Source organism: Phalacrocorax aristotelis, chromosome 9 (assembly GCF_949628215.1).
Source record: "Phalacrocorax aristotelis chromosome 9, bGulAri2.1, whole genome shotgun sequence".
NCBI lineage: Eukaryota > Metazoa > Chordata > Aves > Suliformes > Phalacrocoracidae > Phalacrocorax > Phalacrocorax aristotelis.
Window position 1 is genome coordinate 11,147,756 of NC_134284.1, and position 144,179 is coordinate 11,291,934.

General features: G+C 39.8%; 2 protein-coding genes across 17 annotated transcripts; one reads left to right on the top strand and one right to left on the bottom strand.

Moving 5' to 3' along the window:
* Positions 1-3,495: 3,495 nt before the first annotated feature.
* On the bottom strand, positions 3,496-8,872 carry FOXA1 (forkhead box A1). 2 transcript variants are annotated; one of them, XM_075103408.1, is made up of 2 exons: positions 8,373-8,872; positions 3,496-5,972 (listed from the first exon to the last, which is right to left on the bottom strand). In XM_075103408.1, exons 1-2 carry the CDS (start codon positions 8,442-8,444, stop codon positions 4,710-4,712), a joined length of 1,335 nt encoding a protein of 444 aa, XP_074959509.1. In that variant the 5' UTR covers positions 8,445-8,872; the 3' UTR covers positions 3,496-4,709. The 2 variants fall into 2 exon arrangements, with proteins under 2 accessions (XP_074959509.1, XP_074959510.1); XM_075103409.1 differs by lacking the exon at positions 8,373-8,872 and adding an exon at positions 7,045-8,318.
* Positions 8,873-11,050: 2,178 nt separating this feature from the next.
* TTC6 (tetratricopeptide repeat domain 6) lies at positions 11,051-90,334 on the top strand. Of its 15 annotated transcripts, none has more exons than XR_012662279.1 (34): positions 11,052-13,112; positions 19,187-20,768; positions 21,564-22,720; positions 29,174-29,242; positions 30,026-30,106; positions 34,433-34,563; positions 37,875-38,084; positions 44,479-44,638; positions 45,152-45,256; positions 46,099-46,200; positions 48,262-48,324; positions 50,271-50,698; positions 52,337-52,823; positions 55,114-55,243; positions 56,687-56,862; positions 57,287-57,423; positions 59,532-59,701; positions 60,178-60,298; positions 62,413-62,563; positions 63,938-64,020; positions 65,112-65,188; positions 66,057-66,217; positions 68,215-68,349; positions 69,656-69,805; positions 70,067-70,207; positions 70,841-70,954; positions 72,481-72,600; positions 75,558-75,631; positions 77,445-77,655; positions 80,977-81,129; positions 81,333-81,503; positions 82,919-83,144; positions 87,214-87,422; positions 90,210-90,334. XR_012662279.1 is itself a non-coding variant. In XM_075103395.1 (34 exons), the coding sequence occupies exons 4-34, from the start codon at positions 21,908-21,910 to the stop codon at positions 87,348-87,350; spliced, it is 5,487 nt and encodes a 1,828-aa protein (XP_074959496.1). In that variant the 5' UTR covers positions 11,052-13,112; positions 19,187-19,316; positions 20,546-20,768; positions 21,564-21,907; the 3' UTR covers positions 87,351-88,907. The 15 variants fall into 15 exon arrangements, 13 of the variants coding, with proteins under 13 accessions (XP_074959496.1, XP_074959495.1, XP_074959499.1 ...); XM_075103395.1 differs by lacking the exon at positions 90,210-90,334 and having other exon boundaries at positions 19,187-19,316; positions 20,546-20,768; positions 87,214-88,907; XM_075103394.1 differs by lacking the exon at positions 90,210-90,334 and having other exon boundaries at positions 11,052-12,100; positions 12,214-13,112; positions 87,214-88,907.
* Positions 90,335-144,179: the final 53,845 nt, after the last annotated feature.

A 144,179-nucleotide genomic window follows, 5' to 3' on the forward strand; every position in this document is an offset into this window, starting at 1 on the left:
ATCCCTTTTTTTTTTTGTTAGTTAGTACTCTGCCTTTGCTAGTAGCTGAGAAGCCTGGGCTTGCATTAGGAGAAAAAAAATGACCCGTTTTGCAGCACCGCCCTTGACATTTAAATAATCGATCTAATTGCATTTTTATTTTAGCTATTAACCATTCTCCGACATTTCCTAACACAATATTGCAGCGTGGGAGTTTTGCGGGGACTTACGTGTACATTCTATACCCAGGTCACTCTCTGTCACCAATACTGTGGTGTGATTTTTGCCTGGTCATTGTGTGTTGTGTATATTTCCACTTGCCTCCCCTGGAAACAAATACCTATTAATTATATCTATGTTAATATATACAACAGCTGCATCTATATGCTGCAGGGAAAACTTTCTATCCCACGTTTATATGAGGATAATTTTCTTCTTCACGAATTAAGAATCTCACGGAAATGCACAGGAAAAGTCTACATGCATTGAGTCTCTGGTTTTAAATTTTTTTTTCAAAGCGATTAATCACATATACTCAGGCATATATGCCTAGATCCCGTTTTATCAGAACAGAAAAGAAATAATACAAGGTGAATTGTTATCGCAATCAAGCGTTTTATCTACAACATCGCTGTAAAATTAAAACCGAGTCGATTGCTCTTTCAAAGGCTAGTTGGCGTTACAGCAAGGGAATTCATTTATTTCGGGTTTATGTTGACGGACCAGTAACCATTTAATTATTCAATACCTACTCAACAGTTCAAAACAATTTTCCAAGCTATGCCAACGGCTGAAGTGTTCTCTCGCTCCATTCTTCTACCATTTACTTATATCTTACTGACACGACTATGTCTCGGAGGGAAAAACTGACCGGGAAATATTTTTTCTCATCTTTCAGTCCCGAACATTTCAACAAACGTACACCCTCCGATTGTTTGCCGATGCAGATGCCAGCCTTCTCCACTCGCACTCAGAAAACTGCCCGGGAGATACTCGTGGGTTTACTTCTGCCCCCTGATTTGGGTGGCTGAAGTTGTTTTTATTCCGTCGACTCTTCCCTTTCTGCGGAGGGAAGTGCCGGTCGCAGGTGCTCCGAGGCGGCGCCGCGGCCCGGGGCCCCATCCTGCCCCCCGGGCCGGGGAACGCCGGACCGCTCGGCGGAGGAGGGCCCCGCTGTGCCGCCCCTCGCCCCCGGGGCTGCCCCTGCCCAGCCCCGCCGGGTCGCGGCCGGCCCCGCCGCGCCGCCTCGACGACCCCTGCCCCGCCGGCGCGCCCTGCAAACGCGCCCGGCGCCCCCCCCCCCGCCCCGGGCCGGGGCCTCCTCACCGCCCAAACTCCGCGTAAATCTTTACAGAGCTCCCCCACCGCCCTGAATTACTCCCCGCTTGTTTTTAATGACGTTAAATGAGCCGTTTTCTCTCCCTCGCACGTGGCCCGTCGGAGGTAATTGCCGTGCAGGGAAAGGCGAAGTTCCCCTATAAATTGCGGCGAGGGCCGGAGCCCGCAGCCCGGCGGGCCTCCGCTGTGCCGGTGTCCCGGGCGCGGGGCTGAGACACCACCTCCGACACTGGCAGAAGCCCCGCGGCCGCCAGCTCCTTCCCTCCCCGCACAGAGCGAGCGTCCGGCTGGAAGGAGGTGCCCGTAAGCTCCCCTCTGCACATCGCGGGGCGGGGGGAGGCACCCCCTTCCCACGGAGCCCGCTTTTAGTTTATTTTTGCACCGTGACTGGGGGCTTCTTGAGCACAGGATTAAAGCAGCAGCAGGGCAGTTAGGAGGGAGACAGAAACCAGGGGACTGTTCTACCCTCTCTTGACTTCCAAGTCTTAAAGTGATCACAGAAAGCTGCGCTTTCTGCGCCGGGGACCCGCGTTTTTAACGTGAGCCGCATCCCTGTCATACCCGTGGACCATTGCCCGCCGCGGCCACCATTTGCCTACGAGAAGAGAGGGAAGGAACATAATCGCGAGGGCGAGTGGGGAAGGGGCACACGCTGCATCCGTGACAGGCTCCGCTCCTTATCTGTAAGAGGTTTGGAGCCGCGTCGGTCCGCTTAAACCCTTTTATTACCCACGCCCCGAATATTTCCATTACACACGGTCTGTGCTCCTCAGCTGATACGCGAAACCTGCTGCCTTATCGCTGTCGGTCGATTGATATTTTTCTGTGTACAAGCCCAAGGCATTAAATCAATGTCTCCACTCCGCAGTGGCATATTCTCTGTAGACTAGTCTGTGGGAGACAAGTGAAGTCCTGCCGAAATCGGGCTTCATCCCGCCTCGCTTCGCACGAAGCTCCTTTTGGCAGAAGAAGCGGGACGCTAAGCACGATCCCCCTGCCCGGGCTTGGTGCCGAGCAACCCCGAGCCGCGGGGGATCGGCTGGCGTTCGCCAGCTCAGGAAACAGGGGGGGCGCAGGGGCCGCACGGCCGGGCCGTGGGGTGCCCGGCCAAACCCGGCGCCCCGGGCGCAAAGCCCCGCTCCCTCCCGCTGCCGGACCCGCACGCTGCAGCCCTGGCGGGACCCCGGCAGCTCCCCGCCCGCCCGAGCGCTGCCTCTCGCCGGTCCGGCCGCACCTGCGGAGCCCACGGCACAGGCGCTCTCCGGGATTTTTTTTTTTTTTAACTCCCGTTTTTCGCCGGGCAGTAGTGCTGGAGGAATTTGGTGAGATCTCTGGGACGCTGGCTCGGCTTTTCTTTTCTAAATTGGCCCTTAAATTTAGTTTGTCGCCGCCGTCCCTAACCCGTCAGGGGGCAATTATGTGATAATTACGAGAATTACACAGTTCTTTTATCTGGCGGCCGTGCAGGAAGGGGGCTGAGCAGGGGGAAATCTGTTTGCGTTTAAACCCTCCCCTCCCCCCGACGATGCCGCTTGCCGGGGACCAGCGCTCGCCAGCGCGGCGGCTGTTATTGCCGGGGTCGGGCCGAGCCGGGGGCAGTTGGGCCGGGAGCTGGGCCCGGCCATTCCAGCGGCCGGGAGCCGGGCTGGAGCCGCTCCCCGCGGGCCTCGCGCCGTCCGGCGGGGAAACGCCGGGTCTGGTGCCGCCGTCCCGGCCGCAGAGCACCCAGGAGGTGCAAAGCACCCCCTCGGGTGGCTTTTTCCCTCCCTCTCCCAACACACCCCGGCACGGTGAATTCAAACCCCAAAGCCACGAGCAGGCAGCCCCCCCGCACCCCGCGGCGGGGGGCAAAGCCCCGCAGAGCCCTGCGGCCGCGTCCCCTCCCGGCCCTCCGCACACGTCTGGCCGTACGGATCGCTCCTCTCCACATCCACGCTTTAGCCCCGTGGTTGTGATCCTGGCACATGGCTCCGTCCGCCGTAACCCGCCCCACGAACGTTGAAAGAAAATAGCAGAAGTCTTTCATTGTTATCATTTGATTTATTTAAGGTCCTTAACTGCAAATGATCAAAAACATACTTCACGCATTAAATTCTCAGTTATCGTTTTAAATCAAAATATTTTTTCAATTACAATCACATTTATAAAATTAACAAAATTTCTTAAATTCACCTGTAATTCTTTTTTTTTTACTGTCATTTAAAGCAATTTTCAGCTGTAAAGAAAGAAAAAAATATAAACCATGCAATAAATTAAGAACATTGAGACAGCGAACAGGAATAATAATAAAACCCGTCTGGCTATGCTAACACCGTGTAAAACTGTGGAAAGTGCATTAACACTGGATGAAACAAGATAACGATGGCGATAATTAAACGGCCACAAAAAAAAAAAAAAACAACCAAAAACAAAACCAAAACCTGTATGTGGAATTTATTAAACAAGTTGGAAAAGAGGAGAGAGACAGAGCTCTCCTCTTTTCCTTGCGTCGGTGTAATATTAAACGCTTCCTGGGGGAAGGGGGAAAATAACCTTGTTATAGATACACAGTTCTAGCTGGCACACAATGAAGACACTTAAATTAAATAAGCATGTCATCCACATGTTGATGAGAATTCCTGGTGAACGAGAATCTTCAGTAACAGATGGGGAGGAAAAAAAAAATCCAACTGGCTGTGACCTCTTTATATTACATCCCAAGACAGGTAACACTTGGAAAAAAAAAAAAACAAACAAGGGTCGCATCCTGCACTCCAAAGCTCCAGTTGGTCCCCTCGGGAGTGCAGGATCCGGCCCGCAGCATCTGGGTGTATGCGGGTTGTACTAGCCGAAGGTTTATTTTGCAAGTATCAAAAGGATGATCCGAGAAAGTAAATAGTCCTCTTGTTGCTTAGAGATTCTCTTAGTGTTTTGCTACTTCACAGCAGTATTGTCCTTCAAAGCCTTTTTAATTAAAAAAAGCCTTAAATGTCTACTCGCTTCTTCATCTCCGTATTGTTAAAGTATTGCCACATACCTGTAAACTTACATGAGATTATAGAGCACAGAAGGGGGGAAGATGAGGGGGCGGAAAGCACAAACAAGTCGTTTACAAGCTCAACAATTTTTTCTTCTCTTTAGTAACACCCTGCAAAGGCTAGGGGGGATCTCCGCGGGGTGGGGGGTATGTACAAGCGGGACGCGGCCGGCTTTGCAGGACGTCGTGGTGGATCATAACAACACACAACGCGTAGCGAAACAATTAAAAAGTAACAGTCCTTTGCACGCAGCGTGCGGAAACACCTCGGTTTGTCACAGGGAGAGGGAAAGGGGGGAGAGAAGCCAGGGAAGGGGAGGATTGGGGGGGTGGAGGTGGGAAGAGGGGCTCGCCCCCGGCGGCGTGGGGTGCCGAGCTAGGAGGTGTTTAGTACGGGTCTGGAATACACACCTTGGTAGTAGGAGGGTTCCAGGGCCGAGGGCTCGATGCTGCTCCGGCCCGCCATGGAGGCGCTGCCCAGGGGCAGCCCGCCGGGGATGCTGGCCCCGTAGGAGGAATATTGCAGCGCCTGCTCGTAGGCTTTGAAGTCCAGCTTGTGCTGCTGCTCCGAGGAGGACATGAGGTTGTTGATGGAAAAGGGGTGGTTGAAGGAGTAGTGGGGATCGCCCTTGAGGTGGAGCTGGGGTTCGTGGGCTAAGGAGTGAGGGGGGTGAGGGACGGAGGCCAAGGCGGGGACGGAGCTGATGGTGGAGGAGGCGGCCGAGGCCGAGGTCTTTAGCTCTGCGCTCGATCCGCTGTGGTCCATGGATTGGGGGCTGGTGGACGGGTTGGAGCTGGAGAGGGAGGTGGAGGTGTCCAGCTGCGCGGGTTTGCTGTGGCCTCTGTGCAGGGGGGAGTTGGAGCTGGAACTGGAGGCCCCGGCCTGATCTTTCCTGCCCTCCTGAGGGGCTTTGCTGTTCGCTGGCTTCTCGCACTTGAAGCGCTTTTGCCGGCGGAGGTAGCAGCCGTTTTCAAACATGTTGCCGGAGTCGGGGTGCAGGGTCCAGTAGGAGCCCTTGCCGGGCTTGTCGGGGGAGCGGGCCACCTTGACGAAGCAGTCGTTGAAGGAGAGCGAGTGGCGGATGCTGTTCTGCCAGCGCTGCTGGTTCTGCCGGTAGTAGGGGAAAAGGTCCATGATCCACTGGTAGATCTCGCTCAGCGTCAGCATCTTGCTGGGCGCCTGCTGGATGGCCATAGTGATGAGGGAGATGTAGGAGTAGGGCGGCTTGGCATGGGGGTAGCTCCGCTTGAAGGTCTTGGCGTCCCGCGTCCTGCCGAGGTTGGACTGGGTGTAGGCCATGGGGCTCATGCAGGGGTTCATGCCGCCGTAGGGGCTCAGCCCGTTCATGGGGGCCGGCTGGGCAGACATGGCGTTGATGCCGCCGGGGCTGAGCGCCGTGCCCATGGCGGCCACGCCAGCCGGCATGCCGTTCACCGGCCCCGCCGAGCCCGCCGGCATGCCGGCCACGGCGCCGGGGCTCAGCCCGGCCCCCAGCCCCGTGTTGGCGTAGGACATGTTGAAGGAGCTGGAGGTCATGTTGCCGCTCGTCGTCATGGTGTTCATGGTCATGTAGGTGTTCATGGTGTTCATGGTGCCCAGCCCCGAGTTCATGTTGCTCACGGGCACCGAGGAATAGGCCTAGGGCAGCGAGACGGAGAGAGGGGGTTAGGGGGGGAAAGGGGGACAGGCAGGACCCCGGCGGGGCCGGGTCCCCCCGTCTTGCCCGCCCTGCCCAGCCCGCCGTGCAAACGGCCCGCCGCCAGCCGCCTCCCCGACACCCGGGAAAGCGCTTTCCGACAGCCACACGGAAGGGCCGCTGGAGCGATGAAAAAGTCTAATTCATATTTATACGTGTTTATAAATAGCCAGGGAGGGGGAGGAGTGCTCGGTCCCGACGCGCTCCCGTTTTACCGGCGAGCCGCGGCGTGCGCCGGGATCCGCGGGGCGCACGGACCGACGGCCTTCCCGAGCAGCTCCGCACCCCCCGGAGCCGGGCAGACCCCGGGAGCGCGTTTTCTCCCGGAGCATTCCCGCGGTTTTGCTGATTTTGTGTCCCGTCTCGCTAGCTAAATATTTAAACTCCTCAGGTTATTGTAATTTACAGGCAGACACTGTCTGCGCCGAGGAGAAATTCAACTGCCTGCACTTTCTTAGAATAATCTTACGCATCTCTCCCACCCTGCGCTGATTTAAATTTCTATTCTTACACAAAATGCGATAATATCTTGTCGGAAGACAACAACAACAAAAAATCAAGCCCAACAGGTCATGTCCGCGTATTTTATCTGTGGAAAGCTTTCCCCTTGTCTGTATTTTTTAACAAGTCAGTCTTTACATTAAGGTTAAACCCCCCGCCCAAACTTCCCCAAACTACAGCAAGCCTGAACTTTCCCTGCCTGAGTCTTTCTACATTTGCCCGAAGTGCAAAATTTGTAGCACCCTACCACATAACGCAACTTTTAAAAAAGGCAGAACCGGAGAGCCTGAAATTGTGCTTTCCAGTGTGGCATCTGATTTAACATGAGGGAGAAAGACGTTCCCAGTTTACCTCGAACAAAGGCAATACGGCTAAGAAAGGAGGTTTAGGCGACGGTTAAGTGTACGAAATTCATTACCGTTGACTACAAATTCCACGAGCTTATAAATGCGCTTTTAATTTAGAGGATGACATTAATTATTTGAGATGGTAGAACGCGGATGGGTTTCCCACCTTGCATCCATGCAGCGATTCAAATTAAATAGCAGGGGAGGAGAAAAGATTGAGGCTAAAAAATAGCAAAAGCGAAGGTCGCTTAACTTTATGTTTGTGGATAATGAGTACGGCGACGATAAATGAGTCTGGAAACGGCAGATAATTAGGATGACCCGTATTTGCCCTTAGCCGACTTTCCTCTATTAAATAAGGTGCCAGTAGAGTGACACGTATCTGCCGGTGCCCGCGTGGCCCCGTGGGCGCTGCGTGCCAGCTCCGGGGTGCCGGGACGAGGCGTGGGGACTGCGGCGCCGTGTGTCCGGGTGTGCTGATGCAATGCCCGGGTGCGCACACCTAGGTGCCTGCCTCGCTACCGCACTTCCTTAAAACGGCTCCTTCCCGGCCGGGAATCCGCAGGGCTGCCGGCGGCGCTGGCTTCTCCCGGGGACCCCCCTGCAGAGCCGCAGCGGCACAGGGCGAACCCCGCGCCCCCGCCGGGCCGAGGCGCGCCGCGGGGAGGGCTCCGAGCGTTTCCGTGGCCCTCTCCTCCTCCGGGGCTGGCGGCGCTGGGGCCGGTTCTCCCCGCCTTGCTTTGCACCGTGTGGTCAAACAAGCGCGGGGGGCGGCGGCGCCTCCCGGGGTGCCGCGACCGGGCCGGGCCCGGGGCGGCGGGTCTGGGCGCGGGCCCCCCTCCCGGGCAGGTTCCCGGGGCCGCGCTCGGCAGCGCCGCCAGCCGGCCCCCGGCCGCAGCGCCCGCCCCAGGCTCCCCGTCTTGCAAAGTACGAACAAACGGCTGTTCCACACCCCCCCCCCCCGCCTTTCTTTTCGCCCGGCTTTAACAGGTGAGGCCCCCGGCGGCGGCGAGCGGAGGGGCCGGCGGCCCCGCCGAACGGCCCGCGGAAGGCGCCGCCCCCGCCCCGGGACGCGCCGGCGCCCCTCGCCCCCTGCCACCCGCCGGGAAGGAGCCGGGGGCCGGCGGTGCGGCCAGTCCCCTGCCCCGAGCCAAGAGTTTACGGGGCGCTTTTGTGCGCGCCGCAAGCGGCGATTACGCCTTGTGGATGAGATCAAGGGCTGTCCCCGGGCCCCGGCCCTCCCGGCGGGCCCGCAGCCGCCCCGGGTCTCCCTCAAGCGCCTCCCGGGGCTCTCGAGAGCCGTGTTTTCCTCGGGGAAGCCCGGCCAGCTTCAGGGCCGGAGGGGGAGGGGGGGCAGGTTTGAGCTGGCAAGGTCTGGAGTGCGAACCGATTCCTACCGATTGCTGCCCCCTTCCAGCCCCCCAGCCCTCCCCCCGGGCCCCCCTCCCCCTTGGAGAGGGGCAGCAGCGGAGCCAGACCCTGGGATTCACTCACCTCCTGAGTGTCGGCGTAGTAGCTGTTCCAGTCGCTGGTTTCATGCCCTTCCATTTTCACAGTCCCTAACATTATGGAGCCAACCTGCCCGGTGTAACCATCCAGCCCTCTTGTAAGCGAGCGACGGGCAGCAGGAAAAGAGCCCGAAAGCCCGACCTAGCAGGAAGCCAGCTCTCAGGAGGGGCGGGGGGTGCTGAATCCTCCTCTATAAGCAGCCAAAAAGGAGGCAGGGAGCGGTGTGGGGCGAGACAGTTGAGAAAGTGAGGAAGTGCCGGCTGGGATGTGAGTGGAGTTGAGCTGATGTGGATCTTACGTCGCAGAAGTACCCACCTCCTCCTCCTCCTCTCCCCATTTGTCCGCCGCACAAAGGCGTTCGCACCTACAAAGCCGGAGATGCACCTGCAAACAAGGCAGTTCCCCTCGCCTGTAACTCCCCCCGGGGCGGCACTTTATTTGCAAAGCGGCGTAATTGGTTTAAGCTTGTGGGGAAAGAAGGAGAGACAGAGGTGGGAGAGGGTAGGAAAGGGGGGAGGTGGGGGAGGAACCCACCCTTTCAGATGGACAGGACAAATGCTAGGAGGGATCGGTGGAAATGAAATGAGGTAGATAAGGGAAGGGCAGCCCCCTCTGTTTGAAGAGAATGCAAAAGGCCATCCAGCCTTAAACCCCTGAGATTAGGGGCAATATTTACCGAAGTCCAGTAGATGCTCCTTTAACTCGATGGCCGGGACGTGCTCCAAAGTCCCGAGTCCTGCAGTCCGCAGGCTCCCCCCGGCTCCCGCCCCTCACTTCAAAGCCGGTGACCGCACAGATACCTCCGCGGGGTCCCCCGCCCCCGCCGGGGCGCCCCCCCTTCCCAGCGCCCTCGGGGCGGGGGCCGGGACTCGGCGCTCCGGGCTGCGAGCGGGGGAGCTCGGCTCCGCGCCCCCGAAAGCGCCCCGACCCACACCTGGGGCTCAACCCAGCCCTTCAAACGGGGCTGCCGTTCTGTGTAGGTGGTGATGATATCTCTTTCACCCCGCTGAGACATAACACTACAGGCACCCAATAAATGCGGGCAGAGGCTTGAATGCGGACCCACCGATATTAACCTCCACTTCGCAAACATCAGGTGAGCCACTGGAACCATTTTATATCTTTACTGTAGAAATCCTCCAGCCCAAGCCTCCTGTGGTGCCAGGCACCCAGGAGCAGCAATAATAAGTAGCGGGTATCTCATCACCAACTTCTTGCTCACCAACCTGATTTCTTGCAAAGAACGGGGGAGGAGGAATCTACACAGGCTTGTAAAAGGTAAAGAAGGGCAACACCGATTAAACAAATTGTCATTGGACAACGCTTTTTATTATTATGGAGGAAATCTCGCAGCCTTTGAAGATGGACCGAGCATTTTCTGTTTCTGCTCCTGCCCTGTCCGGCTTTTCCAGCTTATGTCAAGACCACAGATTCTTCCTGGGTTTCTCTGCCCTATCCTTTATGAGTTTGTTCCTACCCAGCTGTTAGAACTTTTATCACCTGACAGTAAAAAAAAAAGACAAAACCAAAAAAAAGCCCACGCGCCAAACAAACCCCCCCCCCCCCCCCCCCCCAATAATTTTCCAAGCAATGGGAATTTGACGGGGAAATAAAGTTTCTTAGGGTTTTGAAAAAGGTTTGCGTATCATACCACACAAACTGAAATACACATCTGGGGTTGAATTTCTGCCTGGCATGTTTATCGGCCAGCAGGACCGCAGTTGCTTCCACAGTGATTTGTCCTCGAGTGAGCTGCGAAAACGTCACCCTCACAAACACGATTTTAAAGTTTCTTATACAGAGACCCAGGATTTAAACGATGAGATGTAGCGTCTCTCCGCCTCAACAAATATGTTTTAACTTGTCCTCTAAATGCGTTTTCTGTTATCCCTTTCTTTGTTCTTTCCATCCTCGTCCTTCTTTCTTTAAAGCTGGCAACAGAATTAAGTCAAATCCCTGAAACAAACAAAACTCTGGAATCAGCAGGCGAGAACAGGGGATGAAAATGTGTCTTAAAGGAAATAAAATAGATTATTTTATGGATTAAAACCCTACTTTCTGCAATGGCCAAACTACACCCGTGGAAATTGGAACAAAACCCAGTGGAAAACCTAAGGGATATTAAAATTCCGGTGTTCATGTATGCACCCTCCCTCTTTCCCTAACGGCAGCGGTCTATAAGTCTGGAAATAGAGACCCTTCGGTGGTGGCTTTTTCACTTCAGCACCCGAGGTCCGTGCAGACCCCCCCAGCAGCACGGCGAGGCTGCGAGGGGTGCGGCGGCCCCCGCGGCCCCGCCGGCGGCGCCTCCCCGCCGGGTGGCCTCGGGGCGGTGCTGCCCCGCTTCCCGGAGCCCAGCCCCGCGGGAGCAACACCCTCCGGGACGCGGGGCAGCCCACGCAGGGCTCGCTCCGTACCTGGCAAAAAAAAAAAAAAGAGCAGGCACAGAGGCGACCACGCTCCTCGGATGCTGCTACAAACCGCGGAGGCGTTTCGCCGGGCGGAGCAGACGTGGCGGCCGGCAAAGCCGCGCTCCACGCCGGCCGGCCCCGCGGGACGCCCACGCCGGCCCCGCGGGCCGCCCACGCCGGGGTGCCCGCCGGGCGGGCGGGCCGGGACGGGCGGGGAGGGGACGGGGAGGCCGGGGGTTGTGCAAAGTCGCAGCGCCTCCTGTTGTCCGGCTGCAGGTCGGGCTCAGCTCCTTCCTAGGGTTGCTCCCGGAGGTGAGAGCACAGGCGGATCCCGGCCGTAACCTTAGAGAGCCCTTCGGCTCGCTGTACATATCAGCAAGGCCGAGGCAGAGTCAGCCGCAGCTGGAAATTCCCTTCAGCCCGGGACGCCGTGTTGCAGCCCTGGTGGAGAAAAGCCTTCCCTGTATGAAGAGGAGGGTCCTGACAGCTCAGCTCACGGCCACAGGAAAAAGCGGGTGTTTCAGTAGTTGCCCTTGCCCCGCACGTGAGCCTCTGGGAAGCCCTATGTGGGATGCTCCGAGGGCCCAGCGCGATTTGTCCGTACGCTTTGCAGCAGGCTCAGCGGGAAGGGAAGGGCTCTCCTGGGATGGAGGACGCGTGAGAGCAGCCAGGAGCTCTCCAGGCACACTGAGCTGCTTATGCGTTTTCTAGACTTCAGGAGGGTAGCCCTGGCCCGATTCACACCGAGCCTTTCCCCAGTTCTCGTTAGAGTAGTGCCAGTTTCTGATCAAACTGTACACTGATGGGGTTTTTTTCCTTTTTTTTTTTTTTTTTTTTTTTTTTGGTCCAAGGGGGAGCTGTTTATGCAGCCTGGAGAAAGGCGCAGGCTGGGGTGATCTGATTTTCCCCATCTACACATCTCAGCTCCTGGCTCCACCAGTGCGTGCTGCCAGGGAGGGAAACATAATAACTGACCTAAAAGAGGGAAGTATGTGCGTGCGGTCTGGGGGGGTGTGTGGAGCGGGGGAGGACGTCCACAGGAGCCCGCGGTGCCGGCGCAGGCCGTGAGAGCTGGGCCCTGCAAGGGCCACTCAGCAAGAGGCCGCTTTTTGGGAAGAGCATCGCTGCGGGCTCCCGGCTGTCGGGCCGGGCCGAGGGGCCTCGCCCGTGGGAAGGGCCCTCCGGCCGCGCCGTGGGGAACAGAGCGGGCACCGGCGCGGCGCTGCCCACGCGGGGAGCCGCCACGGCCCGGGAGCCCGTCGACGCCCCTTGCCCAGCACTGCTGGGGAGCGCTGCCCGCAGGTACTGTCCCACGCGTGGGCCGGGCTGCCGTAGCAATCGGCAGGGGTTTTAATTTTAACTGTGGGGCGCTATTTTAGTTCCCCTCAGCGTGAAACCTACTTTTTCCCTGGCAGAGGTAGCGCCCGCCGGCCACCCCTTCGGTTTAACCTACAGGGTCTCGTTTGGTTTTACCCTAACGCCATCGCCTCCTGGCTGGGAATCTCGCGGCAGTGCTTGTGGGACGGACCGGGAAGGAGCTGCGAGGCGGTGTCCGCATCAGGGTGCCTGCCCTCCTCCCCACTCTACAGCCGCCTTTTCTTTCCGCCGGGTCTGCCTCCTGCAGAGGGCCGCTGGTACCCGGCTTTCCAAGCGGGCCCTACACGAGGAGGGGAGCTGCGAAGCGAGTCGCCTCAAACGCAGTGGGACCCCTCAGCCTCTCCTACCCCCTCCCTGTCCGTACCCATCCACGCCTCCCGACGGTGGGAAATCCCTCTTTCCATCTGTTTCCGACCCGGAATCCTCCCCCACCCGAGCGGGCGAACAGTGATCGGGTGGGAATGTGCCGCTGGCCGGAGTCGGGTCCTTTGGACGGGACGGGACGGGGAGCCCGGGCGGTCCCCGGGCACTCCGGGAGCGGGTGTCGGTGGCCGCCGGGAGCGCCCCTCGCTCCGGAGGGAGCCCATCGAGGCTGCGGCGAAGTCGGGGGGCTTGGGTCCCTCCCTCCCACAGGCAGAGCCGCCCTGGTTCTGCGCTCCTGCCGCTGGGCCCTCGATGAGGACAGCCGGCGGGGGTCCCTCCGGCTGCCCGGAGCACCCCCCGGCGGGGCGGTGGCTCCTGAGTCCCCGTCCCCGGAGCTGGCGAGCCGGTGCGATGCGGCAAGGTGGCGTTTATGCTCCTCTGGCGCGGGGTCAGCGCCTGGGCAGGGGAAGGCGCTGCATGGGGCCAACACTTGCGTTGGAGCCTTTTCTGCGTGAACTTTTCCTACCCACGACGATCACAGCAAAGGGGACCCCCTTCCCCCGAGCAACCCGAGGTAGGAAGGGGGGCACCCCTTTTCCTTCTGCACCTTCTCCTCCCCGGCATCCCTGGTCTGGGTTCTCCTGGGCGGACTAGACGTGCCCTCCCGCTGCCCTGTCCCCGGCAGGGAGGGCCGGGGAGGCACCCCTCACCCGCCGGACCCTGCCCCCCGCCGCCTGCTGCCCGGCCGCGGGGTCTCCGCCCTTTCATCAGTCCCTGCGGGCCCCGGCGGGCCGGGACCCCGGGCAGGTGCCGCCCTGATGCCGGCCGCAGCGCAGCGGCGGGTCGCCCCGCCGGTAGTCCAGTCCTGCCGCGGCCCCGGGCACCGGGAGCGCTCCCGCGGGAGCCGGGGCACCGGGCGCGCTGCCGGGCTCTCACGGGCCACACTTGGGGTCCGCCCGACACGGGCGCTGTGCGAGGCCCCGGAGGCATTGTGTAGCTCCTTGCAGTAGTGACTTTCCGTTGTTGGCTTTATTTTATTTTATTTTATTTTATTTTATTTTATTTTATTTTATTTTATTTTATTTTATTTTATTTTATTTTATTTTATTTTATTTTATTTTATTTTACTTTACTTTTTCCTAAATGTCATTGCAATTCATTGCATTTCCCTTTCCTAGGCATCATTCAGCATGTAGTGACTTGAGCGACACTCCTGACATAAAAAATAATACCTCCTCCTCCGAAAACACTCATGTATCAGATCGATTAAAGGAGAAAGAAGCACAAATACCAAAACAAAAAATTACAAATAAGTTAATATCCAATGGGTAAAAAAATGAGAGTAAAGAATCCTCTGTTTTCTTGTTTACTTTTTCTTTACTGTAACAAAATAGTTCTAACTAGGTAAATCACAACCCGTTTCATACAATCACTTTATTTTTGCTAGTAGGGCTGGCTGTGTGTATGCTGTTTGCAGAACTCCAGTTGGCAGGATGCCCACACTGCAGTGCGTGATTGGCCAAGTGTGTTCTACTTACTTTAAGTAAAGATAAATGCACTTGGTATTTCTCATTTGACTCAAGAGCAGCCATGTAGGTATTTATTTCAATTATTGGGTGCTTTATTTATGTTACTATATACTGAAATGCAAATGGAAACGCTTCCCTTGATTATTTCAATCATTGTGCCAATTCTTATGCAATTACTCAATATATTTTTGAAAGTTTTATGTGGTTTGTTTTGTTTTAAAGTGACTGCAGTAATGTGGTGTGGAAGAAACAGTATCAGAGGAGATGGGAACTCGATTATGCAATGAGATAAACACATATAACCCAATGGCACCCAATTGGCAAAAATGGTATTTCAGGACAAATACAGATTTTTTGCAATACAGGTATAAGGAAGAAGGAAAGCAATCTGAGACCATGAGTGCAGTTTATCTATATGCACCAGTATAAGAAACAAAGCTTGGTAGGAGAGACACTTTTGCATGAATCCTAGAATAATTTCTTTGTTAAAGTTGCCCTGCCCTGCCCCGCCTCCCCTCCCCCCCCCAGTTCTGCTGGTTGAACAAAAGGTATTTCCACTCTCCACTAGTCTTGCTTCTCCAAAACCTGTGGTGAGTTCTCTGTGAGAACATCTGTTTTACTGATGTAAACCAAATATTGCTGTATTGGACAAGAGATGCAAAGCTGATCATCTGCTTGTAATATTCATGCCAATACAATACCCCAGTTCTTCTGCAAACTGACCTTCTATGCAGAGCTGGACTTGGTTTGGTAACTTGGATTTTAAGTGATGGAGAGTGAGGGAATAATACTTTTCTTTCACTGTATAGCACCATATTTTCAAATTGTTTGCTCTGTTCTCCTTTACCTGCAAAGAATTACTCATTTCCCTACCTCTGCCTCCGTGGCAGTTTTATGGAAAAACATTGGGAGAGCGCAGTATCCATCATAAATGGCTTTCTTGGCTGGCTTCAGCTCTGAAGAATCAAATGTACAAAATCAAGGCTGGCTTATTTAAACTCCTCCCCAGGGAGCAGTTCCACAGCTTCACCCAGATTGCAGTTCCTAGAACATAAATTAATTCAGGCTGAATTAACTGCACATTTTCTTGAGCTGTATTAATATGGACACCCAGAAACTGTGGGTTGTATGACAGCATGATCACACATCTAAAGAAACATTTTGTCCATTCTCTCCATCAGGGGACATACACTAACATGTATAGCAAAAATGATGCTTGCCCTGGAAAAGGATGCCCAGAGGCCCTATGTAACATGTCCTGTAGTTTTACACTGAAATGTGAGAATGTGAATATCAACTGGTAACACCCTAAAATCATAAGCAAGAGCCATAAAATAGGATAGTCAACTAGTGTCTATGGGAAAGTAGAGGAAGGTCTGGATTCGGTAACATTTTAGGACTCCTCAGGGGCAGCAGCTGTTCAGTATTTTGGAGAATGGTCAGTCCGCCCAGCAGTTGGCCTAAGCTTCTGTTGCTGCTTCAAGCATTTCAAGGGTGAATCTCCCTGCTGAGCAGATTTAAGGGAATGACATCAGGAAGGTCACTTAGCTCACGATGTACCTTCCCTTCCGTTGTCACATTTGCTCAGTTCTCTGTTATACGGCTGGTGAGACGAGAAAGAATCAGATTTAATTCATTCCCCCTCCACCCCTCCCAGCCAACAAGGCAGCTGCCAAAGTATTTCTGCAGAGCATGTCATTTCAGGTTTACTCCTTTTTAGGTAGTGACTTAAGGTGGGATGATTGGGAGGGAATCCAACACCTGACCTTTCCTTCAGTTCCTCCAAAAGAGAGAGATCCTCTCTTCCATCTCAACAATTTCATAGCTGGATCAGGTGGCTCTCCTATTACCCATTGGACAAAAAATCCTTTTCCCCTTTTCAGGATCAGTATCAAGGATCACCATCCATCCTGTGCCAGAAATCCTTTAAATCTTTTTTAACTTTACCCTTAGAGGTAGCTGGAACTTCAGTCTCCACAGGCACCTCTCCTCACCCTTTGCAGGGCCTTTCCTTTTGTTGAAGAACCTGATCAGAAGTGAAGATTTTTCTTGTGATTAAATGGGATTTCTATGTCCCCCAACACTGAGTCTTCAGCTGTGAAACCTATGAGATCTACAAACACACACATATATATCTACATCTATATATCCACAGCCAAGCTGTTGTCCTAAGAGAACAGAAGAGTTGGACTGGAATAGCCGGCTGGAAAAGCTGCTGTATTAACTGAAAGACAATGGAGAGTAGAGATAACATGATCGAATTTCAAAACTAAAGCAAGTAAAGGGCTGAGCCTAGCAAAGACTTTGGCAGGTGTTTAGCTGTAATTTCTCCATTTATTGCTTACAGCCAGGAGTGTCTCTGACCTTGTGCCTATAATAAAGGCTGTGTGTGATGGACTTCCAGAAGTAACTAATGTAATTTCTCTTGGGCTATATAATAAAATGGCACATACCTGGAAATATTACAGTCATGTCATACTAAAAAATAAATCTGGGATTCATGGTCACTCAAAATGACCAAATGATTTTCTTATAGTAATGATTTTCTCATTATAAATACGGTTTTAAATAAAAGAGTTCCATCTTGTTTCCAACTTTTTATTGATTTTTATTTTGAATTATAAAGGAAAGGCCATTATTTAAATAATGTGTTTCAATTGGGAGAGAAAAAAAAAAGCAAAGCCTGAAATCATAGGAGGAAGAAAAATTTTAACTATTTCTGCTGGTATAGTACTGGCAAATACAGATATCTCACAATCATAATGGAGATTAGTAGAGCTGGGTGTGCATATTTGTTATGGATCAAAGATGGGATATAGTGATTAGAAGAATGACAATGCTTTCAACACTCACAAAGGGATTGAATGTGTGATTTATAATACTAATTCCACAAAACCTTTCTATGGCTGCTTATTGCACAAAGGATTCAATATGGATTGATCACTGGGAAAAAAAAAAGTATTTCCTTCATCTCGGCTGGATCAAACCCTTGCAACTAACCAAAAAGCTTTTCAATATTGACACTCTCTGATTTAAGAGATTATTCCCCCCCACCCCCGACCTGTTTATTCCACTCTTCTGCTACAGATTACCATCCCCACAGTGTAACTGTCAGAGAAGTTTATGTGCTACATTCCCAGTGGCCATATTTCACAGTTCAGTATTTTAGCTTATAATTAGTTGATTTTCTCTGAGTATTTATGGCCATTTTATATATATATATATATGTATGTGGCAGAAATATTAAAATAAAGATGTTGATGCAAAGAGCAAACAGTAACCTGCAGCCTGAGGATACCAACCTTTGATTTTCTATTTACTAGCAGTCAGAGGCACAGACTCAGTTATGAATCTGCCAATGGTTCTACTAGGGGACTTTGGAAAGTCATTCTATCCCCTGGTCTCTAAAATGGGATAATGCTACTCGGGCATCATGGTGAAACTGTATTTGTAAATATGCTGTTATCCTGGCTAGAACTATTGCACTGTGAATAGTTTTGAGCAAGTGTACTGCCATTTTGAGGCAGACTAGACTAGTGCTTTGGCTGTAGCACACTGAAAGGGAGAGAGCAGCACCCCCCAGCAGGGCTGGGCAGCCTTTGGAATATTTAATGTGAAAAGTTTCACAGTCAGCTGGAAAAGGGTACCAAGACAAGGCTTAGCATCTAGTGACAAACTAGATGCAAGGCACAGAACTAGCCAAGTAGTTACGATTTTAGTGTCCTTTTTCCTTTCAGTAATGGCTCTTCAGCTTTCCAAGGACTCTTTCTGGCATTTGCTGGAGAGCCCATACCAGGCTGTACATGTTTCATATGCACCACGCTGGCCTGATTCCTGATTGCCTAGGTGAAGGTGACTAATGGAGAGCTCCATGAACTCCTCCTGACTGTGCTCCAGTTTCTCCCAAAGCCTGTGGGGCACTATGTGCATCTCAGCCTCATTTCAGCATGAATTTGGTCATGGCAACAATGTGCACTGGGGTGGCAGCTCCTATGTGGCATGGACTCAGCCAATTCAGGAGAAAAGAAACTGCATTTTTTACTTTCTCCAACCACGTGAACAATTTTTTAATGATCGCTTTTCTTTCTAAAAAGAAAAAAAACCTTCCTTGTAACATTAATAGACTAGTAACTTAGATGATACAATTTATGTGATATTAGAAAGCTTAGTGATCTGGTGAGGCCTAATTAAGAAAAATAATAATGTGTACCCAGGCACTGAACTCGTGCAAAGTTTTCCAAATCTAGATCCATTTGCTAAGTATAAGGATTCGTCTACTGATTAAATTTTGGACTTTGCAAGCTGCAGAGATAGGGCTTAACCTGTTCAACTAAATACTTAATGTTAATAAAAAACCACCTTCAGGTTTCAAACACCACTGTGATTATTAAGAGAGGGGCACATGCTAATAATACCTGGGGAAAGGGGAAAAAGATTTCAGTGTTTTCCTGTGTATAAGAGTCAAGAATCTCTGCAGCTGTCACCTCTGGAGCTCAAGCTGAGGATCTAGAGGGTATATTGGGAACACTTACTCCTGGAACAGCTGCTGAGCAATGTGTGTGGCTTGGTAGGGGAAAAATGTAGCACTTGGGATTTAACTTGACATTAGCTTCCCTTGGGTGATTACTCCCTTTGCTTACAAGACCTAGAGTCTAAATGCTGTAAAAAGGGAAAAAATTATGAACCAAGGCTGGAACCTTTTTTGCAACTTAACTACATTCTCCAGGAGCCAGCCCCTGGTCTGCTGTGAGCAGGACTGACAGACAACAGATACAGTAAGGTAACACAGCATACTCATTTTCTGTGTTACCACAACTACTAACCTAAAGAGGAAACCCATGTCTAAGGATTTTTCCTTCTTCCTAAGAGTTTTTTGATGCAAATACTTCTTGCCATTCAGTGGCTTCTTACTGGAACTTCCTGATGCAAATACCTCTTCCACATCCCACTGTGACTCCTGCAGAGAGGAACTGTTCTAGGTAAAAGAAATTCTTGAGGCTTTACTTCCTGTTTAACTAGTTTGAAATGGATCTGTTCTCTAAGCTTACAACTGCATTAAACTGCTAATAGGATTCATCTTCAATGAGGCAATTGAACACTTCATTCCTGTTCTGAACAGGTCTAATGGCCTGGATGGCTAACGGGGATCCTTCGACACAGATCAACTACTTCACATTCCACCTTCTGCTCCTCCAACTACTCTGGGATTCCTGCTAGAGAGAGGGAGAAGCAAATTAGACACCAAATAGGTAGGTTTCCTAGGACATATTACAGGGCTTTAATCAGTTATCTTGCTATCAGAAGAAGAAAACCTGCTATTAATTGGGGCATAATGTGAACAGATAATGAGTTTTTAATCTTCAATAGTTTTTAGTTTTATTAGCAAGGTAAAAGTGGGCCATCTAGCCTGGTGTAAGAAGCATTGTTTTCAAGAAGTACACTGGCTACACCCTTGAACTCCAGGAATACAATTAGGTAGGAAAGAAAAAGCTACAAAGCTGTAGCTGAAAGCTACAAAGAAAGGAGAGGACAATAGAAGCCTGTTAGATTAGTGGATCTTTTCAATTTGTTGAGTGACATATTTGAATCCAATAGACGTATTTGAATCCAGTTAGTCCCTACAGTTCCTTGTTATCACTCACTGGTGTTTGGGGACCCAACCTGAAGAAAAAAAAAGACTTTATTTTTACCCACCATAAGAGACATAAGTGGATTACAAACATACCCTTGTGAACTGTTGCAGCCCAGAGATTCATGGAAATTCCAGTGCTTTGAGTTCAGCTTATATGCGTGAAACCCTTCCCCCGCCCCCGACTGCTACAAGCTGCTTTACTTTGCCTGTGTTGTAAACAACTGGCCTTCCTGGGAACCTGGTCAATGTGACCTTGTAGAATTGTGCCATAGTTATAACCATCTTGATAGATTCGCTTTGGCTTTTCACATTATTTTTAAATTTATATGCTAATTTTTTAAAATTTTGTTTCCTGAAGTTTGATGATTTTTGGCACATGTTATCATCCCTACATCTGTTAGACACTGAAATGGTCATACATTTAATTGGTCCACTTTGTTAAAATTTAGCTTGCACCAGACAGCTGTCAAATATATTTGATACTTCTGTTCTCTGAAGGCCAGGCTGGTAAAAGTATAAGACACGGAGTCAGGATTCCTCCCAGAGAACTGGTTTCAGACATTTTGCTCATGTCAGTACTGCAAAGCCAGTCGGTTTATGGAGCCTGAGGTAGAGTCTACCCTGGTGTGGGCAAACCCTAGTGTTGTAAATTATGTCCCGATGACAGAAACTTTACAGATGATGATAAACAAGTCAAACGCAGCTGAGCTGGCCTTTCATCTCCAAGGTGACCCTTTGACAATTAGCAAAATTAGTTTGACAGGAAAAATGCATAGCGTTTAGGAAGCAGCCGCATTGCACAGCACACAAATCCCCAGCGATGCTAGCTGTATGTTTGGTTTTCAGGGCAAAATGTTAACTTTAACTGAGAGCGGAACCAGGTTTGCCACGTACAGAATAGAAACGAGGCTGTACTGTACTGGTACCAGCCACCTTGGCCACACCACAGCCTTTAGAAACGCGTGGTTCAGCTTGAACGCTTCGACACCGTCTCCGGAAGACGCCAACACTTGCAGACCTTCAAACACGAGCTCACTCAAGGGAGTAAATTCCCACCGCAGCCCCACAGGTAAGAGACTCCACGTCCCCGCCTCCCACGGGCAGGGAGAGCGGGGAGACCCCGCCTGCGCCCTCCCCGCCGCCAGGGGGCGCTCGCTCGGGGCGGCAGCGGGCGCTGCCCGCTCTCTCCCCCAGCGGGAGCCTCGTTGCCTGGTTACGGAGCGCGTCCTTCCCCTGCCCGCCGGTTCCAGCGGCGGCTCCGCCTGGCGCTGCGGCGTCGGCTCCTCGTCCCCTAGGCCGCCAGCGCCGGGCGGGGGCAGACTAGCAGCCCTCCTGCGCGGGGCCTGCGGCGGCGTCGCCGCCCTGTGCCGTGCCGTGCCGTGCCGTGCCGTGCCGTGCCGTGCCGTGCCGTGCCGTGCCGTGCCGTGCCGTGCCGTGCCGTGCCGTGCCTCGCCTGCCGGCGGCGGGCGCCGGGGGCCGTCGGGCTGTGAGGTACTTCTCTGAGGGGAGGGAGGCCCTGTGCCCGCTCGAGACGGAGAAGCGGGGCTTGGAGGGGTCACTGTTTTTTGTAGGTGGAAAGCTTTTTGGGGTTACTTTGAGAAAGCGTTGAGCTTTAGCCTTTCCCGTTTTTTCTTCTCTCTTGGGAGTTTCTGTACAACTCCCAGTTTATGCTCCCAAAGATAGAAATGGTTCAGTCGTTTCTTCAGCTAAAATGTTAATAGTCGTTGCTGGTGCTTAATTATACACGTTCAGAAGAGTCTTGTTAAAATCAATGGGGCCGTTAGCAAAATGACATTGTGTCTGCAAGATTGCATTCCGGGTTGGTATATAAAATATGAAACTTCATTTCTGTTTGAATTTAGAGGCTGCATACAGTAGGAGAAAATTCCTGAAAAACACAAGCACTTTGGACTCAGTTATGTGGAAGAGCTGAATATGATTAAGGAACGTGAGACCATGTGCAGGGAATCTCAGTGGGATAGTCTGAAGATCAAACAAGGAATAGTTACTGCTCCTAGAAACGTGAGCATTTAGCTCTTACTGGAAGTTTTAACACCAGATCAATCGCATCACTTAAGGACATTATCCTCTCCAGAGGTCAAAGAGTCCACATAAGCCTGTCATGAATATAAATAAAAATATTTCTAATGAATTCAATAGGTGTTCTGATGTTCACAGAAAATAAGGATATATTCTGAAGTAAGAGTCATGAAGAAACAAACTCCTCATCTCAGGGTGATGATTCAAAGAAATAAATCTGTGGAAGAAGACAGTACTGGCAAAAATCAGAGAAGTTGCTCTGAAAAAGTTAACAGAGAAAGTGCCATTTGTAGTCGTGACAGTACAGGTGTAAAACTGCCAGTCATAGCATCATTTGCAGGTACCACTAAAAGAATTGTAATGGTCAAGCACCCAGCACCACCTCAGAAGCCAAGTTACTGCAGGTCTAATTTTCATGTTAAGAGCTCCTCTATCTCATTAGAAAAGACAAAAGCTTTTAGTAAAGTAAAGGATAGAGTGCATATGCTACAGATAGATCCCCAGAATTTAAAAAGAGATAAAACTGAAGAAATAGATACTGTGATTAAAGATAGTGATGAATTTAACTCTACAAGTTCTGATACAAGTAAAAACATTTCAAGAAAGGGAAAAATAACCTGGGAAAGCTGTAAGAAGAGAAGCAGAGCAATTTCAAAAGCAAAGCAACAAGATTTAGATGTTGAATCGGGAAGAGTGCTGAGAAAAGGAAGCAAGCAGCCAAGTGTGAGGTCTGCTCGAGAACAGTTGGAAGAGACAAGGGATGTGACTAGACCAGACACTTCAAAAATATACGAGAAGAACTTCCAGCAGAGCAAACCTGAAGAGCCTACTTCCACACCAGTGCTGCCTGTGAAAGTGGTTGCAAGGTCTATTGATGAAATAATTGCTTCCCTGCAGTCTACTTCTCCATCTCCCTCTGACCAGATGATCAAAGAACTCCTGGAGAGTGTTCTTGGCCAGAACTGCAACATAAAAATGGAAGTAGGTGAACCAGAACAAGAGCAATATTTTTCTCTTGGGTAAATATTACTTTTATAAGAGTTGTATATTTTTTTTCCAGCTCATACAATGTGTTACAACACAGAAGCCAGACAAAACAAATGGATAAAGACACTAATGTATCATAGAATATTCTTCACTGTTTCTTCTGCCAGTTTTTTTGGTGTCCCTTAAAAATGAAAATGAGCCAATATCAAAATATATTCAGGCATAAGCTGTTTTGGGGTGTTATTTTTACTATACTGCTTATAGTTTAATACATCTTTTTCTTTACTCTCCATTCCCTTTTTTAAGATGACATATTCCAGTCTGAGAGATGAAAAAGTACATTAAATGGATTTGGGATATTGTTGGAAGTGTTGCTTCTTTCAGTAATTGTTTAGCTTGTGAAGTCTTGATAGAGCAGATTCTTTACTATCACAGGTAGATTGTATAAGCAGCTGTAACAGTGTCTCTTCAATTAATTACAGCAGCTGATACCAGTAATACTAGTCATCAGGTAGATGCTGCAGAAAACTTTACTATATTTTCACCAGAGAGTTGCCGATTCATTTGTTAACTAGGCTAGTAACTTATTGTCACATGGCTCTTTGTTCTCCCTTACCCAGACTGATGGTTTTGCTCTAGTTCCAAGAGGGCCGAAACTTAGTCATAAAAATCACTATCCCACTTTGTATTCGTGCTAGGGCTTGTTAGGGATGCTATGGAATGAGTAGACCCATGGAGGGTGAACTGCTTCTTTTGAGCAGCAAGGAAGTATGGAAGACTGATAAAAAGCACATGAACCTGTGTTTTAGGAGACGATAAAGAACATCATTTGCCACAACTATCAAAATGCTACCTTTTACAATAGTGGAATATCTTTCACAGAATGTAAGTGTAGTACCTTATGTTCCCTTAATGTGAGATTGACTCTCTTTTGATTAAACATAAAAGATAGGAGCAAAAAGAATTCTGAACGGAGTTAATTTCAATGTGTAAGTCCATGAGCAGCAGTAGTCTGAAACTGCATTTCCAATAGATTTATGTCCTCTAATTTGTTTTTCTTCTGTTCTGTTCTTGTGAGAGCTGTTTGTGTGGTTGAGGCACTCATAGTGTCTCCCGCTCTGTATTTTCTGGTGTATTTCAATTGAGGTTGGAATTGGAGACTTTCCTCGGTGTGGCAGCATTGAGATGATCCCTGTTCATTGCTTCACTTGTGTTTTAGGCAAGTAATAATTTGGGACCGTTTTCTTTGGTTGAAATTTGCCAGCTGGACACAAAAATACTTCAGAGCAGATGAGTAGAAGGCTAAAGAAGATCCTGGATCTGGAAAACCTTTTCTTGTTCAACTTACCCAAAATAATTATTAGTGATTAGTAGCATATGCTGTGTTGTGTGTTCTTCTTACTCTTTTATAAATATGGCTTACATTCTCGGTAAGATTTTAAAAATTTGGCCTCTAGTAAGTCCTAATGTTCTTAATTTGAAGTGAACTGATTTTTTCGTTGTAGTGGGAGCCACTGGGCTATGAGCTTTGAAAATCTGACCTCTGGAGTACTGTGATGTTTAATTCTAAAACTTACATCAATCAGGTTCAAAGTAAAATGAAAATTTGAACTTGGTGATGACTTTCTGGTCCAGTTGTTTGTTGTTTAATGTTTTTTTAGGTATGGACATATGGACATTAGTGAGGATGAATGACACCCTTGCTGATTACATTTTTTTTTAATCAAAGGCATTTGCAGCAGGTGTCTTTTGAACTTAACTGACCTTATAAATAGGATGAAGACTCTAGCAATTCTTTATTATTATTATGCATAGTTTATTTACATTACACTGAGCTTCAAGGCTTGCCTTCTCTAACGAATTAAGAAATGTATTCTTTTCAATGAAGCAGAAATACCTGGGAAAAGAACAGAGCTACTAAAATGAAAACAAGCTCTCAGAGTTAAATGTGTTTTTAATTTCTTAACATAAAGAGAACAGATTTTTAAAAATTTATTCTTGATCTTGCATTAATGACTGGTTAGCATTGATAGCTTATGATATTGCTGTGCGGGCTGAGCGCTGTTTTCCCCCCAGTCTCGAAAAAAGCATTATCTGGGGAATGAAATGCCATCTTGGTGGGACATACTACTTAGCCCTGTTTCCTTTGAGGGAAATCAGTTATGAATAACGATTCCTACCACATTTTCTTTTAAAAAGTAGAATTTTTATTATAAGAATAATATAATTTCCAATGCCTGGAGTAATTTTATTGCCTTGAGGCTTGTTGCTACCACTGAGGTATATTGAGTTATTAAGTTATATGGTGGATTTAGTATCCATAGGAGGGTGTTTATATTCATTTCAGAAATGCATTTTATTGGTATTCAGCTTGATGTTCAGCTTGCTTGGTGATGAACCTGCAGCTCATCGTTTTTAGTTAGTTTTCAGCGGACCAGTTTTTTGGTACCTCAGATGAGCTTGTGAGGCTGGTTACTAAATGAACGACATTTTTATTCTTGAAAAATAGTGTCAAATTTGAATGCTTCTGTTAAACAAGTACTATACAGCAGACTGTACTAGGAGGAAGCTGATGTAAAATATACTTTAGTTTTAAAACTAAACATCTCTAGCTCTTGTCAACTAATCTCAATAGTGAGGCCTTGAGAAGATTTCCTCTGTAATGCATTAATAGTCTCTCAAAAGTGCCTTGATGGCGACTAATTATTGTTAAAATTCAAGAAAAGATAGACTTGTATTTGCTTTATATCTATGTGAGTACAAACAACTATTTGCTCATATTTGCTTTATATGTTCGTTATATTTCAGCTGACACGAAAATTATGTGACAGTTCATATATTGCTCTCTGATAAAACAGTGTTTTTAAAAGGCTTATTGAAAGTATATTTTTTTCCTTTAGGTGCTATAAGGTGTATTCTAAGTGTCATAGGAATGGACGAGAGACTTCAATTTATTTCATTTAGTTCTCTTAAAGTGGGAAAGCCCTAGCTCTTCCTATTGGTTTTCATAGAATGATAGAATGGTTTGGGTTGGAAGGGACCTTTAGAGGCCGTCTAGTCCAACCCCCCCTGCAATGAGCAGGGAGATCTTCAACTAGATCAGGTTGCTCAGAGCCCCGTCCAACTGACCTTGAATGTTTCTAGGGACGGGGCATCTACCACGTCCTTGAGCAACGTGGGCCAGTGTTTCGCCACCCTCATAGTAAAAAATTTTTTCCTTCTATCCAGTCTGAATCTACCCTCCTTTAGTTTAAAACCATTACCCCTTGTCCTGTCACAGCAGGCCTTGCTAAAGAGGTTGCCCCCTTCTTTTGTCTAGTCCCCCTTTAAGTGCTGAAAGGCTGCAGTAAGGTCTTCCAGCAGCCTTCTCGAGGTTTTCTTGTTTTCTGCTTACAGGTGGCTTATGGAATGTTCTTCTCATGGTCTTTGCATCTGTTAAAATGAAGGCCATGATGCTTTTTGAGTTTTCCATTACATTATTAATTCAGGAAGCACACATTATTGTCTGTGCCTCAGTAAGGTTTATCGTGGCAAAGGCTATGGCACTTCCTGCCACTTGCTGAAGGGAACCACTCAGTCTTCAGCGGTGGACACCACCACTCCTGGATATGGGATTTTTTTTCTTCCTGGAACAGTTACCTCATTAATTTAGATTTTTTTTTTTTAAAAGAGGTGTTTTATTTTCATAATGTTTCAAGAAACTGCTTAGAAAGAGTGTTGAGGAGGTAGTTTACTTGTGTGGACTTCTGAAATCTGTCTATTTCTTCAAATTTACCGGTGCAAGTAACTGATTAAAAACAATCCAGTTGTCCAGTTTGTTTTACCTGCAGTCACTTTCCAGTTCTTTATGATCAATAGGCCCACATAATTTAAGATTCTCTTAAAAATGCTGCAGGATTTATAGGGCAAGGACTGAAGTCTAACAAAATGGGAGACTAATCCTCATTAGGTCAGTAAGCTGCTGTTATAATATGAGAACATATTGTTTTTAGTCAGATAGATTGTAATCTCCCAGAGTTTCAAGCTTTGTCAAAGGGGTAGAGGGTGATTGGCTATGTTTGTGTATAAATAATTTGTATAAATTCACCGTGTTAAAAGAACTTTTTAAAATATTTGCATGTTCACACTTCTAGATTGATTTTTTTCTCATTTATCAGGGTCTTTTCTGCACTGGTGATAGAGACTTGTCAAAACAGAGGGGAAAAGAATTTTTTTTAAATAACATGTAACTATCAAATGAGGAATCAAAGAAATACCAGATGAAAATATTTAAGTCAGGTAAATTTAGAAGTAATTTAAAAAAACAAAATCCCAACCAATGAAACCATCTTAATTTCCTGTATGTCAGGACCCACAATGAGTCTCTTCAGCTACAAAAGGTACCACGGATGTACTAAAATGACTGAAAATGTTAAAATGCTTTCTAATGAGTTATTAAGGTACTTGAATACCTAAATAGTTTTCTATACCTGCAGGAGGAAGTGTATGGCTAATAAAGCTGTTTTATAAAGTCACAGTAGAAGTTTCCATCACAAGGTTAAAATATCAGTGCAGGAAACAGTTTCCTCAAGAATGGGCAATACACTAAAGAACAGATTCGTTGCCACAGTTCTCAACACTTTCGTTTCCCAAAGTTAGATCACACCTCCTTGGCCTTGTTTTTATTAATGCAAGCACACAGCCCATAGTACATTTGTAGACAGTCCACAAAATTTTATTAAAATAACACAGTAGCATTGTACCTGTGATTCCTCCTGTGGGGAGTGGACAAAAGAGAAAACACTGTATCCAACAAAGGAAAGCAATCGCATAACGTGTACAAGTGTCTAAAATGAAATTTAGATAATACTTGCTCATACAATTCTGTTGGTTTTGACAGAACAGGAAAATTAATAAGTAAAATTGTAATTTACATATTATGTGATAGTTTAGAAATGTAAGTTGATCTAGCCTGGTTGAACAAAACGCTTTGTGAAAATTTCTTCTTGATTCCATGAACTGGATAATAAATTGCATGGGGAAAGAATTACAGTTGGCTAAGATGGACTGTAATAATTAATAGTGCATGGTAATCACCATGTTTGAAAATATGACATGTTGCAAATAAGAGGAAGGTTTTTTGGTATAGCTTGAGAAGATAATGCTGAATCTGTTCCTTTTAGTCTGAGTTACTACATTCCTCTATTCTAGTTCCTTGCTCTCATCATGATGAAAAAATGTGATATGAATTGTATTTTTCTTAAGCTGGCTTGTCTGTCAAAGGTAGATAAGTTGCTACGGCTTTTGTTAAAAGCAAAACACCAAAGTGTACAATCTTCTGCAAAGCCATAGCTTTTTGTTGCTTTGTAGTTTACATTTTTGGGGTAGTGTATGCATCTATTATTTTGTGTTGACCTGGAGACTCCTCCTTTTTCCCTTTTAATTTTCTAATATGCAAAGAAGAAAATGTTACAGCTAATATGTTTCTTATGTGTTATTAAAGTTAAATGCAAAAAATCCTAGGCATTAAAACCATGAATATTTTTAGATTCCTAGGTGGACAATACACTCAATGGAATAAAAATTCTACTGTGTGGAAGATTCTTACATTAAAAGAGCAAATGGACATTTGCAGTGCCAGCGGAGGATTTTTTTTCATGACGTGACAGACTGTTTCTAACACACATTCAACTGATAGCTTTAATGCATTCTTACATCAACTTGTGGCTCTGAAATATTTTCCCCAGAAATATTTAACATTTCTGTAGCACTTTTGAAGATCTGTATTCTAAAATGAAACGTAGTTTAGATGTGATACTTCTGTTTGTTACTGTTATCTTTAAAACTTGGTTCCTCAAGCCAGTATATGGCACAAAGGGTAAAGTACATGTGTGCTGAGTTACGTACATGTATGTGAACCCTGTGCTTAGAAAGCACACTGTCCTTAAAACTACCATCTGTTTTGAGAGTTGTTGCTGTGTTTTATTTCTGTTTTTTTTTTGTTCGTTCCCCCCCCCGCCCCCGATATACTATAACCAAAAGGGGACCTGTTAAACAGTTCCTTTGACGAGAAAGAGTAGTATGACTGGGAACTAAGAACAACTTCAAATCTTGTAGTAGCTTTTCTGCTAGTGGACCAATTGTAATTTTCTCCTGTGGAGGAAATAAATAACCAAAAATTGCACTCAGCTTTTAAACTTCTGTGCTATAAGCATTTCCATGGAGAAGTTTTCCTGTAGTAAAAAGTTAAGCATGTATATAAATGTTTGCAGAAGATGAGTCTATGATCATTTGTCTCTGAAAATACTTGTTGCTTTCAAACTAATTTGTGTAATGAGGATGCAAACTTTAATTTATGCATATATATTGTTCTGATATTGTTTTGTTCTGTAAGGTAGTATGAATAATATAGGGGTTTTTTTTAGCATAGCTTTTGACATTAGTTTTCTTCTCTTGCTTATATAACAGGCACCAATTGAACATGAGGAAATAAAAACTGGATCTCAAGTCCTGCCAAGTTTTCACCAAGCAAGCCTGGTAACATTCTGCATTATCTAGGAATGTTAAAATATAATAAGTTAATAGTGTTTTTATTTGCTTGCAGAGTTGTTAAGATAGGTAGTTCATATTTTAAACTGATAAAACTAGGAAGGAAATGAAATAGTCCTTGAAAACATTTTGGTACTTCATAAATCACAAGTATACCTTTATTTTCCTCTCTTTCCCTTTTGTCTCTTGTTCATTCCTTTTCTTATGGGGTTTGATTCTCCAGCTGGTGGGTATAAAGAATTTTGCTTCTATTAAGTAGCGTGCCGATTAGGGCAATGGAATTGTAAGGCATTAATCTATATTCATATATATTAGTGCCCATCATTCTATGCCTTTCACTCAAACTGGTTTAAAAATTTTAAATATTTAAACTTAGGTGTGTTTGGGCGATTGTTTAATGATTAGAGGCATTCATGATTTAAAGGATCATAGATCTCTTGATATAAATTTATGTTGTGTGTTTCTTACATTTTGCAATTTATTCTTACAAGCGCAATTTGTAGAAGAAACAGACCACATCTTTGATAAGAAATCTCTATATTATTTTTTAGTGTTAATCATTGTAGGTCCTTTGCCTATTACTAAATTTATTTTTTGAAATCTAGATAGCTGTTGAGGAAGTATTTGGCTTAAAATACATTAAGATGATGAAAGATTTACATGAAATAAATACTGTATTGAATTACCTGCCAGGCAGTACAAAAAAATAAAAAAACCACCTTGTATATTCACCTCTTATTGATTTCCTTCCCCCTGCCTTTCCTTCACAAGACACCAGTAGTTCAGAAAGAGTGTCAAGCAGCAGAAAACGGATCTCGGCCTAAAGATGAACTGTTAACATATAATAAGCAGGTAAGCAGGTTTAGTACTATTGTGAGATAGTATTAGTTTTCCTATGCTCAACGTTTTGATGCTTTAGAGTATACAGAGGTCTCCAAGCTGTTTCTTTACCACCTGCCCTTTAAAAGAAGGTTTTCTATAAAACAGGTCTTCATACTGGTCTTGCAGCTTAATGTTAGAGGAAAAAAGAAAATTAAGGTTCATTCGGTCAGATGTTGGGTTAGGCTTTTCTTTATGAGATGGGAAAGAAGATTACAGATGAAACAATGTATAAATAGAATCCTAATCTACATTTAACAAGTGGATGCCTTCCTGGAAAATGGCATAATACTCAATATCCTTTTGGTTTTGTGATATTTCACGGACGACAAAACCTGTCATTAGGATATCAACTCTATAAAGCCTAGATTTTCAGTAGAGAACACATATCAAGTTTTATAAAGACAGTACTACAGAGGGCAAATATGTTCATAAGACCAAATAATGTCTTTTTCCATATGCTGACAGTTTCTAGCATTCTGGTATTTCAAGGCTATAACCAGATACTAAAATAAAACCCTAACCTGATTCCTTCTGCAGCTTTGATTTAAATGATTAGTTTGCCTTAAAGTTATTATATATGTTTACTGTAAGACAGAATAACACTTTTATGTTGACAATGGTATAATGAGAAGGACAACTAAGAATGGGATATGTTTCCACTAGGCAGTGTCGTGTGCAGAGATACCAGATAGCCTTGGCCTAAACTTAAATAAATGACATGAACACAAGGTTGGATAAACTGCATGGAGAGACAGATACAGATGTTGAAAAGGAGATAAAGGGACCAGAATGAAAAAAGGATGAGAGAGAGATGTGTGGGATGCTTATTGATGGCCCAGTATTTGTATGTTGTTTCAAGGTCTAGTCATCATAAGGCAGAAGTCTAGTTAAAATGAGAAACCTTCTGAAAGTCTAAGGGCCTTGCTTCAGCTGCTTCTTCAGCTCCTCCAACTGACTGTAGTTTGTCCCTGATTATGTCTCTTCAAGCTGCATGGAGAAAGAGATAGAGGTAGGTGCCCGCCTAAAATTCCAGAGCATTAGCAACCCACTTTCCTGATCAATTTTAGGATAGCCAAGAACCAAAGATGCACACAGCTTACCCCAAAGAGCTAAGCTCTGGGAGTGAGTCACAGGGAGATGACAGAAACTCCCCAACAGTCCTGGCACTGCAATGGGGCTACAGTGGACTTGAAGTAGAGCCCTAAGTGAGCTGATGATGCTGGCTGGAGCATCACTAATATTATTATTAATAATTATGATTTCGGGTAGTTTTAAGAGTATACTCTGCAATATCAGTTGATATGTTGGTTACTAAACTAAATATGATAAATTATGTGTAAACAATACACAGTACAATGTCACTGATGGTCATTTCTATAATATTCAGGAATATAGTAAGATTATGTTTTACTTCTAAATTAAATACTATTTGCCAATGGAACAGTTTCCCAGTTATTTAAACAGTACTGGGGTACTGTGATGGTGTTTTTTGACAGTATTATTTTGGGCAGCGTGCCACTTCTGTAACGCACTGGTGGTATTATTGCAACAACATCCATCAGTGTGTGTTCAGTGATCTTACAACACAAAGGAGCTTGCAAGATTGGCACCTGAAAAGATAACATACATTAGGTTCTGTTTAACACAAGCACTATGTAGTTTAAATATATTATTTAATTTGAAAGGGTATGCTTTGTTTTACATACTGAAAAAATAATGGAGACAAAATTTTAGAAAGAGGAATGGTTTTAAGAACCCATATATATTAACTAAATGCTCTGTTGCATACTTAGTATAACTATTTCTATACAGAGTCACAGCAATGTACTGTATGTTAGTATTTCTGTAGTATTCTATAATATTCATTGGCATGTTTGTGTGACATCTTATTTTTGAAATGATTTTCCTTTCCTTAGGGGGCTGTAGAGCCCATGCAATTTCAAGATAAAATGATTGATTGTGCAGATGAACTTGCAAATTTGGTTATACAGAAAGCAGTCCGATGAAAAAAATGCAGATATTTGCTTTAGCTGTAATTTTAGGTTACATCTGTAACTGAATTACATAAATATTTTGACTAAAATTTATATGTTCCCTGGTATTTCCACAAAGAAAATGAAATAAAATGTGAGATTATATAAATTTAAAATGTGCATCTAATAGTGAGTGTGTTGGCTCATGTTTGCTGATTTTAGGCTTAAAGGAACTCCCATCTACTTAGTATGGTCTCCATAATTCATGAGGAATAGTGTGAAGTCCCCCTTCATGGTCTGTTTCACAAAAAAGATGAGATCACAGAACTTATGATTTTAAAATAGTAGCTGCTGTAATTTTAGTTTTGAAGGTTTTCATTAGCCATATTGGTGTATAAGATATTGACAAATGTTGTTGAATATCTCCTCTTACTTTGGATATAACTTTTTTTTTTTCCCCCATTATTTGGGTATCTGGGTATTCTAAAAACTGGCAATGGCAATGCATGTAATCATGTTCCTTTTTTTCTTTGAATTGGACAAGAGATCACAACAGAAACATTTACCTGACATTCAAAAGCAAAAATCATAGTCTTATAGTTGGCTCATTTTAATGATACGTTTTCAGGTAAACATAAAACTTTCACACTTTTCTGTATTCCTTATATTTGTTAGCCTATTTTACCTATGTAAAATACTTTCTCTGACTATGGTCCCTTATATTTTTTTCATGTACGTGCTTATATAAACAATGGTGTTGGTTTCAAAAATAAACTAACAATAGAAGAAAGCATTTTATTTTTGAATAAGTCATTTCAGAAGGTATTGACTCATTTAGGTATCTTCTACAGTTCTCAGTATCTTTTACTTGGTGATTAATATACTTTTTAATGAACTAATAACTTCCATAATTTTTTTCATGCATAATGTCTTCTAAGAACTTAAATACTGCTGAAGTTATCAGTAGACATAGACATTGTGCCCAGTTATATAAAACATGCAAGTGGACAAAGAAGAGTAAAATCCTATGCTTTGGCGATTCATTTAACCAGATATGTGACTGAGAAGTCTTAATTAGAAAGTTATTTGGTCACAACAATTGTATTATTTGGGTTTCTATAAACCAAGTTCGCTAGCATTACCATGGTGTATCAGGAAGAACTGGGCAAAAAAGTGCCCTTATTGTGCATCGTGAGAAAGAATTTTTTTTCAAGACAAAACACTTTAAAATTTGTTTTTCCTACTGTGGTGTTCTGTTTCTGTCTTTGTTATGCCATGATTATACTTTTTTATTTTCTTGAACCTGCTTTGTTGTGTTATGTATACAAGCTTTTAAGTGGAGTTCAGAAGAATCCTTTTTATTGATGGCACTGCTAGTCTGTGTTAGGAAGATGTTTAACAGGTTCCAGGAAACCGAATTGTGGAATGGTTGAGGTTGGAAGGGACCTCTGGAAAAAGCAGCACAAGGGTGTAGATTCTGAAGCTGAGTTTTACGAAACAGATGCAGACATTTTGGCATCCATGATGATTTCAGTGGTTCCTTTTCCTTGCTGTTTGCTCTTGCTTCTGGGTTACAGTGAGCTGCCCCTGACAAAATTTCTATGTGGGGGCGCTCTACAAAGGGAATCAGATCTAGATTAATTTCTGCCTTCCGTCCACACTTTTTACTATTTTTTTCCAACATGCATCAGGTACCTAATCTATTTTGCAGTGTGAGGAAACAATTTTTGGCACAACTAAGCAACTAATTTATTCCTCTAATAAATAGGAATGAGCAGTTCTGGGTGGAAATGGTAGGAATTCCTTACATTTGTATTCCTGCTGAAGTTCTTGTAGTTAATGAACAGAACCTTGAAGAAACTTTTCTAAAAATGTCATCCTTTAAACTATGTGTATCTGTTTGAATTTGCTTGAAAATACAATACCAATTTTAGATGTGTTCACACTCTTCTAAGTTTAATAGTTTTGAATAGTAATACTATGATTTTGATGCTATTTTGATTATTCTATTATCTTTGTAATATATTGAAATACACTCACCTGATACACTATTTAGAAATGCAGTTTAGGTAGGGCACATTGGAAATTTTGCTTTAACACCCTTTTCTGCTTATTCTATATCCTGAATAGCTGTGGGTGCTGCTGTGATCTGCATAGTGTCAGCAGTTCTAAACTACTCTAGTTTAATTGAATTGTGTTTTCTGATGATCAGGGTCGCTTTTGTGCCATTGCTCCTTATTCTGTTCCAGAGTGTGTATGACAATATCCATATAACTTATCAGTTTGTAACACTGTGTTTATCTTCTGTTCATGAATATTTTAGGTTCCATCCTTGGATGTGCTACAGGTGGAAGGAAAAGCAATATCAAAAATAAAACCAGATGAAGTTCAGAAAGAGCTACAAGAGGAACACGACTTACAACAATCTTTGCCTCCTCAGGCTTCAAATGTCAAGTAATTTTTAAAATCTTATTTTGTTATGATAAGAAAAATTCTGAAAATGTATTAAATTACTAGTGCATAGCATGATAGGTAAGTTTGGAGAAAAAAATAATTCCATCCCCCAAATTTGGGTCTGAACACTTGCAATTTCTGATCTAAATTATCAAGTTTAGTTTGGCATCTCTAGTTTTAATTTGCTATTTATCTCCTTGAAATAGTTCTGATTTACAGTTTTTAAAATACAGAGGTCTTATTCAGTCCTGCTGAATGCAGATGAAACTTCTCTTGACCGCAGCAGAAACTGAAGTTGCTTATGTGGGGGTTGAATTTGTCCATACAATTCCAAGCATAATCTAATCAAAATAATTAAAAACAAACAATGGAAAATACCACAAATTTAATATAAGCAATGCCAGCTGTAAGTCATCATCTTTAAATAGAGAGGATGTATTAAAAATTCATTAAGTTGAATTTGTATTACAGTCAGGGCTTGTCTGAAATTCAGGAGATTTTACATGGAGAGCTGTAATTTAAGGACAACTGCTTATTACCTTGCTCTTGTCATAGGTTGTATCTGTCATTCTCTAGTAGAAGTGCAGATTACAAAAGTAGTACAGACCGTGTCCTAATTTAACTGATCCTGTCCATCCCATGTCAAGTGAGACTCTTCAGTTTTATGGTCTTCACTGCTAATAAGATCTTTACAGATAGCTTTGTTTAGATGTACCATAGGTTGCTTCTTCACTTGTCTATTGAGAAAAGGGAAAAAAAGAGAAGCTTTAATTATTAGCTTTTGTTGTTTTTAGGGTCCTGAAAGGTCTATTGGGTACAGAAAAGAGCCTTTTTATGGCAGGCCTAAAGTTTGTAAATGGATAATACTTTCAATTAAGTAGCTGAGAATAGTCATGGGAAAAGAATGCCTAAGTTTATGAAACAGTCAAATTGGCATTTAAGTGACCCTTTGCATGCCATTGCTTATCTGCATTGCTTAAAGATCATTTGGTTAGCAAGATTATATATTAAAACAAATAGTGTCAACAGACAATGAGTGTTTTACCTTCAATAAATACTTACTGTCAGATTATCAATGGTGCAGAAACTGCACGATTTTCTAAAAAACCTGAATTTAGTGCATTAAGTGAAGGTAATGTAGGCCACACACATACTATTGTTTTTTCATGTCCCCTGTTTTCAAAGAATGATAAATAGTCTGTTTTAGGAGAGTGTGTGCTGTAAAAACATTCACCTTTACCTGCAGCATGCCCCAAATATTTCCCTTTGCATTGATAAAGCATTTGGTTAGTTCATTCAATGAAATGATACACTTCTATACAAGAGCAGTAATGATAATGCAATTAAAATGACATTCAAATTGTTTTTATTTATTTAAATAGAATGAAAAAGAACTTAGGAAAAAAGGTTCCTAAAGAATTTGAAAAATATTTTGCCTGCTATCATTTACAGAAGTCACTCCAAATGTTGTAGGTTCAAAGTTAAACTGTTTGCTATCTATTTTTTTTCTAATGGTGTGGTAATTGCGTTGCAGAGAAAGTGAACTGTGTTAGAGCATCCTGAGGTAAACTGCTATAAATGTTTATGAAGATTATATACTCTTTATTGAATTAAAAAAGCAGTGTGAAATATTTCTTTCTGATTTTAAATTAATGTGATCTACTTATTAAAGCACTGATCTCTGATTTCAAACTCCAAAACCGTTACTTATTTACATTTATGCTGTAAATGTATTCAATTAGTTAAAAAAAAAAATTATCCTTTGCCTTACATAGGGTTGCTGTGAGCATGCCTTAAAGCCTAAGCAGTCTCATGTGTTGTGTGATTGAGTTGCTTTCCAAACTGGATATTTAATTTTTGTTTAACCTCATTCCTGTTCTCATTAATGCAAAAATGCCACTGATTTTACTAGAGACTTTTGATTGTAAGAGCTGGTGAAACTGTCTTGTTGAAGCATAAAGTAACTAGGCTCTTTTCTATATATTAAAATTGTATGGCTTGAAAAACATTTTACTGAGCAATTTTAATGAAAATAAAAGGACTTGTTGACACTCCTTGTTGGGTTGTCATGTGTGTATAAACTTAGGGACTTAAGCTATATTAATGTAACAGGTATATCTGGTATATATTTGATGTGATAATTACTTGATTGTGAATCAAATTTCTGTATGTTACACTGACTTTCATGTTTTTTTTCTTTACACGTGTGATTTTTTCTTTTACTTTTTTGCTGTCATTATTTTTCAGAAAATGTGAGCAAATATTCGAGTTACAAAAATATTTTGTTTTGCATGATAAATCAATCTTAAGGTTTTCCTTACTTCATGTTGTAGTTCTTGCTGGTTTCCCCTTTATAATATCTGTTTATAACATAAGACGTAGTTCTCATTAAAACAAAAATCCAAGTTGTTGAAAGTGTCATTTTATTAGGAGAACCTCAGAAAAATAGTTACACTTGAAAATTATTCAGTGTAATTTCAAAGTGGAATTTTAACCATCTTCATTTGGGATTTTATTTTAAAATATTAAGACACTTGTAAACTTTAAATGGAAGTAGCAAATACTTGGGGAGACATTTCCGAGTTTTTTACGTCTCAGACATTTTCAATATACTGCTCTTTGCATTGTAACTGTCTGCATGTTAGACATTTATTAACTTTGTAGAGTTCATACAGTAGCCGGAGACTGTTTTTAGAATTTATCCATGGCCTGTGGAAGTCTATAGACTTTCATCACCTTCAGTACAACTTAGACTGGAGGCTTAAATGGTAGAATTTTTTAGTTATTAACTTTTCAAAGATAGTCAAGACACGATGTTTCCTCTGAAATCAACAACCGAATTGAAAAGCTAGGAAGAAGTTCAAGTGATAGCATAAAATAAAACTAATTCAAAGTTTTAAGGGTACTTAGAGAGTACTCTGATATGGGAGAGAATTTGCAGACGAATATGTATATGTAACATTTTAACATAACATTTATTCGCATACCCAATTTAAGCTGTAAATCTGCATTACTTGGTTTAAGCTTTCAGTGCAGCAAGTGAAAGCTCTGCTTAAGTTGGGAAAGTAAAATTGTGATTACTGCACTTTTTACTTCAAAATTTTTACCAACTTTAGCTTTCACCTGTTTTTCTTTTCTAAATAATAATATCTCTACTTTTAGAAGAAAATACGAGGGACTTTATGCCAAGTATTTATGTTAGCAATTTCTATCCTACGGCCTGATGTATGTAATGATTAGTATTTCATAAACTATGTACTTTAGAATATAGGGAATGGATATTAAGATTCTTGATTTGTTTTCCTTTCTAGAGGTCAACATCACCCAGGCATTCATCGTCTATGTACTGCTTTTCCTAGTTTTATATTGCCTCCGTATTTACAACTGGTTTCTAGAGTTTATCATACTTCAGACAGAAGAGGTCACAATACCTTATTTACAGCAGAGGACATGGACGATAAGGAGGAAGAACCAATGTATTCCACATATATTTGTTTGAAAGAACAAGCTGAAAAGAAAAGGTATGAAATTACTTATTTTCCAAGTTACTATGATTTAATTAATATTGTAAATGAAAGGATTATATGTTGAGAAATAACTTTCATGGTGTTTCAGTATTTAGTAGTTTCAAAAAAGTGGCAAAGATGATGATTTGAAAAAAAATTGCCTTATTTGGTAGATGTGTGTTAAAAAATTAGAATAAGGGTACTAAAAGTCTTATATCTTAAAATGTAAAATGCATATTTGTTTTTTAAAATAAATTGGACTTGGGAGACATTTTAAGTTATATGTGACAATTAGGTTATAAATATATGAATTTTTATACTTCATTCTACTCACGAGAGGTCCCATTGAAATAACGAGAAATACTGAGCAAATAGAGTAGGCTTTCTGTGAATGTAAAATTTTGCAGTAGTGAAAGGTTTAAAGTGCACACCCACTAGCCCTTTATCACAGGGACGATCTCACCTCAACCCTGTTTCTACAAGCACTTAGGAACAAGCATAACTAAATCATTGGGTGTAGTTCTGTTGAGCTCAACACATGCACAAAGTTAAGCACATACAGAACTGGGAGCTAGATAAACTTGTAGAAAAAAATTTTCAATTGCATATGTAAAAGGTAGTCATGTGATAACTGCACGATCCTGCATCTTTAATGAATGAGGAGCTGAAGTAGAACAAAATGCATAATAGTTAATTTTTCTGAGGTTGATGCAGCATGTAAAGAGATTGGTCAAAAAATCTGTTCTGTAAGAAGTAGTGAGGAAACGTAAATGGATTTTGGAATAAGCCTACTCAGTTTTATCATGTTATTGTGTTACCAATTTTTATATTTGTTGGTAGTGAATACCTAAATCTTTGATTTAAAAAATTTTTTTTGTGTTTTGCACTAAAATAATGTGCATATGAATGAATATGAAGCATGTTCTTTTTTCATTGCTTACTACTTTGGTTATATTTTTGCTTTTTTGTGCCTTTCTAGTTGATGTAGTAACAAAAAAAAATTCAGAGTTGGAACCTTAATACTCCTAAGTTTTTCCTGATTTTTTTCGGATTGGCAGTTTGTTACTTACAGTTCTGTATATCGCCAGCTTCAGAAATATAAAATTATTGCATATAAAGTCTGCAGTGATCTAAAGAATGGTAGAGTGGTAAATAAGGATAAGGCTAGGTCAGTTTTACAGGGCAATTTGTGTAGCTTGTTAACTTGGGCTTACTTGAAAAACATGTGTTTTAGTGTAGCCAAATGCAAGGTCATAAGGATAAGAATAGGGAATTAGGGTCATCCATTGTAGGAGGGGAGACTGTATCCTGTATCCTGAAAAGCAGTAACTCTGAAAGGAGCTTTACAGTCTTGAAAGATAAGCAACAGAAGAGTGTAATACTCTCCGAACTTTAATTTAAACATGTTTACCGTAAAATAAAGGAGGTGAGAAATCAGCAATAATAAATAAAAAAGAGTTTTTAGATTAGAAATATTGTACAGAGCTTTTCTGTTCCAGGTAAGTGCTCCAACAACTGAGAGAGTCATGTCACCACTTGTTCTCTCTTGGCTGCATGATTTTTGCATTCTTTTCTGCTCAACAGCACAACTTCCTGTACCCAGAATGGTCAAATGATCTAATGGTGAGTGAGGTTTGAATCCTCAGATAAGCAACAAATTCTTATTTCCTGCCTTGTGCTTTAATAATGAATTATCATAAAGAGGTGGAAATCACCACTCTACTTTTTTTCTTGTCTTACAAATGAAGAAAAATAATGTTGCCCTTTCTTGAAAGAATGGGTGCATCCAGGCTTAGAAGAGGGCTCCATATTCTGGATTTGAAATGGAGGGAAATTTCTGCCTGCAGCCCCTGAAAAATCTAAGTTCCAGAGAGGGGCAGCAGATTTCCTTTTAGCTAAATCTGTGATTCTTCTTTCATATGAAGGTTTGTAGGAATGTTGTGCACTTAATGCATTTAACAGTGTTCCAAATACTATTCTAGGGAAGCAAGCAGAAGTGTTGATTCCTGTATGCAATCTCTCTTTTTCTTGAATACCAGTTCTGTATTAAGACATTTTAAAAGATTCTTATGTTGGTTTTACAGAAGAGATATAGAGTTGGTTTGAATATGTTACCTGCATGGTAGAGTTTCTGATGCAAGAGGACTTGCTGAAAGAAAACATAACAGACCCAGTAGCTGAGGTTTCAGTCCAGACAAATTAAGAGTAGCTATAAGATTTCAATGTATAGCAATGAAGGTAGCAGCTTCTGAAATGATCCATTACTTACAGCCTTTAAATCAAAACTGGATTTCTTTCTGAGGTATATCCTGAGCTTCACCCAGCAAATTGTGAGCTTGTTGCAGGAATACTGATGAAATTTTATCTGTATTATTTAGAAGGTCAGGTTGGGTAATCATGATGCTTCTCCCTGACCTTAAAATATGAATCCGTAATTTGCTTTATGGAAGTTTTTAGTCACTGAATTCTTTTGATGTAGTCAAGGTTACACTAACTGTCAAGGATGGCGTTATTTCAGGGTACAGGATTAGGCTCTGATGTTTCCCTTTTTGCGTGAGCTTCTGCTTCTTTTAGGAATTTGGGTAGCATATGAATATCATTCATGGCCATAATTGGAGTGTTTGCTTTTGGTTCAGCAGCATTTCCTGTCTGTTGGACAGATACAGACAGAGAGTAAAAGGATTGGATGAGAATAAGGACACTGATCAGTATTGTAAGCAGGGGTTTCGGCATACCAGTAGGCCAGCCATTAGCTGTTTTGCAGGTCATGGTGGAAGAGGATTTGAGGAAATCTTGAGAGAATAGATTGATGGCTGTAGTGAGCTTTTCTCAGATATGAGAGGCAGCATGAAGATGGGCAAAAAGATGTTCAAAAAGGAAAACCCCCCAACCTTAGGAAGTCAGTGATGGAGTCAGAAGTCACAAAAATACAAGTTGTTATTGCTTTACTGACCTAGAGATGACAAAAAAGGAAAGGCTTTGAAGGCTTTGAAAACAGAGGGGCATCTTAAATTTGAATGAGCTTCTCTTTTTTGATTTCTTTGAAGGATGGGATAACGTTCAAAGCAAGCAACTATGATCTTTGCAGTAGTGCTTTGAACAAATGTTTACAGAACAAGGCAATGCTTGTCTATGCTAACGAAATGGATGCCGCAGCAAGTGAGATACGAAATTAGATACCATGGAGAGGGAACCTGTACATGGTCTTTGACTAGAACATTGCTAGAAATAGAGTAGAGGAAGAAGAGAATAGAGGACAGAACTCCTTGAAAAACCCAGAAAGCTGAAGGAGTTAGATGGGAGTGGAACTAGGAGAGATGAACTGTAGAAGCTATGGGAGGATGGGATTTGAAGAAAATGGTTTGGTTTTCAAGAAGTAGCCAGCAGGTTGAGGAAATTGAGGGTGAGTCTGAACTTTATGAATCAGTAGAAATTTTTTGGGAAGAAATTTCTACATTGAGAGCTACATTCCCCAGAGATGAAAAGAACTGAAGTCTAAAAGGAAGCCCATACCAAAATTCCTTGCTGAATTTGTTTAATCCTCAAAATCTAGAAAACTAAATTCTTTGGAGCACTGCCACCTAGTGGCACCATCTGCCATAATCTTCTGTTTTTAATTTTTAAAACTGGTTGCCTTATTTGAGCCTTGAGGGTCAAAGGTATCTTTTACCTAACGCTAATTTAGGTCTGTTTAAGTTGTTCACATTTCATTACTGACCAATTCCCTGCATTTAGCTAATATCACAAATGCAAATGGTCTCGGTGGGGGTAAGCATGATTTCTGTGTAGTGGATAATAAAATTCAAATGACTTTGTCAACCGTTCAAATAGCAATAGATCTATCTTAAATTTTTTTTGGTACTAGTTCTGAGTTCTTCTGTGAAAGAATCTTGTTTGACTGTAGCAAAGTCCAAAGAAGCCTATAGTAGTGTAGGATTTTATGGTAGATCACATCAAGAAAGCAATAATTTTCTTGCTTTAAAGTCTTGTCTTCACTGTGAAAAATATCCACAGGCTTAAACTATATATATAACTTCTCATTCACCTCTGCTAAAAACATCCTGCAGAGCATGGTGTATCCGTTTATGAAGATGTACACTTCCCAAGGTCAGCTACAGCTCTGTCCTGGGATTGGTATTAAGTTTATTCCATCAGATAGCAAAGGTGCCTTGGTTTTGCTCTCCTGTTTAATCTTGGCATACTCTGCAGGTATCAGTTATCTGAGAGTTTAAAAAGCTACTTAAAAAAGCCATAAAGAAAAGTATTAAGCTTAATATATTTTTATGAAGGTTATATATGGATAGTCAAACCTGTTCCTGGCAGATATCCTACAAAAATTTTAACAGGATTTGTAGCTTCATGTTATGTATGTTAAGATTCCTTCATGCAGGAATGTCTGCATCTCCCTGAGATATTCTGATTTTACAGTTTTTTACCGGCAGATGGAAACAGTATTAATAGATCAGTATTATTGTTACTTGGAGCTTTCCTCCATGGTACTTCTGTCTTCCAGAAATGAAAAGTCTGAATGTTTTGCATTAACTCACAGTTGATTACTTAGTATAAACTCCCTGAATTGAAAACTATTATGACAAAAGTGCCCTAGAAGAGGGACAGCTCTTTTTACGTTGTTCACTTACAGTGCTTTTAACCACCAAATGCTAAGGAATATTTTGATTGTTTTATACCTTTTCTATCTTTCACAACTTCACTTGACATTCCTTTTATGCAGACATCCACCATGAATAGTCAGAACCACCAAATACTTACATGTAAAGAAAAACCAGGAAGGTCAAACACTTGTCAAAAGTTACATTTTCAGTTCTTGGGTTTTTTTTCGCTTTAAGAAATAGGTCTTTTGTCAAAGCTTCCACTTGAAGAAAGGAACATTCCAGAAAGAGTTCAAGAACTACTCCCAGATCTATAATCTTTCTCTCTGTGTAAGAACTACAACTTCTAGGCTAGTGCTACATTTTAAGGATTCTATTTTAATGTCCAAATGTACTTCAGAAGGCATTTTGTTTGCTAAATGAAATGGCTGGTTCTCAGTTGAGGCCCACCCCCCCGCCCCGTTTACACAGTATTCTGATAATCTAAATAGGTCATAAAATGGAAATACATTGCAGTTAGCATAAATGAGAATCAAGTCCACTGCAACAGATATATGTCTGACAGTGAAATTGCAAGTAACAAGTTTCACACTTTAGTTCCATGAATGCACAAACAAACTTCATTATTAATTTAGCGTTTGCAGAAAAACTACCCCAAACCTGACTAATACCAGCAGATGTCAGTGTTGGCATATGCCAATGTGTTGAGACAAGTCGTGTTCCTTGTAATGTGCATTTTAATTTACATACATTTATGGATACGTGAATATATGAAATTGAGGTTTTTTCTTGTTCTTTTGTATATGTATTGTATATTTGACCATTTATTGCATTCTGTGCTTGTAATTGGTAGTACAGTAAGAAATAAGTGAAAGCATAGGTAATTATTGTACTATAAAACAAGCTACAGAATAGCAAAAAATATAAATGTAACTTCTAATCTCTGTTAAATAAAAATATTAATTATTTTATATATAGATCCTGTAAAATATCGGTTTAATAAATGTTAATATTGTTGCTACTAATCTCTAAAAGTTTTACCAGCTTGGTAGTATTAATAAATCCTTGAAATCTGAATTTCCTTTTAGATGTACCAGGAACAAAGGAAATAAAGTGAGAACAGTTATTACAGGATTTTATATATATATGTATCTGCACATGCATATATAAACATACTTATGAGTTACTATGTGTAAAAGTGTTCACTGTTTTTGGAAATTGAAACTGTAGATAGATAAGAATTAGGATGTATAATTACTTCAAACTACAACTTTCTAAAATGAAATATTCCTTTTGCAAGGTTTTTGCCTTAGGTAGATTTACTTAAAAAAAGGTAAACAAAAAATAATCAGAACCCAATTCCCAGGTAATCATGTAAGGTGCTGTTCAAAACCAGCCAGACATTCCTGCTGAAATCAGTTCTCTTTGGCATTTAAGTATATCTGAGTGTAAGCACAGCACTTGAGTGGTGTATTTGCCATGCATGAAGTTATGCATGTACTGCATTTCATTTAGAGCATAGTGTTATATTTTTCTTGTGACTTGTATAATATACACCATGAACCTGATAATGAAAATTGTCTTAAAATTACTTGGTGTGTGGCTACAAAAATTACAGGTGTGGCACCAGGTTTCCATTGTATATTGTCATTTCCATCTTTAGAAAAAAAAGTTTTATTCATCATTTATTTCTAATTTGATTTAAATTTTACCTAATTTTCTTTAATGACCGAGCTATTTCTGTGCTGTTAATACCTGACATAATCAGAGTAATTTATTAATCTTTTTTGTTGCTGCAGAATTTGTTATGAAGGAGTTCCTATTTCAGACCAATTCCAGAATAATTGGACAGATGGGATTCACTTTCTCCCCCCTCATACATCAAAAAGTTTAACTGAATGCCAAAAAGTATCTGAATATTGTCTTAAAAAGCCGCAACTTCAACTGTTAGGAGAGAAAGTAAGAAATAATTTTAATAAATGTATGCTGTACATGCACAATTGTACAAATGATGACACAAAATCCAGAATGGGGGGGGGGGGAAGTGGTTGGTTTTTTTTTCCTGAATTGTTGTGCAACAGAACAGAACACCTTGGAAATAAAACTCTCCTGGTTTTTCAACATTTGACAATATACAATATAAAAATGAATATGGAGTTTTTCATTGATGGGGAGTGTTGTTCTGAAACCTCATATCTCAATTCTTAATTCCTTCTCTGAATTAGTAAAATATGCTAATGTGCTAATTAATAACATATAAAACCACTAAAAGAGCAAACCAGGTTGTTCATTCAGGCTGTGGAGCCCTCTACCTCTTGGGATTTCATTGTATTCACTGAATTTGGTGAGGTGGTTTTTTTACAAAATCATGTTTAGCAGAAAACAGCACTTTATCACATGATAGTTCAGATTTAGTACACATTTATAGACTGAGTTATGTTAGTTGATAACTGAATTGTATTGGTTTTGAAGGTTTCCATTTATCCAGAAGCTTTAAAAATGTTTTGGGCTCCAGCTCCACCAAAATTCTCTGCTCCAATTTCTTCATTAAAGGAAATTTTATTTCCTACATATGAGGTAAATATTTTAGGTGTATTTTTAGTGTTCCCATATTTTGCAGAAATATACGTCTTTTTCTAACATATTTGTTAACTGTAATAATTGTATTTTATGCTGCTATCTTATTAACACTTCTGCATATTGTTAACACGGTATATAAGTCATTGTACCATTTGGAATAATACGTATTATAGTATTGTTTAATCTAGTTTTCTACAATAATAAAGTTTCTGGTAGTAATTATTCTTAATTACTGCTTTCTATTTTATTATCTTGCTTAATGTCTTTACATTTATCTTGAAAGCTACTTTTTTCTTCTGCTATGCTGGCAGTTTTCTATTAAAATGTAATAAAATATTTCATATATTTAACAAAGCCCATTTTAGAAAATGCTGATATTTTTAAGTTTTGAAATGTTTTGAATGTAAAATCTCCACTGTGAATATATTATTGCAAGAGATGAGCCATTCATGCATGGATTAACTGATAACAGGAATGAACCTGACATAGTGCCCATCTCCTAGCATTGCTGTGACTAAACGAAGAACTGTGTTCTTGTTCCTTTATGGACTACTGCAACCTGACATAAATCACCAAAACTAAAGATAAAAACTTTAGAGAATCAGGTAGCAATAATCAGTTTCCTCAAGTCTTTACCCCTTTTGCACCATGTAATACTTGATCATGTTGAAGAACGTACTCCCTCAGAAGCCTGGGATAAATGGCTTCTGTGATGTTGGTCTTGATCATCATAAATCGTTAGCTCAAATACATTATAGGCTTTATTTATTTGTTACTATGTTTTCTATAGCTGACTAAAATAATAGCATTGCACATATTCAAATATATTAATATTTCAGAGCAACGTTATTGAGGATGTTGTATTTGAAGATTTTTTCACTGATCATGAAGAAGAGTTAGAAGCTGAACAAGATGATAATGATTTCTCTGATTATGGACTGGTGTGTATCACAGTACAGTTTTGTTTTAATATAACACTAAAAATTGAGATTAGCAAAACAAATCTTAGTTTGAGGATCTAATCATAAGAAAATATTTCTATATAGTTGACTTCTAGAAACAATTTTATGTTAGATACTTGCTCGTTTTTTATTAGACAATGCTAAATCTCACTTTTTGAAACTTGAGACTGCTTGGGAAGAGTCAAGAAGCAGAATGGGGGAAAAGAGGTGTTTCCATGTGTGTGAATTTTTTTAATCTAGAATTTCTCTGAATGTAATATTAAAGGATAGGCAACTGATTCTATGCAGGTGATTTGCAAGTGAAATATTGAAGTGTGGCTCTAAGCTGCAGTGTGGGTCTTTTCGATTGCAGAATCCTGACTATCTCAAACACTGTTGATCTAGTTCATGGAGGCAATGTAGGAAGAAAGAGCTGCAGCTCCACTGAGGACCTGAAGTGCCTAATGACGGTGTTCAGTTATGTATGTTTACATAGGGTTAGCTATTTCAGGTGATTAGATCTGAGAGGTGGAAGTGGGTAAAAGCTCACTCAAATCCTATGGGAAGTAAGCTGAAAATATTTCTCTACCAGAGAATTTGAGGTACAACCCAGTGTTCTGGCAGCTAAAACACAGCTGAAACCTTGGAACTGGCTGCTGGTGTTGCTGAGACCTCAGCTGCAAGTGAGGAAAACTAATGCATGAGTGGATGTATTTGCAGCCAGAAACAGCAAACTGTGGCTAGCATATTATTACTGCAGCTGAGCTCCTAGGTATAATTTAGTGTTTGGAGGCACTTTTTAATATAAAAATTTAGGGCTCTACCTGCAAGCTTGGATTATTAGAGCAGTTAAGAGCTGTTGCATAATCTGCTTCCTATTTGAAGGTGAAACATGCTGGGCAAGGCATGCTTGCTTTTGTTCTTGAAAGCAGCTTTAAAAATAATGATTATGGCTATCTGAGAATACATCATTCAAGAATGGGTGACATGTAGATGAGATGGAAGCAGAACAAAAAGATAAATTCGATTATGATAAAGGAACACCTGCTGGTTTGAACATTTCTTGCAGGAGCTGGCTGGAAATAATGAGGAGAATCTTATTTACTGTGTCAAAAGGAAGAATTCTGCGATCAGCTTTGCACATCTACATCCTCTGGCAGCAGCAACTTAAAATAGTTGTTTTGCATTGGCTAAAAACTTTGGAATTTTGTATCATGTTTGGCCTCAGGCAGAAAGATGTTACAGCTGTATATGTAACTATAAACTGATTTGGAATTGTCCAGCAGAGATGGAAAGTGCTGGTATTCCTTTGCCTACAAGTTGACTGGGCCATTAGATATAATAACTGGAAGTAATAAAGTCTGCAGTTACTACAATATCATATTTTATTCCATGTTTACTTGTGGACTTATTGGGAACGTCTATTTTACTGAAAAAGAAAATGGTTACTATGGTACAAGTAGGTCTATTAACAACAACTGAAAACAGATGAAGCACATAGATTCTCAGGAATAAGTAATATTCTCATTGGAAATTATGGTTGTGATGTGGCCATTTTTTGTCTGGGATTCTCGAGATAGGAATGTGTGTGACTAATGTCATTTGATGTGGAGTGAATATGACACTTTTAAGAAGTGCCTGGCTTAAAAGATGTTTATTGGAAAGACATTTCCATACACGCAGTAGATTCACCGGGTGATTAAGTGTGTGGCGTATTCACATTGTGTTCTGAGATTGGAGCATGTATAGTACATATATAGAGTATGTCCACTGACTGTCCTTGCTCTTTAGCATTAATCTATATGAGTATGTTGAATGTTTCTTGGATTTTTGGACATCTGGCAGTCGAATGGGCTTAAGAGATCCAGAAATCCAGACAAATGCAGGCTGTCCTTCACTCTGGCAAAGGTCAGGTTGTTTTTTTGTGAAAACACAGATTTCTTTGGACATTAGCTCTATTTTTGGCAGTCCATGCTTTTAAAAACAGAAGGTATCTGAAAGCTCTAGTCATACTAGGCTCAGACTAATTCAGACTTATTTTGCTTTTTGTTTTACCTGTAGGCAAAAAGTTTACTGAGAAGGTGCCAGTCCTTGCCTGATTTTTCTGACTGTGAGAGCTCAGAGGTATTATTTTATATTTACTTGTATGTGTTCCTAAACAGTGATTTTGTGGAAGAAATTCTTCCACTGAACTGAATTCAACCTAATAATTTTCTATTAAATGCTAAAGTGAGGTATTTTTCAAGTAGATCTGTTACATTAAATAGGAGAACATAGCTTTGCAGTGAGAACCCCTGTTAACTTTACAGGGATTTGGATAGAGATGTGAGTAGTCTGTACTGTAGCTAACTTGAAATGAGTGGAACAACATATCTGAGTAAAGATTTGTGGTATCAGGTCCCTGGATTTCAGACACATCAGAGCATCAATGTTGTCAAGTTTCCAATCTGTAAAGTGCTATCTACTCTTATGGCTATTGAAGTTGTGATAAAGCAGCAATAAACAGTGCAAATTTTACACTTCTGGAAAGATGACCTTGATAGCATTACACAAGTAATATTTTATTAACAAGGTTGATTTTGTGTAAGAATTTGAGGGGTATGTATTAATTTAAAACTTCTATATAGTCCATAAAGACCTGCTTAAAATGTTGTGATCATGTTATTTTAAAGATGGATATGAAACATGGCGGCATAGTATAAAATGAAAAAGAAAATAATTAAAACACCAGATTTGCAATATGAACTAGGCATTGATGCTTGATTTTTAAAATACTAGTTTCATGTTCAAATAGAAGTAGCCTTGCTGAATTCAGCTAGCAATCCTTTGGCAAAGCTATGCATGGTTCATTAAAAGTATTTATCAATTAACAATTCCATATTTATGCAATTTGCAGTCAAACTACTTGATTTGGTGATAAATGACAGCTAATGATAGATACACATAGTGATAAATGATAGCTTTACATTGAGTTTCAGCTTTTTAATGAATCAGTATGAAACTTAGATTTAAAAAAGAATTCGTAATTAAAAGCAGCACACTTGAGATATTGAGATTTTTTTTGTTATCTTGTCAGAACTTCACAGGGTATAATGCATTACCACAAATAAAGAATGAAAGGTATTTAATTACTTAGAGTGCTTTAATTTTTTATTTAAATAAACTAAAGGCTGATGCAGTGTCTTTTTAATAAATATATAAAGTAAATAATTCTTAACAGGTGTCTGTAACCAAGCATTGAAAAGTTCTTCTTTGAGTAAAATAAAAAAATTTTCGAAATTATTCAATGCTTTTTTTTTTTCCATTTATTTTATTTATTACTAACAAATATTTCCCTCTGTAAATTTCAGGCAGTGGACATGAAATTGCATTTTAATTTCTTTGACAAAGATGTGTTATGCCTAGTAATATAGTGCAAGTTAGTGAACTGGAATTAACAAAAAGACTGAGAAGCAGTTTGTTATTGCAAATAGTACTTGCTTAATAATTAATAACAATTAAACACCAGAGGTTAACAGTTATTCTTTCGGTTTGATTTCATCAGGTGATTCAGTCATGGCGGCACAAAGTATGAGGGTGCATAGTTCGCTTCAGATGTTAACTGTGTTTCCATATAATACAATTGTACTTCCAAACGTTATACAGAGTCCTCCTGTCTTTTCTTCTGAGGTCATGAATATATCTCAGTTTATCTTTTTGTAAATGTCACCACCAGTGGCATACACTTTTGATGTTAAAATTTAACTTTCCTACAAGGACTGGGGGTATTTAATTCAAATTTCTTGTGATATTTTTTAGAGAAGATTGATTTTTAGCCCTTTATGAGCTTCAAATAACTGAATTAATGTTTCAGATATCTCTGGTTTGACACATATCCTGAGGTATGCAGATCTTTTTTTCCCATTAAATACGACTTTTTTTTTTTCAACAGTGTAGTCCCCATGTCGCTATTTTTTTTCTTTACATTTTTATATAAAATAAAATCCAGGCCATTAAAACTAAGGAAATGTGATATATAAATCTTATTTCAAATGAACTTCTAAATAATTTAAGTGTCTTTTTTTTAACAGACAAGTTTGATTAAAAGATCCGTCTCAGCTCTGGAGATGACTGCTCTCAAAGACGAAATTACATTAAATATGTCAGCTAATTTCAAAATCAGCATGAAAGAGTTGGAGGTTATGAAGCAACGGATAGCTGAGCCAGAGGTTGAGCCAGAGATCAGGAAAAGCTCCCCTACCAAGCATCTATTGAATCAAATCTGTGATGATCCTCAGTCAGTGCAGGCAGACATAGCAGTAGAAAAACTGCCTACTTTGACCAGACAAGAGGATAGTGAGAATGACATTGTTCTTGTGGAGCAACCTCAAAAGGCTGGGATTAAATACGCTGTTTTCCCAAGAAGAAAGAAAACAAAGAAATCAAAGAAAATAATAAACCCTAGAAAATTAGAAGCTGTGATTAAGAAATTAAGTCAACGCCCAAAGATTCTTAAAAGGTTTTCTTTAATTAATGTGAATTGCTTTTTTTAAAGAATGTATTTTAATTTGTAGCTGTATTATCCAATTACAGGTTTTATCTTAATTAATATTAAATATTACTCTGAAGTTAAGTAATAATAGTTATTTAGGAATAACATTTTTTTGATGCAAAGAAAAATACATACTGCTCAGATACCTCTAGGACATTTAGTGTATACTGTACTTTAGATGGAAATGGTATTGCTTCATGCAACAACAGAAAAAGTTTTATCTAAGCATGAATGCATGATAAAAATGGTCAAACATCTTTCTTCTGAAAGGCAACGGGGTATTTCTAAGTTCTGAGGAAACCAAAATGCTAGGCTGGTTAACCTCCTTTGTACACCGAACTTCATAGATTACATAAATGAGTAGTTTGCTTTTTATTTTTTGTTTTCATGTATTACTCTAACTCACTGTTTTTGTAGTGCTTGTTTATTATTTACATACGTCAGATACAGGGTACCTTAGAAAATATTAAAGTATTAAAAATAAAAGAAAATCAATTAATGTTCTGCTAGTGTGACCTGCAAAAAACCCCCAAATGTCTATTTTTGTGTACAGTCATATGTGTCCACATTGTAGTTACACTGATGCTCAGGCCTGGTCATTCAGGCCACTTTTCCATCCAGCTTCTTTTTTTCTGCTTTTAGGCAGCTTTCAGTAGGTTTATTATACAGAAAAGCAAAGCTACTTAAATAGTGTGATATACTGATATAGCGAGCTGTGACTGTGGGAGAAGTGGCCTTTTTCCAATGTCTTGTTTTAGACAAGGGTATTGTGTGTCTTTGCTTTCATATCAGTTTTGCGAAAACAAGGGGATTTAATCTTTGTACTATTTTGCATATTATTCATGCATAGGCCTGCTCATTTTTTATTTCATTTCCCCCCTTTTTCTCTGGTAGGATCCTTCATACATAGTATAAAATATTATAATATTCATATAATAATTTATTATAATTATTAGGTACATAGTATTATATATATTTATTCCTTTCTGCATTAGCAAGACTAGTGTTATTTGTGATGAAGACTAAGTGTTTCTGTAAAGACTTCTGTTTCTTTAACTTGGACATCTCAAAGCAGATGTTGTTATTGAACATTTGTGAAGGTTCTCATCCTGGAAGTTATGAATTTTCCCAGATTATAATTTTGGAAATATCCTTGTAAATTCAAGTGCTTTTTTTTTCATCTCTAAGTGGTGGTGCTTCTGCTTATATTCTCATGGCCTCTTCCTAATATCTTTTGGGCGTGTCATTGATATATTCATCCATCTAGGATTTGCCGTCATTTAGCCAGGCTGGTAACTGTCCACTCTGAAATATTTTACTTAGGTTTAGCAATGTCCTTGAAAACCTGAGGTAGAAGCTTTTGGAGGAAATAAGCATGCAACTGCAAATAAGTGCTGAACGTTCTGGGGACACAAGTCATCCAGAACAATTCTGCTTGCCTGCAGCTTCAATAATACTTTTTGATAAATGGCTGATAAATTAAAAAATGATCATTAACAAGAGAGCTAGCAATATGTTTTGACTAGTTGTTGACTGGCAGATTGCAATTTGATGTCGCTAATATATCTGGGAACTTTTAGTTAATTTTAATATATTTTTCCTTAGGTCTGTGTCTCTGGGAAGGCTTCCTATTAATGATAAATTCAGTATCGAGGTGTCTTCAGCAATCAAACAATATCAGAGCCCCAGCATCCCTTGTTTGTTAGATTTTGAAAAGTTTGCAGAAGTGAGGGGTGGAATTCCAAAAGAAACTTCTGCTCGCATGTGGGTCAGTGGAATATGGAGCTGCTGGTTTGATGAAACTTTCCCTCCTAGTGGGACTGCTTCTGAGGAGAAGGATACTGAATTACTAAAAGGAACTGAGGTGGTGGACTCTCAAGAGGCAAATCTACAGATAGAACTAGCTGACTCAATACAGCCTGTTCTTCTTGAAGGTGCAACAGTTAGTATTGGAGATTTAGAAGATGAAGAAAGAAGACTGTCTGAGCTAATAGCAAAGGAAAAGCATCCTTCAGCCTTTCACTACTGCAGGCGCGGAGCAATACAAAGAAAGTTGGGCAAGTTAAAGTCAGCTATGGATGACTTGGAAAAAGTAAGTTTAATGCCAGGTTTTACTTCTATCAAGCTCTTTTTTTTAAGTCTCTGAGTTCTTCGACAGGTGAAGAACTAGAAGCAGGAGAGCCGATAACTGGCTGAATGCTGCCATCTTTTACCTTTGTATGACAGCATGATCCAAGTTCAGTCCCACAAGAATGAAGATGCAGGCTCTTAATAAACCGTGTTTATTTACCCTAGTGTTCTCCAAGCACTATAATGTTTCTTTGGAGACCTTTGCTCATGATCCAACACTCCTAAATGGAGTTGGAGGTAGGACAGACAAAAAGGAAAGTAAGTCTTTTGCTTCAAGTTTTGCTGCTGGCAAATCTGAAAAATATATTTTTAATTTCTGCAAAAACGTAGTAAGTAAATAAATTGAAACATTAATTTCCTGTTTATAATTAAACTATCATTTGACACTAAGATTTTGTACAGTAATACTAGCATTTTTCTATGTATGTTTATTTTTAAAACACTTTCTTCTGCTTTCCCTTTATAGTGCTACAAACCTTCTATTACTTCTGCCAAGACCCTGCACAACTAGAAATAAACAACCAAAACAGCATAAAAAATTGCTGAAAAACCAGAAATGAAAAGAATATTTTTACAGTCTATAATTTAAACGTGGAAGCTGTAAAAGCTTTCAAGGCATTCTTTAAGCAGTGGTATATAGTTCTGTATGTTTGTGAAACCAGAGCAGAGAAGTCATATATTGCGCTTTTGGTATGGTATTTTCATTGCCATTCAACATCTGTATTATGCACAGCTAGTCATAAGCAAGTTCGGACCCCAAAGTACTTCATCCTATATATAATGTCATACAGCAAAAGATACCCTTCTTTCCTTGACCAACATCTTGGCTCCTAACGCAGCATTTGGTGTTTGGAGAAGCAGTGCTCAGCAGCTGCTTTGGGGTTCATGATCCTTGTACTGGAGTGCTTGATAATGCAAGATTGAACCAGACCTTTTGTGTTGATACTTCTCTGTGGCAGTAGAACGCCATCAATCTGTCAGTGTGCCTGAACACAATCTTAACAAGGGGCACCTTTAAATAATGTAAATAACATTTCTTTTGCTGAAATGCAAAGCGCTGTCGGTTGGAGTCTTTGGAAATGTGCACAGGAACGAAATGAAGTACAAAACAGCTTGGCTTCATGTTGGTTTCTGCATTCCTTTTAGCTAACAGTTTCACGCCACAATAAATTTTAAGGAGGCTCAAAGTGAGATCCACCCTTCAGATTTTACTCTATTTCTAGAGTTTGCCTTTTCCAAAATGCATATTGTCTTAGGGTGAAATTTTCTTTTATAACACCATTTCTGTTAATGCTTCTTTTGGGGATAAATCTATACTTTTTTGTTTGTTTTTAATGGGTCATAGGTACCTATTTTATGCACCTGCAATCTGTACATATTACCTTCCAAACATCATAAATAATCTGACCAGAAAATTGACTATATTTATAGAAACTCAATGATTATCTTGTGTCTTTTTTATTCACCCCAGACTTTAGAAACTGACTGTCAAGGATCTGAAAGGCTAAAATTTCCATGCCCTGGCAAAGTGGTTCATTGACCCATGGGCCAATATCAACGGACAGAATTGCTTGCCATTGTTATTGCATATTTTAGTGAAAACATTATTGGCTTTTCTCTTTAAGATATATGAACACAATTCCTATATAGTTTATGGATCCTAGAAATAGTTTATAGACCAAAATTTGAGAATTACTGTCTCTCTGTCTCTGTATTTATTGCCACATGGCTGTTAAGAGTGTGTTTTATCCATATTGAATATATGTGAAATATCTTATTTGACTGATAATATCTATCAAGTGATTTTTTTTTTTTAGGGAATGTTAAATACTTTCTATAGGAATCATAACAGCATGGTTTGAAAAGCTGATTCCCTTTTCACAGGGATGGGTAATTATTGCTTACTTACAAATAGAAGAATTCTGACTTCTAGAAATAGTTCAGGTAACTATTTTAAAGAAATCATCAAACATGGTAATATCCCAGCTGACTGATATTTTGTGCTGAATATTCTGGTAGCTTGGACTCTGATTCTGCATAAGTGTAAGTACATGATGCTTCTAAATAAACAAGTGACAATGGGTAAAATTTTTCAGATTTTTAGGTTAAATGAAAGTTTGTCAGTCTAGGAGTTTTCTTTAAAAATAATAATTTCAGTGCAAATATTTTCTAATTTCCTATGTGCCATTGTTAGCACATTTGAGAAGTTCCTTCTGCAATATACATAAGTTATTTACTTATTTTGTTTATAGGCTATAAGCTTAGAACCACTACTGCTTAATGCTTACTGGCATAGACATTTGATTTACCTCTTTCAAGACAGAATTTCTGCTGCTTTGGTTGACCTGAATTTTATAACTAAATGGAGCAAAAATAAAGCCGGTAAGTATCTACTGAAGTGTAACTTAACTGTTAATTTTTCATAGACTTTTTTCTCTATTTGCCTTTGGCCTAAGTTCTGCAAGTGTTTTTGTATGTATTTAACCTTACATCAGTTATGTTATCCACGTTAGAAAGATTATAAAACAGACATGAATCTTCAAAGGCTTGGGACAGAAGGTTTTCTAAGGCCAAATATGTACTTAATTTTAGTGTGTCTTTAAAAATGAAAAAAAAAAAAGGGAAAAGAAAAAAGGGGACCAATGGAAAGTGTATCCGTTATTTAATGGGGAAAGTTTGTAACAATCCTGTAATGGAGACAGTGTGCTATTGTGCTTCAATCAGCCCAGTTCTGCCATACCCTTTTAATTGGGAAGGAGGAGCTTAAAAGGGAAAGATACCACCTGGTTGACAGGCAAGGCCCTGCAAGTCAGGGAGTGATTCCCCTCTGCTGGGTTGTGATGCTGCACTTACAATACTTTGTCCAGTTTTGGAATCCCTGATATGAGAGAGACAAGCTGGAGAGAGTCCCTTGGAAAGCCATTAAGATGGTCAAGGGGCTGGAGCCTAAGCTGTATAAGGAAAGGCTGAGGGAGATGAGTTAATTAGCCTGGAGAAGTTAAGGCTGAGAGGGAAATCTATTCTCAGCTACATAATGGGTGGTAAGAGAGAAGACAGAGTCAGACTCTTCTGAGATGCACAGCAGAACAGGAGCAATGGTCATAGGTTGCAACAAAGGAAATCTTAATTAAACATGGACTTGGAAGACACCCCTTCCCCCCCTTTTTTCCCTACCCCTATTTTTTTTGTTGCTGAGCATGACGTTATATGGTATGGAGTATCCTTTTGGCCTACTTAAGTCAGCTGTCCCAGCTGTGTCCCCTCCCAACTTCTTGCCCACCCCCAGCCTCCTCGCTGCAGAGAGGGCAGAGTGGGGGGGAAGCCTTGATACTGTGCAAGCATTGCTCAGCAAGAGCTAAAACCTTGTTGTGCAGTCAACACTGGTTCAGCTACAAATCCAAAACACAGCACCATATGGGTGGTTATAAAGAAAGTTAACTCTATCCTGATCAGACCCAGTACAGTGGGATAAACATTGTGTGGGCCCATTTAAATTAAATCACTTTATATTTGTTTGTGATCAACAGGCCTACATTAAATGGCTTGTTAGGCCATTTTGACAGAGCTCTACAGACAGCAAAGATTTTAGTACTTGTGAATCCAGCAAGAGCTGTCAGTTTACAGCTGCATGGGCTCCGGAGTTGAGCACACAGCTATAGCTCAACTTCTGAGTTCTGTTGCTGAGATTAAAACAGGATTTCCCCACCTTTTGCGTAATCTACTGTTCTATTTCTACTGCTTGTGTTAATTACCCTGTAAGGAGGAGATGACTTATTCTTTTGGGCTGTGAAATAGTGCCTTTTATATTTTGGGTGGTTGTTTCAGATGCATACCTGTCAATGGCTGAAATTTACAGGAAACAAGGTGATAATACATTGGCAATCATCAGTTATAGCTCTGCAATAAAATGCAGACCTACAGATGATGACATTTATTTTAGGAGAGCTGAGTTGTATTCTGAAGAAAATCAATTGTTATTGGCCATGGACGATTATGCCAAAGTAAGTTCACTTTTTTGTATCGTTACAATAATGTAGTAACTTTGTGTAGATTTAGTAAAAATAAATTGTATTTGGATATATCTGACAAGTAGCTTGGAGAATAGGGATCTTTTCAAATAAATGAAGTTTTTTTAAAAAAGCAGTGCTATGGAAATAAGTAATTTCTGTTACTCCTGCCAGCTAATTCAATAAATGACTGAAAGTCTACAAATTATCAGCCACTAATAAGCTTGCATCACTACCTTTTTATTTTACTTTACAGTTAATGGAAATGAAAATATACATTAAAAGCAAAAGGAATAAAAAAGAAAATCTGAGAATAAAGGAATATATTATTTTTTGCTTGGTTAAGACTTTTAATCATTAGAAATAATAAGAATGAGGAATAACATCATGTACTACTTATATTTTTTTTTCATTGTAGTGTTTTCAGTATAACCCGAAAAGAACAGATGCACTTATGAAACATGGAATACATTTCTTTGACCATTCAGTTTTGACTACAGCTATTCAGGATTTTACAGCTGTGATCAAGGAAGACCCCAGCAATGCTCAGGCGAGGTAGAATATATAGTTTGACAAAAGTATTTGGATTTTAAGTGGATTATTAAAATAATATTAATGTATGTAAAAGACTGAGTATGCATTAAACAATAATAAAGCAATTGCATTTCCAAAGACTTGTCTAATAGAATAAGACTTCTAGGCCATGATATTTATCGGGGAATCTTTTTATTGCTTTAATGCCTTTGGATTAGTCCCTAGACCTTAATTTAGCTAAGCACAGGACCGTGTGCTTAGATCCCACTGGAGTAATGCAAATATAGTCAGTTGGACTTAAGCGTATGCATATGTGCTTTGCTCTAAATAGCTGGATTTAAACACATGCTCAAAGTGAAGAATGTCCTTAAGGATTACGTAGTTTTATGCCTAATTTCAATTGGTTGCCTTGACACTTCTAGTTTCAGCATTATGCTGAATTGTTTCCTCTGAAAATTTTGAATTATGAATGAGAAGCATCTTTTATTTTTGAATTATAAAAATGATTTTGATGTTTGACTTACAAAGACTGAAAAAAAATTACATGATTTTCCTACTAGAAAACTTGACTTATTTTTAATATAATTCCTGCAAAGATTTAAATTGTTTTTTAGAGTCTATTCTGGATTCATTAAAACAGATATAAAATAAAAATAAAAGCAGATATTCAATACCAGATATGATATCTGAATTTAGGTGTCAGCTTGCTGTATCCATGGGATGTAGGTGTCTGAGCAGACATTATTGCCAAGGATGCTAATCAATACAGTTAGGAGATTCTAGGTAGACTGAATATACTCTTCTATAAAGCCTGGAGAGCTGCTGAGCTAAACAGCTAGTGAGTGTCTGTTTTAGAATGAACTGAGTTGCTCTCATCTCCTTGGTTTATATTGACTAGATCTTCATCAGCTGTAATGGGAAGTCAGACACCTAACATATGCTGCAAGCATCTACAAATAGACACCTAAGTTCATATGTCTTATTCTGGAACTGATTCCCATCCAAACTGACTAGAAAAGGCTAGGGAAGGATTCCCCTATGTGTATCTTCTACCTGTCAGTCATCTCCTTCATCACAGGGGACCACAGAACCATGCAAGGCTTTCTTATGACATTAGGTTCCTGTGCTACTAAAGTAATTTACAGATGCTCCTTAAACTCTGAAAATCTTGAAGCAACATAAAGCTGCATTTGGTTTCCTGAAATCCCCTAGTTCATTGAGGCTCACGTGTTGGTCTGTGGGCTCTGTGGATAGTCATAGTGAGTGTGATTAGTATCAATGCCATGTGTTTGTGTAGAGTTAAGCATGTGATTTAAATTCTTGAGGAAATGACTACTGTGTTAGACTGAAAAAGGGATAGTACATATTTTGCACAATAACTCTGCATAGAAGTGGGATGTAGCATAAGACCCACTTAATAAGTGAAAGCTATCTTCAGTAATACAAAAGTATAAGGTTTTTTTTTTGCGTTGATAAAATAATTTTACAACCATTGCTCTCTATTCACACTTTTCCATCTGTACTTGTGATTTATCTTGTTTAAATATATTACTAGCTTCCTGAATTTGAGGGAGGAATATTATAAAATAGCAGGATCTGATTTTGTAAACTTGTCTGTTTGAACGAAGTATTGAAAAATACAATGGATGTTTTCAGAAAGCTTTAATAGTAATGAGGGCAGTTTTGTATTTTTTCTTTTGAATCAGTATTCCCATACATAGTATTTCCCATACAGAAACTGCTGCACCAGTAAGTAGCCTGTGGCACTTGGAGAGAGTTGTATTCAATTCTGTGATGCCCAAAGCTGATACAGGGTTCTGTTTTATTGAATGTGATTTATGCAAGTGCAGTGATCTGTCTATATGGTATAGATTACTGGATCTTGCTACTTCAGACTGGCTTTATTAAATTCAGAAATAAAATTGAATATTTATTCTATTTTCAACATTTTTTTCATGAATGATTACTTCAAGGTTGCATGACAAAAACAATGGAAGAACTCGATATTAAATTGATTCAATCTGTTAATATTATAAATAATAATCTATGACTTCACAGTATGACTTCATTCTGTACGTATAATCTTCTAAGGGAAAGTATATTTAAAGAGAAACTTTCTTCCTTATCAGGCTGTATCGTGGAAGAGCATATGCTAAGCAGCAGCAGTATAGAAATGCATTACAAGACTTAGCAACAGCGGTTCATCTAGACCCTTCCTGTTGGTTAGCATTCTACTATAGAGGTTGCATACTACGACAGATTGATCCAAAAAGAGCTCTGCAGGACTTCAGTGTTTCTGGTATTCTTTGTTTCTTTTAATGGTGTGTATGTTCATAATTAAAAAGAGGAATTCACCAGTAATTACTATACTGCAATATAACACAGATATTTCATGTTGCAAATATTTAAATGTATGGTTGTCATTCAGTGTTTTGTAGTAACTTGCTCCTTTTCATTTCTTTTAAATTTGCTATCGGACATTGACTCCTGCTGCTGTTGTTTCTCTTCAGTTATTTTTCCTTTGCTTCCTAAGCTTTTCTGTTTTACTTTCAACAGTTCGAGTGGATTTAACTGCGAATTGTAAATGTCTTGAATGTATTTCATGCCACAATGAACAGTTTCTGTTATGATCTAATATGTTATGTAATGGTTTGCTACAATATTTTATAAAACTAAGAAAACTAAAGTAAAAAGTAGTGTGCAAATAAGTTGCATGGAGTAAGTGAAATATACGTGAATATCTGAACAGCTGATTTTATTATTCTTCTCCCACAGTACTCATCAATGACACTCAGGAAAATTTCTGTTCTTTTCTTCACCGTGGGATTGTTTACTCAGAACAGTGTCAATGGTCACTTGCAGTCTGTGATTTTGAAAGTGTCCTAGCTTTGGACAGGTGATTGGACTTGAGAATTTTAATATATGTTGTTTATATTCTGATTACCTGGCGGCATAAAAGTACCAGTAAAGGAAAGTAGAATCAGAACTGTTATTCAGCAAATAGACTGGAAGTAAACCACACAAACCCATAATGTTGTCTTTTAGTATCGTTTGCTTCATTTACTATAGTCTGAGTATAATAAAATGAATTATTAATTATTTCAAAATTAAATGTTATTTGCGTTATGTGGCAACTTGACAAATAACTTATTCAGGTTTGGCAGACAAAAGATAAAACTGGAGTCCTAATTAAAGTTGACTACTCGTGCCATAATAATTTCATTAGTGTTATGGGAGGGAATCTGTCCACAATGCAGGTAAAAAGTCACAGAATCACAGGTTGGAAGGGTCCTCAGGGATCACCTGGTCCAACCTTTCTGGGAAGAGCACAGCCTAGACAAGGTGGCCCAGCACCCTGTCCAGCCGAATCTTAGAAGTGTCCAATGTGGTGGAGTCAACCACTTCCCTGGGGAGATTATTCCAATGGTTGACTGTCCTCACTGTGAAAAATTTCCCTCTGGTGTCCAATCGGAATCTCCCCAAGAGCAACTTGTGTCCATTCCCCCTTGTCCTCTCCATGGGACTCCTTGTAAAAAGGGAGTCTCCATCTTCTTTGTAGCTGCCCCTTAAGTACTGGTACATGGTGAGGAGATCCCCTCTCAGCCTCCTTTTCTCAAGGCTGAACAAACCCAGCTCTCCCAGCCTATCCTCGTATGGCAGCTTCCCAGTCCTTTGATCACCTTGGTGGCCCTTCTCTGGACCCCTTCCAGCCTGTCCACACCCTTCTTGTATAGCGGGGACCAGAACTGTACACAGTACTCCAGGTGTGGCCTGACAAGCGCTGAGTAGAGTGGGATGATGACTTCTTTATCTCTGCTGGTGCTGCCCTTTTTGATGCAACCCAGCATCCTGTTGGCCGCCTTGGCCGCAGCAGCACACTGTTCGCTCATGTTGAGCTTCCTGTCCACCAGGACCCCCAGGTCCCTTTCCAGAGAGCTCTCTCCAGCCAGGTGGATCCCAGTCTGGGCTGCACTCCTGGATTATGTTTTCCCAGGTGCAAGACCTTACACTTGTCCTTGTTAAACTTCTTAAGGTTCTTGTTAGCCCACTCTTGCAGCCTATAGTCAAACTATTATTTTTTTTCCCAAAAGAAAATGCCACAATCTTTTCTTTAGCAAAACTCAGTAACTGGTGTCCCTGAAATTAACACAAAAAAACCCCCAAAATGTTGTTTGTGGTCCATGATAGTTGGTGACAAGCTGATGTGGTTTCTCTGAAATGTGATTCTTCCTACCACTTAAAAATACTTGAGAAAGAGATTATTTCTGTAGCAACCCTGCTATGCAAATGGTCTTACAATATGCAGCAAGCCTCCCATACCAGTTAGCTGCATTTTAGAGTAATTTTAGAGTAACCTTACTCTAAAGGTATTGATTTCTTCAGCCTTGGGCAATCTCAACAGTCCAGCCTTGAGCAAAGGCTTCCATTCTAAACTGTGGCAGGCCTTAAGACCCCTCAGCATTTCCTTTGTCTTGGATCTGCTATATGAAGTCTTGAACTTTGCCTAGAAACAGTCTGTAAAAGTGGGCTGCGCAAGATATTGCACATCTTGGAAACCCAGGTTTCCCTAGCAGCTAGCCAAGTGAAGTAACAGTAAATAAGGGATCAGGCTAGACGGAAAACGTGTGAGCTTTGTCAGTCTTTTAAAACTACAGAATGTTTTTAGTGTTGAAGAATTCAGTATTTCTTGGTGTATTCAGTATATACAAAATTACCAGCTAGCTCTGTTTTTAGTCCAACATCTATGACAGAGACTTACCATCGTTTCTTCACAGTTCACATTTGGAGTGCTGTTTCTGGTGATCAAAGAGCCTCTAATGTGCGGCCAAACATAACAAGCTACTGAACTGGTGTTTTTTAAAGAGCTGTCTCTGCTGGCAATTACAGTTCTTTGGCTCAGATTGATCACAAAATAGATGTCATAAAAATAGATGAAGCCTGTATAAGTTATGGTTAATACAATGACATATTTAATGCAATAACAAAAGGAAAAAAAATTTCTGTTTTTAGCTCTGTCATCTTTGCTTACCTAAATATTGGTTTGATACTCCTGTTGCATCTTGATCAATACTATGAAGCTATTCGACAGTTTACTAATGCCATTGAAATTGATCCTCTCAATGTTCGAGCCTATGTATGCAGAGCGCAAGCATATCACAAGGTAATACATCCCTTTTGCTTTTGTTTGCCACATAATATAGCTTTATTTATATTTATGGTTGTTGTGAGTATTTTAATACTTAAGTCTTGGTGTTATACAGATGTTAGAACCTGCTTATAGCTATATGATTCAAGTAGTCCTTGTCACCATAATAGAATTACATACATTGCAATTATAAGATATTGTTGGCATGTAATGCAACAACACAAAATATTTCAAGTGTCATTTTATTTTTTCTACATCAGTGTACATCTAGTCTGAGCTTTAATAATTTTTTCTGAAATATATTTCAAGAAATTTTTATTTGAAAAAATATATATTTGTAAATATAAACTCCCACATTTTGAAATACAGTGTTTTCAAAACATAATTTTCTTGAATTCTCATTTTTCAGGAAACTCAAATTTTCTTCCCCACAAATGGGACTGAAAACATTTTAGATATTTTAATTTACAGTGAAACAAAATGTATTCTACTTCTGTGTGGGATTTGAGAACAGTTTCTGATAACATTTGGTTTTTTGAGACCCTCTCAGGAGTACAAGAAATGGAGTATTCAATGTGACCTAATTTCTGTAGATTTCATTGGCAGAATTCAAACAACTTTTGTGTTTCACAGAGCTTAGTTTGTATTCAAATGTTTTGAGAAATTGCTTACACCGTTAATTTTCTTCCACAACTAAAGGAAATGTTTTTTAACTCAGAGTCCATCTAAATGGATTGATGATATTCTTTTTTTGATATTGTTTTTAAGAACTTGTGCCTGATAGTTTATATTGGAGGTCATCCACTAATGCTCGCTTTGCTTTTGTAGTTTTTTTTTTGTTGACAGGATTTTTTTCCAGTGTAAAGGAGTAAAATAAAGCTCAGTACCTGCATTCCATCAGTGCTGTTCTTTAATGAGAGTTTGAATTAGCAACTATCCCAGCTGGATGAATCAGTCCTTGGGGTCTTCACTGTAATGATCTCCTTTCTCCTCAGCATCTGAAGCACACTGAGTGGGACCACATGCACAGACACTTGAAAAATAAATGCAAATTCATTACAGCAATGAAGATTCGTCAGGACATACATGCATGTGGATCTCATGACCTAATTTCCTTCCCAATAGTCCAGACTCTTTGGATTTTGAAAAGTAAAGAAACTGTGGGGAGTTTGGATCTGCCCTGTGGGAGAGTATGGAAATATGTAGGGTAAATGTTTCAGACCTTTATTAAAAACATAAAGCTTCTTTATAGAGGGTTTATGTGCCTTGTGAGTTGTTACCATGTGGGTGTTACATCCTGCAGCACCACATTTGCAGATATAGTAATTGTGTCTCCAAAATGTGTTCATATTAGCAATTAAATTGCTGTTTTTTCTTCATAAATTACAGATTCATAATTTATCAAATGCTGTGAAGGACATAAACCGAGCCATTCATCTTTATCCAAATAAATCACAACTTTACATATTAAGGTAGGAAAGTGATTAGTTGAGAACTTCACAGATATCTCACTTCAAAAAAAAAATGCATTTGGAATGCTGCTGTTAGATACCCTTGTATTCTTTGAGACCTGCTCTGAATGGGTTTTAAAAAAATGTAACATCTTCATAGCATTTTCAAACCTGAAGAACTTTATGTGCAAAGTGTCACCCAACTACTGTAATCATTAACTTGGAGGAGGAAACCTTTTTTCATATACAGGACTCTGTTCTTTGAGGTACCTACAGTTTCTGGGGAAAAAGAAGTAAATAGGTACCATGACAAAAAAACAAGTCTGAACTTTGAAAAAATTTATTTTAAATGTTTTCCCTGAATGAATGGGTCCTTCACGGATTTGTCTGCAGAATCCACATAATGCAAAGAATGTGAAGGATTAGGTCCAGGCCAATTTAGATTTGAATTATTATTCTTTCCCATCTTTAGCCCAGTGAGAAGTGGTGACCTTTACCAAGACTAAAAAATAATTTACTAGATAAAGCTGTTTCCTCCCCTGAGAAGCTGTAAGAACTGAGGAGGAAATGCTAGGATATTATTCCTCAGGTGTATTAGGAGGATTAGTTACTATGTTCCAGTCAATAATACTCTATTTTCCCAGTTTTAGGAGTGGGTTTGCTCAGCTTGTCTCTGAGTGTGGTTTGGCTAGCATGACCTCTTATACTGATGCCAATATCTGAAGAGGCAAAAAGTTGTCCTTGAAAACAGAACATATCTATCAGCTCTCAGTCTGTGGTGGATTTTAGAAACAGTGTTATTATTTTTGCACTTTTGGGGATTGTAAGGGTTACTAGCTGTGGAATCCAAAGAAAATGTGTATTTCTAACTCCTACAGTCTGAAGAGAGGTAAGCATATAATTTCTTAGTACTGTGATGTGAAAGAAAAAAATTAAAAGTTTGACGTATTTCTGATAAAAGAAAGGAAAAACTTTGGATGTTTTTATTGGGAGGGAATACTTTTCCTTTTTCTCTTTTTATACTAATGAAAACATTTCAGTAGTATTTGCACTTTGAAATAAATGCCTGGAAATAGTTTTACTACTTACATCCAACAAATATTTCATTGCAGGGGTCAGTATTTAATGGAGTTGAAGAAATATGAGCTGGCAAGTTTATGTATTCACCAACTCGCAGAAATGGATGAAGGTAACATCAATTTCCATCAGTTTTCCTACATAGTTGTGAACCATGGCAACAGTCTGTAACCAAGGAATTGTCCGGAAAAATCAAGCTCAAGCATGCAAATATGTTAGTTGCCATGAATCAGCTAAAATATAGGCACTTGTTATCTAAGACATTTTGTTTGCATGTCTAAAGCCTTTAAAGGTAATAATGGTGTACTCCGTTGCCTGTCCTGTCACCTGTGATTTCAGAATTTCCTTTATGAGTTCTTGTTGTTTTTGTTTCTACCTTTCAATATTGGTAGTTTCTGCTTTAAAGGGATATTGAGTAAGGATTCTGTTTTGTACTTACGTACAGTCTTTCCTAATAAAATACCAAATAGCTTTAGAACTGAACCTTCCCAATGTGTCTGAACAGTAAAAATGTTGCAGTATAGTAGTTCCTTGTTATGTGCTGGGCATAAAATGGCAGTGTTCAGTTCATCCTGAAGCTCTTGGTGAATCCATATGAATAGCCATTCTGTATGAGATTAATTTCCTGTCTCTGGTAGTGACCAAGAGTGGATACACAGGGCACAAGATTATAAAAACAACGCAGGTATATGGTGATACTTCTGCGGAGCAAAGCTTTCTTATATGTGGGGGAAGGAATGCAAATATTTGCAGATGTTTAGCAATCAAACTATACTCATTGATAAATAACTGTTCAGGTTCGGACTTTTGTAGGTATTTAGTTTACATTTGTATTTTTATTGATGTTAAAGCAAGCTTTGATGCTCCAAATATTTTCATAGCACTTTAAAGTTTGCATATCATTTAAAGGTATTCTATATTGGAAAACATATAGGTTGAAGTAGAAGAGATCACTGTTTTTTGTGGTGGTTTCCTTCCAGGATCCTTCACATCTCAGCCTGTTCAGCAAGCACTCATTCAGTCATTTTGTCAAAATCACAATAAGGCCATAGAGTGCTTACGTGAAGCTGCTGTAACTCGACCTGAACCTTCAACGTTTGTTATTTTAGGAAAAATACAAATGAAAACCAAGAAAACCAAGGTTAGAAAAGTTTGTATTATATATATATGACAAGACAGACAATGTTTTTCTTTCTGTATTCTCTTATTATTTTATGAAATGTGCTATTATATAAACTTTCAGAGTACCTCATTGTTTAAATTATAAGAAGACCTGAATAAGAATTTGCAACAACAGCACTAATAGTTCAGCAAAAAATAGGCAATTTTAGTTTTAAAACATTGAAGATGATCAATTAAAAGATACAGTTACGTAGACTGAGATCCATTAGATGTCACAATTTTGCTTCTTTTGAAATCAAATAATGCACAAGTATGTCTAGCATCTTTTTGGTCTAATAAAATGCAGTACAAAAGTTTAATTCATGTATGTGAACTGAATATATAATGTATAGTTACAGGTATTTTCTCAACTTTGTGAATATTCTTATCTCATAGGGTTTAACCAATATTGTCACTCCTCTGAGTCCTGCAGTGAGCCAATATTTGAGGCCTGCAGAATTTTTGGAATTGACAGTATGGATTAGCTGTTTCTTTTTGTACAGTTCTATTTCTTTATACAAAATGTAGAGAATCCTGTTTCCCTAAACACAAAAGCAGCAAGTAACAGGTAGATTCACAAAAACGTGAATCTACTGATCTGTTAAGTTCTGTGTTTGAAATGCTCAGGCTATCTGTTTCCTCTTAGCCTCATGTTTGTGGGTTCTTTTTAAATGAAAAGGCGTGTGCTTTGCAAAAATTGTACTCCTGCTCCCTGGGCTTGTACCAGATAAAACCTCTTGATCCATTCAGCTTTTTTCGTTCAGCTTGGGTGTTTTATTTCTCTCAAACAATAATGGGACATTACTAGTTCTGCTGTCTTTAAAAGAATGCTAAGTCAAAGACAGTGATCATTAACATGCTCCAATTCAACACATTTCAGTTGTCATGGTTAAGAGGATGTGTATTAGAGTCTTTCCCTGATTTCTCAGAGTGCCTCACCCAGAGGTGAGGACTTGCATTGCCACCTCGTCTGGATAGGAAGGACACAATACTCCTAGTGTGGGAAAATGATCAGACTTCAGGCTATAGTGCCCTGAAAAGCTGCTGTGCCATTAGAATTACATGTGAGTAAGTTCAGGTATCTACAGTTCTTTTTCCTCTTAAGACTATTTTTGAATGTAGGAATAGAGAAAAGTGATTTTTAAATAGCAGTAAATGAAGACCTGTTTCATTTAAAGCTTCTACTACCTTGACAATTTGGGAAGGCAGGTGCGGTATTTGCAGACAGCCCTATGAGCACTGGTTTTTCAAACTGATTTTTCTAAACAAATACTTCTTCATCTTGAAAGAATTACTTAAGGAAAAGAAAGCTATCATTCTTTTACTCTTTTTGATATTGAAACTCACCTGTCGCCCCTTTGTAATCCTCAAAAGCTGAGGAATGGCTTATCTTGAACTGTTCTTAATTTTTTTGGTCGTTTTCCTTACATTCTCCTTTAAACCAAAGCATTATTAAAGATGTATAAATTATTGTCCAGATCTGAGAGACATGGTAAGATTCTGAGAGGCTAATCATTTAAGTTCCTTCAAAGCCTATACAGGATTGATCCTTTCAATGTATTTCTTAATGGATATTAAATTTAATGAGTTGTCTATGGAATAAATAGTTTGTCATTATTTACATAAAGAAACCTCTAGCAAGTACTTCATTATCATCAGACTTCATCAAAAGATATACCTTTTCTTCCCAAGGAAATAAATATAAGTACATTGCATACATTATCTACTTGGTCATACATAAATAAATCTCAGGAATATTTTTCTGGTTTTCTAATTGGTTCTTAATATGAACCATTCAGAGATCAACAGCGTGTCTAACTCCGGCAACATCAAGAAACACTAGACTAGTCATTTTTACCACAATGTTCCAAAGAAAGACTAAGAAAAACAACATTTAAAAATAATTTAAAATGTCTAACAAATCTTGCAGATTTTCAGTTAAGTGCTTTACAACTATTAATATTCTCTGTATTGCAGGATGCTGTGAGAAGTTTTAAAAAAGCTATGAAGCTCCTGATGATCTCAGCAAAAATGCTGCCTAATACATTTGAAGCTGCAGAAATGTATTATCTCACAGGCCTGTGTTACATGGAGCAAAAAAGTTTATTACGGGTTGGTATTGGTTATATAGAATATATTAGCCTTTGACTCCACTGCTTGTAAACAACAACTATGATATCTGAACAAATGATTTCAATATTTTAAACAGCCTCCACTGCCTTTCTCATTTTCTGTTGAATTCATGATGTACGTTGGACTGGCTTTCAAGTTTGTGAGTCGTTTCTCCAGTGCTAATGTTATGATTTTTTAAAAATATGTCATTAATTGCTATTCTGATATATTAAAAAACTACATGAATTTCTTGTCTGTTTGTCAATGTCTTCACAGCTCTTACACACAAACAGCACTCATGTAGGAGTATTGGTGGCTTAGTGAATTGGTAGTAAACTTGGAAAAAGGAATTCCTAGATTATTGTATTATGGAGCTGGCTGTAATTTGCTAACTGTTTTTTATATTACTGTAGCTCATAACACCCCTAGCTGGTTCTTTTTGGCACTGATGTATGATACCTAAGAAATAAGTTGCATTACCTAAGAAAAATATATTTCCCTTCTTTCAAAAAAATCAATACTTTTAACTGTATTAGAGACATCTTTGTTGAAAACTATTGAAAGCCTATCAGTGAGCTTTGTGGCAGGCCTAGTGTGAGTTCATGCAAATATTTTCTATGTTGATATTTTAATAAATACGTTTCAGTTGTTGATTTGCTAAAAGGTTCGAGGCAGAAACTAGAAACATTTGGAATATCAGAATTTCATGGGGAAGAGAACAATTTCTTGCCTTGTCTGCTTCTAACGCTGTTTATTAAAAGTGATATTCTTTTGGAAAAAGGCTGTCAAAATTGTCTGAAATATCTAATGTGCTAATACCTGAGAACTGCAAAAGGTGACTTTCTGTGTCAGTGTGCATTCTGATATTACAGCTGTATATCCTGGAAAACCCTGTGACTTTGTAAGCTAATGTACAATGTAGAGGGAAAAAATTATCTGGATGGATTTTAAAGGAGTTGCATACTAGCCATGTTAATCCATTGTCCATGACAACAAACAGCTTCACTATTTCAGCTCTTACAGACAGAAGGCCACCTGCTTGCTTGAACTTTTGCAGTCTCACTGAAGAAACAAGATGATTAAATGAGTTAGATTGTGCCTCCTTGAGTTTGATTGCATTAGGTAGGATGTTAAACACTACAAAATTTTAAGTAGCAGTAAATGGATGAAAATTATAAAAAACAATGCAGGTAAATGGTGGGTTCCAACTGCAAAAATAGATCATACCTAGCTGTACAAAAGAATCAGCCTATGGTTTCAGCTGAACAAACGGACAATATTTAACCCAGATATGTCATCCTTTTAGGCCCGTGATGCTTTTAGTATGGCTATCAGACTACATTCAAGTTACCCAGATGCTTTTTATCAGCGAGGGCTGTGTAGAATGCAGCTCAGACAAGCTGAGTGCATCCGAGATTTCAATCGAGCACTTGCCCTTTGTCCATCACATTTCCAGGTAATATAAAGACTCCTGATAGTTTGTTTCTGTGAGGCATATTTGTCAGTTCGAAGACTGACAGGTTTTGCATTTATGGATGTATTGCCTTGTAATCTGCCAGCAAGCACATGGCAAGCATTAAATAAAAGAAATTACAAGCTTCATAAGGTGTATGTTTTTATAAACTCATAATTTCTGTCTTCTGTCTAACCCTTGTTTTATAATGCTAAACAAAGCTGGTTTTTTTACCATGTCATCATTTTGTCTTCATCTCTACAGGCATATATGAGTCGTGCTGCTTACTATGGAAGTAAAGGTAGATACTCTAAGGCAATTCTGAATTGCAATGAGGCAATCAAAATTCTTCCTAACAGTGAGCGAGCTTATTTTTACCGAGGAACTTTAAAGTATCAAAATAAGGTGGGATGGTCTTTGTTGTTGTACTTTTGTATTCTCCCTTGAAAATTAACGTATCTTACTTGGCACTTTAGAATGGTGAAATAATGGTAAAAGTGTTGCTGATGGAAACCAGGAATTCCACTTGATTATTATACATTCCATTCCTCATTGAAGCTACTCTCTGGTTGTTCTATGTGACTGAAAGCGATTGATGGGTAGGAGAAGCTACTAAGCATCTATCTGCTAATTCTTCCCAAATTCCACAGAATAGATTCTTACCTAGTGATAGACAGAAGTACCAGAAGCCCACAAAAGATACCTTCTATGTTAGGTTAAGCTATAAAATGTAAGCTAGTAAAATTAAGGATTGTTTTTGTATTGCAGTATGTGGATGTGATATAAGAAAACACTAAGAATGTTTGCCCAGTCTTTCCACAAATAGAGCTTCTGAAGAAGTGCTCCCACTGCAGTAAGGACTGCAGTAAGTAGTCCATAGAGGACATAGTGAAATGGTTGGATGCCTTCCAGTACTGATGAAGAACCAAAATGTCAAACTATGAAATAAAATTTTAAAATAGGCTATTATTTGAGAAAGAATATGGAGTGCCGTGAACCCTGAATTACAATTTATATATAGTGTTTTTTCATTTGCAGACATTTAAAGCTGCAATTGAAGATCTTTCGAAAACTATCGACCTCAACAAAACCTGCATTTTGGCATATTATAACAGAGCTGTCTGTTATCATCAAATAAAGGACTTAAGAAAGGTATGGTATTAATTTTTTTTCAACATCCCATGAGGACTCAGCTGTTCGTATTAGCTAGTAACCTGTTACTGACAATTAGTCAAATTTTTTTACCTCTTGCAATGTCTTCCTGAATGATTGTGCTCTTCAGGATTTTTTTTTAAAAGAAAAATGGCTTTTTGGTCTCTACTATCATATTAATTACATTTGATACCCCTTTGAAAATATAACAACTATATCCAGAAGACGACTATGTCAAAACAGGTTTCTACCACATCCAACTGTCATTCAGAGCCCTGTTTTTCTGGATGTGTTTATACTTCTCTCAGCTTGTCTGTGAGCTGCCTCTGAATGTTTCTGCTTTCTACCTTTGTTATAAAGCAAAGACACAACAGGGCACACAAAGGCACCAGGCAGCTTCAGACTGGTATGCACTCATGTTGAACCGTCTTTTTGATGAGGCCTATTTTCTGAGACAAGGCTAGTTCCTAAGTATTTGAGCTCAGATGTCTCAAGTCAAACTGACCTTGGGCAAAGACTGTTTGTGCTTAGAGGTTAATTGGCCAAGAATGATGCAAATGGGTAAAGAAAAATAGGTGATTACAGTACCTGAAGGTAAATGTTTAAGTTGTGAAAATGATAGTTCCATCATAAATAAGGTATTATAAAAGTTGTTCTTTGCTATCCCTCTCCAGAAAAGCCACTTAAAATACAAGGGAAGTTGCAGGAAAAATGTAGTATATTATTGACAAAAGAAATTTACTAGATCTAACAAGAATGGGATTATTTTCTTTAAAGCTGTTTCTAATATCTAGCTTAGTTTAGAAGTGACAAAGAATAGAACTTCTCTTAAGTGGCTCATAATATGGAATACTGCAGTCAAGGACATTTTTGTCATATTAGCTCTAAACTGTCTGGTTAAGTATACTATACAAGTTCATTCTTCAGGTGAAAACAGATTTGGGCTAGAACTTCTTCAGATCAAGCATTGTTGAAATACTGTTCTGTTTTGATAAATTTGAGTATTGTGGCTTCTTCAGTCTACCTAGTTATGTCACTATTTGCTCTTTATAAAATTTACACCCAAATTTAGTTAATACTGGTGTTTAGATTTTTCAGTAATGATAAATTCTATTTGAAGATACTTAACTTTGAAAGTACCTGACTTTGACATTAATTCATGACTAATTAGAATAATTTGTTGTGTTTTTAAATAAGAATCTGGACATAAAATTTAGCAGTAGAAATAATTAAGATTTATTTCTAACTTTCAAATGTATATAATGACAAAATAAGTTTTAATTATGTCTGTTTATATTTGCATTATCTTTGCTTCTGTACTCTAGGAATGGGTATATGTAATTAGAGAAGGCTCCAAATTCAGTTAAATTCCGTCTGCAAACCGTGGAACATTGGAATAGCCACACTGAAATTTGTGCATATCCACGTGATTTGTAGGAATTTGAAAGCATGTCTCTTAAATTTTGAAGCCTCATTGTATCCCTCTGAATAAATTATGTTTTAAAATACATTTTATATTTTTGTAGGCTTTGAAAGATTATGGAATTCTTCTCCTTCTTGAATTGAGTAAGGAAATATCTCTCAAAGTGTTAATTAATCGTGGACTACTCTACATGGAACTTGGCGATTACGCTAATGCCTGTGAGGTACAAAGTCCTTCTTTGAGTAAAGGAAATTTAGAGTTTTCTGATAATGTAAGCTATTGTTGATATGAAGACCAGCTTGACAGTTTTTATACTCTTGGGAATATTTTATGCCCAGTTCTCATTTGCTCAACACCTAATGCCAGGCTGGCTGTGAACATGCAAATCAAATGCAGTTTTAATTGTTTTACAGTTCCATGCTGCTAGAGTTAAACACGGGAGCTGCACAAAGTTTAATAAGCAAGAACCTGATTTTTCCTTCTTTTTTAATCTTGAAGTAATTTATATTGGGTCCAAATGAGTACTAATTCATTGCAGAAGCCTAAGTAAATGGAGGTTCTGGCTGAGTGGGCTTCTTTTGTTCCTCTGTGTGCACGTGTGTGTGTGTGTCTAAATGACCATTTTTGTTGAAAGTGGAGGAAGGATCCAAACTCTAGATAATGTTCTTAAATGTAAGAAAATAGTTTCTGACACTGACTCACAGTGCAGGTGACTCTCTCATTCATGGGACTCCATCTGATATAGCAATAGCAGGCTTGAAACCTAACAGTGTTAAACATCACTCTTTCACACACATGGGTTTTTATTTTTGAATTTGAAATAGTGTTTAAGTTTGCTAAAAAGTTTTAGTTTTTTTAAAGCAGGGGTATTTATTTTCAGTGTAACTGGTGCATTCATTGCTTCCATTGGGGACTAGTAACTTGAAAATGTGTTATCTTCTTTATGTGATAGAAAGAATTTCAGCATAGGCATTCTAAAAATTGAGTAATATTTCTTATTTGCAAGTAAAAAATGAAGAATGACTCTGAATCCCATTCCAATGACCCAGAAATGCCCTGTTCGAAGCGCACAACAGTTGGTATACCTTACCTAGAAATAATTTAAGTAGAAATACTGTGTTATTGGTCTCTTATGCTTCAAGATGCAATTGATCAGAATAGTTCAGAAAAGCAGCTGAGGCAGTACAAACTGATATGTAAGGCCACTAGGAAGAGACTGGGGCAGAACCAGCAGGATGAGCAAAAAGTTCTTTGAATGGATTGTAGTGAAGACAATTTACAAAATGGTAATTGAACAACAGACACAAAAATATAACAGCTAATTTGAGAAAAACATCAGCAATTATAAATATGCTTGGACCTTGTTATGTATCAGCTCGGATAATATTGCAAGGAGTATATCTGTATACATGTATAGTGCTGGTTGAATTAATATGTAATTACTTACACACAGATGCATACTACTTGAAGTGTATTCCTGAATTGGGTACACTGCAAGAAAAAAGAAAAGTTACAATTCAGTCTATATAAGATCTGAATTGCTTTAAAGAGGTGTCTTTTCCTGTTGATTCTATGAAGTGTACAGTTACCTGTGAGGATAGCACCTTTGGTTTAAGTAAACCAAATCTGGTCCTTGGAACTTTGATCCTGCTTTTGCTCTGCTCCATATGCAGAGCAGAGTGTATGCTCCAAATTGTGCACAAGAAGAATTCCATTAGCTTTGCTGGGTATTCTTTGAAAGGCTTTGCTGGATGGGAACAGTGTGTCTCAGTAGCTTTTTAAAAACAGAACTATAATTTTATGATAGCGTGTTCACCAAAAGAGAAGATTTATTTTAACAAAATATAAATATGTGTGTATATATATCTGTGCATCATTATTTTATCACTTCTGTAGTTCCTACAGTACTAAAATCTTCCATATCTTTTTATTTTTACAATTTGAACAAGTAAAAAAAATGCTTTCTGAAGTTGTACTTTGCTGGATACATCAGCTAAAACACTCCTACTATATACAGATTACTTTCCCATGCAGAAAGCTAAGGTGCTTCCTTCCATCATAATTGAAATGATTGTATTTGATTTTAAAAATATCTGTATAATTTTTACAACTGAACCGCATATATCAAAACCACAAGCATTTTGAAAAATGTTCTGAATGTTAGTAAAAGGCAACAGTCAAAAGCTTTATGAAGTCTTTCACTGGAACATTGTGCATAGAATCTCCTAATGCAAATATGAGCTTGGTATACTGCATTTGTCAAAGTAATAACAGAAAGTAACTAGATAATTTTATTAATGGGAGAAGTCTATTGAAGTTGTGTATAGCAAAATATATTTTCTATATATATGTATTTAATAATAGCAGCTGAGATACATTATTTCTATTAAAAACAAACAGAATATACCTTCCTGGAAGGTTTTGTTTCTGGTAACGTAGCTTTGTAGGAAATACCATGTTACCACATAACTTTGGAGATTTTATTCTATCAAAGTCTGGGACAAGACCCTTGAATATTGTGTTCAGTTTTGGGCCCCTCACTACAAGAAGGACATTGAGGTGCTGGAGTGTGTCCAAAGAAGGGCAACGAAGTTGGTGAAGGGTCTGGAGAGCAGGTCTTATGAGAAGAGGTTGAGGGAACTGGGGTTGTTTATCCTGGAGAAGAGGAGGCTGAGGGGAGACTTTATTGCTCTCTACAGCTACCTGAAAGGAGGTTGTAGCGAGGTGGGTGTTGGTCTCTTCTCCCATGTCACTAGTGATAGAACGAGAGGAAACAGCTTCAAGCTGCATCGGGGAGGTTTAGATTGGATATTAGGAAAAATTTCTTCACTGAAAGAGAGGTCAGACATTGGAACAGGCTGCCCAGAGGGGTGGTAGAGTCGCCATCCCTGGAGGTATTTAAAAGACCTGTAGACATGGCACTTCAGGGCATGGTTTAGGAGACATGGTGGTGTTGGGTTGATGGTTGGACTCGATGAACGTAGAGGTCTTTTCCAACCTTTATGATTCTATGAAAATAGTTAAATACATCTCCAGTACTTATGAACATATAATGCCTTTGTCAGAGGTCATCTCCCTTTTTATATAGAAGTATAAAATTGTTTAGCTAAAACCAAAGTTGGAGGTGAAGTGAAACAGTATCAGTTTGCATGGTTCAATGTCTGTCAATGTTGTTTTCAGGACTTTAAAGAAGCAACATTGCTTAGTCCAGATGACAGCCAGATCTTTCAAGCTATTGGAATCTGCTATCATAGGTAATATACGTAGTTTTGCTTGACAGAGAGTAGAAAAATGAAATAATTCCTGAGCGTTGTATTCCTGTTCACTTTTTCATATTGAGTACACTGAGAACTGGAGGAGGAGAAAATGGTAAAGAGGAATGAGGAAATGAAAGTTAGATATTTTTCAAGTTTAACAACTGGTATTAAAATATTATGATATCATGCAACTATGTGTTCATGACAGTGTCAGGAGTAAATACTAGGATGATAAAATAGAACCAAGAGAAGGACCGAAGATCAAAGAATTATGAGATAAGCAGAGTTGGGTTGCTTTATTCAGAATTAATTAGGATGCAATTTCTGTTTAAATATGAACTTTGTCCTTTGAGAAAAGCAAAAGCCTTAATGGTCTTCCAATTCTAAAGTGTAGTTTCATCAAGATGAGATTTATTTAGAAAGACTAACACCTAAAATAGATATAAATTGGAAGAAATAAGATATAGATTAGTATCTTAGTCTACTTATCATTGTGGCACTTGGAGTTGATAGCTCCTGTCTCACACAAATATCACCTATGATAAAAAGGAGATTTAGCCTATTAGTTTAGTCTAATCTATTTTATTCTACAGTTACTCTGCCATCTATCACTGCTTAACCTTGTTGCTGCTGAGGCAGCGTGGAGATGGACATATTCAGGATAGTAGCATCAAAACTTCTTGTGTTACTATGCCTGCAGTTAGGGCATAACTGGCTCCATATTTCACAGTGTCTGGATGATGTGGAACTCACCTAGGAATGCTGAATCCTGCTTCTAAAAACTGAGCATGTGATTTTGATGCCCGTGTCTATATTCAGCTGTCAAAAGGAGTCACTAGTAACTATATAACTCAGCGGTATAACACGTTTTAAGATGCATTTGGGATCCATCCTGCAGTCTCTAACCTCATGTCTGCTTATGAACAGGATTGGAATGAAGCCCTTATTTGTTCTTGCAACAAGTGTTGTGCTGTTAAAAAGCATTTGGTTTACAACCCTTGAAGTAATTTGTTAGCTGAATATACTTAATCTTTCCTCTTTTGGTAAAGATGACAGGCTGTGCTTCAGGTAGACACAGGTAGCTTACATACTGAAAGATAAGGTATTGTTTGAATCATCTTGGTAAAATGATTTTGTACGTTGACACAATAAAGTTTTTGCTTTTCGTGTAAAGACACTTACTAGCATTCATTGACATTTCAGGTATTTAATCCTTTCTATTCCTACTCAGTATACCTCAGACACATCAAGTTTTCTCTGAGGATGGAGTTCCACATTTGGCTTACTCTTAGACCAGAATGGTCTATGCTTAGAACTCTGAATATCATCTTGTTTTACACTGCCAGTTTAGCATAGTTTGGGTAAGTTCAAGAATTGGTATAAGAAAAAGAAGGCTTGTATTAGAAGTAAATTATTTATGGCTGAAACATCTGTGCCTGAACAGACTACCAAAAACATGTTTGGTCGTGTCATTTGGAAAGCACGAATCACTCAGATAAAGTCTCTCTGAGTACAACTGTTGAAAAGGTGAGATCTTGGCACAGCAAAAGCTAATGAGAATTTTGCTATTTTCTTCCTCAGGCCAAGGAATTAAAACCGAAACCTGCAAGGTCTTATACTGACTATCTTTGCTGTTATAATTATCAGGGAGCATATACAGAAAGCAAATTTAAGGGGAAAAAGTGTCCCTTTTAGTCAGAACCGAACTACTTTCAGTGGGCATTATGGGTTAGTATTTGCTGATCATTCACAAATTGGGATTTTATTTATAAAATTTTTAAACAGAAAACATTAATGTCTCTCTTTTTAGACTTCATGAGTTTGAAGAAGCTGTGAGATCATTTGACCAGGTTCTCAAACTAGATCCTGTTTCTGTGGATGCCTATGTTGGACGAGGAAATTCATACATGGAAAGTAGACATGAGGCTGGTTGTAAACAAGCACAGAAAGATTTCTTGAGAGCAATTCACTTGAATCCAAAGTGTATAAAAGCCAGAATTTGCTTAGGATACAACTTGCAGGTAACACACCAAAAGTCATTGTCAATGCTATGTTTAATCAAGCAAAATAACATCAACCTAATATTCGTACATGTATATAATACATAAAATAATCATAATAAACATAAAATAATCCATGTACTTTGGACAAGCCTCATGGCGTCTTCTTTCTTTTTACGTAAATGGATAGACTTATTTTCTTTTCATTTTTGTGCCCGATCTTGTTAGAGTTCTGCTGTTGAATAATGGAATATCAAGTAACCTTACACTTGTTTGATTGGTGTATATGGTTCTGTGATAAACTAACATTAAGGACTGGCATGTTTTATGTGTATGAGGTGTTTACTGAGGTAAAAAGCAGCCAAAGTGCTGACAAATCTTCGTAAAACAAAATCTTGTATGTCCTAATTCTCCAAATTACACTGTTAGCAAATCTGCTAAAACCCCTTGGTAAAGGCCTTATATATAATGATCTCTTAAAACTACTTACCTACATAGGAAATGAACTTCTCTATTAGCAAAGGTATATATGATATGACTTGACAGTTTTTGTCTAATTTCTGTCATTTAGTTACTGTGCTTTATTATATCCAGTTGTCTGAAATGTCTTGAATTGTCATGAATCTTGCTGTCCATTTTTTTTTGCCAATGTAAATGTTAGTAGCCTGGCAGGTAGTCTTGCATAGGTGTCATGCAAATTTCCTTTTACAGCTTTGCCAATTCACTTAAATTCTAACTAATGCTTTCACAGTCCTTTGGGAAGTACTGTGCGAGAGAAAAACCTGGAGTGACTACACTGGCAAGTAGGTAGGAGAAAGACGTAGGTAGGAATTAGGTGCAGGAGGCAACCCAGAAAGTTCACAAAGTGGCAGGTGCTTAATTTCTGAGGGGCCTAAATCTTGCTAGATACCTTGTCTTAAGCTGCCTTATACCTTTTGGGGCTTAAACATAGACACATGTGGAGAAGTATTTTGAGGTGGGGAACTAGATGATTTGCTTTCCACCTTTGTTTAATTAATACATATATTAGGTAAAATGTTTACATTTTGCCTGTGGTCCCAAGGGGCCTATTTGCCCAGAATTGAGCCCTTCCTTAACTGTTCTAAGTCCTTCACAAGATACAGTATACCAGAGTTCCATTTGACCATCCAGGGGAGGTGCTTTTGCTGAACAACCTAGTGGTTTAATTTCACTGCTTTGTGAAGCCCAACACATAAGTCTTCAGATCACAAGCTTATATACAGCCCATCAAGAGTTGAATATGGAAAGGGACATGAAGGTCAACAAGAAAGGCTTCTAAAGTACATCAGTAGCAAAAGGAAAATTAGGGAGAATATGGGCCTGCTGGTGTATGTGACTAGGGATGTGATGACAAAGGGCATGCAGGGGTACTCAATGCCTTTTCACCTTGGTCTTTACCGATAAGACTGCCTTTCAGGAATTCCAAGTCCTGGTGACCAGTGGAAAAGTTCAGAGCAAGGAATACTTACCCTTGATGGAGGAGGATCAGGTTAGGGAACATTTAAACAAAATAGACATAAGTCCATGGGACCTAATGGAATACACACACAAGTGCTGAGGAGCTAGCCAACATCACTGTGAGGCCACTCTCAATTATCTGTAAAAGGTCACAGCAACTGGTAGAGGTTCCTGAAGACTGAGAGAAAAATGCCATGCCTATCTTCAAGAATGGCAAGAAGTAGGATCTGGGGAACTACAGGCAGGTCAGCCTCACTTCAGTCCCTGGAAGGGTGATGAAACAAATAATTCTGAAACTATTTTTAAATATGTGAAGGACAAGAAGGTGACTGGGAGTAGTCTGCGTGAGTTTATGAAGGAGAAATTATGCTTAATCAGCCTGATAGCTTTCTATGCTGAGACAACTAGCTTGGTGAATGAGAGGGGAGCAGTGAATCCTGTTTCTCTTGACTTCAGCAAATCTTTCAGTAGTCTTTCATTAGGTCTTTGTAGAAGACCTGGTGAAGTATGATCTAGAAAAATGGACAGAGGTGAAATGAAAACTGGTTGAACTGTCAGGCTCAAAGGGTCATTATTAGTGCCATAAAGTCCAGCTGGAGGCCAGTGACTAGTGAAGTGTCCTCAGGTGTCAGTAATGGGTCCAATACTGTTTAACATCTTAATGTCCTGGATGATGGAGTAGCATGCACCTTCAGCAAGTTTGCAAATGATACAAAATTGGGAGGAGTGGTTGATACACCAAAGGTTGTGCTGCTATTTAGAGGGATGACAGGCTGAACATCCTGGAGAAATGGCAGACAGGAACATCATGAAGTACAACAAAGGAAAGTGAGAAGTTTTGCATCTAGGGATGAATAACCTCATGCACCACTACAAGCTGGGAGCTGAGTGGCTCAAAAGCAGCTTTGCAGAAAAGAACTTGAGGATCCTAATGGACAACAAGCTGAAGTTGTTGGTGATGTGCCCTTGCAGTAAAGAAGGCCAATGATACTCTGGGCTATGTTGGGAGCAACATTGCCAGAAAGTTGAGGGACATGACCTCTGCTCAGTACTGGTGAGGCCACACCTGGAGTACTGTGTCCAGTTCTGGGCTCTCCAGTACAAGACAGACATGAAGATACCAGTGCTCATCCAACAGAGGACCACTAAGATGATTAAGGGCTTGAAGCCCTTCATACCTGAAGCCTGTCATATAAGGAGAAGGGAGAGAGAGATGAAAGCTTAAGGAGGAGTCTTATAAATAAGTATAAATATCTGACGAAGGAGTAGAAAGTGGAGCCAGGCTCCTCTTAATGGTGCAGAGTGGTAGAACAGGAGGCAATGGGCACACACTGAAAGGTGCCCAGTGATAGGACAGGAGGCAGTGGGCACTAACAGAAATATGGGAAATTCCATTTAAGCATAAGAAAACTTTTTTTTTTTTCTGTGATGATGATCAAACACTGGAACAGGTTGTACACAGAGGTTGTGGTCTTCATCCTTGAAGATATTAAAAATCTAACTGTCCTGGGCAATCTGCTGCAGCTGACCCTGCTTTGAGCAGTGGGTTGGCCTAGATGATCTCCAGAGATCCCTTCCAAACTCAACCATTCTGTGATTCTATGATGTAGAAGAGGTAATACTTGCAGATAAAACAGTTGTGACAGATATCTTACATAGCTGCAAAGAAAACGAGTATTGCATAATTAACAAGATATTTGAAAATTAACAAGATATTTGAATTATTTTTTTCTGTAATTTAGTTTGCTGCATTTGTAAATATGAGCATTCTTCCATTCTCTGCTGTAAGTTTTAAAGTGGGACCATTAGTATGTTTGGCGTTTCTTATGTTTCTTATTGTGGACACACTGCAATTTATTTTAGGCCCTTGGAAAGCTTCAGAGAGCATGGAGCCAGTTTACAGTTGTTATTTGCATTGATCCAAAATGCTGTGCTGCATATGACGGACGAGCTTCAGTCTGTCTTCAAATGGGTGAAACTTTTGCTGCATTTCAAGATACAAATGCCGCACTAAAGGTAGATGTTAGCTTAAAGTGATTTTTTTAAAATCAGCCTGTTGCTATGAGGCCAGCCAATACTGTACATTAGTAGTTGTCAATTTGGATTAAAAGGTGCAATTGATTTTTTTTTAAAAGTAAATGTATCTTTGAAAACCAGAATAAATTCCTGTATGAGTGTAAATTTTCCCTGAGTAAAAAGGCATCTGGTTTTCCTTTCAGCTCACTACCACTGCTCCGCTGCTAACAAATCGGGGTTTCATCAATCAGTTAATGGGGTATCTACCCTGTGCCATGAAGGACTATCAACAAGCAATTTCTGTTGACCCAAACTATGCATTAGCCTATTTCAATGCAGCAAATATCTACTTCCATAATCAACAGCTTTCACAGGTAGGTCTACAATCTGGCAGAACTTTTTTTCTTGAATAAATACTGTTGGTATAAAGCTGTCTTTAAGTATAATCAACATGAAGCTTTCTTACATTGAATTTCATGGTCCTCTACCAAGAAATGAATTAATCTGTAGTAATTAATAATAAATAATTGCCCTACTACTATGTATTTTATCATTGATATGAATGAACTAAGATTCATGACAGCTAGAATACACATCACAAAAATCTGTAAATAATTGAGATACCAAAATCCCACTGATGTTCAGTAACTTCCTCCCCAGCCTAACTCCCATACATTAAATAATGGAATTCACTATAGCACAATGACAAGGAGAGTGAAAAGAATCTCCTGCTGGTGAACTTTAATCAAGTCATCAGATCTTCCTCCTGTTACCACAGTAACTTTGGAGTTTTAAATTACCTAATTCTGCTTAAATGAGGGTATCTTCAAATACAGAAGACTTGGATACTGAAATTCCTCTTGTGAGAGAATTTAAAATCTACTTGAAGGCAAGGACTATTTATTTTTCACTGTGAGGAGGGCCCTGCAATGATTTTTCCTTTGGTCTTCCAGTCACATTTGCTGGGCATAGGCTTAGGCTTTTATTTGATTGGAGCTTTGTGGTCCAGCAGGTGTGGAAACCCAGAACTAGCATGGGTACTTCAGCACATTTCATCTGCTTGAATTAATTCTCTCCTAGAGTTGCATCTGCAAACACTTCAGCTTGCAGTTCACTTATTAAGGAATTAATAATTTTTAGTACAGGCTTGGCATACAATTTTAAACCTAGATTGTACATTATGCAGCACAAGAAATGGATCACGTAAGACAAAAATCTAATGTTCTTGTGTGTTCCTCTGAGTTAGATTCCTTGTTGCTCTTGAGCATTAGTTAGACTTGGATCAGAAATTCCTTAGGAGTCCAGTATCAGTGCCCTGCATATGGCTGCTTCTGTGATCATGAAATCTCTTTTTTTATGCATCTGGTGTCATTTTTCCATGACTGGTGTTGCATAAGCTGTTCTTCCTCTTTACTCTGTTTCTGTGACTCCTTACTGTCTCACAGAGGCTAATTATGAAGAAAGAAGTTCAAGAATAGGTATTGCATTATAAACTCTTTTCTGTGTTAATACAAATTGGCCTTAGTGTGTAGCTTATTTCTTCTCCTGTAATTGCAATTCAGCATGAACAGCTGTTATTTTTCAAAATTCTGTCTGGGTGGTGATTGACCTATTTGTGGATAAACATGCTGGTGCTGTGTCTCTCTTCTGTGCACAACGAACGCTGAACAGAATGAGTAAAGACTTAAGAATACTAATGGCTTAAACAAACTGGAATTTACAAGTTGCACGTAAACAATTTCCTCAAATTTTAACAGCATACTTTGCCTCCAATTCATGTGTTTTGTAGGCCTATTGCTATTATTCCAAGGTATTACAACTTGATCCAAGAAATGAATCTGCTGTTATGAATCGTGCTATTACAAATACATTACTAAACAATATTGAAGAAGCAAAAGAAGACTTTGAGAAGGCAATATGTCTCTGCCCATTCTCTGCAGCAGTGTATTTTAACAGGGCAAATTTCTATAACGGACTGAAGCAATATGAACTAGCTGAGAAAGACATTTCAACAGGTAATCTTTATTTACCTGTCATGATTATGTTTGGTAGCATGCTAACAATTATGGTAACAATAATGATATGGAATGGAAGGACACAGGCTCTTTAGGAAGGGCAGGCAGGGGAGACGAGGGGAGTGAGTGTCGCCCTCTATGTCAATGACCAGCTGGGGCACATGGAGCTCTGCCTGGGGATGGATGAGGAGCTGACCAAGAACTTGTGGGTCAGGGGTAAAGGGAGGGCAAGGACAGGTGACATTATAGTGGGGATCTACTACAGGTCACCTGATCAGGAAGACCAAGCAGGTGAGGTCCTCTATAGACAGATAGGAGCAGCCTCACATTCACAAGCCCTGGTCCTCAATGGGGACTTGAATCACCCTGATATGTGTTGGAGGGACAACACAGCGCAGGGCATAAGCAATCAGGGAAGTTCCTGAAATGCCCTGATGATAACTTCCTTGTCCAAATGATAGAGGATCCAATGAGGGTGCTATGCCGGACCTTGTTCTCACAAACAAGGAGGGGCTGGTGGGCCATGCAAGGCTCAAGGGCAACCTTGGCTGCAATGACCATGAAACGGTGGAGTTCAAGGTCCAAGGCACCAAGGAGGTTGCTCACTACCCTGGACTTCAGGAGAGCAGATTTTGGCCTCTTCAGGGATCTGCTTGGTAGAGTACCATGGGACAAAGCCTTGGAGGGAAGAGAAGCCCAAGAAAGCTGATTAATATTCAAGGATCACCTCCTCAAAGCTCAGGAGCAATGCATCTCAACAAGAAGGAAGTCAGGCAAAAATGTCAGGAGGCCTGCAGTGATGAACGAGGACCTCTTGGACAAACTCAAACACAAAAAGGAAGCCTACAGACAGTGGAAGCAAGGACAGGTAACCTGGGAGGAATACAGAGAAATTTTCTGAGCAGCCAGGGATCAGGTTAGGAAAGCTAAAGCCCTGATAGAATTAAATCTGGCCAGAGATGTCAAGGGCAACAAGAAAAGCATCTATAGGTACATTGGTGATAAAAGGAATACAGGGAAAACGCGGGCCCTTTCTTGAAGGAAACAGGAGACCTGGTTACCCGGGATATGGAGGAGGCTGAGGTACTCAATGACTTTTTTGCCTCAGACTTCACCAGCAAGTGCTCAGACCACACTGCCCAAGTTGCAGAAGGCAAAGGCAGGGACTGGGAGAATGAAGAACCACCTGCTGTAAGAGAAGGCCAGGTTCGAGATCATCTAAGGAACCTGAAGGTGCACAAGTCCATGGGACTTGGTGAGATGCATCTGCAGGTCCTGAGGGAACTGGTGAATGAAGTTGCTAAGCCACTATCCACCATATTTGAGAAGTTGTGGTCATGGCAGTCCAGTGAAGTTCCCGCTGACTGGAAAAGGGGAAACATAACACCCCTTTTTAAAAAGGGAAAAAAGGAAGACCTGGGAACTAGAGGCCAGTCAGTCTCACCTCTATGCCTGTCAAGATCATGGAGCAGATCCTCCTGGAAACTATGCTAAGGCATATGGAAAATGAGAAAATAAGGAGGTGATTGGTGACAGCCAACATGGCTTCACTAAGGACAAATTGTGCCTGACAAATTTGGTGGCCTTCTACAGTGGGGCCACGGCATTGGTGGGGAAGGGAAGAGCAACAGACATCATCTACCTGCACTTGTACAGAGTGTTTAACATTGTCCTGCACGACATCCTTGTCTCTAAATTGGCGAGACATGGATTTGATGGATGGACCACATGATGGATAAGGAATTGGCTGGATGGTTGCACTTAAAGAGTTGTGGTCCATCGCTTAATGTCCAAGTGGACACCAGTGATGAGTGGCTCTCCTCAGGGGTCAGTATTGGGACCAGCGCTGTTTAGCGTCTTTGCTGGCAACATGGACAGTGGGACTGAGTGCATCCTCAGCAAGTTTGCCAATGACACCAAGCTGTGTGGTGCAGTTGACACACTGGAGGGAAGGGATGCCATCCAGAGGGACCTTGACAGGCTTGAGAGGTGGGCCTGTGCAAACCTCATGAAGTTCAACAAGGCCAAATGCAAGGTCCTGCACATGGGCCAGGGCAATCCCAAGAACAAATACAGGCTGGGTGCATAATGGATTGAGAGCAGCCCTGAGGAGAAGGACCTGGGGGTGTTGGTTGATGAGAAGCTCAACATGGCCCAGGAGTGTGTGCTCACAGCCCAGAAAGCCAATTGTATCCTGGGCTGCATCAAAAGAAGCGTGACCAGGAGGTCAAGAGAGGTGATTCTCCCTCTCTACTCCACTCTCATGAGACCCCACCTGCAGTACTGCATACAGCTCTGGGGCCCCCAACATAAGAAGGACATGGATGTCTTGGAGTGAGTCAGAGAAGTGCCACAAAGATGATCAGAGGGCTGGAGCACCTCTCCTATGAAGACAGGCTGAGAGATATGGGGTTGTTCAGCCTGGAGGAGAACAGGCTCTGGGGACACCTTACCGGAGCCTTCTAGTATCTGAAGGGGCCCTACAAGAAATTGGGGAGGGGCTTTTTTTACAAGGGCATGTAGTGATAGGACAAGGGCTAATGGCTTTAAACTGAAAGGGGGTAGACTTAAATTAGATATAAGGAAGAAATTCTTCACTCCGAGGGTGGTGAGGCACTGGAACAGGTTGCCCAGAGAAGTTGTGGATGCCCCATCCCTGGAAGTGTTCAAGGCCAGGTTGGATGGGGCTTAGAGCAACCTGGTCTAGTGGAGGGTGTCTCTGCCCATGGCAGGTGGGTTGGAACTAGATGGTCCTTTCCAACCCAAACCATTTTATGATTCTATGATAATAAATTTACTTGCATTTATTTCATGATTCAGAAAGCATGTGTATATTTTTGCTAGTATATTTACTTACTTTGATCTGATATTATGACATGATTAAAAAGAAGTAGTTAAAGCGAACATGCTAATTAATTGTGGGTTTTTCCATTCTCAAAATTGAAAGAATATGTAAATTAGAAGATAAACTGTTTCATATAATGTGTGGATTAGGAGCTGAGCAGAGCCCCGTTCTAAATGAAACTCTGGCAAGTTTGAGACAATACTATATTTCCCAAGTCTGATTGTTTTTGTGAGTTTGTGTGTGTATGTGTTGAGATATCTAGCTGCCTAGAAAATGGCATACAGGTAACTTAATTTAATGAATGTGCTCTTGGTAGAACAAGTTTTGAAACAGTATTTGGCTTCCATAAGCTCTTCTGTTGGGAATAGAAATGGTTCATAGAGAAGAGGAACTGAATCAAACTTTCATCTTGATCTTGGTAAAAACCAAACCCTTTGTTGAGGTTCAAAACAGCTGAGCTGTTACTTCATTGCTGCTTTTGCTATTGCTACTAACATGAGATTCAGCAACTCTGGATACACAGGCAAACTTCTTCCAGTAACTAAAGCTATTTTATGGAAACAAAATTTAGTAATGTGACTTTGATTTGACAACAGTTGAGTACACAGGTAATCTTTCCTGAAAGGATAAAAGGATAACTCTCTTTAGCGTTTTGTTTTTTTTTTTTTTTTTAAGAAATGAGTTTACTTTTACAGTGGAATTTAACAAAATAGTGTTTTACTTCATGGCTTTCACGACTAATGTTTTTGTAGTGTTAGATGGTGAAAATTGACCAGACCAGGGAGCTGACTAATTTTTCAAAAAATTTTCTCTCTAAAGCAGAATTTTAAAACAGCAGATTAAGCTTTCTAACAAGTACCTAAATCCTTTTTATACAATGGAGAAACTGAACAAGATATTGGGTTCATTGCCATGCTCCAGAAGTTAGATGGTGGTAGTTTTCTTCTCTAAGATTTTGCCTATGTTTCAGAGGAGAGCATAGTTTCTGCTGTCAGGGCAGAATTACAGTGGGATCAAAAAGATTAAAAAAACTCCAAAGTATAAATGACATAACAAAGTTGCCTACCTCTTGAGGTAAAGTTAATTTGTGTAATACGTTTTGTTTTGTGAAAGCATGTCTGGAGAAAAATTTGAGCACTGACAGAAGTTTTTGGATGATACTTCTCTTTATAATCATGTAATGTTAAAAAAAAAAAGTGTTACATACTATTCTTATTTTTACAGCATTGTCAATTCAGCCTAATGATGCCTTGATGTATAAATTTAGAGCTGATATTCGTGGTAAATTGGGTTTCAGTAAAGAGGCTGTAGAAGACTACAAACAAGCAATCAGCATTCAAGAACAGCTTGATTCCATGTGAAAAGACCATCTATTGCAATGTATGAGAACCAATCTGAGAACTGAAATTTGAAAAGGACACGATTCAGTTTGAGTAAGGTTACTTGCTTCCACTTAAATATATTACACCGTGCCAGTTTGAAGAGGCAGTTAAAAATGCATAAATAATAGATCATAGTTTTGTGTTCTAAGCTCTAAGAATGGGCTTAAGAACAGGCTGTCACCTGTTCAAACATGGAGATTGAAATGTGAATATATGTGACCAAAATTTGAAAATTGTCAGGCTCTACCCATGTACTAAATTCAACCCCCAAGTTTGGCGTAATGTGGTGAAGGTAGCAAAAGGATGAAGCAAAACAGATATCTTTGTCTCAGAAAAGAGAAAAAGAAGGAAAGTTAAGGTCTTCAGCATGCAAGCAGTTCTGTGGTTTCAGACAGTGGAAAGATTTCTAAAGGCACAAATGGCACTTCAGTGCATAATCCCAGTAGTACATTGTATGTATAATGTCAGTTTAGGTTTAAATGTAAAATGCTATCAATTTTACTCTTGAAAAAGGGCAAAAGGAAGGATGAGAGAGACCTTCACAAAACAATAGACCTAACATATGCTGATATGTACCTGTAATTACCTAATGTTCTGTATGTGGAATAATCCCTAGATAGAGAATAATCCAGAATAAAATAAAAATTAAATTATCTAATTTATATAAAGTTAGTATTAAAGAGTTACATTAGTCCATTTAACTTTAGAACTGACCTTTTTTGATACGCCTAGAATTAAGTGATTTTTTCATTTTGGTACTATTGAGATGAAAGTAAAAAATGTCATTGCTTTGTCTCACAGAATTGCATTTTATTTCTCAGAGTACTTAGCACATTGCTATACGCTATTTCTGCAAAAAATACCACTTCTTGCATACCTACACAGTGTATGTTTAGCCAATGTGATAGTGACTGGAATTCTAGCTTTGTTCTGGTATTTAAATTTTTGCATTTGTAATATCACATTACATCGTAAAAATTCCTATGCTTGTCACCTTGTGATTATTTGGGTTGAAAAAAAAAGTGCTGTGGAAAGGAAATTCAAAGTATCACAGCTAAGAGCAGTTAACAAAGCATTTGACTCCATCCCTACTCTTCTTGACTATCCTCTTATCTTGTTTTTTTAGTATCTAATACGATGAGACCTTGCACTTGCAAGATCTGTGGTGATAAGGTTGTCTGGAATAGATGCATCGTACTTAACATGTATAGAAGTTAAACAAGTTCAAAAAATTCTGTATTTAATGATTGTTTATTCATGATTAGTGTTTCTGATGTTTAAAAATGAATGTTTATAGATATAAACAATAATTAAAATATTTCTAGATGATGTAGGATGTTGCATATTAATATTTCTTTCTAGTATTATACATTAGAGTGTTACTAGAAATCTATTTGGAATGACAGTTTGTCTTTTCTGTTCTCCAGTAATTTGAAATATGAATTTCTATTAACAGCTGTTAGATGTATTAGTTTTACCACACTCAATGAAAAAAAAAAATCTGATAGACTGCAACACACAATAGGGAGAAATTTTTTGTGAATCAGAATAACTATGTCAGGTCTGATTAGACCATTGTAGCTACATGTTTCTGTAAAGAGTTTTGCTCTTCAGGGTTTTTGCTTTTTTGCCTTTAATGTTGACAGTTATGTTACTAAAGCTAGGTTTGTGAAGTCCAAGGTGATTGAATAATTATTTACTCTTTTTCCCCTCTTGTTCTTTTTTCTTATTTAATTACCTTATTTATTTTTGCAGTATCATCCCCTACCCAAGTGGATCAAATGTAATGTATGAAGTATAAATATATGTCTCTATTTCCATGCATGATTATCACGGTTGTTGATGCAAATTGGGGAATTATTTACCTAGTTTCATGGATGCACAGAAGTTGAAGTTTGCTTGAAGGATGGTGTTGGTGGCATTTTTGTTCCCTTTCTCCTTCTTCACATGCCTCTTTCAGTGCTCTTTTTTATTATCCGATGAATTGTTTATTGATGAAGTTGCTAAATTATGCATGATTCTATGGCCTTTTCCTTTCTTTGACCTCCTTATGAATTACCTGCTGATAGGTTGTGAGATAGTGGTACCCTCATCATGTACAGTGTATCATCAAACTTAAAACAGAATGAAGAGAGGTCAAACCTTTCCCTTGGATCCTTTCCTTGTGATATTCACTAGATTTTCTTTAGTTTAACCTCGCTTGAACGTCAAAAACTTAAGTTTTTTGTCTTCACATTTAAAAACTGAAACGAGATGCAATCAGTTATGACTCACTATTGATAGAGTGACTTAAATAATATGGGCTATTGTAATCTCTCTTCTCCTTGTAATTTTTACACTCTGGATGGTGAAGATCTATTTTTTAAATCCTCAAAAACGGAATATTTATTATTCTATGTTTGGATGTGTGGAGTTAAATTTTTAGACCTCTTAGTCTATTACACAATGCTTAGGAAATGGCTGGTGTCCCATTGTATTTGCAGTTTCATCATGTAGCATCACTCATTCACAGTTCAGGGACCATGTTAGATGCTTTTTAAAGGAAATGGGAAGAGGATCGCAAGTCTATTTGTACAATAGAACATGAAAATGTCAAGCTACATGATCAAAACAACTGCATTATTTGAAAAATAGATTATCGGCTCATTTTTTCTTCAAGCCTGTCTTTTAAATTTCCTTTCTGACCTAAAAGTAATTTTATGTTTTCTAAAAGTTTTTAAAAGTAGGTGGAAATATTTAAAATTTTCTTTCATGTCTTTTTAAAAAACCAGATTAATAGAGTTGTTAATGACACTAAGAATCGCTGTTCCACTAATAAATTGCAATTGTATTTTGCAGGCTGAACAGTAGCACTTGAACTTCCCTGTTGGTAGGGACTACAGTAGATTTGTGGCATTGTGAATTTTGCCCAGCTCTATATGGGACAGATGTTAAACTCTGAGGTTACTTCCATTGCTAATAATAGATCTGGTAAGTTTTCATACTAGGGATTGTCAAAGTGATTTTGCTTCACAAATGCAGTTTAAGAGAAGCTCTTGTCCCTTGCTATGAGATGGTATTTATTCTTTTTGGATTTAAAATCTGATAATCTGAGCTTTATTTTTTCTGCATTTATTTCCTTTCATTCTCATTTTCTAGAAAACCGTTTTGATAGACTGTAGTTAAAAAACGTCCAGAGTTACCAAGGAACATTAGTTGCATTCCCTCTTTAAACTACTGATAATACATGCATTACTGGGAAACAGGTAATACTGTTTGATTAACAGAGAACGCAGTAGATGACTTGTTATTAAAAAAAGGACCAAAGCAAATATTTCCACTTGAAGCCCAATAAGGGACTAGGAAGTTGTGAATAATCTTTCACAGAATAGTAAGTTACATACATACATCTCTCAACTGAATGTTAAAGCATTTTCTTTCAATATTTTATAATTTAGACCTTTTGGATGGGATATACCACCAAAATGATGATGAAGTGGATCTTTTGTTACCTCCATTGAAAAGCAAAGGAAAGCGGTACTTTTTGAAACAAAGTGGGAAACTAGTTTATTTATAAGTTTGGGGAAATTGTTTTGGTTTTTGTAGTTGTTTTGCAGCAGACCTTTGCTTAAAGTTATTGATCAGGCCTTGGCTTTTATCAGACTAAATCTAATATATTTACAACTCAAGTCAGAAAAACATTTGCATAGCAGTAGTATCTCTCTAGTTTAATAATCTAGTCTGAGTGAGAATGTGGCCATCAGTGGCAGTGAGATGGGTAGCCTGTGAGAGAAAAGTAAGGGGCTCAAATTTTGCAGTTTGTTACTTCACAAATTGTAAATGACAAGTGTCATTGATTTTCTCATGTCATCAAGATCTCCACCTTTGTAAAATAAGTAGATAAAAATTACTTTGAAATAATATTTTTAAATCATTGCGGAAAAATATTTAGGTTAACCTTGGAGTTAGCATGAACAAGATATACATAGTTGTTTGTAGCTTACAGAGAAGGACAATAATAAAGAAAATTGATATTAAAGTGACAAACTGAAAACTTCAGTAAATAAACCAGAACAAAAGCAAACAAAAAAAGTTGTGTTCTCAGCTGAACACCAGTGTCAGCCACTCCTCTGAGTTTCAGATAGTTTGGGTTTATGGGTGGGGTTGTTTTTAATTGAGAAGCAGGGCTTTAGGACAGGATACCTGACAAAAAATACAAGTCCTTCCCAACTGGCCACATATACCAGAAATGCAGTCAGTTCAGAAAATAAATTTGTAGCTGGTGCTGAAGACTGTGTGACTGAGATAGCAGAATGGCAAGATTGCTGTAACAATGAAAGTGAAAAATGTGTGAAAGTGAACCAAACTCTGCACTTCTGTAGTAGAAAACAGGCCTTGCCAGAAAGATGTTACTCTTTAGGAGAAGACCTGGGACTTTTAAAAGATGATTTGAGAAACCTCTTTGTCAAAATATAATGAATGCAAATGTTCTATCATTATATCTGAGCTTGTAGTGAATTTGGTTTACTTTTCTTGGGCCTGAAAGAATGCAGTAAATTACAGTGCACTGCTGGCTTTGTTCATTTAAGTGGGGGAAGACTGGCAACTACATTGTATAGAGAAGGATAATCTTATGGCTGCTGCTTTGGGATTCTCATGAGACAGTAGTTTTGGAGCAGAGCAATCAGGTTTTAGTCTTGCATTTCCAAGTGTACATATGAAAGTGAATTTTCTTTTTGAGAGATTAGGGAGATGAATCAAATCTTAGTTTCTGTGTTATTTTTATCTCAACACATTTTTTCCCTAAGAAAGATATCTCAGAAATGTATTTTGTTTTAAAGATTTGTTGTTGTCAACAAATTAAAACAAATGCAATACACCCTAGTGGAAGGGAATAAGAAAACTGTGGGTAATGTGCTTCTAATTTCAATGAGAAATATGCCAAATTTTTTTTCACATTATTTATGTGTATGCTACACCTGTACTGCATTTTATAAGGCTGAGCCAAAACCAGGTTCCAGCTCAACCTTAAACCTGCCTGAACTTTATATGAGCACACTGTGAGAAGTAGGATGTAGAACTGGTATAATGCTTGCACAATCCTATATCGATATTACTGATCAAAGGCTGTCTATGACTCAACACAAAAGGTGTTTCTTACTATGGGACACTCTGACTGTCTTAATTTTTTAAGACTGTCTGTGTACCATTGCCACAATGGCAGATGGAACACCAGGTGGTCTAGGCTGGTACGGTGAGCCCTTTGGTGTAAGCCGTGGTATACCTGGGCCATCCATTCTGCTTAAGGTAAGAGCATTCCTGGGTAGAAAGAATATTAGCTCAATTTACTTGTTATGTCTTCCATCCCACCCCAACCCAAACCTCAAGCCAGTGCTTGAGCATGGGCTCATTTGGACACAAATTGAATTTGGATTTGAGTTGGCAATGGACCAAAGCTTGAAAAGCAATATAGATGCAACCCGAGCCATTTCGTGGGATATCAGGAAAAAATATACTGGAACAAATGTGCTTTGAAAAAGTCCCTGTGAATAAAAGCGATGTTTTAAGTAACCATATTCAAACGACATCTCCTACAAAGCATGATTTTAAGTAAGACCACCAGAAGATGGCAGTCTGCAATCTTGAGTGGAACAGCTCTCCCCGGCAACAAACCGGCTTTATCAGCAGCCTCTGGCTCTGATACCTGTTGTGAGGAGGTATTATGGTATACCAGTGTTTTCTAATGCCTCTGGTTTAATTGGCAGTATTGTTCTCTCACTTCCTTTTTGTTATGTTAGATACAGTTCTTTTATAATAAAATAACTGAGATGATTATACCTCACAAGCACTTATGTAACATAGAACTGTAATATTATAATGTAAACATGCATGTATATGAACATGTGCACAAGCACACCCCCATATATATGTATAGACACATGCAATAATACAGGTAACAAGCAGCAAAAGCCCTGAATAACGGCTCCTTTCCTGTCCTAATTTTTTCCTCCTCCTGGTTTTGAGGTACTTTTCTACAAAACGAGGCATTCAGAAAAGGAAGGCAAACAGTGTGGAACCTTTTAACTGCTCCCAGCAGTTATAGTTTACAGCATGTTTCTTTTTATTCACTCTACCAAATGAGTAAATTATTTTTGTTGCAAAAGGAAAAGGCTTATCATTGCTTTCTGTTGGAATTCAAACAGAAAAGCTAAAAAGTGGCCACACCTCACTTCACAAGACATTCCTCCTCTCTGCCCTTTTTTGCTCCATTCTCAAAATGGACACAATACTTTGTTTGTAGAGAGTGAAAAAGGTAAAGTGCTTTCACTCTGAAGAAAAAAAAATCCCGAGCTTAGAATAGCAAGCAGAGGTTGTGACCTTCCAGAGCAACTCTTTGTCAGCTCTAATAAAAGGAAAGGAGGCATCAGGCATTTTCAGAGCTGCAAGCCTGGTTTCTCTGCTGAGTGAGACTCTTAATTGAATTGCAGTCTTCTGGGGTTTTTTTTTGTGACTAGATGCGCATGTGCATATAATGGCCATTAAAACCTTGATTCAGAATTCATTAAGTTCTGTGAAAGAATCTTGACTAAGTTTTGAGTCAAAGCTACAAGCTATAGAAGAATGACAAATACACCCTTGACATTGCTTTTTCCCATGTTTATGAAAACTAGAATAGTGTCACTAGCCTGTTATTGGAAAAGACAGTGTTATTTCTCAGCTTTTCCTGGCCTGGTTGATAGTGATGCAGTGTGGCAGAGAGTTTATTTACAATTCCTAAAATGTAAATTTATAACATATGAACAACTTTGCAGTGAAGTGTTTTTGTCAAGTAGTATGTGCAACTTCATTTAGTGGCCTCATAAGTGTACTGTTAGGTCAGGCTGATCTCATGGGGAGATAACATAAAACAAAAAAAAGTGCACTGGAAACTGTTGGAGAGATACTCTAAACTTTCTAGGCAGGGAAGACCCTTTTTGCTTGGCTCCACTGCAAGGCTGGGAGACATTTCTTCCTGAGACGATGCACATGGGGATCCTTGTACCTGAGAGGTTGGTTCCTTTCTTCTCTCCCTCCACACCTAAAAGAGAAGAGAATGGCCCGAGCGCCCTCGGTCCTTGTGGCCAGGCTGTCCCCAAGGAGAGGGAATGCCTGGAGGAGAGGAGGAGACAGGCCCGCTTGCAGGAGTGCCACAAACCCTGTCCCAGCTCCAGGAGGAGTGCTTGCTGATCAAGGGCAGGGCTGAGCTCATGTCTTTTCCTTCCTTCTTTTTCGGGAAGCCAGCTTGGGAGGAGGAGGAAGCATTGCAGTAAACATACATCGGGACTGCGATGCCAGCTGGTGCCAGTACTGGGGAGGCAGGGACTGGTGGAAAAAGGAGGGGTAAGTCTCCAAAGGAGCAATTCCCCACATCCTAGGTGGTGGTGAATGCCTGGGCAGGGTCTGCCCAGGTCTCTGAAAGACTTGCAAAGAGGTGGACGAGGGGTGTTGAGGGGAGGGACAGAGCTCTCCTAGGGGGATGCTGGGCGTCCAGGTGAGGAAGGATGCCGCAGGTCTGATGACACTGACCACGGGCTCCTCCAAGCAGTGGAGAGGGCTGCTCTGCCTAGGCCCATTCATCTCAGCAAAGGAGTCACAACCCATACAGCCAGTTATGAAGAACTTTGGCAATGGTACTGATACCCAGCCCTGCCACGTGTCCTGACCCTGCTGGCTCCCAGGAGGCTGCATCGGCTGAGCCAGAGTTGAGGGGTGATGTCCTGGGAGCTGAAGCCTGTAGATGACAAGGGGAGCGCAGATTGCTGATTCCCGAGTGGCTGTGTGTGGCCCTGGCCAACTGGGTGTGGTGCAGGGCTTGGGCTAATTCTGCCAGGCTCTGGCACATCAGTCTGCTCCTGGCCTGGTACAAGCTTAAGTGCCAGAAAAAGCCCTTGGGGATGGAGCAGAGTGAGACCTCTCTCCCTGTTCACCCTCCTCCAGCTCACCCAGGTGCTGCCCAGAGCTTGTTGGGGGGCAAAGAGTCTGGGGAGGGCTGGGGAAGATGAGGACAGGGAGAGACCGTGAGCCATGGAGGCTGGGGTAACTGGAGGGAGCCTTGCTTTGGGCCAGGCAGTGGGGCTAAAGTTGGCCCGGTGAGGGCATTTCAGCAGGAGTGGGAGGCATGGGGGGGTGGACAGGCACTGGCTGTAACGGCGAAGCCCCATTGACTGTGCAGGAGCGCTTTGACTTCTGAGCCCTGGGGACACCCTTCCCCAGCCAGCCTGCCACCTCCTGCTCATCGAAGCCCTGGGAACTCCCTCAAGAATACTTTCCCAGGCTCCTTGAGAGATGCTGGAGTCACCTCCTGCTCCTGCATTTCCCTCAGGGTTGGCAGAGGAGCTGTCAGCACCTATCTGCAGCGTGGCTGCCATGAAGAGGAAGGCTCCTAGGTCAAGGGAGGATGGTGAGAGCAATTATCCCCGCAGCTCCCTGAAACAAGAGGGCAGGGCAGGTGCTGTAGGGGTTGGGGGGGAGGGAGGGAAGCAGGAGCTCCCTAGGAGCCCTGGTGCACAACCCATCTTGTGGTCAGCAAAGGAGTCTTCTAGTGTGGGGATGGATAACTTCCTCAGGCCTCTCGGGAGGTGCTCAGAGGGCCTGATGCTTGCCCCACATCACTCCCTCCCTGCCCTCCAGCATGTGTGCTGTGCTGCTGTGCAGACTCTGACCTGGATGTCAGTGGGCTGATGTGCCAGGAGATGGTCTTTTGCCTGGTGAGCTCCCTGGGGGCTGCAGCCAGTTTTCCCTTGAACTCAAAGGGGGACCCCAAGTCTGTAGTTGTGAAACCCCCACCCCAGGCACTTTTTGGGTGTCACCTCCTCCCCCTGTGCTCCCAGCATAGCTTCCCCATGCCAGTGCTGCTGAGCGGGAGATCCAGTCCTCCTGCTCTGGTCCTCCCAAGCTCATTCTCCAACCCAGGGGGACTCATGAGTTTGCTTTCCTGAGCTCTTCTCTGGCTCTCCACTATGGCCACCCAAGCATGGCACAGATCTAGAAGGCATAGCTAGCCACCTCTGCAGGTCTGCTTCTCAGCCCTTATCTACAGCCCTGGTCAAATGCCTGGGGAGCCACAGCACATCTGGAGCTGCACCTCTCCTGGTATTTGTGCTTCTTGCCCAGGATCAGGTCTGAGATGAGGACTTTTGCAGCTCACCCAGCCTGCAGTTCACTACCTACCCACACATGGTCTCAAGTGTCAGCAGGTTTAGCTTTTGCAGATTTTGTGCTGGCCCTGTCTTACTGTCCTGATGAGCTCGTGGGCTTTTCTGTCTCCCAGTATCCATCCAAACATCTGTACCAGCTAGGTGCTGCTGGGAAGGGAATCTGTCCATTTGTCCCTGTAGATGTCAAGCATGTAGTGAAATGGGTGCTGCGGGAGGTGATGGGTAGTTTTTTAGGAGTCGGGGCTTGTGGGAGGACTCCCCTTGGGTGGTAAATCCTGATGTACTCATGGAAACATCTACTGAGACCTTTTGATGTCTCATGCTCAGCCATGCTGAGCCCTTTTGGGTGGGGGGGGGCACACCGGGAGAAAATGAGTAGCAAGAGGGACATGTGCCCTGTGCCCCAGGGAGGCAGTGGCCTCTCCAGTGTCTGGGGGAGCCTCATTCAGAGCTGTGGATGGCCTCCTGCAGGCTTTGGTCTTGCTCATCTTTTCCATTTCTTTCCACTGCTTGTTCTGCTGGGAACTGCAGGAGACCATGGAAGTGCTTCAGGAGGACACCATATGCACCATCTTCATGGAGCTGGTGGAGGTTGGACCTCCTAAACCACCATGGTGTGCCCCTTCTGCAAGCATGCCAGGTTCCACTGTGGCTGCATCCAGGTTGGAGGCCCTTCCCTGTCCCACCTCTCATGGATGTGGTGTAGCCATGTTCTGCTTACACAGTTACAGTCTTTTCTGCAGGGACAAGGCCTCCAAGCAGGGATGAGCCTTTTTGCCTATCCCCAGTAACAAGGAGACATTTCTTCCCAAGGTGATGAACATGAATATCCTCATACCTGGCATGTAGGTTTGGTTTTTGCTCCCACCAAACCTAAAGGAGAGGGGAATGGTCCAAGAGCTGTGCCAGGCTGGCCCATGGTCCCTCCAGCCCAGCTGTCCCTTGAGCTCCTATTGTCAGGGCCTTGATGGCACCTCCAGGTCTTACTGCCTCTGGCCAGCCCTGGGGGCCTCCCCATACGAGCAGCCATAACGGTGACCTGGTTAGAAGGGGAAAATTACTGAACAGAAGAAATTGATGCATTTCTCATCCCCGTCTCTAGTCACTGATCCTTTTGGAATGATCTTCCTCCGTCCTAACTGGATAAAACACTGATACAGTAAGTGATAAAGTTTTTTAAAAAAATTCTTTCATGTTGATGCTGCTTCTTTTAAAATCCATATAGAAAACAGTAGACCTGTTTAGTGTAGCTCATTTTGTTGCATTTTCCCAGACTTTGTAACTGAATTATTTCCTTATAAATCTTGATGAGAGATTCTTCTAAGATCAGCTTTATGTATTGAACATTGCCCTTACTGATTGGCTTGCTCATTGTGAGATAAATTATGCTTTCTTATTTGCAAAAGTGAAACTCAGAATACAGTCTTCCATGACTTCACCAGTGTCTTTATTTTATGGAATTAAGGCAGCAAATGTGTAATATTAACTACAGCTGTAGGAGGTGTTGTCCTGCATAATCTTCATAGCCAGTCTTCATCAGGACAGAGCTGAAAAGTATAAATAAGAAACCATTTGTACTTACTTAAAAAACAGAAATGGTATATTATTTGTGCTTTTAAACTTTTTGCCTGGCCCTAATTTACATGCAGATGACTCTGACTGCTGTGTCCATGCAGTTGTCAACTATAAACTTTGTGATTTAATGATAAATTCATACACTAGTCTTTAAATAACCAGTTATCTCAGAAAATGGAAAAGTATTTAGCTAGAGGCTTTCCAAATAGTACTTCAGTTCTAATAAAAGCCATTAAGAACCTATGAAGTAAAGAAAGAAAACCTGCTAGTAGGCTAACTCTTTAGTAACTAAACTATGTATCAAACAGAACAAATGTGTTAAGGTAGTCTCAATAGGGAGCTAGCTAGTACAAGGACCATTAGCCTTATTTTCTAATCATAGCATTATCTAATATTCCATCCTTCTCTGCTGATTGCTTTCATGAGCTCACAAGGAAAAAATACATTTTATTTTCCAGCAATATTGAAAACTTGCTGACTTGCCTAATCTCATTAAGTAATACAGTGTTTATTTCTATATCAAAGGTCACGGCAAACAGTCTGTCAGATTTTAAAATGTAAATGTGCAACTTTGTAGCGTGTTGTAGAGCAGAGCAGGTAACTATCTTCTGAAAGCCTACAAGGACTGCAACTCTTGGTGTAGCTGCTGTGCTAAGATAAGGTGGGAGGTGGTTTCACCAAGCCATAGAAGAGGCTGTGGTTTGCAGCACTGCTGAGACCTCAGGTGACACTGTGCTGCATGCTGGCTTCTAGTGGTTACTGTGGTATTGATGGCTTTTAACACTGAAGTTATACCTTACCATCTTTGTCTGACAATCTGCAAGCTGATTTTTCCTCTCTTTGCTGCCATTATCTGGGATTTGGGAGTGTGAGCATCTGCAGTGTTGAGCCATACCCACGTGGTTGCATTCATAAAGGAACTGCAGTTAGGCATTATTTCAGGGCTTGAAATCCTGAGTCCTTAGTACTTCTCTTAGCAGCCGTTCTCTGTGAAACATTTCAGAGAGTATCGAGGTGGTCTGAAATATTGCAGAAATGAAAGCTAGACCTAGGATAAATGAAGAGAGCTGGCTATTTCAGAAACGCTGGCAGTATTTTCTGTCAGTTGCCAGGAGCTGAGATGACACATCCTGCAGCCAGCTTAGTCCAGCCAGGGCATTTGTGGCAACTGCAGCTCCCTAGCTCTGGTTATTAGTTCCTTCTCTAAGTTTTGGAAAATAACAACAGATGGATTACTTGTTTAGAACAAACAAGGCAGCCAAGAGTAGAGCAGAGCCAACTGTGCTGATATCCCAATCCTTCCCTAATGATCCATTAGTCCAGCTACTGATGTGACTCTGTGTTGTCAAGTAAGAATGACAAAACACAGTCCAACATGAATGGTGAAGCTTTCCTACCTTCTGTTATGGGCAATAGTTGCCAGGATTTCCCCAAGCATTTTTTCTTTAAACAAAATCTAATTAAAAAATTAAACTGTTGAGCTTAAAATGAGAATTTTCTTAATATTCTATAAGAAAAAAGGAAACAAGGATAGTTCAAAATGTGATAGCAAAATTAGATTTAAATTAATTTCTCAAAAGCATCTGAAAGTTGTAGAAGGCTAATTCTCATTTTCAAAATCAATGTCTATATTTACATACTTTAAAATATTCCAGCTAGGGACTATCTGTGCATTTAGGTGTCTATATAAAGCTGAAAATCTGGGATGTAGCTGATTGCTAATTTAACTTTCATTTAAAGACGATATGACAAGCATTAATCAGAAATTTTCAGAGAGAAGGTTTTTCTATCAAAAATGTTGTTTTTGTTAAACTCATGTGTTTTGTGAAAGCATGCCCAGGTCAGCAAAATAAAACAATTCATTTGCATTCCATTTTGATGTTTACAGCGCAGGATACTTTGACATTGTTTTGATTTGAAACAGCTCTTTTATGTTTTGAGAAGTTGTGTTTTACTTTACTCAAAAGCTGAAAGGAGTTTAAATGAGTAATAACATTTTAATTAGTTTAAAATAAAATCTTAGTCCATACAAACAAAATTTTGTTTGGAATATGACTTCTCAAGGGTGTTTAAATTTCTTGTTTACACTCTGAACTGTAGAAAGCTTTCTGATTCATTTTATTAACTGTAAAAACAAAAAGTCCAATTCTCTTCTCAGTCAATGTGGGACTATTTTCTTTTGGAAGTTTTACTCACACTTGTGATTTTTCTTATGCCACATTGCCAGTAAGTGATGAATGCTTTAGTTTTCCTGGCTCGGTAGTCCAAATGTGGGTTTTTTGTGTGTTTGGAGTTATACCTAGTCCTCTTAGTAATTTTTAGAAGTACATGATTTTACTATTTCTGTTTTCCTGGGAGCACTTTGTTTTACTGCAAGAGAACATAGCTGTGGTGAAAGAGAGAAATTAAAGCAAAAAGTTGTCTGAAGTTTGAAAAAGTTTCTTCCTTTTTCGCCTCTCATCCTCACGCTTCAGTTCTTCAGGCACATGATCCAGATGGTTCTCTTCAAATTTAAGCATGAGCTCAAATTCTAAGCTAACAAATAAAGTTAACTATAATGAGTAGGAAAAAAATTCCTAATTTAATTTATCTGAAAAAAAATGATATAGTGATGAGAACAAATAAAGCAGTAAGCATCTTACTTCATAAGGGGAAATATCTATGGGGCTATGAAAACAAATTGGGTTGTGATAAACACATTGGATTTTTATGTTGATGAAAATATTTTTATTTATGGACACTAGCAAATAAAACTCCTTCAGAATCTAGCATGGTTATTTTCCCTGGTAATTGAATTCTGCATGCATTTTTTTCAGCTGCAGTTGGTATTAAATTTGATAAAGTTCATTGGCAATGAGCAAACTGAAGCTTTAATTTCTTGAATGCAAGATATTGTCATGGAAATTAATGAAAGTCTAAGATCAATACATTCATAAATGAAGACTGCAAAAAAGACCGATGCTGTTGCATGCTGTAGGTGGTACTGAAGGTTGGTGTTTGCATCCTATCTTTTTATGCCATAATTTAGTACAATTTCTAATGAAGAGATAATGCATTCAGCTTTGGAAGCAACCAAGGGAAGGATTGTTGCTTAGTTCTTCCACTTCCTATGGCTGGCATGAAGGTGCGTATGATTGCTGTAAAAGGGAGTAATATGTCTATGATACTGTAATGGTGAATACTCAGGTATTTCAGCTGTAATGAAAATTGGAGAAATGGCAAACAAAATGGAGACAGGAAGTCAGATGTGAAAAATGGCCATATTGAAGTGACTGGTTTGATAAACTGATGCAGGCAAAGAGCATAAATATAAAAGTTCTCATAAAACCAGCTGTGGATTTACTTAGGAGTGTTACTGGAGCAAACACAAATGGTCAATTCAGGCCCACCCTTGAGTCAGGCAAATAAACCCTCCTACAACAGTGGCGTCCTGACAGCTTAGTTCAGATCTAGCGCCACATAAACTGCGCTAGATTTAAGCTGGCTCCTGTATAGCCATATCAGGTACCTCCTCTTTTCTCTGCTCCTCAGCGCTCTCAAAGAGAAGTGTGAAGGCAGATGAAGCAATGAACACAAGCTGGATCTCTGCACTGTTGTGTGACTGCAGCTGCTTTAGTGAACTCTTCGACCCAGATTTGTGAGGGAGTAAGTTGAAGAAACAGGCTTCAGGGTGGCTTTGGAAACCACCACTTGAGGGGCAGCATGGCTGATTTTAGAAATCCCAGCTGACGTCTGTCGCCCCATGCAGAGCTTCCCCACACTGTGCTTCCCAAACTTTTGATTGTAAGGTTGGGGTGCAGAAGTCTGCATAAAGTCCCTGGGATCCCCGCTGGTTCTGCCTCATGCAAACGGATCTTGGCCTACTGTGGTAGCAGCGTGCCTGAATTAAGCTCCACTCACCTAAACTGCTGCATTTTTACAGTGGTGTGCTGCTTAAAAATGATACCATCCCTCCTCACCCTGTGAGGTGCGTTGGAAACTTTCATAGCTTTGCTAGTAGGAGTAGGTGGTAGGAGCACTTCCTCCACCACTTCAGGTAAACAGTCATTTCAGCTGGACCGTTTTGACTTACATGGCTTAAGGGTGGCACACCACGTCCGCTTTTCAAACAGAGCTGAGGAGATACATTAGTGAGGGCAGGAATGGTTTAATCCAGCTTGGCTGGGTCTGGATGAGGATATCTGGCCATGCTATGAAATCAGAAACAACAAGAAAAATGAGAGCCTGAGCTACATCAGCAAATGCAGTAAGGGTGGTTTGCCTGTTCTGACAGAAGGCACTCCTTGATTATTCAGCTTATTTGATCTTCAAATTTATTGTTCTGGGAAATTTAAAACACACTAAATTAGACATCGATGATGTTAAGTAGACTTTTAATCAAATAACAGTTTTGTAAATGATGTTATGTAAAATGAGAGGTCATGTTTTAACCTTTCTCTTAGACTAAAATAAGGCATCATTTTAATATACAGCTCTGTGTATATTATGCATTCTATATAATGATTGTCAAGGGTGAGTTTTTCAAAGCCATTGAGGAGGCGTTAATTTTGATGAGTGAGTAGCTCTTGTCCCAGATAACTTCAAATCTGTCAGGTTCCTTTTAGAGGCTATAAACTTTGTGAAGGGCAGAATCAACAGTGCTTTGGTGTTCAACAGGGATTTTTCTTCCTTTAGTAAATGGGTGCAGACACTGGATGTTGGAGTTGATATCAGGATTATTTAACTTTTTCTCTGCCATTCTTTCTAATGTTTGCTTTTCAATTCATTATAGGTCTATGCTATGGATATATGATGTGGTATATGATATGGTCCACCATTTCTGGGTGGTCTGACTGATCATGACTATTGGCATGAAGATTCATTCCAAAAGTATTTCTGCAGCAATTATTATAAATGTTTTCATTTCCCAAGTGTTAGTTTTTTTAAATAACTATGAATGTCTGTGGATAACTTTAAAAAGTCTCAGAGCAGAAACCATACCAGATAATGATCTTATTTTAGGTTGTTCTCTACAAAATAACTCGTCAAATAACGTAAAATAGCAATTGTCCTTCAGATGTTTAAGATAATTACATAAATCAGCATCAAGTCTCTTTTCTGAGGTTTGTCAAAATATTTTCAGACAATCATTTCAGTAAGTACTATTTAATATTCAATGCTTATATGCTAGAAAAAAAAATGCGTACTGTCACAATTTCCATACCCATTCTAAAATCCTGCTTATTTGCACATACACGTTATGGTTTATTCTGTGAATGGCTTTCACAAGAGATTAAGAAAGACATTTGTCCAACAATGCCTAATTAACTTTTTCAAGTATGTAAAACTAACTTTTGTTCTCTCCTAGTTCCACTAACATAACTACCATTCTGTGTGATTCTTGATTTCAGTGTAATGAGAGAGCTACCACTCCTAGACTGGAAGTTTCTTGGAAGTGTAAATGTGTCTAGATGAGTCAGAAAGGGCAGGCGTGCAAAACCTTAGCACAGGTCAGAAATAATGAATTTACCAAAACATGTATCTATTTACGCTCTTCCTTTCACAGGATTTTCAGTTATTTTGGTTTCCCTATGCTCATGCCATGAGACGTAACTCATTTGTTCATCCTTCTGTAGCTAATTTCTGTTTTTCATTAAGCTTGTTTTATTACCTGGCAACTTCTTAAATATTAGTGAGGATTTGGAGAAATTGGCTAGTGCACTAATTAGGTGGAAATCGGAGGCCTTATCAATTAATACTTCTACCATAAACAGTGTTTGGGGTGTTACTAATTTAGAAGAGTCTTAGATACTCTTATATGCAGTCTTTCAGTAAGAGAGTTACTGCCTTTGCAGGGAACAAAAAGAACCTTAGGGAAATGCAGTTGTATACACAATTCAATAAACATGTAATTTATGTGGTGTACAAAATGAAATTTTGTCTTTGGAGTCTGAATGCGGTATTTTTCCAAATCTTCCAAGTTTTAAGATGTTACAAGTAGACAAAATGCAACATACTTTCTTTGAAATGTTGTTTTCTTCCTTTCAAACTTCATTAAGATGTTATGGCATATTTTGTAGCTAACATACTCTATAGCCGATAATTTTCTGATTGTAGTTGCTTTTCTGATACAAAGCTTGCATATATTATAGCTAGAGAGGGTCAAACATCAGAATGATTTATCGAAACTCTGCAAAGTTTGAGAGGTTTTTCTTCCTGCCCCTCTTTTTCAGTCTAATGAACAAAGCAGTGATCGCAATCACGTTCAAATACTATGTGTAGATTTAAGTATGGCAGTGACCTGGAGAATCACTCTGCCTGGAAAAAAAGAGAAAACAAGGGAGAGAGCGCCTGCATTTGTACCGTGCCTTGTTCTTAACAGAATCCAGAGAGTTGCTGGTTTAAGCTCTGGGTCTCAGTGCCATTTTCTTTCCCTCTGTAAACACAGACTTGTCAAGTCTTGTGCAGTCTGAGTGAAATGCGTGCAACATGCTCTTTATCCCTTCCCCTACATCTCAGTTTTTTTCCCTTCTGGTCCAGAGGATCTCCGTGCAGCACTTCCAGTGCCAGATGGACCTGGCTGGTAGCCAGCTCGCTGCATCTGGCAGAGGAGAGCACAGGGTAGCTGGCTTTGGGAAGGAGAGCCATTGCTGAGTGCCTGCCTCTGTAGAGTCCCTCCAGAAGGCTCCTGCTCCAGTGAAAGCCGACAGTCATGGCCCTGTGGTAGTCACAGGAAGAATATCAGGATAAATATTTAAAGCAGGCTGTAGAGTTATGTTACCGTAGACTGTAAGTACTTATGAAAATGTGTGAGCTAATTTTCCCTTAGAGTGTAAACTTTTGGGACATAGATTTCTCTTTTCTGTATGCTTATAGAAAAGCATATAAGGAGCTTATTGCATCTACTGCCTGGCTTTAGAAGCTGCTGTAATACAAACAGTAATAATAATAATATCTGTCTGCAATAAAAGATTTGATGAAAATGTTTATTCATATTGTATGTTGTAGGAATAGTTACGATTTTGTTTCTGTATGCAGTTGTTCACTAGGTGTCCTCACAGGATCAGAACTCATCGAATAATTTTTGTAATGAAGTTTGGAAAAGGTTGTATTTGCCCAATCCTGAATGATTATGAGCTATAAAGGGAAATTAATGAGACATACCTGTCTCTGACTCAACTGGGAGATTAAGACAGACAGATGGAGACGGCCAACTTTATATCCATCTTTACACTTCAGATTTAAAAATGTTACAGTTTTTCCTGACTTTGTACAGAATGCATACAGGATATTGAGCTAATATAAATAATAAGTTAATATATAAGTGAAAGTTAATATAATAATCTTTTTACAGGAGAAAAAGAAGTGTGGAGTAATTAACAGTACATAAACAAGGACTGAATCAAGGATTCAAAAGCCTTACTGTTCCATGAACATACTTCAGATACTCATGTAGAACACAAGAATGATAGTAGCCTCTAATTAAACTTGTTAATTCTCCAGGAAAATGTTTTATGTTCCGCAGAAGTAAGTGCAACAGATTTACTTGATAGTGAATGAATAATTGTTTCTGTATATCTGCATCTTCTGATTATTGGTTATTTGCCATCAGTATAACTAAAATGACTCCCGGTATAAGGCAGCCTGTCTTCTACTTGATTTTATGTTATTAGTTATCCTTCCTGAGAGGCTGGTAACTGTCTTTTCTAAGCCAGTTTGTTAACATAGATTTTGTCAATTGTAACACCAAAACTGACCATGTCATCAGTCAGTTTAATCTCCTCTATAACGCAGACCATAGATGTTCAATAAGAAAATATAAGCAGTCATAGGCAGTTATAACTGCACATCTAAAGCTGCTGCTTTTGGAAAGCACGGAATGTATCTCAGGCAGATTTTCGGCTCCAGTATGTTATAGCCAGCTAAAGACTGATTTGATCCTTTGTACAGATTCATGCTAAACAGGTCCTTTTTCCCTACACAGGACCTAGGAAAAGGGTTGCTATGGAGCTGCTAGACTGGCTCAGTACTATACAAATTAAAGCATTTTTTCCATTTTATTTGCATTTCTAAAACACGGACCTGAACTGTGCTTTGAGCGACCACTTTTTATTGGTGATCATCTACGCATAATAGAATGAAGAGTAATGCAGTAGAATTGCCTTTACTCACGTTCTTAATTATTTAAACTGATCAAGTTGTTTTGACAGTTACTTTCTGGAAGTGTTATTAGTAAAACATAACACGCAAATGTGTTTTAATGGAAAAGAAGTTTGACGTAGTGGAGTAGCAAATCAGCTGGACCTTCAATAGAAGTAACTAGATCAAAGATGTTTTTGGCTGGGAAAAAAAGACAGAAATTGAGGGAAAGCACAAATAAGCAGGTATTTTGAAACTCAGTAAACAAATCCAGCTCAGTGTCATGAAAAACTAATACCTTACGGGGAGATAAGCTATCAGATAAACTCAGCATGTGAACTACTTTGAGATAATTGCTTGTGTATAACCAGCAATGAACAGCATTTGAATTGTTCGGCAGTCTCACATTGACTTGCTGATCTCCCCTGAAACACCCCGGTTAAGAAGTGATAACCCATTATCCTCATTGCAGCTGTATGCTTCCTGATACACCATGCTTCATCTGGAGCTTTTTTGATGAGAAGCTCAGAAGCTTCTCCATAAGCTTAGCATTATGTCCACTAGTCATCTTTGCACAGTGCTGCTCAGCTTCTGAATCTGACCCAAGTTTCCCATTTTGTACCAAGTGTCATCTTCCTTGTCCTTTGGATCAGCTTTATGGCTGATGGCCTCCACCTTAGTGAGATTTATCCTTTCACTGTGGCTGTGCTGTGCCTTGTAAATATCCTGGGCCATTCAAAGATAGGGTGGGAATCTAGGAATTAAGTTGGCATGTTCCTACGTACTCATTTTTAGATACACTCATTTGTCTTATCCTTTAAGGGTTAATTCACAGATATACCTAATGTAAAAGCAACTGGCAAGTTACACCAATTATGTAAAGTCTTGTACAGAAATAGAAGTGGCAAACAGAGGTAGATACTTCTTGGAAAATGTACTTACTGAAAACTATCAGGATGTACATTGGAATAGCAGTACCTGGAAGGCAGTTATGCTAAAATAAAATTAGAATTCATAGTGCCTGATAATTTAATGGTGAATATGAGTAAAAGGGAAAAGCAGTGGCAAATTTGAGGTGCAAATGCTGAAACACCCTGTCTTAGACCAACACAGGCACCTGTGTTGCTCAGCAATGAAGAGGTTTCTAGATACCGTTGAAGCCTGTGGAACAATAACAGGAAAAGATCAAAGGTCAAGCAGAGCTGATTTATAGAGAAAATTATTTTTTTAAAAGGCAATTGTACACAAGCTGACTAAGAAGTTCTCTAGAAAATATGGGCTATGCTCATGGAATGTATTTTAGTTTAGCAAGCTTAAGGATCTTACTAGAGTGAAATGGAGGAGATGAGCTTTTGCAGAGACCAGCCAAATCAGACTCTTGCACTGGCTACTTGCCTAGGAAAGTTTTTCTTCATTCACCAGAGGAGGCGACTGTCTTCTCCAAGCATTTGTGAATGTCTGTCTGTGCGATGGAAATTAACCTGGTCCACATAAACATAAATTCATTATCTAAACTAATGGAGGAGAAGATAATCATTAAAAATAACCACAAAAACCACCCAAGAACAATCCTCGAAAGGCACTTGAGCAAACTGTTAATGAATAGTATTATATCAGCAATGGCTGCATGAAGATGAGACACTTAAGAAGTAATGGATGGAATTCCTACTTTCTGAACTACTTAAAACTTTATAGTAAGATCTTTGAGACTGGACTACAGGGAGATGTCTCGCTCTGACAAGAGGATAGATTTACCTGATACAACATTGTTGTACGACAAGAAAGCAAGCACTGGGATCTCCCACTGGTGCAGGTTTGTGCTGCTCTCTTCATGTCAGTCTTCTCAGCAGTTTTAAAATCCATTAGTACCCTCATGGCAATAGAAGCAGTATTTTGCCTAAACATCTAGGCTCCCATTCCAAAACTGGTGTATTTATAAGAGGCAACTTTGCCGCCTTCTCTTCTGCATTGTGCCCAAACGCACAATGTGCATCTCTGTTATCTGCTACAGTGACAACATGACCAAGTAGCTGCCTTTCAAACAGAGATAATAATTTATTTTCTGTAGATAGCAATATTTGTGGGTAGTTGCTTGAAGATTATAGAAACTTCTCCACAGGATTTCTTTTCAAGGTATTTTGATTTCTAAAGTATGCTTTCATTAGTGTCTTCTGAACAAGCTGGTTGGGTCCGCTCTGCTTAACTGCTATTCTGCTTGGAAAACCAAGGAGAGGCTGGACATCAAGGATAGCTTAGATCCCCACATGTGCTCTTGACTGCTGGCACTACAAGAGGCTGGCTCAATCTCCACCATAATTTGAGGGTGTGTCCAGAGTTTTTCTAAATCATAGATGGCACCACACCTATTACAATGTCATTTTACAAATGAAAATTGCCAGAACGGAACATCTGTGTGATTTCCAATAGCTCCTATGTGAGAAATCCTGGTAGACATAAACAGAAGGAGCCAAGTACCGAGTTCCCTTACTATGAATACAAAGAAAATATGTTATTTCTAGACCTTTCTTCTAGCAGTCTTCCTTCTTATCTAGTCAGCATTTCAAATCTGTCTGATAGCTAATTGAATTACAGTTTTTAATATCTGTATTTTCATTACCAATACAGCACCCCTGAGTTAGAGCATGGAGGATACTATGAAATTTTGATTCAAAACCCAGAAAATGTGTGAGGAGTTGTGATCTTAGTCTAGTTAGTAAAAACCTGTTTATTTATTATGACTCATGATTTGGCATTTGTAATCCCTCAAAGTCTCCCAAAATGGACATCGTGGGGGAAAAAACCTGCAGATAGAGGACTGCTAGGGTCTTTAGTGAGCAGAAGCAGCTGCAACGAACCCACCCATGATAGGATAATGAAAAAACAACAGTTCAGGCTGGACTTTCCCTGCTCTGTGTGGACTGGTAGTTTATTCCAGCCCTTCTTTCCTCTGCAGTCTCTTCATCTCAGCTTTGGACCATATGTCGGCTACCCCTTTATCTGGTCCTATTTAGCTCCCACTGCCTTAGGTAATACACTGAGTTCATCAAGCATGATGAACTGCACTCCGTCCCTGCCCCAACTTCCTGCCTCTCACCTGTTTAGACTAGGACTGCATCTGCCTGTAATTCTGTCTGTACAGTGTCCACAATTGGGTAAGCAGGTAAGTGGTCAGCATGGAGAAACGGGCACAATAAATGTAATTATGGCAAATAACAGTGAAATAGGAGAAACTGGTGCATATGAGTCAGTCAGTAGGGTAAAAGCCTTACTTTTTTGCATATGCTCTTTGACTATAATTTGAATAAATTATATTCATTTGTAGGATTGCATTATTTTGCATTTTCTGTTGATTTGCTCCTGCTGAAAAGTACCTTTTAGCTTGTGACCTTCATTATAGACAGCAACGTTGTTTAAACTTTGGGCATCAGCAGTAAGTTGAGGTGACAGATGAAAACCTGAAACAGCTCTTTAGGTAAGAACGGGTGTGAGGAATTAGGCTGAAGTTCAGTTGCAAAACTGTTGCTGTGCTTATGCTTTTCTCTTATGACACTGTAAAAGCCCACCATCATAACAGCTGTGAAGCCTGGGCAAGCTTTGCTGGTTTTGCACTGGACATGGGTAAGGGACCTCCTGAACAACGGAGGTGAGACCACCAAGAGTACCATAGACAATAGTGATGTGAGAAAATGAGATAGTTTATATGTTACCTCAACAATGTAATTTTCTACTGGGCATGTGCTGGTGTGCTAGAATTGGGGAGTAGATGAGGGCATCAGTACGCAGCCCAGGTTCTACAGACCACTTTTTTTTTTTTTCCTTTCCAAATAAAGCTAGATGGAGGTTGTTAAAGTAAAAAAATATCATATCTGTTGGTGTATTTTTTCCACTTTGAAATGCACTTAGCAGAAGATATGGTATTGCAAATAATTTAAATTACCACTCTAATGGCCGCATTAATGATGTGTCAAATGGAATGATCTTTCCTCAGGGCCTCAGTGTGAAGTTTGCCATATCGCTGATGTTTTGGTACATTATTTTATTTTAGGGTTTTCGTCTTTTTGTCATCATTACTATCATCATCATCATTAATCCATCAGTTTCTCAGACAACACAACAGATATTTCAGCATCTACTGCATGATGTTCAATGTGAAAGATGAGATATTAAGATTAAAGAGTTACTTTTCAAGTGGACGTGCTTAAACTTTAGACTTTTAAATGTGTATTTGAGGTGTCAAAATTCAGTGACTTAGACATGCAGAAGTATTGATTCTGGTGAAACTGTGAAATTTCATGCACAAATATGGGCATCTGAATTCAGAAATGTTGGTCCACTTGAGTTGTTCAAAGCTATTCACTAAGTCCCAGGCTGAGCTGAAAAGTGAATTTGAATCTCTCACCTCCCATTCTTGTAGTTTACAGCTGCCCCTTCCTGTACTGATGTTTTCTAAGGAGCTATTTCTGACTGATTTCAGATTCACATCAATGCACCCCAACCTGTATTTTGCTAATTATTCACAATTTTCTCTCTGTAATAGTCCTTCTAGACAGTCTGAATGAGTCAGTCACGTCACTGCAGTCCTGATATATGGGATACGTGTTGGGCCACACAGTGGGAATGGGCTTTGGTGCTATGCACGCCACATCACCGATGAAGGAAAGCTGGGGAGCTAGAGAGAAGCAAGAGGGTAGCAGTGCCAGTGTTTAAGACTTGAAAGGACAGCTTTGTAGCATTCATTTATTTTTCCCATATTTGAAGTACGTTCCAGTTCCACGGGTTAAATTCACAGGCTATTTATCACATCTTCCAAATTACTACTAAAGATAGTAATCTGCGCTTAATGCTGAATCACCCAACTTCATCTAAGTGGGTAAACCAGACCTGGGTTTCAAATGGGCAGTTCTCTGGAATGAGGTACTAGGGTACTGTAAAGGTTGCTGGGGGCTCCTAAATACTCATAAATATGGATTCATTTGACTTGGGTTTTGTAGAAGGTTTTAGAGAATCGCTTTGATCCTAATTTGGTTTTTTTTTTTGGCGGTGGGGGATCATGTTCCAAAATATCATCAATGCTGTTTTGTTTGTTGATCTTCAAGAAGGCTATTTTTAGAAGAAGAGCAGCTAGAATTGGGGGAATAATAACTATTTTGCAATGTTGGCCACAATTAAAAAAATGAAAGAGGGAAAAATGTATTTGGCTTGGTCCAAAATGGGTATTTTTTTTTTTTAAGAACTAAATTTAATTTCAGAACAACCCATGTAAATTCTTGCACTACTGATTCCTTTATTTGGGGGATAACATTAAACCTTCAAGACACATATCTTTAGAAAATAACATATCTGTAGAAAATAAGTTATTAAATGAACTGGCAAAACATAGTATTTTTAAATAACTGAAGCTCATTCATCTCCCATTCTACCTGGTCAGTCTAGATGACAAAGCCTTTCTTTCCCTTTTCATATGCTGCTTACAGGAAGAGAATAAAATAGATACAGGGAACAAAAAATATTACCAAGCTCTCTCCACATTGAAATGGGCAATAAATTAAACAGTGACCTGGCAGTCAGAAGTACTTCTGGTAGCTCTTTCACATGTTGAAAAATCAGGTCAGCTTGCTCAGCTTTCTGTCAGGTTACTGTGACACGGGAAAGAAAGCACAAACATAGCATACAATTGGTCCTGGAAAGCTGTAGATGTAGCATACCCACTCCATTTAACATGTGACCTGCTTAGAAGATAGCATACTCTAGGCATGGATGCACATAGAAATGGGCTGAGCTGGTACTTGCAAAGAGAAGCAAAGTGATACAAAATGCCTCATCAGCTTGCTTGCATAATTTCTTTCCTTTCCAAAACACACTTGTAGCTACTCTAACTAGCTGTATATAGCTTTGTGCTAATGACTTGTTGAAAGATTTAGAATGTGTATCTGTGAGTTTTGGGTGAGACCATCTTGGTTACAGTGAAAACATTTTGTTTTTTTCATTGCATGCTCCATGTAGAAGGAAGGTGGAACGTTAGACAAAGCCACTACTTCTACCCATGAACTGATGTTTCTTCTTCTGTTGAGGGGTACAGCTGTTGGGTTGAAGAACATTTTAGAGAAAAGGATAAAACCTCTAAAAAGTCTAAAGAAAAATAATTTGCAGAGAGGAAATTGGGCAGAACGTTTTCGTATAACATATCTACTCTTGCAAAAATTGCACTGAACTCTTTTGTGGTTGCAAAGAGTTGCAAGGTGTACCATCAGTCTCCTGAAAAAGCACAGGACATAGTAATGCTATCTCATGACATTAAAGAGTGCCAATTCCAAATATGCAGTGTCTTGGGGTTTCCAAATAGCAGTTGACACAAGCATTTGGTTGTCTTATCTGAAAATGTCAAATTCTGAAATGGTGAGTAATTTTGGAGACAATTTTGGAGAAAACTCCATGAGTAGGCAAATGGAAAGATAAAATAAATTTTTTATATTTCCTTCAACATTTCTGTTCAAATACTTACCATAGTTTTGGGAGCAGTAATGACATAAAATGTAATGCTGAAATCTGAAATGGACACTTAGCAAATCATCAATATTATTGTTACTGTGTTTGGGTACAGTGAACTGGTTTTCCTCTACTGCTCTTACTCTTAATCTGTTACTGTTTTAGAGTACTTTCATTTCCTCTTAGTCCTGCAGTGCTTCATGAAATGGTACCCCTTATTCCTCAACCTGCCTGCAAACTAACCTATCTGTGAGAAAAGGAAAACAACCTCTCTGATGCACCTCTGAAGTGGCCCTTTATGCTTTGCTGTAAACTGCGTATTTTGCCAGACTTCACTGGAGCTGTTTGAATGTGTCCTGGTTTCCTAATGAGATTAAGGGACTTGGTATTTTTGCAGGGTGAGACACAGCTACATGCTGTGATGCTAACAAACGTTTTTTAGTTGATTATGTGGGAGGAGTAAGGAGGTGGGTTTTTTTTCTCTTCTTTTCTAAAAGTAGTGTTTTTTTGTTTGCCTTCTTATGGATAAATTCTTCCTTGTTCACTGTAAAATACATCTGTCCTCATATGCTCTGCAAGGCTTTCTGAAGCTGTGTGATATCTTTTGATACACATAATCTCTGAGGGAAGAGTTCTCCATGCCAGCATCCATGCTTTGATCTAAAGTTCAGTGTCAGTAGTTTGGTGCTTTAACCTAGAGTGTGCAAGCACCAGTGGTGTAGTACATGGAGAAGCTTTGATCACGGCAGTTCACCTACCTTTCTTTTAAGGGGAACAACTATTTTTTGCATGGAAGAATATTTAATTTTATTCAAAAGACATGATCCAAAACCTCCATCCACATGTGATGACAGCAGTGATTTCAAGTGATTTTTTATTTCTGAGCACTACAATTTTGCTAAAAATCAGATACAAAATCCTCTGTGAGTTTAGGTTACTTGAAAAGAACCAAAGGACTTAATTTTAGTCAGTGTAGTTGTTGTTATTTCCCAATATAGATAGCATTGCAACAATCTCATTGGGGTGATGCTGTTCCTTGTTTCAGGAGAGATGCCCTACCTACACACATCACTTTGATTTCTCTGTAGCAGTTTAATTCCTGTCATTTGAGTAAGGAGGAGTTTTAGTGGAAACATCTGATGTACATCTGATGTACACTTCTGGGTAACATTCATGATCTTTCGTTTTTCCAATTCAATGCATAATGTTGTTGAGAACTCAGTAAAGTTTTGTTGAATTGTTTATTATCGAAGGGGTGTTTTCATGTGTATTATTGGAGATTTTTTTTTGCTTCCAGGAATAATTGTCAGTTAGGCATTTCCTTTCTATGTTACAGTCAGAACAAATATGTGTAATTTAATTTCTTTTGGTTTCATTTTTGCTGCTCACTTTGAAAATGAATCACTGAATTATTTCAGCAATAAGTATCCAAATTTGGAGTGTGCATGGACAACTGGTGAGGAAAGGCAGAGTTTAACTGCTGTGCAACTGTGTGCATGCAGAAGAAGGGTCCTTCTTGGACTAATTGAACATTTAATGAAATCAAGGGCAATCTTTGTTGGCTTAGAGATGGAACTGACTCATATTTTGATGGTTTCAAATTTCCTATCAGTAGGGTATCCTGACTGGCTTAGTTTACGTTTGTTTGTAGGTCAAACACTGAAGATATAGCCTTAAAGACCCAAACAAACAGGAAGCAGATGGGGACAAGAAAGAGCAAGTCTTTTATTTGGAAGATCTGACATGAGGCAAGGACCTAATTTTTGATATTTACTATTTTTCCGTAACCTGTGAATAATCTATGTAAATTTTATTTGTAAATAAATGGCAAACAATTTTTAATGGATAGCTGTTGATTGATTCCTCAAATTGTTCCAGACAGGACCCAAAGACATTAGAGTCTGTGGCTGGCAAAATGATAAACAATGATTGCTTAAAATTCTATTTAGAAATTAGCTTTGTGCTGTACTTTGTCTAGCTCTACTTATTGACTGTCTGGGCAATGTACTTTACATCATCTCTTCAACTCTAGCACAATGAATCACAGCATGTTATTAAAAATCAGTGTTGCTTCTTACCATCTCTCATCTCCTAATTGTTTTGTGCTATGTGGCAGGTATGATGCTTCTGAGAGGCTTAAGTAGTTTCTGTGTTGCTGCTACCCTGCATCCAGTCTTGTTTTTTGATGTATTTCCTACAGAAGATAAGGAAATATAGAGCATGGCATCCCTGTGTGTTTTGCACACAGCTGAGGCAGGGCAGAGGAAGAGAGTAACACAGTGATGAAGGAACTGTTGTGGCTATTTCAGCATAGACTTTTCTTTCAATATTGAGAGGAACAAGAGGGAAATTGCTCAGTAGTTAAGGCATGTGGAGTATGTAAAAGAAAATTCCACATATACGATGAGCCAAATTTAGGAAAGGCATGGAAAAGGGTTATATGTACATAGGTACAGAAATATATATGTACATATATGTAAAATACATATATAAAATACATGTGTATATAAACCAGATTTATATGTGCTTATGTAATAATATATTTATATTTATGAAGTATTTTCAATAAGGGGTAATGATAAAGAGGATTAGCTTACATACTTTCCATGTTTTAGAAGTCTTATCAGGTCAAACATTTCTCAGGTTCTGAAAATTTTCCAAAGGGAGGAAACTGTGTGGGTCAAGACATTAGGATTAGATAGTGACATATAGATCTTTTCATCTGTGGGATCAGAAAATTAAGCCACGAGCACAAAAGAGTAAAGTATTTTCACACAAGTAATTCTATCCCTCTCTGGAAAGCTTTAATCCTGTGCCTCAGTCCCAGTGAAGTCCGTGAGATCCGTCTGATAATGATAATGCAGTTTCTGATCATTTTACAGCACAGGATAAACACAGTGAAATTCAGCATTGTGCTGTGCAGAGGAGGCTTCCTAATTTAAATATGTTTGAAGTGGTATCAGAAACGCTAATGAATATAACTTATTAAATCCATTAACTAAAATGTAGTTATTCAATAACATATCCTGATGCCTTGATGCACACTGAAAAAATTTCCAATGTTTGTTTCTGGTTTATGTTCAAAATTAAGAAACTTGGCCCTGTGATAAGTAAAGAGATGGAGAGCACATCAGCGTGGGCATATCTATGTGGAGAGAGGAATCAATTAAGTGAAAATAGAAGGATATTATGTGCGTGTACAAATTTTCTGTTCAATACTACAGATGGAGAAGTCTGGGAGGTGAATGGTTTGGCCTTGAGAATTCTACCAACAAAGGCATCCGTGGCTGAAAACTGACCTTTTTGCCATAACTCTGCATATAAGACCCCAGGAGAAGGATAAAGTAACTTTCACAGGTTTTTCAAATCTAACTGAAGATTCCTTTAGGCTAAAAAATCCTAACTGGAGCTGTGTGAATATGAATGTTTATACCCTGACGCACTTCTGCAAGCCATGAGAAGAGACATGTCTTGATATCTCTAGGGGAGCCAATTTCTAGAATGGGAATTTTGTCTTGATGTACTTAGTGGTAATTCTTGCTTCTTTTTGTGTGCTTTTTTTGCTTCCTTTTAAAACAGAAAAATTGAAAATGACACATCAGTCAACTGGAAAAAAAAAAAGACATCTATGTGAGAATTGAATTTATAACTCTCATCCAGAATTACTTTACATGCTTTCAACCTTACAAGGTCACCTAAGTGAGAGTTCTATTTTAAACTCTCTTATATATTTAATTTTATTTATTATTTTCCTATGAACACTTTTAAAGGTGTTTTTTGAAGTAAGAAAGTCCCACAGAGAGACACAATGCATCTCTGTGTTTTACACTGGTAACCTTTTTTTTTTATGATATTGTCCCTACCCATTCCTTAGGGAGTTACTGTCATGTAGTGGGCAGATAGGTTAAGAAAATAATTTCATACTGTAAATGGCCTCAATCTGAATATTCCAAGTTTCAAAAGTTAGCCTTCCACTTCATTGTGATGATGATGGTTCACTGGTGCTTTGAAGGGTTGGTCCAGGATCAGGCTCTGTCTGTTGGGATCTACAGGTAATGATGTAAAGCATACAAAATACAGTGGGAATCCTTTCCATTGACTTGTGTTGATATTTCTGGGTTCAGAATGAATCATGCAAGATAGTCACTTAAACTTTGTACTGTAAAACGATGCCTTTGGATGCAATCAAATGTTAGAACTTTCCTTACCTGAATGATGTTTAAAAGGGAAAGTTACTAAGAAAGAGAACTGTAAGACCAACATATTTCTGCCACTAGAAAATTCTAGTAAATTCACTCACTAGCATATTGCCGTATTTTCCACAATAAAGCACAGAATATGCAATATTCTGCACATTACAATGATGATGATACTAATGCTGACTACCTTATTATCCTATAATCTTCCTTAAATAATTTGATTTTACACTTGGCTGGTTTGCCTCAGCAAATTAAGTAAATGCATTAAGAATGAAGATGGGTAATAAGCTGTTCTCCACACATGAAACAAAAATTAACTGATGTTCTGAGGTAAATTGTAGTTACAACACTCCCTTGTAAAGATATCCTCTGAGTTTGGTGAATTTGGGAAAGACTAACGGAGACAGGTTAGAAGACCTGAAAATGTAGGTGACAGTGCACCACAGGCTACTTTCTGGACTTCTGAGCAGGCTGTGCTTGGGTAGAAGGTCTTTCTTTTAAATACATGGGAATTGTACAGATTGGGAAAAGGAAAAGGAAAAGAAAGGGAAAAGGAAAGGAAAGGGAAAAGGAGAGGAGAGGACATGAGAGGAGGGTATGACTTGGAAGCTTTCTGAAAGCCAAGTTCTTGCAGAGGATTTTCTCAGCTCTCCATCCATGCACTTCTGTATGAGAGGAACATTGTTACAAAAGACATGTTGATGTGTCTGACAAGATGCTAGATTATTTTTTTTTTAATTTTTAATGACCAGTTTGCTTTTAAATGAGGTTCAGAGCCCTCAGGATAGCCTGACATAAATGTGGTCACATCTTGCACTTTCAAGGTGGTCCATGAGAGGAAGCGTAGCATGTCATACTGCTGTCTTTCTAAAACAATCGTTTAATCAAAAGTGCAATAATCCATCACCTCTGAATGGGCAAGGATCATAACCCAATTCAGAGCATTACTAGTGAGATGAATATTTTTTATGTCCCCATGTTTGATTTATGGGATGAAGATGGAATAGTGAGAAGCTGATTAATAGGATTTCAGACTATAGAACAGGAACGGGGGTGAGGCGACAGCATCTATTCTGTGACAGTGTCTATTCTGTGCCAGCAGTCAATGTCCCTTTCAATAGAAATACTACCTTGGTTGTTTCTTTTTACAAGTTAGGGTTATTTTTTGGAGGAAGGGGAAACAAAGACTAGGGCAATAGAAGTCTTTTGAGACTGCAGCCGTAAGGTGGCTTTTTTGCCAACAGTTTCAGTGACTGCATGCCAGGCAGCAGTGGGGTCTTGCAGTACAGCTTCCTCTGCTGTTGGCAGGCAGGAGGTTTAAATTTCTGTTATGGACACATTTTGACTAAAGCTGTGACTGAAATAAATGAAGCAGCCCTAAGACAAGGAGCTTCTGGACTGAGGCATGGATGTTACTGCTCCGGGTGCATGCCAAGTGCAAATGAGAAGAGAACAATGTTTCCAGGAAAACCTGAGCACTGCAGTGGAGGTAAAATGAGCCAGGTTAGGGCAGAGGTAACAGCCTGAAGGGAGGGGTACCATCTCCTGTGTGGTGGTGTTCTCTGTTTTGGGCAGCAAGGAAATATCTTTGATGCCTCCTCTCTGTGCCCATGACCCAAGTAAATTTTAAAGTGGAACATTCCTCGAATATGGCTGGACTGACAGGATTAGGTTATACCCAATGCCAAGGAGGGAAGGAAAGTCATCCTTAGGTACAGAACTGTAGCAGTTTCCTTACTGATATATTTGGTATCCTTGCAACAGAGTGAGGTCTTCAGTGTGATCTCCGGTTTAGGCAAGAGGTTTCAAAGACTCTAAGGTCCTGAAAATATAGTTTTATGTGTATCTGCTCTTTTGTTAAACAGTGGCTTATTTGAGTTTGTGGATGTGTATTTAAATACACAATTTATAGTAGACATATACCTGAATTTTTGTTTACCTGAAAACATTTGTCCACAAGTTTTAAAAAAATTAGTAAACTATAGGAGGTGCTATGAACATTTTGGGGAGTGCTTTTTTTGTGAAACTGCCTTCTGTATCATGTTATTTGGCTTGGTTTTCCATCCCTTTAGGAAACAAAACTATAAAATGATATTCATAAGATGATTGTAATGATAGTTATTTTTCTCATTGTTGAAACATGAAATTTAGAGATCTTATTTTTAGATATGAGAGTAAGAAAACATGCTATATTGAAAGGAACGGTTAAGAATGGGTATATCATGATGGAGTTAAAATTTATAGCAGTTGAGAGGTTTTGGAACGCAACAGCTGAAACATACACTTTCCTGCAGAGAAGGATTTATGAAATGCTACAGGGGGCAGGGAAGGATGTATTACAATATGGCCTTTCCCACAGAGAGGGATCTTACAGAGATCTAACCTAAAATTGCCTCGCCTTTATAGGCATCTAAAATGAAGCACACCTCATTTACCTGCAGCAAGTGTTTGGACTCTTTGCTTTTCCCCTGAGAAACCATCCAGAAAACCTGAAAAAATCCTTTATGCTTCATATACGACTGTCTACTTTGGAATCTACTAAATTAAGCCAAGATGTTCAAGTGGAAATCCTATCCTCTGCTCTATTTTGTGGTTGGTGTTTTTCTGAAAGACCTTGTAGATAGTTGATTCCTCTGTGCCTATTTAACCAAATAGTTAGCTTTATGTGACCATTGCATTAGCTTTTCCAGTGTTTCATTGTGTTACACTGCAAAGCCACAACTTTGAAGACAGAAGGCAGACTGGATAAAGATGGTTACTTTTTTTCAGGACAGAGAGGGGGGTATGTGACTGTAGGGAACATTAGGAAGGCATATTGTACTCGCTTTCACAAGTGTATCAGGGCAAACAAAAGAGGTTTTGCATAACCATCTGGTGTCAGCCACTTTACAAGTTTAAGATAGAGTTAGAAGGGACAAAAGAGGCCACTAGAAAAGTCAAAATAGGTCAAAGAAGGATTTCTTCCTGCAACAATAATGCTGACACACTGAAACAGATGAGTGCCCCAAAAGAGTATTATGATTTTCTTTTGACACTTTGCATAATGTGCCTGCAACCATAAATAAATGTCTATGAATTTATACATACAGGCATGTGTACAGAGATACCACTGCTTCTGGAGAGCAAGAAACATACTATTTATGCTACTTGTAGCAGTGGTACCTGGGAGTAGCCCAGGAGACTGTTACATGAAGAGTGGTGAGACACGTTCACTTACAAAAAGGTTTATGAGTGAGTCCACAGTTGATTGATCTTCTGGTTAAAGTTGCTCTTGGGGACAAATAAATAAAAAGAAGAGAAAGAGAGAACATGAAAAATGGGAAAGGGAAAACTCTCCCCACTGTCTGCCTGGGAATAGCAAGGACAGGCAGACAAGTATCCTCTGGGGTGTCTCTCCGATGCAGCAGGCTGTGGTGATGATGACGATTCTGATGAGTTTTTGACATCTTTCCCCTAATGCTATATATATTTTTCATTAGGACCCACACAAACTCCCTCTGGGTTGTTCCCAATTATAGTGTTATTTGTGCTGATTGGAGCATGCTGATTAGGTGCCAGTGTTGCACACTGATTTGTTGTTGTGCTTCTGTGCACATAAATTATTGGATATTTGTTAGAGGATTTAAATGGCTATTAACTGCTTCCTTGTGCACTGTACTTTGGATTTTTCTAATATTAAAAATTTTAAAAATGGAATGAAAGGGTGAGAGCAAGGAGAGGGGTCATTCTCATGCCAGTGGTGTCCATGGTACTTGAACATGAGAACTTGCCATAACACCACCATCAGGATTTGCAAGTGCAAGGCTGTGAAAGCAACAATAAGAGTACAATAGGATTGGAACAATAAGGGAAAAATATTGACACAGAGACTTTGGAGATGCTGCCTCAGTGGCTTAGGTAAAAGGTTACAGAGTTGTAAATAGTAAGCTCTTAGTGTTACTAAGGCTTAGGCACTAAAGTACCTAAGACACAGTGGAACAAAACAGATTTGGCTTTTATTACATCTGCATCCTTGAAAGTAAACAGATGCACTTGGGAGGCAGGTACAGGGAGTCCGAGGACATTTGCCAAATATCAGTTCAGCACAGCATTTAAGTGCAGGGGTGTTTTAATCCATATACTCAGCTGGATTTCCAGTGCTCTGTGCGGATGCTCTGTGTACATGGGAGGAAAGAGAGCTGTCAGCGATAGCTGTTGGTGGTGTTTTCCTGTCATATCAGGCTTCTGCAAGCAGAAGCGGCCCTGGAAGGTCCGCCTCTTCAGTGGCTGTGTAGCAACAGATGTGGATACTGTAAAAATGGCAGATGTAATTATAATCTGACTAGATGAACCTTCATTATGTCTCTTTTACATGTAGATTAGTCATAAGCAGCAAGGATGCTACAAGCATAAACCTTTACCTGGAGATTGCAGGGATGCCCCGGAGACACAGAACATCACAATCAACAGGACGAGAGCACTACCTTTGCACTTCTTGGATGTCTAATATTCTTGTTGCTACATGAGTACTTAGGCACTAGGATAACATGTAATCGCCTGTAGCTTCAACACCAACTTATCCTAGTGTTCGTGTGGGACTGGAATAGAAATACAGAACAGAGAAGTGAAGGACACAAACTGTCAAGACCTAGAGCGGGATAAAAAAATTGTTAGCGTGCCATCCACTGACATTTCCAGTTTTAGAACTGACTATTCTGACTCAGTGAAGTGCGGGGTAGACTAGTGTCTGTGATCAACTTAGCCATGCAGAAATGCCCAGGGAATTGACAGTGACTCATCCCTGATTTTAGCAATTACAGATGTTGTTTTGCTTTGGGTAACTTCTCTTGTACAGCTGACCGTAAGGTACTAAGGTGACCTTTAAGGGCGTGTGAGAGCTCTCACTATCCTTTTGTGCATTTTTGTATTTAGAGTCAGAATTTTCAATAAGATGAGGTGAGATGCTGAACATTCAGTTTCTTTTTTCCTGAGTGCTGAGAGAAATTATCTTGTGTAATCTCCACAGTGTCTTCTCCAACACTGAATGAGTTTTATAACAGCAAAACAAAACATTTTTCCAGTTCAGTTATGGATGCTTAGTAATAATTAACATTGTGTCTATTCTGTCTTTCCCCTACAGGAACCCTGTTTTGTAGCAGTGCTCTGTAAGTGTCTGTGCTAGTTTTGGCTGGGATAGAGTTAATTTCCTTCATAGCAGCTAGTACGGGGCTGTGTTTTGGGTTTGTGCTGAAAACAGCGCTGATAACACAGGGGTGTTTTTGTTACCGCTGAGCAGTGCTCACACAGAGCCAAGGCCTTTTCTGCCTCTCACCCCACCCCACCAGCGAGGAGGCTGGGGGGGCACAAGGAGCTGGGAGGGGACACAGCGGGGACAGCTGACCCCAACCGACCCAAGGGATATCCCATGCCGTATGACGTCATGCTCAGTGTATAAAGCTGGGGAAGAAGGAAGGGGGGGATGTTCAAGAGTGATGGTGCTTGTCTTCCCAAGTCACCGTTACACGTGATGGAGCCCTCCTTTCCTGGAGATGGCTGAACACCTGCCTGCCCATGGGAAGGAGTGAATGAATTCCTTGTTTTGCTTTGCGTGTGTGCGCGGCTTTTGCTTTACCTGTTAAGCTGTATTTATCTCAACCCATGACTTTTTGGACTTTTACCCTTCTGATTGTCTCCCCCATCCCACTGGGGAGGAGTGGGTGAGCGGCTGTGTGGGGCTCAGTTGCTGGCTGGGGCTAAACCACAACAGTGTCACAGCAAGCACGATGGGTTCTGTATGTGGAGGTGAGGAGAATAACAGCTGTCTGCAGGGATGCGGCTGCACGCCAGCTGTACTCTTCTTGCTCTCCACGTTTGCACACAAACCTTCCAGCCTGCAAAATACAGAAGATGGGAGAAGGTGATAAATTTGAATGTACTAGTACCTCTCTCCTATAGTCTCTGAGGCCACTGAGAATGATGGCTTCTGTGAATAAGCGATTTTAGCTGGGCATTTCTATTCTTTCTGTAACTTTCCTTGCACTGGTGTTGCTCTGATTTACAGTGGGGAACGGATTGTAATTGTTCTTATTTTTTAAGCACTTATTTCAGTGTTCATTGGCCCGTGACAGGGGCTCCTGTCTGCTGTTAACCTTGAATGATTTGGCTAGATTTTGTGCTAATTGAGGATGAAGGGCTGTGAAGAGCCATTCTGCCACCATGGAGACTCACTCTGAACAGCAGGATATACTGCCATCCACAAGGTGCTTACACTACTCTAGGTACAGAGTAAATCTGAACCCTGGACTTGCGTCAGACACTGATGTCTTGGGGAAAGCATTTTACAGAGGTGAAGAGGATATCAGCCTGTGTTTGATTATTGCCTTGAATCAGTGGCAATTCACATACTCCCTAGCAGCAGCACAACATCATAGTTTCTCTTCAGCTCCTTCAGCATGTCCTGCCATGGGGACAAACCTGTGTTGTCAGGCTCAGGAAGATGAAGGGGGCATTCTTGTGCAGCCCCTTCCCCTTGACTAACACTGGGGTATTTCTGCCCCTGGTTCCCAGGAATGGGAACATCTAGAAAGACCTAGGTCTAGGAAGATCTAGAGGCCACACAAATCCACAAAAGAAACTCATGTCTGAGGTTGCTTTTGAATGAGTAACTCCTTCCTTGCAGATGCAAAGTATTGGAGGACCTGTGGACTCAGACGACTCTTAGAGGTGGTTAGAGTCAGGTGAAATTGGAGCTACACTTCCTTGGCTACCTCAGTGCAGAGACCTGTAGCTTTCTCTGCTGGATTGCCCAGCCATTTCCCAGAGCCCACAGTGTCAGAATTTCTCGTCACTGGTTTCCCATTTTTGGAATAGCGAAGGCTTCAGAGTATTTGGCTTTTTAAATGGTGACTGTATTAGAGCTAGATAGCAACCACCCAGATTAAAATTTAAATTTATTGCATCAGTCTAAGAATGTAGAATATATTTCTATTTTCATTTAGAAGTCTGAGGTGACTCTAGCCAGCATGCTTTAGTATGGCACAGCAACGTATTTAATTTAGCAAATAGGTATTTACAAGTATGAAAATTAAACAACCATCTTGTTTTTTACATAAGTAGCAATTAAATATGTTAAGGGATTTAATTTCTCATATTTTATGTTAATGCATAAGAGGGTTGCTCCTAAGCTTAGTGTTCCCAACCATAAACTGAACATTAGTTAGAAATTTCGCAGAACAATTCCAAGCATGTAAAGAAGATAAGTTTATAATCCCAATGCAAAATAATCAAAGCATTGCACCACCTGGCTAATGTTACTGAAATGAAGCTGGATTTCATTTAGGTAGATCCACTGTAATAGAAGTTTTCAAGGCTATGTGATATATTAGCATCCATCTGTTTAAAGAAACGTTAATTGTTGTAAACCAAAAATACAGTCCAGCAAATGATGTAAAGCCACTGGTAATTAATCAGAGCATGTTTTAGAGTGAAAAGCAACTGGAAATTATTCGAAGAGCTATTCTTCCAGGCACACAGTAGAGCCAAGTTTTATTAAAGGCTAGAGAAAGAAATCAGTTAATAACTACATCTCAGTAGCTGTAAATCTGAGGTGAAAAGGTTGTCATGCTTGTCCAAAGCATGCGGCTCCATTTTAAACTTTTTTTAAGAGAGTCACCTTATTTTCACCTTGACCTAAAGTAACACCTTTAAATAACTCATGAAATGCACAGAGACTTACACTAAAAACGCATACTTGGCCAGGGGTTGCAAGAAGGTATAATGATTAGAAAGTGTTTTTATATACAAAAAAAGTACCCCTCCAGTTCCTTCGTACTTGCCTAGTTTGCTTTAAAAGCTGGATTTAAAACTCAGTTAATTAAGGAATCAGATAAACTGCGAGAATATTAGTGACATAAAGAGGCTAGTCAGGTTTGTAAGAGGGAGTATTTCTTGCATAAAGTGCAGATGTATAGAGAGGTGTTAAAAAGGCTTTAAGGCATGTCATTCTGACTTTGCTTCTGCACAGTTCCCTTTGTGGAAAATTAATTCCACATGAGATGTTAAGTCAGAAATGAGGAGAAGACTAAAATCAGAGGGTTTCTTTGCTAATTTATAATGTTTCTCTGCCTGGCCACCTGCAGGGAAAACTTTACACTACTTTTTGACATATCATTAGCATAGACCTCAGGTTCCCAGCAACTAACTGTGTCTGTTTTCTCTCTGCTGTCAAACTTGTTCGCAATGTGAGCAATCTCTTTTGGATGTTCAGGGATACCTGGGAAGCATTTCATTGTCCCTGCAGAGCTCAGTGTTGGCTCTTGTGTTGCTTAGGGCTTATATGCTAGCAGTAATACACTAACAAGTCAGCATAAGGATATCTAAATGTTCTAAACAACACAGGTGAATACATCTCCGTATGTGTGTTCTCTATTTTCGATGAATATTGTCTACTCCAAGCAAATGATAAAAGAGGCAGAAAAGGAAACAGTACAGCAACTCTTTCCATCTCTTCATTTTTTATCTTCTTCCTTTAAAGAAAATCTGGTTCATGTCTCAGAAGCCAAGTTTCTCAGGAACAGGTGTAAACCTATTACTCCACATACATCCATGCTGAGAAGCGTATGAAGTAGAACAGATGCATTAGCTATGAGGAATGCTATATCCAGGCAAAAGTTTTGTTCATAAAACATTCCAGCTGTGAATGCTACTTCATGGCTAAGAACTTCAGAAAAATGCTTTAGTATTCACTAAGCTCTTCGGTTTCTTTTCAGTTTTATTAGGCAGTGAAGTGGATTTGTTTCCAAACAGAAAACTTGTAGAAGCCAAGAACCTGCAGCTGTGCAGAGCTTATGGGTTGTAAAAGGGGTCTCGGTGTGTTTGGTTCCTGTATGGAACACTGGAGTCCGAGCACCTGTTTCTCATTGCTCTTGGTCTATTCCCATAACCACAGCATAGGTTCATAATGGGATACTTTTGAGACAAGCGGATACAGAGGATGAACCTTTCTCAGAATTTGGGATCTTATTCCTCAGATGGTGCCTGGCAGTCATCCAGTAACCAAGCTTGTGGCAAATAAGTCTCTCTTCTGCTGCTAGTTTTTAACTCTGTAAAAGTTTTCCTGGAAATAGTCTTAGATTCACTCTAGGTGAACAGTTCTTTCAGAGGGAGGGGATTGTTTTTGTCTTTGTAATCTTTCAATCTTGGAAGAACTTGAAAGGCAGAGGAAGAATAAAGGATCTCACCTCTCACATATGTCAGGACTGTGATATCATGAATTTGAAAACCCTGGAGCCTTGTTTTACTGAAGATTTTAGAGTTGTATGTACTTCATCAAGCATAATAACTCTTGCTGATTTTGCAGGGAAATCTTTTCATTGCAAAACACCAGAACGGTAGAATCTGCGCAGCAGTTCTTCATAAAAAGGCTGTAAAATTCTTGTTTATGGGCATAAAGCCACTGCAGGCTTCAGACTGATGGTTCACGTAGCCCTTTATTCTGTCTTTGACAGAGACAGAATGTCCATGGCAAGGGCTTGCCTGTCTCAGGAGGAGTGCTCCTCTTGCAGGGTTTTTCTGCTTATAACTGCAAATAGCACTAAGGTCCACTGGCCATGCTGTCAACAGCAGTGTCTGAGTCTTTCTTTTTATTTGCCCTCTTTGGCAGCTCTGTGCTCTATGTGCAAATGTTGCATGTACACAAAGTAATAAGCTTTGGCTTACATGAAAATGCCAGTATAGAAGTTCCCCTGAGGTGTTTTTCAAGTTACTCGTTGTATGCTAAATTCCATTGCCTAGTCCAGGATGTATACATAAACTAACTGCTCTGCCATAATGTGATAGATGTAGGACTGAAAGGGATCTCTTTCGTTACCGAGTCAAGTCCTCTGCTATTGTAGCTAAGTTACAAAATCAACTCCTAAACAGATAAAGTTATTATTTTAAGATATATATATTTGATAATATGTAGATCTAACACTATCTTTGTTCTTACAGCTCCTACCAACAGGCTCTTTTAGAGCTAATGCTCATCAATCTCTGTTTTCAAGCCTGTGTTTATTCACAAACAATTTATACCTATGGGTGTTTGAGAAGATGTTCCTTTGATTCAACAGCCAAATAATTTCTGGCTTCCTCCTGTTAAAAAGCCTCTACACTCTATTGATTATCCTACAAACCCATTTCTAAGGCTGTTCTTCTCTAGATTAATCTATCTTGAACAGAAGTTGCTTATGTCTAGTGGAAATACTTCAACTGATGTATTCCAAAATTGCATTTCCCTTTTTTCACAATAACATCATATTGGTGGCTTATGAACATCCTATAACCGAGCAAAACACACAAGCTTACTTTCCATCATTCCAAATCAATAAGCCCCAGAATTTCTTGCTGGTAAGTCCAGAACACAAGACTGTAAAGCAAGCGTAAACTTGTGCTGTAAAACAGGAGTGTAATGTCCAAGTCTGTATGGTCCCATTAAAAAGTGCTTCTAAAAACCATAAATAGACCCCACCAGGAAACGGGAAAGCGGGTCGTGCGATATAAAAGTAGTGTCTCATGTTCCATGTTAATCTGGGTTTATCTGTTTGCAACAGCAATATATGGGTTATTACTGAATGTCAGAGGAGTTATTTGTAACTAGGCACAGTACAGGTGAGCAACTGGCATACAGATGAATATTATGTATCGTCAATTAGACAGCTTCAAGGTACAAATTGAAGTCCTGCTAGTATACATAGCAACAGCAGTGTTCTGTAGGTGCCGTGACCTTTTGGTGTCACTTTCATGGCTCACCCTGAAGGTTTCAGACATCTTTTGTAGGTTTAGAAAAAACAAGATTTCTGAACTGCTTAAATTACTGAACACGTATTTTCCAGAGCCTTTAACTTGCAACTGGTATTTGCTATGGCTTTCCATGGTGCTAAAAGGGATCATCAGACACCATGAATGATTAATATATGTGGTATTTGTACAATAACAGTGGTTTGAAGGCTATCCTTGTAATTTTAATGGTTCTCACAATTCTGTGTGTAGAAGGGCCATAGATAATGTTTTGCACTGTACTACAGGAACACTAAAGCAGAATTGTTTGCTGAAATCTGTTTCACAGTCATGTCTAGGCCTGCAGAATGGTGGGGTGATAGAAAAAGGTTCTGCAAGGTTCCTCATCATAATCTTTGCAATATGATGGGTATTTCCCAGTCACTGTATCAACGAAGAGCTCTGTCTTCGAGACCTTCCCTTTCCTTTCCAGGGTCCCAGGAGATAGCAGGGTCAGCCAGGACAGGAGCAGCAGTCTTTGAGTATCCTCAGAGATGCCTGTGGGGCTGGGCTGTCTGATATTCACATTTCAGAACTTGTCTCCTCTTACCAAGAGCCACCCAAATATTAAGTGCACTTTGTGAATGAATGCAACTTGGGGCTATATCTCTTCTGAAACTTATTACTGGGAACTGATGGCTTTACTGTTGCTCTCTTGTCTCTGAAAAGGAGTTGGTCATTCCAGAGAAGTTGTTAATTCCCTTGTTACACCCTCTTTCCCTACTCAGATTTTCAGAGGACCTTGAGGAAAACCAGCGCCAGGCCTTCATGACTACAGAAAACATGACTTAGCAAGTGCTTTCTGGTCTATGGTGGATGGCTTAGAGTGCTTTTGCCTCCTCCACCACCCAGCTCTGCCAGTAGATTCAGCGGAGAATATCATGAGTGTGACACCCTTCCTCCAACAGGTGTGTGGTGAGACCACATGGCAGCTGGTGTTTAGCCCTGCGTAAAGTGTAGGAAAGATCCCTTATTGTAGCCAGACTCTGAAAAATATTTGGTATTTGGCCTCCAACTCAAAAAGTGAAGTTAAAAAATACCAATATCCGGGCATTTTACCTGTGTAGTTTCTATACTGGCACAGAAGATGGCCTACTCTGAAACACATAGTGACAAGGAAGTAACTGCAGCCCATAATGAGTGATGTCTACAGAGCGAGGTCTGCTAGGTAGTGATGCGTTTATGGCTGATCAAAGCTGGACGTGTTATCTGAACAGACCTGTTGTGGTTAGTGCTGTACCATTACTCGTCCTGCTTTGGAAAGAAATCAGAGGCAGTAAGGTGGTCCAGAAACTACCTAAACCAGCCTAGATATGCCATTCCTTCCAAGTCAGAATACCGTGGGCATAGGAAGTGTTTTGCAAAGGATTTAAAATTTTGTGACTACTCGTTATCCAGGCATTCTTGTGCAATTACTTTCCCTTGCCTGCCGGGCTGAGGATGAACAGGAAACCTGAATATACTAGGAAATCTGCTAAGCCTTTGCTGACATATTGAATTCAATCTGCTCTGAAGTGGAGATGGAAGGAGCAATTCCTTGTCATGGAAGGGGTCTGTGAGTAAGGTTACTGTACTCTACCTAAGTTTATTCTGATGGTTAGTTTCTCGCTGTTCAGGAGCATAACATCTACAAATTATTAGACAAAATAGTCTACTTCAGCCACATGCCAGGTTTTGAAGTTCTTAATTGAGGAAAAAAATTGGGCAGTTCAGAGACTAGGCAGGCCAGTGGAAAAATTGAATGGCTCCCTGAGCAAGCCCATTTCTTTGCAGTATGAGAACCTGGCTTTAACGTAAGTACTCTGTCATTCTGCTATTCACAGAAATCTAGGCAAAATCCCACAGTAGGTAAAAGAACTTCTTTCTTATCTCATATCTTGGAAATAGGACAGAAATCAGAAAGCTGGGTAGAATTATTTGTAACTATATTTTAGCAGACATTTAAAAGTATGCTATTTATGAACAAGTATGTATCTCTTAAAAAGCTTGGCTCTGACTCATTCTTTCATAATTGGTTTGAAAGAAGTATTGAAAACCTACCACGTGGAGTCCTGTACACTCACTAACATCGCATTTTAAAATGCCTCTGTATGTGTGTTTAAGGAAAATGAAAGTTTTACAAATATCTTGCCAGTTGTCTCTGTGAGACCTCAGTACAAAGGCCTTTAGGCTGAGAATGTACACTTACAGGCAGGACACCCCCCATACTCTCTGAAGATACCACTGGGTTAGACAGGGTACTAATCAGGTACTAGATTTTCAGCAATGGCGCATGTCCCCCTGGCTGAAATTGCTGATGTGCTCTGGCATTATTTGGAAATGTATGCCACAAGCTAGAGCTTTCTGCATTCCCAGATCCTAGCATGAACTGTGACTGCATGCACAGGCTTTGCTTTTAAAAAAACAAATATGAACATCTTAATTTTTCCCATAAATTATTTCCCACTTTCCATTATATATTCCAAGAAGTCAGGTAGAAATGGGCTTCCTCAGTTTGCCATTTTAAATTTCTGAGTTGACTCCTGTGCTTTTCTAAGAATTTCTTTTCAGCTTTTAACCTCAGCATAGTTCTGGCAATTATGAAGCTCTCTTTTCTTATTCATGTAAATCACTAAAACAATGCCCTTTCCTGCCACTGATACAGTGGACATTCCCTAGAGGTTTTCTCTGAATTACACACCTCACTGGGCCCTTCCTGATTTAAATATTCTCTCATTTTTCCTTTGTTCTAAGCTATTGATATTGCTACTCAGTAAAGTCAAGTTGTGTCAAGAATCATAATGTCTATTCCCACAAGATGCTTGTACTGTTTGAAATGCTGAAGTTTGAAAATCAATTGGTTTTGTAAAGGGGATAACAGAGGGTTTTCGTGTGATTCTTCACCTCTGAAAGGGATTCTGCGTGGATGTGCTCTGATTCTTATGTAGCTATAAATGTAGTTAGTCAGTAACACAATCTGAGACTTACCCTTCCTTTTTTTGTCAGTGTTTATTGCTCACAATCACAGGGGAAGGTTTCGTTTTACTGGACACTGTGCAAATAAAGCCCAGCCTCCACACCTGTCCATCTCCATGTCCTGCAGGTGAACAAGCAGTCAAGAGCTGAAACAGCATCAGCTGTGAAACAAAATTACTTACTATTAAATTAGCTACATACACCTCAGTGTCAAACAATTAAAAGGTTTAGGAAATATTTGGACAGTCCACATGTCAATGGATGTTATTAATCTAGAATTAATAGCTGATCAGCTAATAGCTGAATAGCTATCCACTTTTCTTAAGAAGCTTCTCTTTCCAGGGTGGCAGAGCACAGTGCATCACTTCTGACATCATTAAGGGCTGTGTCTGAAAGTGATAGATTTGAGCTGGAAATTTATGACAAAAATACAGGTGAACATCCTTAAAAAAATTACCTTCATTCTAGAAGGCTTTTGAACCCAACTAAAGTAAGGTCTTAATGATTCATGGGAATATTAATTAGGTATGCTGTTCTCTGTCATTTTAGTTTGTGTTTATTGCTGAACTGCGTTTGAACTGTACTGCGTGAGGAGGGATGGGCACCCACTCCTACCAGTGGGCTTTGGAGGCAACTTACTGCCCTCTGGAAGGGATCACTCACAGCCTTTCTGAGGAGGATGGGGCCTTTCTATGTGATTGCTATAAGCCACAAACTGTAGCATAGTTTTGCTAACACAGTCCTTCAGGGCACACAGTGAATTTTTGAATGCATTTGCATGTGCCCTCTGGGTTATGTGGTACTAAAAAGAGAGTTCAGCTTCAGACTTGCCTGCAGGACACCAGGGTCAGCTCTTGGTGATCAGTGACCTAGGCTGGCTTGTGTGGCATCTAGGAATTATGGCTGTTGTCTGTGCCTCCAGGGCTCTAGTTAAATCAATTGCGTGTTATCTTTAAGTGTGGGGCACACATCCTATGTGCTGATTTTGCGTAGCTGGTCATATCACTTTCATGCGCCATCCTCTTCAGGACAACAAAATGCTTTGAAATATTCTGATGTCATGAGATTCAAAAATCAAATTTGCAGCATTTTTTTCCCTGGAGCTGGAGAAAAAACTTCAGACATTTTCTTCACCTGAGGGTAAAGGTAAAATTGAATTGTCCTACTCTGTAGGGCTGGTTTTTTTTCCTCTTTTTAACAGTGGAACAAAGTCAGCCCTCTACATACAGTTCAGAATGAAATCCTCATGAGTCCTTGACTACTGAACTTTATTATGGCGTTGGAAACCTGCCAGCATGAAGTCAGGGTTAGCAAGTATTAGTTTGTCTGAACTATTAAAGTCACCTTCACAGTGGTTGGGATCTATGTTTTGGGCACTAGGAGGAACGTGCTTCTTTCTTAAAAGAGAACTTCTTAAAAGAGAACTTTACACAGAGACAGCCAATTAAGCAGTTTGCTCGAAGATGAGCCAATCATTCGTTTTAATGAAAAGAGTTTCAACTTAGACATAAGTATGTCCTTGACATTTTTTAGTAGCAGCGACATTATCTGAGCAGCTTGTTCTAAGAGAAACATCAGACATACACAAGTACGTCCGCCTCTACAGGGAAAAAACACTAGGCAACTTGACTTGCTTAACAGAACTAGTAATGGCTTGTTAGGTATTGCCAGAATTCAGTCTTCCTCAGTTCTGTGAGTTTGTGCAGCAAAGAGGCTGCAACAGATGCAAAGCTACAAGATTCAGAAAGCAGCTGTAGAGAATTGATGCTAAAGTGATCATGAATGAGAGTTAATAAGCATTGTTTTTTTAAAAGTAATAGCCACAGCTCCTGCCCAAGATCTGCTGTTTAAAGGACCTCTGGCAACATGATCACACTGGGATTCTTGTTCAGCAGTGTTGCCTCTAGGAATCATCGGCAATTTGTGATGTGAAGTGGGAAACACCATCTTTTTTCTTGCCCCCCCCCGTTTTTTTTTTTTTAAATTTCAGCTATTTGAAATATTCTTCTCGTTCATAGATCGTTCTAATTTTAATTAGGGAAGAGTTTTTTTTGTGGAAACCCAGAACTATTTATTCACTGTAAACCAGAAATTGCAGCAAAATTAGTTTCATTCTACTAGTTACTCTAAGAATACACGGTAAGAGAGCTATAGGAACACAGGCCAGGGTTTCAGGTGTATTTTGACATTTAACTTAGATTGAACGTACCAGGAAATAGATACCTAAAATATATCTTCATCCACCTTGACAAGTCACGTGAAAAGGTTAGGTGAGTAGAAAGAAAGCTTCACTAGCTGTGTCTTACTGATAAGGATTAGAGACAGAGAGCTCAATGTTGTGCTGCCTGTTTTGAAGCTATCTCAAAGACTTAGATATATGGTGTATGGGTGATGGTATATCAGGGTGGCTTTCCCAACAGGAAATTCAGCTTTCACAAAAATGCAGTTTTCTTGTGAAACTGATTTTATACCCCCAATTATTTTTGTCATTAGGAAAGGGAGAAAGAGTGAGCCAGCTTTGGCAGTAGATACACTGGGATCTTGATTTGTTGAGTTCTTTAGTGCCATAAAGTTCTTTGGTGTCATTTAGTCTTGATATAAGAAAGAATTTTTTTACAGTGAGAACAATCATTCACTGGAACAACGTCCCCAGGAATGTGATAGAGTCCCTATCATGGGAGGTTTTCAAGCCGCAATAGGACAGGGTGCTAGAAAATCTCATCTACCCTCCCTTTCCCACAAAAGGTTGGACCAGATGATCTTTCACGGTCCCTTCCAACCTGGGCTGTTCTGTGATTCTATGATAAACAACGTTTTTGGTGTCCTCCCCCCCCCCTTATGTATACCACTCCATCTTTAAAGGAGCTGGGTGTCTCACACCTGCTGCACCTATTGGAAGTAACATCTCACACTTTCCTCTGATTTACAGCTTTCATTTATTTGGGACAGTTTGTGTTTATTTGCTCTAGTTTCAATTCTGGTTTGGTTTAGCTAGCTCAATAGCTGTTCCCTCTCCCTGTTTAAATCTTGAGGTATTTACAGCATTTAAAAACAATACCTCTCAGTCTTTTCTAGCTGTAAGGTAGTCTTTTTACATTCTCTGATCATTCAGGTTGTTAAGATTTGGAACATCTTAGATCAAACTGATTTCATATGAATCAGTTTAAAGCACCTAGCTGTATTTGACTGGCACCTCATTTCCCTGTTGAAGGGGTTTGTTAAATTTCCAGTCTCTCCTCTCAGCCGTGCTCCCAGAAAAGACCTAAATTCCTGTAATTCATTGGAGATTTCTTCAAACCAAATGGTGGTTTACCACTAGAGGCACATGCCTCTGCGTGTGTTGTGGAAAAAAACTCTCTGCCCAGGGTGCACTGAAGGTGAGGAAAAGGAGGAGAAAATGGGGGTGTTTGGTACCTTTTGTACAAAGTCCACAAGGGCAAAAACTCAGCTGAATGCTGAATTTAATCACAGAGCATTCGGGTCAATTGGAATGAATCATGTTGACATCTCCCAATATTTTTAAACTTGAATCCACCGCATATAAACTTTAAAGTTATCATTATCATGAATTATCATGATTATGAAGAAAATTATTAACCTACATGTTAACCTTTTCCTAGGATAGAAATTGCAAAATTTATTATGTCTATTTAGTCTGTCCTGGATAAATCTTTGCGAAAGTCTTCTACCCAAATCCTGAGAAAACTGTACTCAGTTTACCTAGGACATTCAGCGTAAAGCTTGATACTGAGTATAACTTGCTGGCCATCCCAAGCTAGCGACACAAATATTTTTTGTCACTGAAGCTGTGTAACCTCCTAAAAAGCTCAGGCCTCCAACCATTGGACACTCACATTTGCAGTAATATTTACATATAATGGTAGCTAAGAGAAAGCCTTTGTTTTCTTCTGCTGCCCAAACCAAATTTGAAAATTGGAGTCTAATACACCTGCCACTAAATACAGGCAGTGGTAAAGGTTTGGCAGTTCTCATGAGATTCATGCATTTTAGCCATGCATATGGATAAAAGCTAGGTCTGCAATCTGACCTCTTCCTTAGATAAACAGAGGATGTTTTTCCTCTGCTCAGCGTGTGTACTTGATGTGAAACCATCTGAAGGCTTTAGACTTGGCAGAGGCTTGAGGTTTATGTCTGAATCTAATATGTTTTATTAAACGATGTGAGCTGTGATATGTTTCTGGAGGCGAGGTAATCGGCATCACTTAGAGGAGCAAATGGCTTTGAATCTCAAACACATATTTGAATCTCCTGTGCATCTCCGTCTGTATACGTTGTTACTAGTTGTTTCGGTTCTGCTGTTGGATTAATTATTTTTAGGTTTAGCGCATATGTTGACAGTCTAACTTAAACATGCCTGCTAAGCCAAATAACTCAATTAGTAACAGGCAGATTCTGTATTTAAAATTAGCTTTCTTCAACCATTAAAAACTTTATCTTGAACTGCTATTGGACTGAAATGGTTTCTCTAGAACACTTAGTTGGAGAGCAGATTTTTTTTTCTGAACCTGGCCCATTGCACAAAGCAAGAACTGTTTATCATTCCTCATGCTCATCACCATTTTTTTCAGCCCTATGGGCCATAGTATCTTTTATTAATAGTTCTGATGGTTTTCTAATTCTGCTTCCTGCAGATGTTTTTGGGGTATCCATGCCATACACCTTTTCTTCATTTGCTGTGAGCCAAGAAATAGAAATAGAATTGCATGTTCTGTGATATATGATGTACATTTCATAATCTGGATGTTTTGGTTTCCCATGGCCTCTAACAATATAGGTGATATTTTTTGCCCTTGAAAACTACCGAATATGAAGCTGATGTTGAATGTCTTTGTCTTGGTTTAGCAAGAAAGGAAAAAACTGCCATTATTTTTCATCTTCAGGTTCTAAGTTTGCTCCCAAGATTTGAACTAGTTGGACAGAGCTAATTTTTCATTCCTGTGTGGAGAGTTTCTTGTACAGTGAAATCCATGGACTGGTTTTCTTGTGCAGCATATTATTTCCCTTGCTGTTCACTTAGACTGACAGACAAAGTTTTATTGTCTTCTGTTTCGCTGAAGACTCTGCCAGGCTTCGTATACTTCTTTGTAAAGTTTTCCATAGCAGAAGATATACCTACCACAGCATTTCTTTTTTTGTGTTTGACCTATGCAATTCCTCTAATGAATTCTCTAGGGGTAAGCGTGGAGTGAATGGCCTTACAAAACCAAGGGACTGCACTTCACTTGAGTAGGTGTGTTCTTCATTTCAGAGCTGTGTCTTGTCACAGGTCACTGAAACATCACAGACTCACTAGTTTACGCATGTCCTGTGGCAAATGGGGCTGTATCTAGGAAGGCTATGACCATGTTGCTATTTCAGGAAGGGAAGCAACTTTTTAACCAAGATGGCTAAACACTGTCAGCCTCAGCAGGGGCATTTCTAAAGCTACAAAATTCTGTTTGCTGCTGATTTAGTTTACCCCCTTCTCAAAGTGGATGCAAGTAGCTGTAGCACTGAGGGGAACACAGCCTCCCTCCCACCCTGCCGAGCAGCCCAGTCTCTTGTGAGATGACTTAAAAGGAAATCTTCATATTTCCTTTTCAAATTTTCTTGTGGAATAGCAACCCTGGCCTGGTTCTTTTCCAAAGATAAGCAGAAAGACTTTTTTGAAACAAATATGACAAGGTTGGTGGATTAGCTCTGGGCTGGAAGCCCTGTTTCGAGGTTCCTTCCAGTATAAATGGGCTTCCAGAGCTACATGGCAGAGAGCCCACAGCCCAGCCCCAACTGGTAAGATTTACAAGGTTTCCCATTCTACAGAAAATTTTCCTGGTTTCCACCAGAGAAGCCCGTGATAAAAAGCAAGGATAAAAAAACCCCCACCTGATTCAGGCTTGCTGGCTCTCTATATTCCAGTGAAGACCATCAGAAAATGCAAGTGTCATATTAAACAACAAGTACACACCTCATTGTGTTCTGCTGTGGTTAACATGGCAGAAAATCCTAAGGTAAATGAGTCGACTTGCCTAAGCCAAATGGCTGCTTTTCCACCAAACCTTTCCCGCCACCTGGCTGATGCAACCCCACTCTTTGGACAGCCTTTATCTCAGCATCTCCCACCAGCTGGTAGGCACCAAGCTTGAGAGGTATATTCACTGCAGCTTTAAGTCCATTGTAGTCATTCATATATCTTTATAGGACACTTAGATTGCTCTAGTATGACAATTTATAAAAGGATGTAGGCAAAGCTAGTGCAATTTCTCTGAAGTAAAACAAACTAGGATGTATATATTGCCTTCAAATGAACAGAATGGCATATTATACAAATTGAAAGTAATTTATCTGAAAGCTGCAAGTAGAAAACCATGAGATATTTGTAATAATAATAAAAATATCTTTGGTAGCATATTCTTTCATTGCTTCAAAGCAATCCATGAATAGTTTTAAAGCATTTGACCAATATTCAGGATAATCTATAGGAATAGCGCAAGTGTGGAAATTTGTCAGTAAACCTCACTATTACGTCAAATATTCATTTCTAAATTACTAATTGCACTTTATGTTTGGTCACCTAAAGCATATTTCATTGTTTTTCCCTCTAAATTCACACCTTCTGAGTTATTTGATCAGCCTGTATAAGTGAATAATCATGCAAATACATACTTGTGTGCATTTACCATATGTATTTCTCAGAAATGTTCTTACAAAAAAAACCTTATTTATGAGAGTTCTCCTTAAGGGTGAACAATATTAGTCACAAATGCCTTCAGAAGACATTTGATTTTTAGCTGAATCTATGATCCTAAAAACACTTTTGTGTGATATTGTTAGTTCTGTGCAAAAGAAATTTTCACGGTTGATTAACATGCAATACCTGAGCTTTAATGCCCTTTCTTTGTCAATTTGGATTTATTGGCCACCTTGAGTTTTAGACTGGGACTATCTTTTGCCTTTTAATTAGATCTTTAATATGGGGAACAGAACAGTCTGGCCGACTGCAGTCAGAATTAACAAAAGTAAACACAGACAACATTACATGTCCTAGCTTCTGATAAAAAAGAATGACCAGAAATGTGATTTGATGTGCATGAAAAACTTTGGATCAACAAGCTACAGCTGCTTCTTGTGGTCTGTGCCATACATGTTTTCAATCACTTTAACTTCAGGTTCTTTTTCAGAATGGCAAAGTAACAAACACCTTTTGATCACCTGGGAAGGCCATGTAGTAGCCATCCAATAATTTAAGATTTAATTTTTTTTTCCTGGAATATCTTTCCCAGTTGTACTGCAAACCAGACATTTATTTTTTTTTTTAAATCTTGTGCTGTAGGAGGCTTTTCAAGGTCTTGAATGAACAAGGTGTGGTGTGCCACAAACATCCATGACTGGAGTAGAACAGCATGGCTCACACACCCATGGGAAAGATGTTATGAGGGCTTCAAGGCATTTATACAAGGCAGCTAATAGAAGAATGTAATCATCATAAATGCCTTCTGTACTCAACAGAGGAAGACAGAAGCCTTCCCGGCTGTTGAACCAAATACTCTGCTACGTGTCTCTTCATTCTCTACAGCTACCTGAAAGGAGGTTGTAGTGAGGTGGGTGTTGGTCTCTTCTCCCAAGTAAGTTGTGATAGAATGAGACAAAATGGCCTCAAGTTGCATCAGGGGAGGTTTAGATTGGACATTAGGAAAAATCTCTTCACTGAAAGAGTGGTCAGACACTGGAACAGGCTGCCCAGAAAAGTGGTGAAGTTGCCATCCCTGGGGGTGTGCCATCTAGACATGGCACTTCAGGGCATGGTTTAGGAGACATGGTGGTGTTGGGTTGATGGTTGGAGTTGATGATGTTACAGTTCTTTTCCAACCTTAATGATTCTGTGATTCTATGATTCTATGTGTCCCTTGTGCTGCATGTTTTGCTTCAGAGCAACAAGTACTTTCACTACAATGTTGGCTGTGAATTTCACTTTTATTAAAAAAGTAAATTTGCTTTGGAATCAGCTCGTGTCCTGCAGAAACCCTGCAAAGGTTGTGGACAGTAAGCACCGAGAACAGAGGCAGTTGCCAAGAAGAGGAGTCGTTGAATGAATGTTTCAGATGATACTGCTGGGTTTTTCTACTACTCTCTGATAGCCAAACACTGCAGAAACTGTTATGAGAGTGAAATTTGTTTAGTGCTACACTGCCACAGCACAACTGCAGTTTGTTCTCATCAACATTATAACATGAAAATAAAGCAGTGTCATGCAGAAGTTGCAATGAAACCCATTAAGACCATAATATTTTTGCTGCTAATAATGAAACATTGTTCTTCATACAAATGTCTCATCAACTCATTATACCAGGCAAGGGGCAAGTTCATATAACTGGCAAATGATGTTATTTCAATAATAGCTATGGGTGCTAGAACGGAAACACTTTAATCTTGCAGAGGAAAATATCATGACAACAATCACTAATGCAGACTTCACTGTATTAAGGCAAAAGCTATGCTGGAAAATGAATATGCTTCATATGCTGGTAGGCACACCCAGAGCCACAAGCAGCAATCTTGTTTTCTTTTTTTTTTTTTATAAAGCAGGTTTTAAGGGTGACATTTATACAAAACTTTTATTTTTTACTCAGAATTTTGTTAAAAGACTTCCAGCATATTTTGCAGAAAGGTGAGGTTGGTTTTTTTTTTTTTAAACAAGCAAAGCAAAATTCTGGGCTTTTGGACCCAGAGTCCATGAGTTCTCTTTGTGTGGTTAGTATTTTGTATTTTACATGTTTATAATTCTGTATAGGTCCAGTTCATGTTTCTGGAATTATCATTACCAGAATTAAAAAGAAGTAATAATGAAAATCTGAAATATTTTGGCTTTGATCTCACTCTCTAGGGTGCAGTAACTTTCTCTTGTCCTCACGTATACCATTCTTTGTGTCTATTTCTGTCAAAAATGGTTTTTGTAATTTATTTTGAAAATGATAAGAACAATAACAAATAACACTTCTATAATGTTCTACAGCTTAAACTAGTCCATGGTTTCATTACAAACTTCCCTATTAGTGTGGCACACTTAGGACCCAGTTTTTGTCTCAATCCATGTTGCTCCTGATGGATAGAGCTCTGGAATTCTCTGCATGCACCTGGTTACAGGCAAATCCTGTTGGATTTTGCGACCTACTGTCCAGTATGCACGTATCTAAAGCTGGTGCTAATTTGGAGCTGTTGTGGTTCAGCCCCAACCAGCAACTAAACACCATGCAGACGCTCACTCCTTCCCCCCACACCTGTGGTACAGGGGAGAGAATCAGAAGAGCAAAAGGAAAAAAAAAACCTTGCGGATTGAGATAAGAACAGTTTAATAATTAAAATAAAATAGTAATGATAATAATAATGGTAATGATAATAATACTTATAATATAATAATATAATAAAAAAGAAAAGGTAGAAAAAACCCCACAAACAATACAACTGCTCACCACCTGCCAACTGATGCTGCCAGTCCCCAAGCTGCAATTGCTGCCAGCTCCCCCTGGCCAGCCCCTCCCAGGTAACATACCGGGCATGACATTATGTGATATGGAATATCCCTTTGGCCAGTTTGAATCTGCTCTCTTAGCTGTGCCCCCTCCCCTCCCGGCTTCTTGTGCACCTGGCAGAGCATGGGAAGCTGAAGAAGTCCTTGACTAGTATAAGCACTAAAACATCAGTGTGTTATCAGCATTATTTTCATACTAAATCCAAAGCACAGCACTATGCCAGCTACAGTGAAGACAATTAACTCTATCCCAGCTAAAACCATGACAGGAGCAATAGGGTCAAATTTATATGGGTAACAGGAAACTGCAAGGGCTACGGTGCTGTCTTAGTTAAAAAGCTTCCTACTATTTGCTATCAAACTTATATCACACCAAATGATGCATCTTTATGCTCAGTTGAAACATGGGGTTTTTTTTGACAGAAGCACCTGGCCAGAGAAGGGCTGTAATGGTGGCATGAAAGAGCCAGAAACCTTGTACTGCAGCTCTAGGTTTGCTCTTGTTCCAGGCAGTCGTAGCCAGTGCAAAGCAATTAGTGTCCTTCTCTCCATATCCAGCTTTAGCCTGGAGGCGTCTGTCTTTCCTGGAAAAATGGCATGGTTTTTTGCTAACAGATGAAACAAAACACCCTAGTAAGTACACGGGAATTTGCTACACTATATGAATACTTCTTTTTTATGTCAAAACACAATGATCAAGAACTAATATTTTAACCTCTGGAAAACTCTGTAGGTGCAAATCAGATGCTAAATGGCAGCATTGGGAAGCTATTAATAAAAATCTAGTTTACTTTGCTAGTAAAAGATTCAGATTTCTTATTTCCAGTTTAAAGTATAACCCAAGTGGCTATATTTATTGCTGTAGAGTTTTTGGTCTTAATACATAGGTTGATAGTGTGAGCACTGGAACCAGATCCAGCCAGACAGTAGAAGTTGCAGAGCTATGTGTCTGTACCTGTACCATGCCATCTACCTTCAGCTGCAATGGGGGAGAAAGGAAAGGTAGCTAATTTGTATGTGGAAGAACGATGGTCTTTCAGACGATTTACAGGAGGTATTTTATTAAGAAAAGAAAGAATTACCTGGGTGGTGACACCCAGCTAATACTCTTGAAAGAAGCATTTAAGTGAAGTGACAAGCTGCTGGTACATGTCTAACCTATTACTTTCAAACACAACAGGTTAATCTCTTTGACCAGAAAGCTTTAGGATTCTCTTCCTAGACAGTTCCCAACAGCAATCAGTAGAAATGTAAAAACCACCCAGACTGTCTCTCCTGAAAGCTTGACGTGAAGGAGGAACATGCCTTGAAGTCTGCACATCTGAGACCACGGCAAGAAAGTGAACAAGGTAAACATTCATGTTTTGTCTATTGATTCTTTCAGCAAGCTATTAATATCCTTTTACAAAAAATTGAGATTAGATGTTATCAACAAAAGCAGAACCTATCTTAAAAATGCTATTAAAATTTGAGTGAAACTTCCAATCATCAGCTGCAGCAAGAAAGGTAACTTTACGACACCAGGAACAGATTCTTTGTATGTCCCTATCAAATCTGAAAAATACTTCTTAGTGTCTTGTTAAAATGAGAGCTTGGAGGAAAAATCATGACTACACCAGATGAATCTTAGTCTCTCGTGCAGATATTTCTAAATACTAATCAAGTACGTTATGAAAGACTAAAATGCTGCTTGAGTGAAAAATAATACATGCTTCAAATATTCTGCGTGCTTGTTTCATCACATGAAGCATATGCTGTTGAGATTTCAAATTAAAACAGAAGTAAAAGAACAGTGTCTCCTCATTCTGTCTTTTCTTTGTACACTCCACCTTCAATACAAATTAATTAGTTTCACCTTGCTTGCCCCTTTGCTAAGAGCCTTGAATGATATGAGTAGGGAGTTCTGTGCTCAGTCTTTGGATGTAAAGTGTTATGGGGACTAAGACCCTTTTCCCAAATTTTTTAGAATAAATCTTATATACGTTAGCAAGTTATTAAAATGTAACTTAACTAGATTGAACATTAACCATTATTTAGAAGCCTGTATAATTGAATTTTTGTTGTCTCTATGAATCTTCAGCTGGGATCAGATTTAAAATCCCCGGTATGACAAACCCAAATATTTGACAAGGATCCCTTGTATTCTCTGTAGAGGTACTCCTGAAATCTTTGTAATGATAGTATTATGGTCACATCAAGTAAACCCATACCTTGAATGGACATATGTGTAAAAGGAATTTGCAGTCCCTAAAGTAGAGTATGTTTGCTGTAGGCAAACTTCTTTGAGCAACATGATTTTTAACATCTGGTTAAAAAAGTGTTGGCTTTTTTCAGCCATGTACGTGTTCTTCAGATACAAGATAATTTACTTCTCTGTTAGTAATTTTGTATCTGGAGCCACACATTTCCTTTATGTAAACAAAAGCAAAGTGCTTCCTCTTTCTATCTCAATCACCGCTTATGTCCCTGGGTCATATTAAAAATACAAATGGAATCAATCATGCTGCTGATGAAAGGAAATGCAGTGGTGATTGACTTTCTGTTGCTGTTCTAGAGAGGAGACAAACTGAGTGACAACCTAAATGCATCGTAACAATGCACTAAGAAAATAAACGCAGCTGACACTTCACCCGCAACAAATGTACTGTGCTCAATGGAATGCATAGGATTTAAACACTTCCTAGCATATTAGTTAGGAGTTGTAGTAAGTTCTTTCCCAGATATCTGGGTTAGGCTTATGACATGGTCATATGGTACCTGCTGGACATGAATATGTGTTGGAAAGTAATGCCAGGCACTCACACACCTACAAATCTGGCAGTGCAAGGAGATTTCAGATTTATCTAACCTGAAATATCTAACTCCAGGGAGCATAATCCTTTTGGTATGATATCTTCACATTTTTAAGATATATGAGATACCTGCCTCTCCCTTTAAGCAGAGTGTATACTTGTAGTGAAAAGTTAACAAATACCTGTCTTTGGCAGTCCTGCTGCTAACATATTGCCTTAAAGCAAAAATGAATGTGAACTTAACACTGCTTTCTGATGACATTAAAATGTGCCTTCACACATTCGTAGCCTCTCTTTAACCTACTTCACTTGATTTTAAAGCTACAAAGTCTATTTAGAATATAAGTGTATATGTTTTCTTGCCTGCTTCCTAGGAAAGAATCACGTGATAAGTAACAAATGAGGAACTGACAACACATTCAACAGATCTACAGAAAATGCAGATGTATAACACGTAAGTGGAAATCACTTTATTTCCATTTGACTTTATTTTTCATTAATGAAATCCTGTGGCACACAAATGTTAGTTCTGTGTAGGGAGTAAGAAGGAACAGAAGTTTAACAAGGATAAACATTCATCCACCTTGATAATCATAGGTTAACAATAAGGAAAACACGTGATACTAGGTTTCAGTTTTACCACAGACTCTTTTCTCCTTCTACCATTACCATAGTCCTGGCCTCAGTTCAGGGGTCCTGTTTTCCTTCTCACTGCCTGGACATTTCTTTCTCCTCAATGGTTGCAGCATTTTTTTTGAGTCTTTATGCCTTCCCTTCTCTATAGGCATGTTCAGAAACATATATTTTTCTGGACAGACAAAGGCGGCAGCTGTACCTGTACCAGAAAGAGATTTGTGATGTGAGTAACTGTGGACAGAAGCTAGAAGGGGTGAGAAAGGTAGAAATGGATGTTGTAGAATCTGAGAAAGGAAGATGTGAAAGATATGAAGAAATAAAGAGTACTCAGGGGAGAGAACAGTATCCGTCAGCACCATGACTCAGAAGACACCTAAGCCAGTACTGATCTTTCCAAGTATGGCAGGTAGGAGGTATTTTAATGCCTGAGGGGCTGCAATAAAACTTTCATCTTGTATGCACTGGTCTTAAATGTTTATGTACTTAACACTTCCTTCTTTGACTCACCAAAGGAATCTCCCTGTTACTCCGTGCAAAAATGAGCAGGGCTT

Excerpts from the sequence above, each read along its gene's own strand:
- FOXA1 (XM_075103408.1), bottom strand. The coding sequence starts at position 8,444 with ATGTTAGGGACTGTGAAAATGGAAGGGCATGAAACCAGCGACTGGAAC. Across the intron at positions 5,973-8,372 it reads ACTACGCCGACACTCAGGAG|GCCTATTCCTCGGTGCCCGT; the intron begins GTGAGTGAATCC and ends TCGCTGCCCTAG.
- TTC6 (XM_075103395.1), top strand. The coding sequence starts at position 21,908 with ATGAAGAAACAAACTCCTCATCTCAGGGTGATGATTCAAAGAAATAAA. Across the intron at positions 62,564-63,937 it reads GAGCGCAAGCATATCACAAG|ATTCATAATTTATCAAATGC; the intron begins GTAATACATCCC and ends CATAAATTACAG. Across the intron at positions 72,601-75,557 it reads ATTACGCTAATGCCTGTGAG|GACTTTAAAGAAGCAACATT; the intron begins GTACAAAGTCCT and ends TGTTGTTTTCAG.